General features: G+C 36.7%; 7 protein-coding genes across 10 annotated transcripts in view; 6 read left to right on the top strand and 1 right to left on the bottom strand.

The window, feature by feature from the left end:
- xxylt1 (xyloside xylosyltransferase 1) overlaps positions 1–3,772 on the top strand; it is a 106,043-nt gene extending 102,271 nt beyond the window's left edge. Inside the window, exon 5 of the mRNA XM_079856845.1 lies at positions 3,197–3,772. Within this exon, the coding sequence (XP_079712971.1) occupies positions 3,197–3,239 (43 nt within the window). The 3' untranslated portion in view covers positions 3,240–3,772. The remainder of the gene's footprint in view (positions 1–3,196) is intronic.
- fam43a (family with sequence similarity 43 member A) lies at positions 3,431–5,687 on the bottom strand. The gene has a single exon (XM_079856847.1). The coding sequence runs from the start codon at positions 5,485–5,487 to the stop codon at positions 4,444–4,446; it is 1,044 nt and encodes a 347-aa protein (XP_079712973.1). The 5' UTR covers positions 5,488–5,687; the 3' UTR covers positions 3,431–4,443.
- A 1,225-nt stretch (positions 5,688–6,912) lies between these two features.
- lsg1 (large 60S subunit nuclear export GTPase 1) lies at positions 6,913–13,185 on the top strand. The gene is made up of 14 exons (XM_079856822.1): positions 6,913–7,139; positions 7,480–7,606; positions 7,785–7,905; positions 8,031–8,117; positions 8,207–8,293; positions 8,412–8,472; positions 8,556–8,732; positions 9,788–10,138; positions 10,233–10,334; positions 10,567–10,710; positions 11,208–11,331; positions 11,429–11,508; positions 11,601–11,774; positions 11,896–13,185. Exons 1-14 carry the CDS (start codon positions 7,038–7,040, stop codon positions 12,073–12,075), a joined length of 1,917 nt encoding a protein of 638 aa, XP_079712948.1. The 5' UTR covers positions 6,913–7,037; the 3' UTR covers positions 12,076–13,185.
- On the top strand, positions 13,040–22,709 carry tmem44 (transmembrane protein 44; the record flags this gene model as incomplete). Of its 2 annotated transcripts, none has more annotated exons than XM_079856824.1 (9): positions 13,040–13,185; positions 13,258–13,387; positions 15,350–15,440; positions 15,538–15,698; positions 16,319–16,405; positions 16,624–16,794; positions 18,221–18,454; positions 18,560–18,703; positions 22,426–22,709. In XM_079856824.1, the coding sequence occupies 9 exons, from the start codon at positions 13,040–13,042 to the stop codon at positions 22,612–22,614; spliced, it is 1,353 nt and encodes a 450-aa protein (XP_079712950.1). In that variant the 3' UTR covers positions 22,615–22,709. The 2 variants fall into 2 exon arrangements, with proteins under 2 accessions (XP_079712950.1, XP_079712949.1); XM_079856823.1 differs by lacking the exon at positions 22,426–22,709 and adding an exon at positions 19,146–19,242.
- Positions 22,710–26,846: 4,137 nt separating this feature from the next.
- Positions 26,847–74,258, top strand: atp13a3 (ATPase 13A3). Of its 3 annotated transcripts, none has more exons than XM_079856482.1 (34): positions 26,847–27,004; positions 35,682–35,767; positions 44,913–45,000; positions 45,087–45,260; positions 47,373–47,549; positions 47,673–47,743; positions 48,705–48,788; positions 49,971–50,040; positions 50,166–50,300; positions 51,726–51,798; positions 52,038–52,169; positions 53,104–53,286; positions 53,417–53,574; positions 53,746–53,934; positions 54,895–54,956; positions 55,070–55,220; positions 55,332–55,448; positions 56,246–56,272; positions 56,363–56,516; positions 56,610–56,730; positions 56,863–56,987; positions 58,077–58,249; positions 58,817–58,939; positions 59,034–59,113; positions 60,160–60,202; positions 60,318–60,427; positions 62,171–62,267; positions 62,796–62,868; positions 64,236–64,401; positions 64,546–64,718; positions 64,985–65,073; positions 65,526–65,606; positions 67,880–67,972; positions 72,401–74,258. In XM_079856482.1, the coding sequence occupies exons 3-34, from the start codon at positions 44,950–44,952 to the stop codon at positions 72,599–72,601; spliced, it is 3,756 nt and encodes a 1,251-aa protein (XP_079712608.1). In that variant the 5' UTR covers positions 26,847–27,004; positions 35,682–35,767; positions 44,913–44,949; the 3' UTR covers positions 72,602–74,258. The 3 variants fall into 3 exon arrangements, with proteins under 3 accessions (XP_079712608.1, XP_079712610.1, XP_079712609.1); XM_079856483.1 differs by having other exon boundaries at positions 26,854–27,004; positions 44,802–45,000; XM_079856484.1 differs by lacking the exon at positions 67,880–67,972 and having other exon boundaries at positions 72,401–72,717.
- Positions 74,259–77,879: 3,621 nt separating this feature from the next.
- On the top strand, positions 77,880–83,502 carry tdo2b (tryptophan 2,3-dioxygenase b). Its single transcript, XM_079856480.1, has 12 exons — positions 77,880–77,983; positions 78,111–78,204; positions 78,357–78,447; positions 78,566–78,636; positions 78,783–78,910; positions 79,157–79,343; positions 79,451–79,558; positions 79,644–79,755; positions 80,789–80,846; positions 80,940–81,019; positions 81,096–81,186; positions 81,997–83,502. The coding sequence occupies exons 1-12, from the start codon at positions 77,949–77,951 to the stop codon at positions 82,154–82,156; spliced, it is 1,215 nt and encodes a 404-aa protein (XP_079712606.1). The 5' UTR covers positions 77,880–77,948; the 3' UTR covers positions 82,157–83,502.
- Positions 83,503–97,699: 14,197 nt separating this feature from the next.
- col6a1 (collagen, type VI, alpha 1) lies at positions 97,700–133,393 on the top strand. The gene is made up of 35 exons (XM_079856852.1): positions 97,700–97,976; positions 99,252–99,381; positions 100,252–100,452; positions 100,545–100,704; positions 101,608–101,721; positions 102,327–102,347; positions 102,443–102,463; positions 102,550–102,594; positions 102,721–102,774; positions 104,285–104,329; positions 104,437–104,463; positions 104,607–104,633; positions 104,724–104,768; positions 106,716–106,769; positions 108,036–108,098; positions 108,722–108,784; positions 108,970–109,023; positions 109,152–109,187; positions 109,338–109,400; positions 111,925–111,987; positions 115,113–115,175; positions 115,273–115,335; positions 115,428–115,478; positions 115,574–115,609; positions 116,860–116,922; positions 126,295–126,360; positions 127,261–127,296; positions 128,556–128,592; positions 129,909–129,917; positions 130,015–130,139; positions 130,428–130,537; positions 130,726–130,912; positions 131,540–131,711; positions 131,812–131,841; positions 131,931–133,393. The coding sequence occupies exons 1-35, from the start codon at positions 97,889–97,891 to the stop codon at positions 132,539–132,541; spliced, it is 3,033 nt and encodes a 1,010-aa protein (XP_079712978.1). The 5' UTR covers positions 97,700–97,888; the 3' UTR covers positions 132,542–133,393.
- Positions 133,394–144,179: the final 10,786 nt, after the last annotated feature.

Below are 144,179 nucleotides of genomic sequence, written 5' to 3'. Positions count from 1 at the left end.
TATTTATGAAGACAGCATGATATCCTGTTTGAAACCATTTTATTTTATTTTTATGATACCCTGTTGAGATATTTTACATTTTATTTTCATGAGACCCGGTTGAGACTTTTTTTTATTGAATTAATTAATTTATTAATTAATTTATTTATTTATTTGTTTGTTTGTTTGTTTGTTTGTTTGTTTGTTTGTTTGGTTGGTTGGTTGGTTGGTTGTGGTTGTTGTTGTTGTTGTTGTTGTTGTTGTTTTATATTGTATCTTCATGATTCCCTGTTTGGATTTTCTTTTATTTTCATGATACTTTGTTGATTAAATCAAGTAGGCAATTGAGAGAGACAATTCTATTAGAGACAAAGTTGACTTCAAGATTTTCCATGGGTGACAATTAACTTTTGACTCTTCCAAAGACTGATTCAACTTTTTATGTTTCATTTTTGTTTACGTCTCTGCCGAATAAAAAGGGTAAATTTTGCGCACACAAAAAACGTGTGACATTTATTTCAAACAGCTATTAGATTTACTCTTCATAATTGGAGACAGAAATGATCCTATCCCAATAATTTTGTAAATGTATCTGTGACCTACATCAATTGTGAAGCTGGCCTATATCTGTTAATGCATCTGCTATTAACCGTACATTTAATAAGCTCCATAAAGGAAGCACCAACACAGAAGCTGAAACACAGTTTAATAGTTACTATTATTTTATTTTATTTCAGTTGCTAAGTGTTCTTGATGTTGGATAGAGAAGCTATGTCTCATAATATGTTGTACTAGATATCATGCAAAACATCTCAAATGGCAAAGTGAACTTTGACATTTATTCTTTAAAGTAAGAGAGCTGCACTGCCGTGGGATAATTGTCATCCTGTTTTTGTCATGTTCTTTCATTTCATAAGACTTAACACGCTTTATATCATAATTTCTTTAACTATCTAAAACAGCAGTTGCTTCTTGTCTTTTGGGCTGCACACGACTGAGCAGGTGCCATGTGTCCTACCGAGTAAAAACACACTCTGGCCGAGTGGAAATCAAATATGAGCCCTTGGAGAGGCACATTTCCATGAAATCTCCCAATCTAAGTGTGCAGATTGGAGCGTGTCTTGTGATTCTTCCTGTTTTCCTGTTATTATTCCATTTCCTGTCTGTAAGCAGAAGGATTAAAATAACCGTACTGAAATGTATTGCTCTCTGGGGGAACCGTTTGTGTAGAAAACATTAAGGAGAGGTGCACGCCCCTATAGCGTTAACATTTCACGAGCTCTCTGAGACTGACTCTTGGAAATGTGGGCATGTCAGGAACAAGATGTGAAAGATAAACTTTGTGACTGCATGTAATGATGACATTGACACTCGCACTAAGAGCACCACGGTAACAATTATTTGCACTCTTGCCTACTTTCAAAATGACAGTATTGTTTGGAGCCCTCATGGTGAACGTTCTGTCAAGATTGTGGGTGTAATATCTGTTATTTCTCATCAAATGTCAAAAGTTATGCTAAGTGTTGTCTTCAGGTAAAAACAACCTATTACTTTTCCTCCCATTTCACATTTCTCTTAAAAATATGCAGATTTTTATGTAATATGATTTTATTTATTTTATATTTATTGACACTGAAATATAAAAGGATGTGTTGTCACAATAAGGTAATTTGATTATTAGGCAATTACGCTAAATATAAACATGTAAATCTAAATGTCTAAATTTAGATAACCAAACAAACACCAATGTTTTGCTTTGTTTTGTTTTGCTTTGCTTTGTTTTGCTTTGCTTTGCTTTGCTTTGCTTTGTTTTGCTTTGCTTTGGATTTTGTTGTTGTTGTTGTTGTTGTTTGTTTTTCTTTTCTTTTGTTTGCAAGATTAATAGCAACTATTTTGTTTTACCAAACAAGTTGGACCTTTTGATGTATTTGACTTTGATTTGGACTAATCTATGACAGATTGTCTGCTTTCAAAACCCAATAAAGAAATGGGATCAAAATAAAACAATGTGAGTCTATAATCTAAACAATCTCCATGGTTGCTACGATGACATTGCATATTTAGGGCTTGTGCATATGCACCAACGCAAAATGTGTTGCAAGACATAAGGGAACCCTGGGGGTTTGTGTGTGTGAGAGAGAGACTGTGGGTGAGTTGTTCTTTTTTTAGACGGGTGTAACAGGAGACTAACCTGTGAGGCCGCATTGGCTTTGAACAACAGCATGCATTATTTAAGTTCATATTGCTTTCCTTTGCCATGTCAAATCCCGTCTCAATAGAAAAACTACAGTTATGCAACACTAATAATGAAGTCGAGCACTTATTAAAAAGCACCTTTCTGCAGAAATCCCTTGCGGAGACAGATATCAAGATTTTAACATTTGCCTCTCGCTATTTATTTAGTTAATCAACACTGTGATGCACTGCAATAATGCGCTTTCTTTAATTCAATTTCACGCATGAGCCATTAAATCAATTAGGCGATTTTCTATTAGAGACAAAGTTGACTTCAAGATGGATTTTCCATGGGTGAGAATTAACTTTTGACTCTTCCAAAGACTGATGTTTACATCTCTGCTGAATCGAAGGGTATTTTAAAAGTTAATTTTGTACACACACAACTTGCTACATGTATTTCAAACAGCTATTAGATTACCTCTTCATAACTGGAGACAGAAATTATCCTTATCTTTCAATAATTTTGTAAATGTATCTGTGACCTACATCATTTGTGAAGCTGGCCTATTTCTGTTAATGCATCTGCTATTAACCGTACATTTAATAAGCTCTGTAAAGGAAGCACCAACACAGAAGCTGAAACACATTTTAACAGTTAGGTAATAAGTTGTTCCCTTATAGGCTAATTACATGCAGGCTCATTTTAGCATATCCGTTTATTGTTCTGCGCTGTGCAGTGTTATATGCTATATGCATGGAAGCTTTTGATGGTGAATCCCATGGAGGTGGGAAACTGAGAGCAGAGGAACATGGGAACTTGTTTGATGCTTAGACTGCTGGAAAAGTCTTCAGATCTGAAATATGACTGCCCCATTTTTAGCGTAGCTTATATTATCATGTCTAATAAGGTAGCAGGTTTATTACTTTACGTTACTTTACCCCTGATTAAATTCAGTGGCAGGTCTAATAACTGCATTTTAAGATTCTATTGATTCTGCCTCTCAATTGTTTCATAATTTTAACTTGTTTTCATTTGCAGATCTGAATGGAGGAACATGTACAGCGATGAAGAGCCGCTATAGTGGCACTGCTGTAGGAAGTGACCTCTCTGCCAGCATTATTAACACTCTCACCACAGGGAACATGCGGCTCCCCCTCAAGTGCAAACGTGCCAGCTATTGTGAGACTCCGAAGGGAACGGAATATGGTGCCTGTATGCTTCTGAAAGCATAAATCTGACATATGATGTTGCAGAAAACATTCAACATCGACGTTCAATTGACTTTTTTTATTGGTGTTCACAGAAACAAACCACATTGTTTAAAAAATAATGGATTTTGTTTACACATTATGCATTTCATATATACATCTCTGTACATCAGGAACATTGGCTCTTTTGCACAGCAAAGATAAAACATGTTTGTAAGAACATTTGAGAACAATATTATGCACATAAATAACATAATACTTGTCTGAAATCCACCACAGTGCAAAACAAACAAACAAAGGAACATCCTGAAAGGAAAGTAGTTTTGTAACTCGTTGTTCAGCTAGTTTAGACACTTCTTTCGAAAGAAAGAAACAAATATAGAACGAAATAAAGATTGAGTTACATATTTCAGGACTGGTGTTTTCATTTCAAACAAGAAAACATTTCCTTGAGGGAAACATGTTAGGTAAACAGATCTTTCCTAAAACCTCTTTCCCCATAGAGAGGTTAACAGAGACTTTAAGCGTCTTATTGCGCAGAGCAACTTCCATCCAGACCCCTAATGAGGGATTATTGTGCGAGTGTCTGTAAGTCCACAAACATATCCATGGCTTGTCTCAAAACCTAGTGAGCTGCCTACCTAGACAGCATTTTAGTGCACTTTGAGTTAGCTGATCTCAAAACCTCCACTGTAATAAAAGAAAGTGCATTACATTTGTCTTGGTTTCCATCTTGTCACAATAATTCTGCTATTTAAACTCAATTCTCTTAAATCAGTAAAACCATGTAAAATGTTTTTTGTTTTTTTTTTAAAGTGCAGGTTGTAACTTTGGCACCACTTTGATTTTACTTAAGGCGGCAGTTAAGTGAACTTTTTTACACTTTTGGCCCAAACATGTCTAGGTAGGCAGCTCACTAGGTTCTCACACACATCCCGTGAATAACAGCGCGCTTTCAAGTCAAATGGATGAAGTGGCACAGTCATGCACTCAAACGCTCTTCTTCATCATCATCACTATTACCATGTAACATCGCATGTCATTGCTGGGTACAATATTGTCTTTATTCAAGAACGGTCAGCCGACTTCTTGCATTTTCCTATCCACAAAGCCATTAGACAGAGAAACAGTCTCTTGGTTGCTCTCTATGGAGGACTCGCTGCTCGTGCTCTCCCCGGACAGCAGGCGAGTCACTCTCAGATCGGCTTTTAGCGTCTGCACGTCGTTCCCTATACTCATGGAGCCCAAGTCATTGATGATCTGACACAGTTCTTGCTTGCCGTTAGACACACAGTCGCTGTCGTTGTCCAGAATATCCTCGCACTCAAAGTGCATGGCTTTCTCCTCTTCCTCTTCCCCGACCAGGTCCTCCGTGATGGAGCCCAGCTTCGGTGCGCTCCTGCTGCGCTCCACCGGGGGTTTATAGTAACACTGTCCGTTTAGCAGCTTCCTCAAGGGCACCAAGGGAATCGTTTGCTCCCCGATCAACTGCTGCTGCTGGTGCCTGGCATCGTCCCTTCTTTTGAGTCTTTTAAACTCGGCCAGGGCTGTCGCTGAGGTCTGGTAGAGGAGCAGCGCCATGGCCTTCGCCTTCTCCGGCTTGGACACCAGCACGGCGTGGCAGCGCAGCATCACCGCCTTGTGCTTCATCTCGTGCCGGTAGATCCAGGCGAATATCTTGGGGAGCCGCGGGTCTGCGACGCAGTAGGTGATCCTGTGCAATAAGTAGAGATGTCCGGGTCTCTTCGCCTTTTCGTCGACGTGGACCATGCGGATGCCCTGCGAGCTGATGGTCAACTTCATCTTGGTGCCGTTCTTCCCCATCTCGCTCTTGCCCCATATCTTACTGACGGCCACATCCGTGCATCCGTCCCCCTTGGACTGAATGGTGGTGGCATTCCCCAGATACAAGACCGTATACGTAGGGTCCTCGCTGGTGATCTTCGCCTTTTTCCTCTTGGATTTGAACATGCTCCCGACTCTGTTGAGTGCGCTTTCTGGGCAGGATTTGGCGAATGAGGTGAGCGCGGAGTAGTTGAGGCTCACGGCATAGCCCTTCTGCTTGGACTGCTGCTTGTCTTCCTCGATCAGCTCGAACTTGTTCTTCTTCCAAGGCAACATACTGGTCGTCTTGAGGACAGTGAAGATACTAAATCTACTGTAGTAATTCTATTACGCCTAAATTCTACTTCGAAACCGGCTTTAGTCATCTATCGACTTGCTTTAAGACATTTTCAAAGTTGCAGAGCACTTCATTGACCGGTTGGCGGTGGAGTATCGCGTCGGACGCTATAATCGCCGCATCACTAAATAACACACTACACAGTACAAGCGTGAATCAGTGACTTATATACCGGAATGAACCAATTCAGATTCACAGAGGGGAGCGAGGACGATACCAAGACGGGGATTAAAGGGACAGTTCACCCAAAAATGAAAAGGTGGTCATCATTTACTCACCCCCATGTTGTTCCAAACCTGTATGAGTTTCTTTCTTCTAGTGAACACAAAATTATATATTTTAAAGAATTGACAGGTGACGGCACCCCTTGACTTGTCTATCGAAGTCAATGGAGCCCAATCAACACATCAACTGTCTGGTTACCAACATTCTTCAAAATATTTTCTTTTGTGTTCAACAGAAGAAAGAAACTCATACAGGTTTGGAACAACAAGAGATAAGTTTATGATGACAACGGGGTTTTTTTTTCCCCGGCATCTCTTTATAAGTGCCTGGAATTAATATATTTATTAATTAGTTATTTATTTATGTAAAGTGTTTCATATCGGCTCATCTATTCTCATTTATATACTTATGCGTATGTAAGACAGTAGGCTAAAGACTGGTTAGTTTGGTGACAATAAAATGTTTGTCTTTGCTAATATAATCTTTTTTACTGATATTGATACCTACGTAAAACAAAACACAAACCCTTATTTGAATTTCTATAAGGTTAAAAATGGCAAAAAATTAAGAATACAACCTGATATTATAAGTAACAACAACAACTATAATAATAATAATTATTATTATTATTATTACGACATATTCTGCAATAATGAAAGTAATAAAGTTTAAGCATTCGTCCTGTTATTATAGATTTATATCAACAAAATGTAATTGTTAATTAAATATTACAATGATTAAATACACACAAGTATTATTATTAATTAATAATAATAATAATAATAATAATTATTATTATTATTATTATTGCCCCTCTTTTATCTTACAGAGGCATAGAGCAGGAAGAATGGTTTGGGCGAATCTGAAACTTGTTCTTTGATTCCCTCTGCTGGTGACATGCTAACAATGCAGTTTGCAAACATCCGGAACTATTCAAAGCAATGCCTTTGGATTTCCTAGGGACATATTTTAGTGAGACACCCTAGCCCTAGAACAACCCAAAATATGTATATTTTCGCTGTAATCTCAGTCAACCTTTAAAAAGTAAACATATGCACTCGACTAAGCTGAACAAACCTAAAAAGGGGATCTATTCTTGACGCCTTATTCCTCTAAAGAGGAGGTTCCTCTCATACACCAGTCCGTGTGACTTCCTTCCTTTGCCATAACAAACATACCACATGGGCGTTCTGTCTATTCGTATATCCACGAACAGCTCGCTGACACATTTATATCGCTGTTTAACCGTGTAAAAGTATCTAATATGGGAAAGAAGAAGACTCACGGAGAAGGCTCGGGGTTAGGGAGAGCTTTAATAAAGGAGAGACTGAACGCAGGCCGTGGATACAGGAGAAATGACACATGGGTAACGTTAAGAAAAAGTCACTGTCTGATCATAAAATTGCTCTTTCACCTATAGCATTAGTCTAGATTATTGTAAAGCTCTTAATATAGAACATTTATAAAATAATTGGAGAAACCATGACTTATTATTTTGTCATTTTTTATAAGGGGTCGACAAACGTATGATATGAGTAACATAAGTGCAGAAACAAATATTTATAGATTTAAAAGGTTTTTCATCATAAACCAAAACACATGGACTACAAAATAGATTATTTTTCTTTAGACAAGAGGTAAACAGATAAAATAAGCTAGTGTTGTTCAATAAATCTGATGTATTTTCATTGTTTTGTGTCTTTTAGCTCCACACCAGCGAGCTGAATGATGGATATGATTGGGGTCGACTAAACCTACAGTCTGTCACAGAGCAGAGCTCTCTGGATGACTTTCTTGCCACAGCTGAACTCGCTGGAACTGAATTTGTTGCAGGTTGGTGGTTATGATATCTCTGGATTATTTAATAGTGATTATTTAAATAGTGGCTAATGAATAAGAAGTCTCGCACATTAAAATAATTTCTTCTGCTTTTCAAGTGTTTAATAGTATATAAATAATACTAAAATAACCCTACTAGTAACAAATAAAAATATGTGTTATTGTTTTGCAGAGAAAATGAACATAAAATTTGTCCCAGCTGAAGCGAGGGCTGGCTTGCTTTCCGCTGAGGAGTCCAGACGACTGAAGAAACTCCATGAGGACAACAAAGAGCTCTTGCGAATCCCCCGAAGGTATGTTGTTGTGGAATTAAATGTGATTTTTTTTTTTTTAACCTGTTGTAAAGTTCCACTGATCTGCCATAGAAACACAATTATGCAAAAGCAAACGTATTCAGGATTGTGTTCTGTCACCGCAGGCCTCCTTGGGACGAGAGCACAAGCTCTGAGGTTCTACAGCAAACCGAGAGGGACAGTTTCCTTAAATGGAGAAGAGAACTGGCTGGGTGAATGTTTGATCAATTTAGTCAAAAGACTAGCAAATCAGATTCTCCAACAGGATAGTGTTTGTGAGCAAATGCACTCTCTGTTATAGGTTGGAAGAGGAACAGAAGTTGATTCTTACCCCTTTTGAGAGGAATCTCGATTTCTGGAGGCAACTCTGGAGAGTTATTGAGAGGAGGTGAGCTTCTGATTGCCTTTTTTCTAAAATGGATATTTTATTTGTACGTTTCTGTTTTTAGTACATCGTTGTCGTGTAAACGTACTTTAGAATACTCATTTTTTTGTTTAATCCTTAGTGATGTTGTGGTTCAAATCGTTGATGCCAGAAACCCGCTGCTTTTCCGGTGTCCAGATCTGGTAAGTAACAATTAGACATTGGCTCAAAACAAATACACTTGCTCTTCCTATTTTAATTATACTTCATTTTCTGTGTCCATCAGGAAAAATATGTAAAAGAGGTCTCTATTCACAAAGTAAACATGCTTCTGCTGAACAAAGCTGACCTGCTCACTAGAGAACAGCGGCGAGCTTGGGCCAGATACTTCCAGAAACAGGGGATCAGAGCGGTGTTCTGGTCTGCTTTAGCTGAGGCTCAACGACTCGAGGCAGAGGAGAAGGTAAGATATTAAATATATATATATATATATATATATAAAAAAAAAAATATATATATATATATAAAATATGTATAAGAATGTATATGTATGTATGTATGTATATACACTTTTATTTAGCAAGGATGCATTAACTGATTACAAATTACATATGTTACAAAGAATAATATCTCAAATAAATGTTATTCTTTTGACTTTTTTAGAGATTAATCGATTGTATTCCTTATAAGTCGCTTTGGATAAAAGCATCTGATAAATGTAAAAGTTCTATTCATAAAAAAATATATTCTGGAAAAAAAGTACTGAGAAATGTTTCTTGAGGAGCAAATCAGCATATTAGAATGATTTCTGAAGGATCATGTGACACTGAAGACTGGAGGAATAAATTACAGTTTAAATTGTATTAAAATAGAAAACAGTTGTTTTAAATTGTAATAATATTTAACAGTTTTACTGTTTATACTAGGGCTGTCAAAAGATTAATCGCATCCAAAATAAAAGTTTGTGTTTACATAATATGTGTGTGTACTGTGTATAATTATTTTGTATATATAAATACACACACATGCATGTATATATTTAAGAAATATTTGCATACATATACTGTATATATATTTATATAGTTTATATTATATATAAATATAATTTTTATATATATATAAATAACACATTTTTCTTAAATATATACATGCATGTGTGTGTATTTATATATACAAATTTAATTATACACAGTACACACATATTTTATTAAAAACAAACTTTTATTTTGGATGCGATTAATCACGATTAATCTTTTGACAGCCCTAGTTTATACTTATATTTGATAAATGCAGCCTTGTCAAGCTTGGTGACTCCTTTCAGAAACATGAAAAAAATCTTAACGACCCCAAACTTTTGCACGGTATTGTATATAATTTTAGAACTAGGCTAACCTGAATATTTGTGTTATGATGCACATGAATTGGTAAGTTTTGAAGCGACTCATTCTTGTCAGCAGCATTATTCTTTGAGAACTGAGTGTTTATTCTTCTGTTTCTCCTCAATGCCTGGTGTTTAAGGGAGAAGAGCTGATGGACCAAGAGGATCCGAGTGATACAGAACAGGAAGCAGCCTCCAAAAATGCCACAGATCATCATGAGGAAAATAGCACTTCTTCAAATGAAGAGAAAGATGAGAGTGAGCAGGATGAAGAAGAGGAAGGTGAAGCAGGGAAAGTCTGTGTTGATGAGAAAGAATGGCAGACATGCTCTGAGGAATCAGGAGACGAAGACCACGCTGAGGAGAACCCAGAATCCACAGCGGCTTTTTACAACTCAAGCCGTTTGTTACGTAAAAATGAGCTGCTGGAAATTTTTAAGTCTGTGCATTCTGGGCTGACATGCAAAGATGGACAAATCACAGTTGGATTGGTGAGTTTAAACAACAGTTCTATAATGTATCAAACATTTATGACACTGTCCATCAGAACTCATATTCATATTTTCACTCTAAATTCTCATTAAGGTGGGATATCCTAATGTTGGAAAAAGCTCCACCATCAACACCATCATGAGGAATAAGAAAGTCTCAGTTTCAGCAACACCTGGACACACAAAGCATTTTCAGGTGACTATTTCTAATCAAGGAACAATTCACAATGGAGTTACTGATATAAATTTCACACTTTCCATTACTCTTAGGAAACTCTTAACTACTTCCTTACACCACCAATTTTCAAGCTGTATACCAATAGCAGTCAACCAATCTGAATCAAGAATTTAGCAACTATGTTTACATGCTATAACAAGCTCACTTTGTTCTTGGGGTTTGATTGACTGTTGGTGTGTCTATGTTTCAGACTCTGTTTGTTGATCCTGGTCTCTGCCTGTGTGATTGTCCTGGACTGGTCATGCCATCTTTTGTGTCCACCAAAGCCGAGATGATTTGCTGTGGGATCCTACCTATCGATCAGATAAGAGATCATGTTCCAGCCATCTCTTTGATATCCTTTTTAAACAGCAATGACCATAACAATTGCATTTTTGCTTGATCTTTTAAGTTGCATGAAACACATAAAAATGTTAAATGCATTACAAATTTATGATTTCTGGGTTAGTAAGTGTCTTATGCTCACTAAGGCTGCATTTATTTGATGAAAAGTTCAGTAATATTGTGAAATATTATTACAATTTCAAATATTTATTTTAGTATATTTAATGAAATATAGCCATTACTCCAGTCTTAAGTGTCACATGATCCTTCAGAAATCATTATAATATGCTGATTTGCTGCTCAAGAATTTTTTTTATTATTATTATCAATGTTTAAAACAGTGGTGCTGTTTCATATTTTTGTGTAAACTGTGATACATTTCTTTTCAGGATTCTTTCATGAATCGAAAGATCAAAAGTACTGCATTTATTTGTAATAGAAATCTTTTGAAGCATCATAACATCTGACAAAGTTTGAACAGCAGGATGTTGCCCTTAACCTAAATACGTATGTCAGACTATCCCTCGAACTGTGCTGGAAGGGACCTACGGTATCAACATCATCAGACCGAGGGAAGACGAGGACCCTGATCGACTGCCAACCTATGAGGAGCTGCTAATGGCATATGGATGTCCGTTAACTTTGCATTAAGGCATTTTACACCAAAAGATTAACCTTTTTTAAAAACTGCTACTACTGACCAATCATAATTTATTTTCTTCATGCAGATATGAGAGGCTTCATGACAGCACACGGCCAGCCAGACCAGTCAAGATCAGCCCGTTATATTTTGAAAGACTATGTCAGTGTAAGTGCCTCTACATTTGCCATTACCAGCTCTGAATTTTATAGTTGAACATAATGGGAGATGCTAATCTGATGTTTTCTGAATCTCTGCAGGGAAAACTCCTTTACTGCCACCCTCCACCCCACATTGACCCTAAAGACTTCCAGCCTCAGCACGCCAGGTTTGCCATGCAGACAGCAGATGCCGAACAGATCTCTAGCAATGCCAACAAACCATCAAAAGTCAAACGCATAGAGAACACAGTGGATAAAAGTTTCTTTCATCAAGTGAGATTCATCCCATGAATGGATTTGTTTTGTAATAATGTTCAGCTGGCAGTACAGTACACAGCTACAAATTTTGAGGTCTAAATCACTCCCTGTGCTCAAAATCTGTCATTTTTCATAGGAAAATGTGCAAGCGCTGACCAAGGGTGTGCAGATGGTGATGGGTTATAAGCCTGGAAGTGGTCCTGTTGGGCCTGCAAATGCAAACGCAGAACAACAGACTGGGAAGCCCTGGAAAAAACATGGTAACCGGAACAAGAAGGAGAAAGTGAGAAGACTCACCAAACATCTGGATGCGTGATCCCTGCTCTAATCAGTTTGCAAGCTCAACCTCAAAGATGTCAGGATTTCATACACTCTTTAATGCAAAGACTCTTTAATGAATTTTCAAATTTCACCCTACATTGAAGTGATTGATGAGTGCTGCTGGACATTTGGACATTCCTCTTTGTTTGAAATATCATCACTTATAATAATAAAGAAATTGTCACTATTTTATCAGTGTATGGGATGACAAGATTAATGGTCTCACAGACAAACGCTAATAAATGAAGATCCTTGATAATGTAGTTAAAGTAGTTTTATTCTTACAAAAAATGCTGATTTAATTTCAGTAGAATATATGGATGTTTAGCAAAGCTGACAATTATCATCTAAGTATAGTGACGGTTTCTCATTGTAATTTCTCTCAAATTCATCATTGGGACTGCGGCTTCTCCGAAGCTATTTAAATATGAGGTATAAAATGTATCTTAATATATAAGTGAATGTGTATTTTTTTTTGTTATATTTTGTTGTGTACATGTTTTTCCATTCCTTCTAATCACACTTAGAATTATTTCCTGCAGTATCTCAATGACAGGAGGTCATAAACTTGCATTACATTAACTTACAAACAGTCTTTTAGGGAATGTTTTTTGAGTCCTTATACTTACACTTAAAAATTACAAATTGTGGGAGGTAAATATAATCTTAACTTTGAACTATTTTAATGTAATAATAGGGATGTTCATGTACGAGCCACTTCACAGGATAGGCTAGCATTCACTTTCCAACCGCAGCCAATCAGCTGGGTGAACGTTACGGTACGTAATTAATATGTATGAGCCACGAATGTGGGCGTTACCAAAAAGATACAGGTGAATGACGGGCGATCGGTACCATCCATACAGCTGGCAGCTAATGATAGAAGTTAGAAACACAAACATTTCGATTTTCTCGGAGTTTCTTCTCTCTTTCAATGGTTGACAGTATAAGTGAAACATATGGATAAAATCACATTCTTAGACATTGCCCACCGATGGAGCCCAGAGTTTGTTAAAGGTTGTCTTTCGACATATGAAGGACATATTTGCATCTCAGCTGCTCTTTACGTCTTGTCTGCTTTTATATTACTGGTTTCATGTTCACTGTGAGTATTATGTGATTAAAATTACCCGAAGTTTGTAAATGGATAAACTATTAATTTGTTGTTCCCTGTCAGTCTTCTTTATCACAGATGTAAAACGCGAAGCAGGAGTATGGGCGATGAAGCAGTCTTCGCCTTGTATTGTTTCGTGGGCAACTTATGCAGCGCAGTGGGCGCTTTCCTTTCCAAACAGTTTGATTTTCAGGTGAGAAATTAGACGCAAGTTTGCTGAACTGTTTTATCATTACCTTAGTATTGTAATTAAAGGGATAGTTCACCCAAAAATTAAAATTCTATCTTTAATTACTCACCCTCATGTCGTTTTCTAAACCTGTAAAACTTTCGTTCATCTTCTTTGCACAAATTAAGATCTTTTTTTATTAAATCTGAGAGCTTTCTGTCCCTCCGTTGACAGCTACGCAACTACTTTGACCTTCAAAAAGTTCATAAAGAGATTGTAAAACTAACCCATATGAATTGACTGGTTTAATCCAAAATTTTCTGAAGAGATTCGATCGCTTTATAAGATGAACAGATTAAATTTAGGCTTTTATTCACATATAAACATTCATCAGTTCGCACTTTAGTTGTGGTAAATGGAAGCTCAAGCATGCTTGGTTGACGTGCGAGAACCAATAAGGATCATTCTCTGCTGCTTCCCAATTCGCCTACTTATACTATGCCCTAAAAAAGTATGTACTGTTTTTATGAAGAAAAAATACATACTTTTGAGTGTGTAGCAGAAGAGCTTTGGGACATACTACTTCGTCATAATTGCATCTTTAACTGGCGCTCTGTCGCTTAGTTCTGTGCATCCTGTCACTTTTTCTGAACCGTCAATAATTTTGTCACAGTTAAAATCCAACATATTCAATTTAATGTAATTTACTATCGTTTCAGAGAGAAATATAAGAGCACGTTGATCTGCCAGTCGTGGGTCTTTCATGCGGAGAACTCCTCATATGTTTGCAATTTGCATAATAATGCATTTAAAGGTTAATGACCAAACTTAACTTTACAAAAGTTCACATTGCTGTTGCAGATGAAACATAATGTGGATAACATTGAATAAATATCTCTTTGTCAGGTTAGATACTGATAAGTAATCAGTCAAACCTGAGTCCTCGTCCAACACACAATGAGTTTTGGGCAATATTAGCTGTGTTGACCAGGTATCTTTGGAATACTCATTTCAACATACTACTATTTGGGACACACTAATTCTAATTTTGAATACTATTTAGGGCAGATGCTATCCGAATTGGGACGCAGCACTCGTGTCTTACGCAGCATATTTGAGCTTCTGCAAGAGGTTTGTTCTCGCACATCAAGCAGTTTCGGTTGAGCTTCTCTTTATGTTCTCTGATCAAGGTTTATGTTAATAAATTAAATCTGTTATCATATAAATCTTAAGTATCTTCATAATAAGTCTCTTCAGAAAATCTCAATTCGCTCAATTCATATGGATTAGTTTTATGATCTCTGTATGAACTTCTTGAAGCGTCAAAGTAGGGGTTGTGCAGACTGTCAATGGAGGGACAGAAAGCTCTCAGATTTCATCAAAAAAGCTCTTCATTTGTGTTCTGAAGATGAATGAAAGTCTTACAGGTTTGGAACGACATTAGGGTGTTTAACTAATAACAGGTTTTTCATTTTTGGGTGAATTATCCCTGCAAGAGCTTTGAATTAATGACGGTTGAAACGTGCCAACTGATGGTACCACCTACCGGCCGGAACAGGGGCTGTTCAACCGCATATTCGTATTTGATGACACTGCTGTATGCGTGCAACTTGTCACGTCAGACCACGATGCTTTTTGGGGTATGAAACAGAGGAGTGTAGACATCATCAGAGTGAATTTGGATGACATTAAAGCAATTGTGTGTGAAATAGAGGGAGGTAACAGCTTTTGGGAACCTGTAATGCTGCCTTGTCAGACCCTGCTGTCACGTGATTCACAAGTGGTACAGAAGAGAGAAGTTTGAACATCACCAGAGTGAATTTGAGCATTACAGACAGTTTGTCAGTAAGAAGAATGATTAAACTATAAATGATTTGCCACAAAATTGACTATACTACAAATACTACAAGAAAGCTATGCTAACATTCTACTTTTTCTTATAAACGGCCCTTTGAAGAAGTCACATGTTCTGTGCATCTGTTGCAGATTTCTATGGCTTCATTTATGGCAATTTTGGATGTCGTTCATTTCCTGTCAATATCTTTCTCCATTTATTTATGGTATAAGTCAAAAATAGGTAAGGGTTAGATACCACACACACACACACACGTACACATCACTCATTGGTGTAATTGTGCTGTCACAATAAATGGTGTATCATTTGTGCTCTCAAGGAAAGAAAATGAGAATGATTTCCAGGAGGCGGCGGCAGAATTTTCTAGCTGTGTGTCTGCTGTTTGTAATGGGCGGAAGTGTTTACCTGGGTTTACCAGTCCATTCGAGTGCAAAATCTCCAACTCCATCCATGAGGAGACTACTTGGCTTCTTCCTCAATGTAAGTAAAGTCATTCTCAAAAGAGAGGAGTATATGGAGCCATACCATATGGTTAGCAGCCATATCACCCAGTAGCCCAAGACTGGTTGCCCACTGAAGCTAAGCAGGGTTGAGCCTGGTCAGTACCTGGATGGGAGACCTCCTGGGAAAACTAGGTTACTGCTGGAAGAGGTGTTAGTGAGGCCAGCAGGGGGCGCTCACCCTGTGGTCTGTGTGGGTCCTAACGCCCCAGTATAGTGACGGGGACAGGAGCATCGTCCTTTGGATGAGACGTTAAACCGAGGCCCTGACTCTCTATGGTCATTAAAAATCCCAAATTTGCCCATTGGCCTCCTAATCATCTCCATATATACTCATTGGCTTCATAAATCTGTCTCCTCTCCACCAATAAGCTGGTGTGTGGTGGGAGTTCTGGTGCAATATGGCTGCCGTCGCATCATCCAGGTGGATGCTGCACATTGGTGGTGGTTGAGGAGATTACCCTTCTATGTAAAGTGATTTGAGTGCCGAGAAAAGTGCTGTATAAATGTAATGAATTATTATTATTATATGCAAAATACTGATAAGTCTGTTTTAAGCAAGAGTACCACCTGGACTTTACATGTGTCTTTTGGGAACAGGACCATACTGAGAACCTTGGTTACGTGCTGGGTCTTCTGTCCTTCGCAATTAACTGGACCGCCAAGTTTCCCATTGTCCTGAAAGCTGTGAGTGGCATTTTTTTTGTTCTAAGTAATGATTTTAGCACATTATCATGCCTCTTGCTTGGCTTAATAAAATAGTTGTGCACTAATTTCATAATGTCAACAGAACATCAAATGAAAGAATACAGTCGCAAACCACTGTTGCACGCAATGCATGTGAGCATCATACCCAAGTCCTCATGCACTTTGTGCACTAAACTGTGCCATTATGTCTTTTTCAGAATAGAGGAGAGCAGAGTTCTGCTGTGCAAGTGTCCTCTAGAGTTCTGTCTTCTGTTGCTGGAGCTCTGTACGGCTCTGCCATTCTTCTCTATGACACAGAGCTAAGATCAGTTATCAGAGCAATGCCATGGATACTCTCTGCTATTAGCTGTGCGGTTCTGGATCTTTCTGTATCCTTTGACACATACTGTGAGTGAATGTAGGTCTGCATTATCGGAAAGTCTGCATTTAAATGTTTTGCTTTGGTGCTTTTTTATGCTTTAAAGGACAAGTTCGGTATTTTACACTTAAAGCCCTGTTTACAGATCGTTTCTGATGAAATAGAACGGTTAAGATTAAAATTTGGACAAATGCTGCTGTCCCGAGAATTTTAGGTTTCTTTCGGATTCGGCGGATCACAAACAATGAAATGCCAGTGGTTTGCTTGCAAAGGTGCATTATCGCCACCAACTGGGCTGGAGTGTCTATTATTCAAGCTGTCAACGGAAGAAGTTCGGGTGTGAGGCGTTTGGAAAAATAGCTCCACAGTTTTACAACGAATGGTAAAACACCTGTTGGAAAGCATCTTTTGCAGCGATTTTTGTGTGAGCATATCAATGAACACCCCTGACCACTCGGTGAGTTTCACGTCTTTGTAAACGAAAGTTTAATGTGTTTCAGGAAGGACTGTTTCAGTGCACCTATACAACCAGTCTACTGGTGGGGGGGAAAGCGAAAGAAACCTAAAATTCTCGGGACAGCAGCATTTGTCCAAAATTTAATCTTAACCGTTCTATTTCATCAGAAACGATCTGTAAACAGGACTTTAAGTGTAAAATACCGAACTTGGCCTTTAAGTATTGCTGCCTGCAAAGGCAAGCATTAAAGTGCCCCCATTATGCTTTTTCAGATATTACCTTTCATGTAGTGTGTAATATAGCTGTTTGTGAATGTAAAAGGTCTGAAAAGGTTAAAAAAGATCAAAATGCACAACAAATGGACTTACTGTCTCCTAAAAGAAAGAACTGATTCTGAACTGCCTGAAACGAGTCGCCAGTAATTCCAGTCTTTCTTCCTGCTCGAACAACGTCTGTTTGACCCACCCTCAAGCACTGTAGTTGTAGTTGAGGCCTGGAAGACCTGGAAGTTTGGTTCAGGTTGTTGACATGTCGAGAAGACGCTGTTTTCAGCTCTGCAAAAACAAATCCACTTTGCATGCACTTCCACACTTGAATTGATACAGTAAAACCGACGCCATCGTTACTGTTTGTATCACTGTGTATACAAGTGCTGAGGAAGCCTCTGGAGATGAAATTCAGATATGGAAATGGCCATTTCATTTTCCAACTTGTGCTTTGTTAGACCAATCAGAGCAGAGTTGGCTCTTGGAAAGGATAGGTTTAGAGAAATCGGATCCTGAATTGAACTGTTTCAGACACTGTGAGAGTGAAAAGAGGTGATGTTGCAAAGTATATTGAGAAAATTTGTGTTTTTTGACCTTGGATGGATGTAAACCTGTTGTAGGAGACAAACTAGGAATATTTAAAGTAGCATAATAGTATTTGTGGAAATTCTATGTACCTGTTCTCTATCCTCTCTTTAACTTTGATCTTTCAGATCGTGGTCACCATCTGTTTCAGATCCTGCCATAAACGCCGTTCTGTCCGGTCTTTAGACTCAGATACTGAGTCTTTGCTAGGTGACTCTTCTGCCAAGGGTCAGCTGTGCAACAACAATGTTGAATGCTGCAGGAAGAAGCCTCTCAGCAAGAGGCTTTCAGCAAGAGGCATCTCTCCTAAAGGGACCGACATGGGACTCTACATGGATGTCAACATACAGCCAATGAGGAAGGTTTGCACTAGTTTTTTCATTTTGGTAAAGTCGTTATATGGTGTTTTGAATAGTCTATAAGGTATGTTAATGATTAACTACAAGTCATGACTGGTGCCTCGCCAGGTTTGTTTAAAGGAGGTGACCATCTCACGGGACGGCTCATCAGAGAGTCTTCCCCTGAAGAGGACTGTCAGGGTGGTGCGGGTTGATGAACCGTGTTCATATGGCACCTCGACTGATTCATCCTCTCTCGGCTCTGAACTAGAGGTTAGAACCTCATTCTTTTTTCTATTCAGAGGGATCCATACCTCTATTGAACAGTGTGTTGTAGTTGAAGGCTGCAGTACTGCTCTCTGAGGGTAGATGGTAGCAGAGTTTTGCTGAAGGAAGGTGACTTGAAACATGGAAAATATGAAAAGTAAAAAAACTGTTTATTGAGTGTCTTGATAGACTTTCAAAAGGATTTATCTACAGTCTTTATTGAACATAACGCTTGCACACTTTACAATCTAATCACTCAATATAACATCTCAATTTAAATTGTACCTGCAACCATATTGCTGAAAATGTTGTTGTTGCATTCTAGTACTTTCTTGCCTCTCTAAGTCGCTTTTGAGAATGCCAAGTGATTGAGGATGTCATTTAATCTAAAACAAAGGCAAATCGCCCTGGGCGAAAACAATTGAACTTTGTTTTATTCACTAAACAGGAAAAAGCTAAGCATGTGAACCTCCTCAGACACAGTGTGCGATAAAGGACAACCCAGAGTTCAGACCATGACATCTTTCTTGATGTCAAACGCTGTATTCCAGTGATAAATGTAAGATTTCCGACAGCTCTTACTGTAGGTTAAGCCTTTAATTTCTGAGCCAACAGCATCAGTCACCATCAGGCGAAATTGTAATAACAGGTTATATAAAGACTTATAACTAGCTGTGAGAGTTGAATAAATAATTAAATGGATCTAAAAAGTGTCTGAATGAGAAATGATTGTGGGCATATGTGGGCACATTTCTGACAAATCAAAATGTGACATTCTTGCAATTCCATTCCATTGAGTCACTTACTGTAAGCAGCTGTGAAAGAGAAAGCTGGGCTTGGTGTTCCAGAAGTTCATGTTGTTGCTTGATTGTTCTGCTGTTAAAGATCTATAATAAAGGAACAGGGCAGGACCTCTCTGCATCGGAAGTGGTACAAAATGCTTGTTCAGTCTACTGGAGATATGGCCCGCGACTGCTATTTTAAGAGCGGGTCTGTCGCCCGCCCCATGCATGGAGAACAGTGGACCTGCTGAGGGGTTTTCTGAACCCTGTTCTCTGAGGAGGGGCTGTTTGTTTCTGTGTGTATGAGTAACTAAACACTCACGTCAGCTTTTCATGCCTTAAAGGAGAACTCCATTTTTTTGTACATTTGGAGTGCTGTCAATACAGAGAACAACGACAAAAATCGGTGTTGCCTACACCGTGTTATCCTCTTTTTAAAATTTGCACCCTGTTGACTTCAATGGGGCAAGTTTTAAACCTGCTTTTAGCCTCTTAACATCCTTGATGTGTCATTACAAGTGCCCAGCCATGTTAGATGATTCCTTCAGAGTGAACACGAGTGAATCTGACTGCAGTAGATGTGAAAGATATTAATAAAAATGATGTTATTTCAGCCAGCGCACATACCTGTATTTTCTATAGTAATCGATTGTCGAGTTCACATGCATAGGTTTCGTTACCTATGATCACGCGCGTGAACTCGACAATCGATTACTGTGGACTTAGACCGAAAACAGGAAGAAAATACAGGTATGTGCGCTGGCTGAAATAACATAATTTTTATTAATATCTTTCACATCTACTGCAGTCAGATTCACCGTGATCACTCTGAAGGAATCATCTAACATGGCTGGGCACTTGTAATGACACATCAAGGATGTTAAGAGGCTAAAAGCAGGTTTAAAACTTGCCCCATTGAAGTCAACAGGGTGCAAATTTTAAAAAGAGGATAACACGGTGTAGGCAATAGAACCCTGCACGGGCCTCAAATTTAGGCCCGAGCCCGGCCCTGGCCCGAGACGCTCAGGCCCTAGCCCGACCCGTGTCCGACAGCTCATCAGAATTATCAGCCCGAGTCCGACCCGAGCCCTTTTTTTTTTTTTTTTTTTTTTTCATTACACAGCGGCAGCCTGCCCTATTTGCAGCCATTAAAATAGCTCAGTTTTGTTAGTTATGTTTCTTTGTTAGTTATGTAAATTAATGTTTCTTTTCATTTCTTTATTAGGTTAATTTAGACAAATGTTTGGAGCATTTTTTTTTTAAATGACGACCAAGCAAACCGATCGAGCCGACAGCAAGTAAAACATGTTTGATCAATTGAGCCTCTCAAATCAATGCTATAATACTTTACTTGTCTACAATAAAATCAATAGATATAAAAAACTTCAAGCATATCACACAGACAGTTAGTTTAATAAATGTTTATTTATTAAACCACAGTGAGTCAAAAAATTTTTTTTGAAATACTGAGGCAGGCTCAGGCTGCTCGCAACAGCGCTTGCAAACGAAATGAGCAATAGCCTATAAACAAATTAAATTAAATAAATTAAAGACAAACTTGCAGATTATCTTACCTCAAAAATGCACCACAGAACATGGCCATTCTTTTTTTCCAGTGGTTTCCAACAGTTAAACGAAAACAAAGTCCAATCAAACGAAAAACATCAGAGGTTTCCAACAGTTAAACGAAAATAAAGTCCAATCAAACGAAAAGTTAGAACAGTCTCTAACAGAGCATAGTGGAGAAAAAGAATAGCTAAGCATCCACAGTGGAAGGTTTTAACCCAGTCCTCCTTTCTTCTATCACGAATTCTTCTCACGCATGCGATTTTTCTCTTAATATTCTCCATTATTTGCACATGAGGTGAATCGTGGGTCGCGCTGACGGGAAAGCTTCTGTGTGCGTGCGTGAGACAGACTGTCATGTCAGTCATATGTCAGTGTAATTTTAAGATTAGCTGATGGCTATAATGGCCAGTATTTAAAACACGTTTTAAGTGCAGGGCATGTCCAGTTCCCGCGCGCGAGCAGAGAGATTCGCGCTCGGCACATTATATTCCGTGTGCGAGCAGAGAGATTCGCGCTCGCGCATTATATTAATGTAGCCTACTTTCACGCTACAATAATGCGCTCTCGACATTTGACAGGAAAAAAACGCCATAAGTTATGAGGTTATGAAATGTCTTTCTATGTTTGTTTTTCTATCGTCAACGTCAACTTCTCATATTTTTTTTTTAATTAATGTCTAAAAATATAAAAAGCAGGATAACCCAAAAAAGGCCCGAGGCCCGGCCCGCATTTTAACTATGACGTGAAAATTGGCCCGAAGCCCGGCCCTAGGGGCGTAAAAAAGTCGGGGCCCGTCGGGCTCGGGCTGAAATGCAGGGCTCTAGTAGGCAACACCGATTTTTGTCGCTGTTCTCTGTATTGACAGCACTCCAAATGTACAAAAAAATGAGCTCAATGTTAAAATTGACCGGAGTTCTCCTTTAAAGGAATAGTTTAGCCCAAAATAAAAATGGTTATCATTTACTCACCCATATCTCGTTCCACACCCAAATGAGTTTGTTGGTTCTGCAGAACACAAAAGTAGATTTATTTATTTTATATATGTTTTTAATTTTTAATGCATTTATTTTAATTAATTATTCATTAAATGTATTTATTTATTTAAATTATTTATTAAACTAATTATTTATTAAATGCATTTAATGAATTTATTTATTAAATGTATTCATTAAATGCATTTATTTAATGAATTTATTACATTTATTCATTAAATGTATTTATTTATTAATTTTTTTTTTTTTTTTTTTTTTTTGCTTGAAAGTTTGTATCATTGTTAATTGGCTCTTAATGTGCCATTACTCTAATATTTAATAATTCTTATCATTCTTATTCTAATTCTTTTATAAACCATTTTTGTGTTTTCTTTGATTTATGCAGTGGGACTTTGAAGAAACAAAAACGCAGTGGAACCAGGTAGAGGAAGCTCCTGAAGATCTTCAGAAATCAGAGGCGTTCCCTCTCCAGGAGTGGCCAGTGGGTTCGATTTCGGAGTCTTCCGGCAGACCTGGCACTCGTATTTGCATCTGCAACCGCGCACCGCTAGTGGAGAAGTTGGCATCCAAATAATTTTAAAACTGAACCCTGTGCCACTAAGTTGAATGATCATGCATTAATTATATAACGTGATTTGAGTGTAAGTTTAATAAAGCAGTGTAAAACTGGATGTCATGTTCATTTACAGTGCTAAGCCATCATTTACATCAGGTTTTATATGTAACTCGTGTGATCAGGCACATTTTTGAGAAGACTGACGGTGTCTCAAACCTCAGAGCTGGTCTGACCAGTTGCAGTACCAGCTTTAGAAGGCTGATCTACCCTTGTATCCTTTCCTCGTGGCAAACTAAGGCTCTCGGCACTTCCCTGTCATTCAAGCTGATGGCTTTTTCCATTGTCGTCCCCTTTCCTCTCCAGAGCCACGTCGCTGATTAATGGGATGGCTCTGAAAGCCTTATCGGACCTGTCGTTTGCATAGACGATACAGAACACTGACAAATGAAGGGAGGTGTCACATTGACTGCCCTAATAAAAACAATATCACCGTTTTGCAGGCTTGCCAGGTTGAGAGGTCACTTCCTTTATTTTGATAGTTTCTGTTGGTTTATTTGAGCTGGACTGGACATGACCCAACAGCCCGAGATAAGGCGTAGACGAGACCATGAGTGTATTCAGCGTCCCCGCTGGTACCAGACTCGGCCTGCCTTGGCTTGCGTCTTTGCCTCCCATGCTCTTTGTATCTCAGTCAGTCGGGTTTAACAGATTGGCATTCAGGAGACTTCCTCAAAGCATGATAGCAAGACAATGTGTTGATTAGAGTATGTCAAGCTCATGAGGACGGTTCTTGTCCTGGTGGCTTTGCGTTGGGGATGTGAATAATGCGTAGGCTCACACAGAATCTGTGGAACTCTGCAGAAATTTCCAACAAACTGAAATGCCTGTCATTCACTAAGTTCAATTAATTCTGTGTCTTTTGCATATTTGTTCACTAAATAACTTGTTGTTCATTGAATAAAAATAGGGGTCCAATGTTATTATACAGTGGGGCTGCAGTTTTCTAGTATAATAGTTTTATTCAGATTTTGAATTTGTTATTTTAATTTTAGTTCAATATATAGTAATTTTTTGTCTATTTTAATATTACTATTTAGGTTTTATTTATTTTTATTTTATAGTTTTTATTTATTTCCAGTTAGTAATTTATTCAACTTAAACTTATTTCAGTTATTTGCAAAGGTAACATTTCCAATTTGAATTGAAGTTTTTCACATATATTTTATGTTATTTCAGCTTTAGAATTAACATGTACATGGTTCTGTGCATGACAATCCTCAGACTGGTTGCAATGTGCTCTTTGACACAGATGTTGACATTGCTGAGCCATCATTTCACAGAGCGTCTGACGCAACATGCCGTGGATGATGCGCCTCTGATGTCACTGAGCTCTGGCTGGGCGTCCGCGAGCGGCCTGCCTGAGGCGCTTGAGTTTGTACTTAATCCTCTACCCCCCTTGAACTTGGAGAAATAAAAGCAAACTGGCCGCTTTGTTTAAATAGGTGGAATTCTGTTTGCACATCTGACTCGAAGCACGGATTAGAACATCTGAAGCTGCAGGATTGGCATGTACGTCATCTTGAACTCAGTACACTCTTAAAAATAAAGGTTCCGAAAGGGATAGAAGAACCATTTTAGCATCCCTTAACTAACATTAATGATAAAGATATAGTTTTGTTCTAAGAATGGCAGTCCACACCACAACTATAGCGATAATGGCACAGAAAACTATATCATTGGAATCAATGATTTTTTTCCAGCTGATGAATGATTAAAAACATTGCCAGCCAATCAGAATCCATCCTGCTTTAAAGAGCTCAAAACTGCTGCCGTGCGTGCTTACAATAAACAGAACTTGCCAATATTGTCCGCTGGTGTGGGCGCTAATATAGCCGACGTTCTTGGTGTGAATGACGATGGTCTCAAGAGGGCAGAATGTGGTGACGAGTTTATTTTAAAGGGGTGGTATAATGCCCTTTTCACAAGATGTAAAATAAGTCTTTGATGTCCCCAGACAATGTATGTGAAGTTTTAGCTCAAAATACCCTACAGATATTTTTATATAGCATGTTAAAATTGTCACTTTTTGAGGGTGAGCAAAAACGCAGTTTTTGTCTGTTTCTTTAAATGCAAATTAGCTACTGCTCCCAGCACAGAGGGCGGAGCTTCAACAGCTTGCACTCACACAGACATGGACTGAAAATTTCAAAAAACTTTTAGCCTTTTATGTTCAAACCAGAGTCAGACAATGATGGAGAGACTCAAGAAGAAGTGAAAACATGTAGAAGCAACAGCACATTTCTGAATGGTTAGTTGATGAATTAATATAGATTATGTGTAGTTATTTTCTAGTCATTGATTAGCATGTTCTGTCATGATAATCTATAAATCGCGTTCCCGGGGGCGGGGTTTATGTAAATTCTAGGGTTTGTGATGTCACTAACCCGGGAGGACGCTTGTGTAGTCCCTACCAGCCGTTTGTTGTAGTCCTTAAAAAGCAAATATCTCCCTTTGCTCTGAACTTTGAGCGTTGTAACTGCAGATGTTGTTTATGCTCAAACAGCAACATTACACACTAGCTAAAGTTAGAAAAGTGAAATAATAATCAACCACCCCTTTAATTCAGGCATTTCTGATACTTTTTACTGGAGAAGACTGAATGTGTTATTAGGCCTATGCTGTAGGCTGTTCATCCATTTCCTGTGTGCTTTTGAATGGATAGTGTCTTTTTTTAAGGCTTGTGGTTTTAACACAACCCACAAACCCCCAAGATCTCCAACAACATCATGTCAGAAACATATTGAACATGGGGCTATATCAGATGCTTGGTGTGCTTCATTTATTCAGTCACTTATAACAAGTGGCTGTCACATAACTTCCTCTTAATGTAATTCATATAAGAGCAGTTAGTGGTTTCGACTTCGACTTTTAAAACAGCAGGTCTGAAAGGTTAGTGACCTTTGAACGGATAGCAACTCATTGTGTTATGTAATACAACCCCTGAGTAAAACAATACAGCATATTATATCATTACATGATTTCAGTTTTTCTCTGCTCACCACGTGCACTTTTCACATGTTACACATTATATTGATTTTAAAGCAGATAATGTAACTATTGTGGATGATCATGCTAGGGAGTACAAGAGGAAAGGCCATCCATCTAATGTTGCTATCTGAAAATAGTAAAGATCTCACTGTTTATCAGTACATATGGGGTGTTAATGCAGTATAGCATGTATGATAAGATAAATCTCCCTCTCTCACTTTCTCTCTCTCTCTCACTTTCTCTCTCTCTCTCTCCCAGCACCAATAAGGACAGGCTCAGGGCAGTCACATAGCTCTGTGGTGATGTCATATCCTGAATGTCACCGCGAACCCACTAGAGATTCTTGAAACATTCGCTTTGCTTTCAAATCAACTCTCAAATGAACAGTTCATTATATTGAGAAAGAAAAAAATTCACAATGCATCTCCTTCTCTCTCATCATCCCACAACATTCTGAAGATAATCTTTATAATCATAATATAATAGAAGAGACTGGGGCAAGTTGTCACATGATTAATATTTTAACAGTAAACTTCTATTTGAAATTAAATTTCTGCATTGTGAAATACCTCTAAGTATTAAAACATTAAAGTACATGTACCTCCAATACCCCTAAATTTAAAACAATTATACAAAATATGTAAAAGATTATATAAAACCATTGTTTAGTCCAATAATATTGTGATTAATACATTGTATAAGTTTATAACATTTAAAAAGTGTAATTTAAGCTATTTAACAACATAATAGAGACTTTTTAGTAACTTGTCTGTGAATTTGTGATTTTACTAAAATAATTATGATATGTATTAATATTAAAACACTTTTACTTTGTGTTTGAATAAGATACTATTTCCTACAATTATAATTACATATTAATAATGTTTTTCTCACAATATTTTTAGGATAATTCAGCTGCAGCAAACCAAGTGGCACATGTCCACAAAGCAAAATCCCTACATATCTTCCATCTAATAAAAGTCTCACAACAGCATCTCAGTGCATACTATTTAGTGCATACCAAGGCATTTTTTTTATTAATATATGCGTATCCTAAATGAAATGTTCCTTCATACACATATATGCCACTTCACCTATCCAACATGTTGAATAATATAAGATTCTTTACCATTTCATGGGGTCTCTGGCCCACCTGACGCAGTTCCACACGGTGACCTCATATCCTTCACATCACTTCCTGTACATGCTGAGAGGCTGATCTGTGGATTCTGGCACATTTACACACACTCATCTGCTCTGCTGACAGTAGTACATTCGAGCCGAGCCCCGCGTCTCTTTGTCCGCGATCATAGCGCTCTCATGATGACCCAAAGGTGATCCTCAGTCCCGGTGGTTCTGGGTGAGTGCGATTTAAAACACACACTCATACATACGACCGCGCGCGCGCGCGCTCACTCGCACACAAACACATGCACCGTTCATTGATGTGTCAGTATGAAGTCATGGCTGCCTGTATTCTTTCTTCCTCGTGTTACTTCGATCACTTTATGGGTTATATTTTATTATTAAATGATTGGAAATCAACTAGGTCGTGTTTTACAACGATGTAGTGATGAATATACTGTTTTATATGGATCCTATTAGTCCGTAAGTAACACTGTTGTGATCTGTAGTAACGTTATATGTGTGCTTTGAATTTGACTACGTTTCAGGGGATTCATCTAGCGGCGTGATTTAAAGGGATAGTTCACCGAAAAATGAATCACCAATTATTTACTCAGTCACGTTCTACTATAACTGTATGCCATTGTTTCTTTAAATGATAAACTAAGATGGTAGGCAGAATGTGAGGTACTGGCAGCCTCAGTCACCATTCACTTTAATTGCATCGTTTTGCCGAACAGTACAATGAAAGTGAATGGGGACTAAAATGGCATTCTGACATCCTCTTTCATCATAAATGTCATTTAAATTAAATAATTTTCTTGTTTTTCTTTATTTTTTGGTGTAAATTATTTAAGTAATACAATTCATGATCCATTTGAGGTTCATGAAACCGAGTAGTAGAAATTTTGTGCTGGCTAAGCTGTATGGGTTGGTTTGTCTCTCTCTTATGGTGAGCTATTTGGAAATGTGTCTTGAGCACCAAATCAGCTTGTTTTCTGAAGGATCATGTGACATTGAATACTGGAGTAATGACTGGTGAAAATTAAGCTTTGACATCACGTTTAAACGTCATTTAAAAATACATTAAAATATAAAAGTGATTTTAAATTGTAATAATATTTAACAATTACTGTTTTTACTCTATTTTATTAATGAAATAAATGATGCATTGATGAGTATAAGAGACTTATTTTTAAAAAACATAGTCATATCGACCCCAAACCTTTGAACGGTAGTGTTTGTATATAATTTAACCTAAGCTAATGTTCAGGCCCTTTGTTTTCTTGAGCTGCGCTGTTGATGTTTCTGCCTAGTTGATGTTTGGCATCTTCATTTTAATCTTTTTAATTTTTAACTTTTGTTAAACCTACAGGATTTGTAGGTTTTGTACCTTGACTCAAAGGGCAGTTGTCATCACTTCCCTTGTTTTACGTAATTTTCCGAAGGCTTCTTAGGATTTCTTGATTGGCTAACTTCATTTTTGGCCCTCTCTGTATCTTCAGCTATTAAGCTTCGGGTGATCTGATCACAAGTGTTCAGCTTAGACACATTGCAATGTACACCTGTTATTAACATACTTTTCAACACAAAGGTTTTTCCTGCATTGGAAATATTTTAGCGGCCACCAAAAAAGAATCTGTGTCCCAAGATTTATTTGATCATTTAATGTGACGTTCTGCAGTACCGGTACCTGCTAATAGTTGGCTGCTTTAAAACGCTCCATGTTTTCAATGGCATCTGTAAAAAGCTGCATAAATCTCCTAAATCTCTTATGATTTTCCACAGCTCATGTTTTGTGGTGTTTTGTCTATTGACATTTTCTTAGAAAGATGCTTTTGCAGTGTTTCGTCAGCAGAACAATCCAAAAGCACATTGGATAACAGTACAACCCACTGAAGAGATGCATGTCTATTCCTCACAGCCTCGGTTTCATTCCCGTTAAAAATCAAACACGATACTGCTGTGAATAAGGTCTGTAGATGGAAAAATAATAATCTGGTACTTTATGGCAAATTATCTGTGCATCAAGATAATGCAAAATAATAGACCTGCCACTTTTTCTATTTAATGAGTAAAGTAACTTTGTTGTTCACTTTTCAAATCAGTCACTCAGTGACTTTTACATTTAAGTTGACCGATTTAAAAAAAAAAAAAAAATAGTTCTAAGCAAGTTGTTTTGTGATCTGTCCTCCTGACAGTGGTTGTTTTTTATTTCACAAATAAATAGGATGTGATTAGTTTATATTACAAACTGTTTCTTTGCATTCTCCGCCATCACCGAAGACCATTTTTGACCCAGGAAAAACCGTGTATACGTCTATGTCAGTCATTTTCTGTGTCTTGATCTAAGCATGAGCATGTTTCAAGCTATAAGTTGTTGTAGTTGAGTTGCTGTATTAGTTGAACTTTGGATTTGCTTCAAATAACCAGTCTCTGCATGTTGTTATCATACTGAAGAAGTTCTGTTAAGTCTTGTTCATGTGCTTGCAATGGCATTTCCCAATTTTTATGATCAGATAATGCAGTTCTTAACCCTTGTTTAAGCACGGTGGAGGACTGACAGGTCAGAAGGCGAATCTCAAAATGTTTGCTTAGTGAAAAAATATCTGCTTAGTCTGGTGGATTGAAGGTATCAGTGTTTTGGGTACAAAATGAGTCTGTTCTGTTTAAAGTTTGTTTTTGTTTTTTGATGATATTAATACTTGTATTCAGCAAGCATGCATTAAATTAATTAAATGTAAAAGTAAAGACCTTGTCACAAAATATTTCTATTTCAAATAAATGCTGTTCTTTTGAACTTTCTATTCATCAAAGAATCCTGGGAAAAAATCACTGTTTCCACAAAAAAAAATTAAGCAGCACAAACTGTTTTCAACATTGATTATAATAATAGGAAATGTTTCTTGAGCAGCAAATCAGCATATTAGATTGATAATGTCTTTATAAGGTCCCATTAGTTAGTTAACATTAGTTAATGTGTTAACTAACAATGAACAATACATTTGTTACTGTACACTGTAAAAAATAAATATGATCAATAAGTTATGACAACATTTGTTTTTACATTGCTTTAACTCATCAAAATAAGTTAAGCAATTTTCAACGTTTAAGTTGTTCAAGATTCAACCTTTTTAAGTCAGTTTAATGTAATTTAAGTTGGAATGACTTAAACATTAAGTTGATTGTACTTAAATTGACGGCAGCAACTTTTTTATTAATTAATCCTTGTTAATGTTAGTTCAGGTCCATTAAATTAACAGGTACAAGTTCTTATATTAATAATATATTAGTACAGTTTGAAATTAACATTGACTAGGATTAATAACTGCTTTAGAAGTAGTGTTAACAAATGAAACCTTATCGTAAAGCGTTACCAAAAATTCTTACAGACCATAAACTTTTGAATAGTAGTGTTGGAGATAAAAATGTGATTTAGCTGGTGTTACTTAAAATTAGTTTGATAAATATCAAAAGAGAGAAATCATCTCCATTTACTTTGCCAGAGAATTTGTCAAACAGGATAAAAAGTTGTTTTTGCAGAGGTCAAGTGTTGGGTCTCGCTGGTCAGACATTGATGTATGTAGTTAAGATGAGGTTTATAAGAGGCAGGAGGGTTCACAACAGCTCTTAAACATTGCAACACTTTTATGGAGTGTAAATATTATGATTTTCATGGCTCAAAAAAGCATTTTACTTTGGTGAATCAAAGAGATAAATTTAGCGTATGACTAAAAATGGATCACTGATATATCTTTGACCTGGACTAACTGGAATTTACAAATTTTTCTGTGCGGTTTCGCTCTCATGTACCGAAGCGCTTTGAGGTGATGCCGAGATTACTCACAGAATACTTTTAGCAGACGCGCTCTAAGACAACAGCGTATGACAGAAAGTCTGCCAGTGTTGAATCAGAGCCGACGTGTGACATATCGTGACATGGTGCAAGTCTCTTGTGCAGCTTTCCGAGTGTTTGCTTTCAGAATCCTCGACGGCGGTGGAATGGACAAGATCTTTCCAGCCGTCCGTACGCGGTTTACCTACGGCAAGTCCCAGAAAACCCACTCTGTTCATGGGAGGTGCGATAAAAGACACCGGATTAAAATAGTAACTAATGTAGAATTTGGGACCAAAGTGTGAATCAAAAACCACAGATTACACCAAAAGAGTCTTCAAGAGAAACTAGAAGTTTTCAGCCAGTAAGCATTTTGGCTGTTTGTTATATATATGTATATATTTTTTTTGGACAAAATTAAAACTTGTATTCAGCAAGCGTGCACTGCATTCAATTAATCAAACGTAAAAGTAAAGACATTGTTTCCACACAAAAATTAAGCAGCACGAACTGTTTTCAACATTGATTATAATAATAGGAAATGTTTCTTGAGCAGCAAATCAGCATATTAGATTGATAATGTCTTTATAAGTCCCCATTAGTTAGTTAACATTAGTTAATGTGTTAACTAACAATAAACAATACATTTGTTATTGTACACTAAACAAAAAAAAGATCAATAAGTTATTTATTAATATTATTTTATTAGAAAAGATATTTTGAATTGTGCTAATATTTCAAATAAAATCAAATAAATGCAACTCAGATGGGTACTGTTGCTTAAGGTTTGATTAATAATAATATTATTAATAGTTATATAATAGTTGGATTAATACTACTACTAATAATAATAATTTGAATGCGATTAAAAGGAACTGGATTAAAACAGTAACTAATGTAGAATTTGGGACCAAAGTGTGAACAAAATTATAATTATTATTATTATTATGAATCAAACTTTTATTTAATTTTTTTATAATTTCTTTTATTTTTAAATTCATAATGAATCAATTAGCAAACAGGTGTGCGTGGGAAAAAAAGACCAAATAAGTAGGTCATATCTACAAAAAACAAGGAACGTTATCATGACCTTCATCAGGCATACAAAAAAAAATTTGATAGTCATTTGCAAGTACTGATATTAGTGTGTGCGGGAGTTCCTTGTTTCTTGTAAATTCATAATGAATAAAATTTCATTCAAAGACCTTGTTTAACCTCATTATGCTTACGTATTGATAAAGGTCGTTTACCGCACCTAAAACCTGAAGGAACAAACTTTTATGAAGGGTAATTTACTCTAGGCTGCAGTACTTTGAAACTGGCAGCATTATATATCATATCATAATGTAATCTCTCGACGGTCTACAGGTTTTTCTTTCCCAAGAGGCATCGACTATGGGAGTTGCTAATCCAAGACCATGTGGTCCCCTTTTCCGTTTGATCTTTTGGCTTTATTTCTGCCCACCACCTTTTTTTTGTCACGACCGCTTCTTTCTCAATTGACACCTCCTCCATACTCAAGTCTCTTTTTCCCTCCCGTCTTGCCATCATCTTCAGCTATAAGTCAACCATAGTACGATAAAGACCGATATCTTGCATGAAAGGTTCTCGGAATGAGTTTTGATTACAACGTTTGAATGGATTTATCAACTATAGGCTCTTAACTGGATAATTGCTAAAGGAGAAGATAAGAACCTTTCTGGTAGGCTATGCTCGGGTTTATCTTGCAGTGATATTGGCTGTAAACTGTAAATATCATAACGTGATAAAGTTTTTCTTGGTTAGACACTAAAGTGTATCAAAATCAGATGCGTTTGTTGAACTGCTCATTTGCACCTTGTTAAACAGGATCACAGCAGTTGGATAACGATCTGTGAGAATTTCTCATGGGCAAGAGCTTTAAAATGTAAGGAGGTTGTCCTTTTTTTCTTTCTTTCTTTCTTTCTTTCTTTCACTACTTTGATCATACTTTCTTGACCCGAGTTATTGACCGCAATCGGATTAGAGGATTTTTCTGCGCTGTCCTTGACTACAGAAGAATCGCTTCAAAAATGCATGAGAAAAGCACACATTTGTTTTTCTCTGAATCCCGAATGATGGCAAGAAATGTGCCCATGAATTAGTGAAGCGCTCGTCCAGCTAAGAGTCAAGCAGCTTTGCCCTGTTGGTGTTTGAGATTCAGATGTTTTTAGAGTTGGCTGAGCTTTTTCAGTAAGCTTCTTAGAGGACTTTGAAGCATATTTCCTATTAATTATGTTGAATATTAAAGCTAACATTTAATGTACAAGTTGAATAACAAATAAGTAAATTGAGGACCTGAAAGAAACATTTGAGGAACAAGATTATTCTGTAAAAGCCAGATCCCCCTTTTCCTGTGTTTTCTGCCCAAATACCATAGTAACTACTGTTGAGTAATTTTTTAAAATATTTTTTTATACAGGTTCTGTAAATTCATAATGAGAATGGGTTCTCCATCAAACTTTCAGAATTGTTTTTCCCAAAACATTTTAGGACTTTGACAGCTACTGTAAGTTACCACACTATTTTAAAAATGAGAAAGTTATTATTATTTCTTTTTTTTTTTTGGTGGAAACTTAAACCTCTCGAAAAATGTACTATGGGAAAATCAAGTTTATTGGCCTTGGTAAAATTGTGATATTCTTTTAAGTACTTTGCAAAACCAAGGAAATGACATTTTATTATGACTATTGCTGTAATCAATTATTCAGTACCATGATATATACTGTATATAGGCCTATACGTAGTGTCATCGCTTTACTATGGTACTACCACAGTATCTCAGGGTTTTTAAATCCAATTTTTAAGGGTTTTATTGGTTGTTTTGGTTCAAAGTCCATCCACAAAACAACCTCAATATTCTTACATTTAAAATTATGTCCGTTATTGACCTTGGTTAAATTGTTATATTCTTTTATATTATGTTATCTGAAATACTTTGGAGTACTAGATGATATTTTTATCATTCAGTACCACAATATGTATTTGGTGTCATCGCTTTACTATGGTACAGCCACAATATCTGTGGGTTTTTAAATCATATTTTTAAGGGTTTTATAGGTTGTTTTGGTTCAAGGTCCAAAATTGACATCCGTCATCCACAAAGCTCAATCTCAATAATCTTATTATAAAATGTCCATAATGGTGTGGTTTTATATATGATGTTGAAGACAGTCTGATGAGAAAAGTGAGGGATTATGTTTCTTTTTTTATTCAGCTTGTGTGTTTTGTTGGACTTTGTGAGAAACTTGTGAAATCAATACTGTCCTCGTGGATCAAATCAACTTACCAGCTCGTTTTATAAAGTCTGATTTGAATTTGTGTTCATGTAACTTTTATTTTTTTCCTCACCGTTATCTAATTTTCTCCTGCTCTTTTATCTTTATGACTTTAGAATAAATCATGCAACAAAACACGCCTTTATTGTGACACATTAACCCAACGGTTAACTCCATTGTTGAAGGCCATCTAATTATTAAACCCTTACTGTCTATCTTACTTCTTATCAGCGAATATACCATGAGACTTTTCCGTCATTGTTCGAAAGGATTTTCCTCCTTAACTTTTGAACACTGTGATACTGGAGTCATGCTGTCCTAAAGAGGAGTAGAGTTAAGGTCAAAGCGATGGTGACCCAATGCAGCGGGAAACAAAACAGGCTGTGATTAAGAAAGAATGAAGAAAGCGCATTAAACCCAAAACTTGACAGCAACTCAATACTTTGTCCTCCGAAGGCTTCCATGAATTATCGTGAGGGCCGTCAGTAGGTCATTCCATATTGTTAGCTGTTATCTTCGACTGGGATTTCACTTCTGGAAAGCGTTTGACTGCTGAAACGGCTTGTTTTGATGTACGCCCCAGAGAGCGTTCTTGTGAAACTGGCTGTAAATGGAGCTACCTGCACAATACTGACTCAGCGGATGCAGCTCTCTCCGAAAACTTTGAAAAACAATCAGTAAGGATATCAGACAGCTGAAGACATCCATGCATGCAAGATGAGCTTGTCAGACAGGCTTTGTGAAATCTAGCTGTCAGACTTTCTTAACTGAGCCATTCTGTATGATTTGCTGTTTGGTTTCCAATCACTTTCACTGTTGAGGCAAAGACAACAATGTTTTTTTGGTAGCGCATTGAGGGATTTATTCGGTAAATGTGTTTCCATTGTAGTTTGTGCGTGTCTTCTTATTGGATAAAAAATGTGTCCCTCTCAATTGAGCGCATTTTTTGAATGATTGGCATTTCCATCCATTTTTTTTTTAATGCAATATCCCAAAATGCACATAAAAATAGGTGGATGGAAACATAGCTATTGACGCAATTTTGATTTAATTGAGTAATTTCCCCCTCCTTAATTTGTGTCCAGGCTAAATAAATGAATATATATAATAACATTTGTGCTCAGAATCAATAAATGACTAAATATTTATTTATTTGCATCCAAAATTAATAAATATTTATTTGTGCTTTTAATTTTTTTTTTTACACTTTATTAATAAGTGTACTGTAAGTCACTTTGCATAAAAGCATCAGCTAAATGATAAATTAGTAAGTTATGCAAAAGGCTATCCAACCAATCAGGTGAAGTGTAGCAGTGGAGCTCCAACTCCCTCAGCACAGGATGGCATGGTAACCTCTCTGAGCTTTATTTTATTCGGTCTTTGTGCAAATATAGATTCAGATGTTTTGAATAACACACTTTTGGAATATAAATTTCCAATGGGCTTTATGCTGCGCTGTGTGTTGTGAGTTGTGGCTTATTTATATTTAAGTTCTCAGTTTACCAGCCAGACACCGTTTGTTTTATTAATGTACAGAGCTCTTTTTTTATGTAATTTCTTCAGTGTCTGTGTTTCCACGTTTAAATCCAAGAAACCGCTTTGAAACGCTGTTCACTTTAATGTTTTCTCTCACTGCGAGCTGCTTATAAAGACTCTGTAAATCTTTGAAAATGTTCTTCACATGTCTGATTTGAGAGAGCTGCAGAACGCTTCCATTAAAAGACTGAAGGCTGTGTGATTCATGGACTTTAATTAAGATTTCCTCTTTTGTTTCCTCTCAGGAGTCCACGTCTGCGAGAGCGTACAAAAGAGAGGCCTCTTTATAGGTGAAAGGATTGCCCAGGGCCACAGCGCTCAGAATCTGAAGGTAAGGGAATGTGGATGTGCACAAAATCATTTAGCTTTATTCCTGCAGTTCCCTTACACCTTGTCCTAATCAGATGCGATAAGATTCCTGCGATAAGCAAGGAACAAGCAATTTGCGACTACAAGACATTACACAATCAATCAAAAATCACAGCCAATCAGAAGAGTGTGTGGGCGGAGCCTCTCTGCAAGCGCGCTGCACTCGTAACAAAATGGATTAGTACATATTCAAAATCATAAATATTACACAATTTTAATATTATTAAAGGGGGGGTGAAATGCTCATTTTCATTCAATCTCCTGTTAATCTTGAGTACCTATAGAGTAATATTGCATCCTTCATATCTCCAAAAAGTCTTTTGTTTTATTAAATTTGTAACAGAAAGATAGGCTGTACCGAGTCTTTCCGGAAAAAACCGAGCGGCTGGGGGCGGGCCGTGTGGGCGAAGCTTAGCTGTGCTAATGCGCCAAGCTAGTGACAACACACAGAGACATTTGTTCAACAAACAGTTTTACTCACCGTCCGGTTCCAACGCACGACCGTGAACCTTTATCATTGTGACTGCTCGATCCTTAAGCATTAGACGATCTGCAAATCCATGGATCTGGGCTTTGTTTATAAAACAATCATCGTCGAAATGCAGGGAACAACAGTCTTACACAACTCCGTTTATGCTCAGGAAAACAAACTCCATCCACGGGTTCCTTAACGCTGGGTTCTTTGGGAATCTGTGCAGGGTTGTCTTGCCCTGGCAATCAAAAACACACTTCTTTGGTGACATTGACTTCCCAAAAGCCGGGCAGGGCGCTTTGATGGCGAACTGCTTTCACTCTCTTGCTCTGGTCTACGAGTGCGCGCGCGGCCGCGATCTTACCGGAGAAATGCCCTTAGGACCCATATAAGGAAATTCCGTTACATCTGACGTCACACATACCCATACTCGAAAAAAACTTTCCGAAACTTGTGACAAACCGGAAGGAGTATTTTTGGAACAAAAATACTCCTTCAAACGTACAACTTAGTTTTTGAAACTTTGTCCATGTTTAGCATGGGAATCCAACTCTTTACCAGTGTAAAAAACTCAGTATGCATGAAATAGCATTTCACCCCCCCTTTAAAACTTCATACTGAGTGACTGAAACAATCTTTGTTTCTTTCCTAATTTATTTTCAAGATCCGAGGTGAGTTATTCATTGTCGCTTTCAGTATGGCCACACAAACTCACATTAGATGCTTTTAACATTAAATAAAGCACATAAATAGTACCTGAGCTTATTATTGTCATATGTTGTTGTTCCAACCATGACGTTGCAGAAATGGAAACCATTTCTAAAATAGAATCGTTGGATATCGCCAGCGCAGCTTCATCAATCTGGTGCACTTTGAGAGTTCAAAATTAAAAGCTCCAACCCATATTCAGTGTGCAAACTCTGATTATCATTGGAAAGATGTATTTTATTGCGTGTTGCAATGTCATGTTGCGTCTGGTTAGGACATGGTGTTAGAAAGAATTCACCTTCCTTTGATTACATTTCTGCTACTCTTTTCCTATAGGCTACAACAAAAGCATATGATAGTAACCAGGAGCTGTCATGGTCCAAAAAAGACAAAAGCGGCCCTTAGAAGTATTCAGAATGACTAGTGTATTATATTTAAGTCTTCTGATGGCCTTAAGGTCAAGATAACAGCTGTCAACAGTCTTAAAGGAATAGTTCACTTCAAAATGAAAATTCTGTCATTAAGTCACCGTCAAGTTGTTCCTAACCTGTTTGGATTTCTTACTTCTGAGATATTTTGAAGAATGTCGGTAACCAGACAGTTGATGGACCCCATTTATGACATTGAAGTGAACTATTTCTGCACTGAGTTGTAGAACTTTTTGGAGTAAACTTAGAAATGGGAGTTCACACCTAGAATGATAAATTTAAAGGTAACTTTAATGATGGCTATATTATTGTCCACACCAGCGCACAATAACAATCTGTTTATTGTAACCACGCGCTGCACATTTGTTGTCTGCCACTTTAAATGCTCAAGGTCTTTAAAGCAGGATGGATTCTGTGTTTATTGTTCATCAGCTTGAAAAAAAGTGATTCCAATGATATCGTTCATCTGAGCTGTTGTGGTTTTGACTATGTGGTGTGCTATTGGTTTTGATTTATAATAATTTCTAAGACTCTTTGTCTTTATCATCCTTGGTGTGATCGGACCTAAATGTTCAGTGAGTGACAATTTTGAGGTGTAATGGAAACAAAATTACACAATTCAGTGATGTTGGATAATGTCTGAAGACTAAGTCTTTATCAAAGCTACTGAAAGGTACATTGTGTTTTGACTAACAAGTTGCTACATACTGTTGCATGGTGAGGCTTGTGTGGTTATGAAATCGTTACTGATTTGTATACATTGTGAAAAAATTGTTCCTTCATTTTGTCAAGCAAACAAAAAATTGTTGAACCACAAGAACTTACAATGCCAAGTTTGGTGATGAGGATCCAACTAACAGGCTGTAGAAACTCTAACCTTTTCACTTAGACAAACTAAGAAAGTACTACATTACTATTTTTTTTATAATGCTCAGCATAGCTTAAAAACAAAGATCACTGAACTTGGACCCACAGGTTAAAACATTATTTTTGAGTTTGTAGAACTTATTATATTATGTTTGATAAAAGCACAGGCCAATTTTAAGTGATGTTTCAACAATTTTTTGATAAGTTGAGTTTACTCAAAAAAGTTTTTTGGGGTTTCTCAACCTCAGATTTTTTTATAGTGTATGTAGTGAATAGAGATGTTATATATTGTAATCTGCTGAGAGTAGAGATTTGTTTGAGTATTGCTCAATATTGACGTTTTTTGAGCCATGTATCGGATCAGCAAAAAAAAAAAAAAAAAAAAAAAAAAAAAAAAAATATATATATATATATATATATATATATATATATATATATATGGGAGGGGGGTGTAACTTTGCTTTTCATTTCATTTATTACTTAAAGCTCACATTAAGTTCTTCGATACTACATCAAAAACTACTAGCCTATCTGATAAAGTTCAAACATTATTAAAAACAAGTGAGCAGTCATTAATAAAATAAGAACAAATACACAAATTACAAGCAGAGATGAATACTAAATAACAGTTACAAAGTCTAACAGTAGTAGCCTATTCAGGTACAGAAATGAATAATTAAGCCTAAATGTAAAACAACATTTTTTAACACTATTTGTTCACTGTAGAAATTAAATATAGTCTCATCTTTGTTAAAGCTGCATTTTGTTGTTTTATTTTTAACATTAATGACACTGAATTTTAGGAGTGTGCTGTCACTTTAAGACAGACTGCATGGTCCAAAAAAACAGACACACATCAGGTTTCTCAACTGTTCACTTATGACATAATCGAGAAAACTTGCGGAGACGGGTATTTAGATATCATTTTGTTTGTCTGTTCAAGGGCAAGTGCATGCGAAAGAGAAATCAATTCGGTGTCCGAGCGCTGTCTGAAACGCGCCCCCCCCCCTCTCTCGCTCTCGCTCTCTCTCTCTGCGCGCGCCCCAATTTTTGCCTCTTCTTCCTCGTTTAAAATTGTTTGTGTAAATTGGCAAGACAAAGCAAGTCCAAATTATAAACTTTCACTCTATGATGGTTAAATTTAGCAGTTAATCCGAGAATCACATGCGTGCTGAACCGTGGGGCCTGGTCCATACGGATCAACTGCGATCTGTTCCAGCCCTAGTTTTAAGCCAGTTATGTATATCTTTTGCTGTAGTGTTTCAGTTGGAAATATCAGTTTACATTTTCAAACATTCATTCTGCCATTAATTGTAATAATCCAGTGAAATTTTTGTACTGTCTGACAACAGCCAGTGCTCCACACAGAGATCTGATCTCACCATCATCGAGTCCGTCTTTGATTACATGAAGAAACAGAAAAAACTGAGACACTAAATCCAGAAGAACTGTGGCAACGTCTCCAAGACACCTTACTCACTTACTCCAGCTCTGGCTCTTGCTGATATTAATTGGTTTTAAGATAGTCTTTTTGTGACTGAAAGATTGTCTGGAAAAAGTGTCTGCTAAATAACTGCTTGTGTACTTTTCAAGACACATTGACGTGGGTTGAGTAAATAGGCCTGTCAGGTTTATGATTGCGGTGTTTCCTTGTATTCATCGTACAGTCTGCTCGAGAGGAAGGAAGAAAAAAAGTGCAGCATGTTGGATTCACGATTTGCGTCTAAATTGTAGCTGAGAGCAGAATGTGACCACATAGCAGCTGCTCTAGAATGGTAGGAAGGGCTCGGTCCTGAGTTGGGTTTCCCCTTTCCGTGGTGTGTTGTACGGGTGCGGGGGACTGATAAGATCAGGGAGCAGTGACACCCGTCTGTCTAACACACACTCACACACTTTCCCTGTTTTCTGCCATGCTGCCTCCCTGCTGCCCTATTGTTGAGGTGACCACACCAGCATGGCACTGGTTTCCTCCCTGGTGTCCCTTCTAAGCAGGTTTCAAAACCTAGTGAGCTGCCTTCTAAAGGCCCCCATACACTCACAGCAAAGTTTTTTTTCAAGATACACTAACTGACTATTGCTCATATTTTTGCCCTTATTTGCAGCCTAGGCCCTGTTTACACCTAGCCTGGTCCCTTGTACATTTCATTTGTACAGAGAGTCTGGCCACTCTCCATTGACAAGCGTTAACTTCCTTGAAGGCGGGTACTCTGTTGAAGTTTAAAACTATTGGATCTGCCCAGAGCCACTCTGGATCTGCCATAACCAATCGCTAACGTTTGGTCGTGACGTATGTCTACAACTCAAACTAGCGCACCTCAACGTCATCGTTCTCAGCCACTCCCTCTGTTCTCTGATTGGAACGCCAAAAAATTGTCCGGAGAAAACCCAAGAATATACCACAAACCCAGACGAAGTACTGAAGGAAAATTAAAATTAAGCGAAAGTACGTAGGAGGGCGGAGCCAGGCTAGTTTACACCTGGTATTAAGATGCGTTTCGGGTTGATCGGATCACAAGTAGATGAGGGAGACATACCTGTTTACACCAGGTGTTTTAACCTGTCTCTTTTGTCCACTTTTCAACCCCTTCTGTCCTGATTTCTTTGAGGGGAGGGTCTATTGGCGGGTCTATATAATCCAATGGACAAAATCAGCTTGTGCAATTTACATATGAACCTGCTTAAAGACAACAGAAAAACAAATGGAGAGCAGTAGCTTTCGTTTCTGCTCTGACAGCCGTAAGACCACTCCGAACTATGTGAGTGCGTGTTAGAAATGAGGAAAGGTTAGAGTGATTTTTGTCTTCAAACCAAACTTAAGTTTTAACCAATTGGGTCTTCAGCCAACAAAGTTTATATCCTGTCTGGTTAGCGCAGAGAAGGTGGTCTTTTGTGGCTGTTCGAACACATTCGACCACATGAGCGTTTACACTACTAAAGCAATCCGGTCGAATGTGTTTGACTACCTCTGGAAGTGGTAAAAAGTGGACAAGCACAAAACATCTACCCTCACTGCGTCTACCCACCCAAGACCGCATCCAAATGCGCTTTCTGTTGTGACTCAGCACAAGAAGTCGTTACAACAACTACTGCGGTCATCTCCTGCACATCCATGCTTTTCATCTGTCATGCATCTTCTAGCAATGAGGTGCGTTTTTTCTTTGTGAGTTTGTTGTGTTCGAAACGATTTAAAAGTCTTGGAGTGTATTATGCTCAGTGTATGATGCCCAGTTTTTCTCGAACCATTTTCAAAGTCATCAAGTGTACGATGCCTAGCGTTTTAAAATCTGTTCAGATTCCAGCCTTTAGGGGTAAAAAGAACTTTGAAATACCTTGTCCGCGGAATAGTGTTAGCGAACATCCCGACACTGCTGAGATGGTCCTCACTGCAGAACACGAAATCCAGGATGTAATCACCTTACATATACCTAAACCTACCCATCTCCACCCCCTGATCCCTAAACCCACCCCTAAACCTACCAATCCCCACCCCTTAGATCTGGATCCAACTCCGCCCCCACCACTTCCGGGTCCTAATGCTCTTATCAGATGCCAAAAGCAAACAACAAACGGTACTACTATACACACACATTGTGATGTAATACTAACAAAAAATCCTAACCTTTATCTCCATACTGAAATCCCTAATGGCCAGTCAGTTTTTTAAAGCTTAGCTTAAATGTGTGAAACAAGTAGAAGCTTGGACACGGAAACAGTATTCCATATGTCATGACAAACAGATAGCATTGTGCAAGTCATAATTATTTATATACCATTTTATACGATATATTCTCAGTGTCGCTTTCAATTAGAATTACTACTTCAGTTTCTACTATAAAGCGGCTCTCCAGTGTGTTCATGTTTTTTCTGACTTCGACTGACACATGGAGGATTTGGAGGATACATGTTCTTAATTCAAAATAATTCCACAATGCATGTTTAATTTATTTTTTTATTTTAATTTTAGGGTGAAATACTTGGACATGTTCTTGACAAGCTTTATGGGATTCACCCATACAAAAGATAATGGTGAATAAATATATAGTGTAAATGGTAGGACTAGGTTATAATACTTTTATAACATTGCCAACTTTAATTGCCAAGACTTTGTTTGGCTGGTGGTTTGTAATGAGAATGTGGATTGGCCAGTTTTTCTAATGATTGTGAGAGCTGGAAAGAGCCACTTGAATGATTGACACCAGTGTTTTTCGCCGATCCCCAACTCCTTCCTCAGCAAACAGCTTCGGTTACACACACATGCACAAGGACGCTGTACATTCCTGTCACTCTTCAAGACAACTGCAATCGCACAGTCATGAAATTCAACCATTAATCTCTTTCATCCTCAATGTTTTTTTTGTTTGAGCACTGAACTTAATCTGTTCCACAGCTTCACTCCACGTATAGAAAGTGTTGCATCTAAGGTCCAAAATGGACGCCCAGTAAGAACCAGTTTCAGTTGGGTGGTTACTTTGTGGTTTGATTTTGATTTGTAAGAATAATAGTTTGACCTTCGCTGATGTAAATAACCCAGGGATTAAAGTTCTCCATCGCTACAACGGATTTCTGTTAATTGCAGCAAGTATACGACGGATTTCCGTCAATTGCAGTGTTCTCGCATGTCCTTATGTCTTAAATTCACTTTTCATCATTTTAAGGCTGTTAAAATGCGTACATTTCTTAAATAGTGTAATAAATGTCTTAATTTCAGTTTGAATTGGTCTTAAATTAAGGAAAGATGAGGTGTATTCACTCTGCTGAGGGGGATGTGATCAAGTATTCTACATGTTTAATAAATATAATTACACAAAAATGTCCAAATGTAGTGAACAAGCCGATAGAGAGAAATTCACATTTTACATTTACATTACAGATTACATAGGAGAGTAGTCAGTTTCTATTAGTTGAGCTTTTTATATCCGCCTCCATTTCCTGAATATATTGTGTGCTATATTTCTCATTTATTAAATCTAGGCAATTGGTTGATGAAACATCGATTAAAATGAACAAAACGAAATTTATTTTAAAGAAAGGCTTTATACAAAACAAAACTTAATGAAGTGTTCAAAATCATGTCTGACCCACTCCATATGTCTCCCGAATCCCGATATATTGTGCATCTAATGATCCTATCTTGCTCGTGCCCAGGGCCGTACCCACCATTGAGGTCCCCGAGGTCAGGACCTCGGTAATTTTTCGAAGTGCATACAATGAAGGTTGTGAAATAATTGCCTAATGTTAACTCAACTTTGCTTTGGTGCTGCAATGATATTGCATATCGCCACGATAACCGACTTCATCTGAGCTGCTTTAGTGGCCGTTCACATATTTGCGCTCTCACGTTCGATATTTTAAAGTAGATGCGTGAAAAGTGCGCCCAAATAGAGAGCGACGCCGTCGCAACGCTCGCTTGTTTTCCCAGGCAAGGTGAAAAAAATCAAATCAAAGTAGGCTCTAGGGCTTTATGTCCCACAAACCCCCATAGCAGGATCACTAAGGACCTCGGTATTTATAAAATCCTGCGTACGGCCCTGCTCATGCTGTTCACTTTTCATATAATCAACATAGACAAAATTTTAAAATAACATTTATATTATTTATTTATAATGGCTAGGTTAAAAACTGATTTTATATTATGTATAGTGTGATATTAGCTCACTTTTTAGCAAAAGCTCTGTTGGCTTTTATTATTTGAGAAATAAAAACTTGTGTTAAAGTTATGCAAATGGTTAATTATTTGTATGACTACATAACAAAGAGTCAAGTCTTGTAAAAGCATTAGATTGAAAACATTGAAATTTCATAAAGTGTGTAAATAATAGAAACGCAGTTCAAAATGACCTTTCTTTAAATGCAGATGTTCTTTGAGTATTTCATTTGTGAAGGTAAAGCATGTACTCACTACACTCCTAATTACAAGAAGAAACTGTTCTTAAACTGGGTGTGTGACAGGCTGTGGAATGGGGTTTGGCCGAGGAAATATTTTCAGTCAAAATACTTTTTTTTTTTTTTTTGCTTTAACCCTTGAACAGTAAACACTTTGAAAAGTCAAAATGTAAAAAGTCTGCAGAAAACATCACAACTTGGATGTCTTTGAAAAAAAAAAGTCCTCTGTGGAGAATATTCACAGGATGTCTGAATCATGTTTATTACTATTTGCTTTAAATCTATAATTGTGTGACATAATTCTCAAAATAAGGCGCAAACATAAAAATATGAGCAGGGTTGGTTCTAATGTGAAACTAAGGTGAAAGAAAATACTTAAAAATATCTAAATAGCAAATTCATCTACCATTTGTAGGTAAAATTACATTTTGGACCCTGTGCCTATAAATCTCATTCTGTTTAGAGGGAAATTTTTAATTTGTGTTTGATTGTCAAATTGCCGACTGGTTTGACAGCTGTTGTCTTGCTCTCAGACTCTCAGCATGGTTCTCAGCTGTAGTGCTCAGGATCGTGACTCACAGGAAGTTCTTCTCCGAGTGTTTGTGTTTACGTGTGCGCATGATTGTGTGTCATCTCAGGTCAGCTGGTTGTCAATACAAACCAATGGTATAACAGCTGTTGTTGGGCCTCACACAATCCTTACTGCACTACGCACACACTTAGCGTGTGATCTCTGCGTGTGTGTGCAGGAGCGCAGCAGTCATCCAGCCAGGACTGAAGATCAGGATGGAGAAGGAAGACCTGAAGATTGTCAACAGGGGTTTGGAGGATGAGATGGTATGTATTATTTTTGTTTCTCCTTCCTTTTTATGCTTTTTTTCCCCTCTTATATACAGTAGCTCATTGATTGTCTTTCTGTGCAGGAGTTGAGCGGGTATCGGCTGTGCCGATGGAAGCTGGTTCTGGTGGGTTTAGGTGGTCTCTGTACAGGCGGTTTTCTTTTCCTGCTGCTCTATTGGATGCCTGAATGGTGTGTGAAGGCCACCTGCACACGGACTGCTGTCAGAGACGCAGAAGTCGCCCTCTTACGAAGCACTGTATGTCTTAAACCTCTACAAAACTTTACAAAACCTTACATATTATTATCGTTTTGAATCTGGATTGTATCTGGAAATTCTTAGAGATTCTAGATTGCATTTATCTAAAATATTTATTGTAATACATACTATAAATGTTATTAAATATTACAATATTATTTTATTAATAAGACAGGAATGCCCTTAAAGAAATAAACAATAAATAATTATGAATATTAAACCTAGAGACATTTATTGACTTATTAATCCAGGGCTTGAATTTCGGCGCGGGATTGCGGGTATTGCGCATAATTTTAATCATTCCCGCAGGTCTCCCACTTATAATGCGGGAAATTCCCGCAAACATTGATTCACTTTAGCATGTAGGTTGTATTGGTAAATTAATCCACACAGATTATAAAATCAAATCAGTCATTTTAAAACTGTCTGCGAGACGCAATTTCACAAACAGTGTGAGTGATTCAGCGGTGCTGCGTCTTCTATCTCTCGTCTCTCAAAATGGGTTGCACAAGGCAATTGTTAAGCGCGCTGCAGGCGGCGATAATACACACTCGCGTTTCGAGAGTCGGGATAGACGGAATTGTCACTTGCATAATCGGGCCAGCATTGCATCATGTGTAACTACAGTCTGCCATTTGCACGTCTTTTTAAGTCTTACCAGTTTAAACATTCACGTGATTTTAAACTATTCGGTAGCCTACTTGCGCGCTGTCTGAGAGATTTTTTTTTATTTCTCTGCACACATACATAGAGTAAAGCCGCCTCACAAACAGCTCGCGGGTAACATTAACAAAAGTTGTTTTTCGTCGATTATATCGCTTTAACAGTCAAAAAAATGTGAAAATTCTGTAAATTTTCGGTCTTGGTGAGTATCCTCTAAACACAGTCGGTTATGTCTTAAATAAGCATAAATCGCACGTGACCGTATAATGAAAACCGGATCCGTGCACTAGCTCTTAAAGGGACAGCAGCCATATGTGTCTGTCATTAATTTGGTTGTCAAAACAACAAAACATAGCTTTCATTTTAAGGAATCAGGATTAATAGCCTATGTATTTAATATAGTCAGGACTAAAATACTACCCAGTGTTATTTTACATTTGATTACTTTATTCAGTCTCTGTAGTATTTCTGAATACTAGTGTTAGACCTAAGCAAAAACTTTTCTCTTTATTGGTATCTTTATTCTATTGTATTTATTTGTGCTACTTTTTTCAATTTAATTCAAAGATTGAAATCAAGCTTCCTTGTGTTGTGTAAATTCTTAAGAACAAAATTACCCCATTGTAAAAATGCAATGAGTGAACATACATTTCAAGGCGAGATGTAATTAAAAAAAAAAAAAATTCTAAACTTCCCCCCTCAAATTAAAACACCCCCCCCCCCCCCCCATAAGATTCACATAAGGGGGGATTTCCCTCCCATTTTCCTAAATGAAATTCAGGCCCTGTAATCTTAGTTGTTGTTTCAACATTTACTAATACATTATTAAAATCAAAAGTTGTATTGTTTAACATTAACATACCTTAAACTAACATGAACAAACAATTAACAGTTTTATTTTTATTTAGCTAATGCTAACAAAGATGAATAAATACTGTAACAAATGTATTGCTCATTGTTAGTTTGTTAGTTAATGCATTAATGTTAACAGATAAGACCTTTTTGTAAAGTGTTACCGCTTTATCTGTGCACGTGCCTTTAGGCAGAGGAGTTTATGAACACTAAATATTTCAAATACTTCAACTTGATAGTCTTTAACATAATTCTGAATTACAGAATGCTTCAGACGTCATGTTCTTCAGTGGTAGATAATACTTAACTCTGAGTCAGCTAAATATTCATAATTCTAGTTCGTCAGTGTGCTGTATGTCTGTGTTGTAAAATGAACTTGGCAATCAAGTACATCACTTGTTAAAGTGAAACATCATTCACACATTTTTTACTAAAATGACTTTGGATTTCTTTAATGTAATGCCACATTCCTTTTTTTATTCTTAGGCTTTGAGAAGTTGCCTGTAAATGTTTTTTTTTTTTTATGTTCATTAAGATTACAGTTTGTTTTAGTTGTTGCCATGTGTGTTTGGGTATAATCTGTTTGTTTGTCCATAGGATGAGTTTAAGCGCTGGTTTCGAGCGAGGGTTCGGATCATTTTGGCCCCTGGGAAGAACCCTTACGACAACCTGGCCTCTCAGACCGCCTCCCCTCAGGCCAATGACCACGCCCACAACCCCTCTGACTCCGCCCCTGAGAAAATCACCAGGAATCAAGGGGACCAGCATGTGCAGGTATTATATGCACAAACAAAATCTGTCTTATCCTTCCTACACAAATTCTAGTTTTTACAAACTAAACGATATAGTTAAGCTTCATTGGTGACTGAATAAGTGTCTTTTCTTTTTGTATTACAGATACGTTATTTTACCCTCCACAGCACTAAGTACTTTTGGAGCGACACCATACACAACTTTGAAGTATTGAAGTAAGGAAGCATGTCTGATTATAGCTCCTGAATCTTTAATGGGTAGCTCAGCCAAAAATGAAAATCCTGTCATCATTTACTCACCCAAATTGTTCCAAACCCATAAGACTTTCATTCATCATCTGAAACACAAATTGATATTTTTAATTAAATCTGGGAGATTTCTCTCCTTCTATTGAAAGTCTATTCAGATGCCAGGGTGGGGGGGGGGGGTATCTTACATTCTGATTAATATCTGTATAGCACAGCCAGTCATATGTTTGTATACATTTGGTCCAACATGTGCTGTAGAAAATGCTACATGGTTTAATAGAAATTCAATAAAAATTGTTAAATGAAAGTCTATTCAGATGCTTCAATACGTTTATAAAGAGATCGTAATAGAAATCCATAAGGATCGAGTGTTAAGGATCGCTTTTCCAACATCGATCAGCAAACAATGTTTACAGGATTCAAATTTGGTCACAGAAGCTCAAGCAAATTCGCTTGACTTGCGAGAACCAATGAGGTTCATTCTCGTGTTACGCAGCATGTTTAAGCTTCCGCAAGAACCAATGAGGTTTGTTCCTGCAAGCAAGTACGGTTGAGCTTCTGTTTATTTCCGCTGGCGCTGATCAATTCATATGTGAATAAAAGCCTAAATTAAATCTGTTCATCATATAAAATGAAGTCTCTTCATAAGACTTGTACTAAACTGCTCAATTCATATGGATTACTTTTACAATCTCTTTATGAGCTTTTTGGTGAATAGACTTTCAATGGAGGGAGAGAAATCTCTTAGATTTAATTAAAAAATATCTTTATTTGTGTTCCGAGGATGAACGAAAGACGGAATGACATGAGGCTGAGTACTTGACAGAATTCTCAATATTGTGTGAACTATCCCTTTAAGATTAGTGAAAATGTTACTCTGTGAATCCTTGATACTGTTGTTAAAACTATTGTCTCCTCTGCTCTGCAGAGGCCTGGAGGATCTGAGCATGACCTGCTCATCCGTTCACTCAAAGCACAGTGTCGGACTCAACAAAAACCAGCAGGAGTACAGGTGAAACCTTTGGCTGAATTTGACATTTTTGGAGGTAAAGGCTCAGCAAAAAGGTTGTCCTGTCAAGGTCACCAATGTTGGCCAACATAGATGAGGTTTTGTCGAAATTACCAAAGTAATTGGGATGGACTTGGAAGCATCATTTTAGATGGATGGAAACATTATAAACAAATCACAAAACGCCATTATTTTCTAGCAACAGTGTTTAAAAATCCACTGTTTTGTATACTATTTTGGTAAAACTTCACAATAAGGTCTCATTTGTTAACATTGGTTAATGCAACTAATGATACATGAACTAATAATGATCAAAATATTGATTAAACTTTATTTTAAGGTGTCCTTGTTACATTTTAATAATGCAATTAAGTACTGAGTAATATTAATTTAAAATATGTACTTTAGGGTAGTTTGGTTTCAGGTTAGTTGCTTGTAATTATGCATATTGTACTGTTATTACTATAGTAAGTACATGTAACATTTAACATGGACACTGTAAAATAAAGTGTTAACATATTTTATTACAGCATTTATTAACCCTTGTTAATGTTTGTTAATAAAAATGTTTCAATTCGTGTTAGTTCGCAGTGCATTAACTAATGTTAATAGGTACTTTTGATCTGAAAAAGTATTAGTAAATTCTGAGATTATTGTAAAGTGTTACCAATATTTCTAAAATATTTTCAAATATATTTCCACACATAAAAAGTAGGGCTGTCAAACGATTAATCGCGATTAATCGCATCCAAAATAAAAGTTTGTGTTTACATAATATATATGTATGTATGGAGTATAATTATTTTCTATATATAAATACACACACATGCATATATATTTAAGAAAAATGTGTTATTTATATATAAAATATTTATATATAATATAAATTATATATAATATAAATATATATACACTGTATATACATGCAAATATTTCTTAAATATATACGTGCATGTGTGTGTATTTATATATAGAAAATAATTATACACCGTACACACATATATTATGTAAAAACAAACTTTTATTTTGGATGCAATTAATCGCGATTAATCGTTTGACAGCCCTAATAAAAAGATGTCACTAATAATGAAATGTTTTGTGGTGAGGCCATCCTAATTATTGAGCCCTGAACTGGATTGCACTGACTGTACAAATCTCACTTAGTCCTTTTCTTCTCTATTTTAGGAGATTTTTTTTCGGACTAAATGAAATAGACGTGAAAGTGCCTTCTCTTTTCAAGCTGCTAATTAAGGAGGTACGAGTGACATATGAAACTGACCCAAGCCGGAGAACGGCATGACACAGCACTGCTGACTCTGCTGTTGAGAATATGTCTTCTCGGGAAATAAGTGAAATGAAACTTCTCCATCTCTTTTTCAGGTCCTCAATCCTTTCTACATCTTCCAGCTCTTCAGTGTTATCCTGTGGTGTACCGACGAATATTATTACTACGCAATGGCCATAGTCCTCATGTCTGTCATATCAATAGCTACCTCTCTCTACACTATTAAAAAGGTAAGCAGGCTTGTTAAACTGTTTGCAACAGCATTTAAATATAAATATTTTATTTCCGTAATGATGTATTTTGAGTGGAACGGAATAGGGAGTGAGTGACATAGGGCAGAACTTGATTTAAAATTTTGTAATAATACAAAATTCACCAATAATAAGTCAGTAATTATTTTCACGTTTTGGCCATTAACTAAAAAAATCTAATGGATCATTAGAAATCTATGCTATACAAAATAATTATTTTGTATATATTTATAAATAAATAAAATATTTATATAATATTTTTATATAAAATCTTTACATGCTGTTTTGTATCATTTATTTATATATATATATATATATATATGTATATATATATATATATATATATATATATATATATATATATATATATATATATATATATATATATATATATATATATATATATATATATAACTTAACTTAACATATATATATATGTTAAGTTATATTTATATATATATATATAAACTTAACTTAACATATATATATATATATATATATGTATGTGTGTGTGTGTGTATATGTATATATAAAATTGTATTATAATGTCATTTTATTAAAGACAAAAATGCCTGAATAAAAAAGAAATGATGTTTTGGCCTGTATTAGTCTAGAATTTTAATATTGACCATTATAGGTTATTTTATTTTTTTCAAGTTTATTTATATAGCGCTTTTCACAATACAGATTGTATCAAAGCAGCTTCACATTATTAAATTAAAATAATACATCAATGTTTGTTTCTAGTGGAAAACGTCCACGTTTGGTAATGCTGATCAATAGTATTGTTGATTGATTAATTAAATTAAATATCCAAAATATTAAAATATAATATTTTGTATAATGTGCAACATAATTATTGTACTCTATACATACAATAAATGTTGTACTCTATACTATTTTAAATTTAATTTTATTAAATATTTAAATACTATTAAAAAACAAACAAACACTGATATGCCCCTAAAAATAAGTAAATAAACTAATACTAATTTAAATATTTCATTTTTCATTTTCATTAAAGACAAAAATTCCCCAATAAACAAACAAACAAACAAAAATTTGTCATTTTATTTTACAAAGCTTTTACATTTTTAAGATCTGTTTTATGTAGAATATCAAGCACTGACGAATCATGCATATTAAAACTATAGACATTTATTGTAATGTAACATTAATGTAACAATTTGATTACTCTAATATACGAGTATGAAGTTGGATTTTAGAGATATCAAGCTTAGCTGTTAGTCATAGGGCGTATCCAAGGTTAGAGTTGATGCTAATTTTCTGATTGCGTAACTGAGATATGCTAACAGTTAATGTGTGCCTATTAGATTTACTGTGCTGCCTGCACACGCAAATGTTTATTTGTTCTTCACAGGAACATTTTCTTTTGTTTTACAGCAATATGTAATGCTACACGACATGGTGGCAACACACAGTACTGTTCGAGTTACGGTCTACAGGGGCGAAAACGGTACGGCTCAGAGTGAAGAAAATGCTTTTTCAGTATATTTGTAATGATGTACACTGCTGCAGGCCTGGGTTACCTGCTTCAGGGAGTCTGATGTAGTGGCCAAAGTCACGATGACTCAGCACTGTGCAAGGAAGCATGGGTAATAAGTGATCTGCTGAGACAGACTGGTTTTATTTCACTGCTCGCTCTTCCCCACCCTCCCTCCCTCCCTCTCTTTGGCTTCTGTTTTTGCTGTACAGAAACGGAGGAAGCCCTGTCCACAGACTTGGTCCCTGGTGATGTCATCGTCATCCCCAGCAACGGGATCATCATGCCCTGTGACGCCGTGCTCATCTGTGGAACCTGCATTGTTAATGAGAGCATGCTCACAGGTGATTGGCTGCATCCAACTGTGATGTCATAACAACCGAGCCCACTAGAGAGGGGCAATATAGCTTAAATTTGATGTATATAAACTAACTATAAACCAAATTTGCTACTGAAGTTTACATTGGAGACGCTATTAAACATCTGTATATAAATGATATGGTAACACTTTACAATAAGTTTCCATTAGATAACTTTAGTTAATGCATTAATTAACAATGAGCAATACATTAATTGTATTTATTATTCTGTTATTGTAAGTTAATACATTTACAACTGTCCATTGTTAGTTCATGATGGCTAAGATCCATTAAATAATATTAACAGATTTATCTTTTGATTTTAAAATGTGTTCGTAATTGTTGAAATGACATTAACATTAGCATAAATGAATTAATGCTCTAGAAGTATTTTTAATTGTTAGTTCATGTTAACTAAAATGGGTATCTAATGTTAACAAATCTAACCTTATTGAAGTTTTATTAAAATTGTAATAAATGTTTGAATTAAAATAATAATAATGTTGTTGTGATTAGGATTAAGTTAATAAATGTTAAGAATTTCCAGTAAAAGTTTGATGATAATATGAGCATCATCCTAATCAACTTTAAATAGTGTTACAGATTTCATTTTATCTTCTGTTTATTATTAATCGCTAATATTATCATTTGTAACAGTTATTTCTTAATTGATCATACCGTTTATTATGTGAGTAAAATAAAGTATGGGTAAAACTATTTTACAGTGTCATTGTTACATGTACTTACCATAGTAATAACAGTAAATTATGCATAATTACATGCAACTAACCCTAAACCAAACCTAATCCTAACCCTATAGTAAGTACATGTTAATTAATATCAGTGCTTAAATATATAATAACACTGGAACAATGACGCCTTAAAATAAAGTATGTTTATTTCCATGTTCTCCTCTCAGGTGAGAGTGTTCCGGTCACCAAGACGGATCTTCCGAACCCTCAGCAGAACAAGAAGGGTGGGGATGGTGACATGATCTACGGCACGGAGGAGCACAAGAGACATACGCTCTTCTGCGGCACGAACGTCATACAGACCCGCTACTACACGGGAGAAATGGTTAAAGCTGTGGTAGTGCGGACAGGTTAGAAGCCAGAATTACTGCAATGTATCGTGGGATATATCTGATGCTGCCTTGCATTTGGTACCTTAGTAGACAGCATAATTGTGCTGCCTATCTGATGCTTAAAATGCAGTTTCTTTTTCTCTTCTAGGTTTCAGCACTGCTAAAGGGCAGCTCATCCGGTCTATCCTGTACCCCAAACCCACAGACTTTAAGCTGTACCGGGACGCCTACCTGTTCCTGCTGTGCCTGGTGGCTGTTGCCAGCATCGTCTTTGTCTATTCTTTAGTCATGAAAATCATAAATCAGGTTTGTATCCATCTTTACTGTCTTAAAAAGAGCAGCGTCACGTTGTTGTGATGTCAGTCCCTCTTAGTTGTAGGATATATAACAGAATTTGTGTAAATAGGATGCAGCTTTGAGCATAATTTTAAATGATGTAAATGCTAGAAAAATTTGATTATGATGTGTACTCTGCAGGAACCAGTAAAGGAAATCATAGTCAAGTCTCTGGACATTATTACCATCACGGTGCCGCCTGCGCTGCCGGCAGCCATGACAGCGGGCATCGTCTATGCTCAGCGGCGTCTCAAGAAAGTGGGGATATTCTCCATCAGCCCTCAAAGAATTAACATCTGTGGGCAGCTGAACCTGGTGTGCTTTGACAAGGTAAATGTGGGAAACTGAAGTCCTTTTTGGGTTTGGTGAAACCTGAAATAGTGGAAAATTAAATAAAAGTCAGATATTCTGGATGATTTTTAAAAACAACTCTTCTTTAACACACTCATTACCATTTAATCGGGTTATTTTTTATAAAACTAGGGTTAATTCAAGTAAATTAGGGTGACATTTTGGCACCTCAGTGCCTAATAATAAACTGTGTTCCTTAATTCACAGTATGTTTTTTACAATACACACCGTGCAGCGTTACAGAAACTGCATGTTTCTATATTACAGAGTGATCTGTTATCAGAGGTGACTGTCAAAGTAATGTCCATATTTCAAAAAATGTACAGTTCTAAGATAATACAAATCCTGCAGTTAGCTAATATCATGTATTCATTTAAGGAAGAAACAGTGAGCTCATTAAGTAATTATTACAAGCTGTGGACATAATGAGTAAAAATACCCAGTTTAATTATTAATTTTATAAATTATTATTCTTATACTTAATAGTTATCTAATAATTTAATATTTATTTAATAATTTCATTCAAGTTTACTATTAATAACAAAAAAATTGTTTAATAAACTCTTACTCTTTATATTATTATTACTACTACTACTGGTAATTTCAATTTGCAATAAGGTCTCATTTGTTAACATTATTTAATAAATTACTAACTAACAATGAGCAATGCATTTGTTACAGTATTTATTAATCTTTTTTAACGTTAGTTTATAAAAACAGCTGTTCATTGTTCATGTTTGTTCGCTGTGCAGATTAACTAATGTTATAAATGGTAAAGTATTACCATTTAAACTATTATTTATGTATTAGTGCTATTGATATCAATAATATCAACATTAATAATATCAATACAATAATGATAATAATAATAATAAGAAGAAGAAATCAAGGCTTGCTTTTTAGACATTTAAAATATTGTATTATTCTGTATAATTTCAGACAGGCACCCTCACAGAAGATGGTCTGGACATGTGGGGAATTCAACGAACAGAAGATGGCAGGTAAGATAAACTAGATAAACCAGAACATTCTCAGTTGTTTTTTAAATGAACATGGAGGAACCTTTAATTGTCTTTTTTTGACCAAAGAATCTCTCTTCCCTAAACTTCCCTAGATTCCACCATTCAGAAGAAAAAGCTGATGATAAGAGTTTAGTAACAACCAAGTTTGTCTCCTGCATGGCCACCTGTCACTCCCTCACTAAGATTGAGGGCCAGCTCTCTGGAGATCCACTCGACCTCAAGATGTTCGAGGCCACAGGCTGGGTCAGTGTCTGCTGTGACAGGAGAACAGATTGTTTTGTCCTCATTCAAGTTTTGAAACAAGTTGTACTTGTTTTTAATTTGGGTGTCACTCTGTCTATCTATGGTCTTCAGATCTTGGTGGAAGCCACAGAGGAGGAGACGGCTCAACACGACCGCATTGAACTCACTTATGTAAAACCGCCAAATCAGCTTCTGCCGCCACCAGTTATATCACCTGAACAGGACATGGTGAGCATTTAAAAATCTCATTTATTCCTGTGATGGCAAAGCTGAATTTTTGGCTGTCATTACTCAAGTCTTCAGTGTCACAAGAAACTCAAAGGTTTTCACGGCAACCCGTCAAAATAAAAGTTTGGTTTAATGTCAAGAAATTGTGACAGAAATATATATATTACTGTTGTTTAGCTACGTCTCAAAAAAATATAGTTAATATTCATTTATTATTATTAGTGTTTGTATTATTACAATTAATATTGTTGAATAGAACCCATCACAATTGTTCTTTCATGTTTTAAATTTAACAGAAAAGCTCTTCATTTGATTGCCAGAAAAATGTAAAGAATTTTAACCCAGAATATTTTTGGAGAAAAAAAAAAAAATTAACAGAAATGAACAAAAAAAAGTTTAATAAATTGTTGTTTTTAAGAATTAAATTAATTAGACATTCTTTTTGATTATTTACGTTGAATTAAACCATTAAAATGGAATCCAGAAAAATGAAAACGGTAAAAACGGAATTTAAAAAAAAAATTAAACTGATTTCATAGGGCCCTAGCTCTGACACGTTTGATCAATTTATTGCGTCCTTGCTGATTTTATATATATATATATATATATATATATATATATATATATATATATATATAAAATCTTTCTGACCCCAAGTTTTGCCCATGAAGCTAGATATAATTAATGTTTTACACATGTTTGGTGAGCATTTCTCTGCTTATTATAATCTAAAGAATTTGTTTAAAAATATCAGTGTATTTAAAACATTGTTCTGATCTCTTGTGGTTTCCTTTCAGGAACTGTCAGAACTCTATGAGCTCTCGGTATGTACAAAGGCCATTATTTTATGAATTTATGAATTTCATTATGAACGAATATGGTTGTGTACATGCTTTCTGTCGTTTCTCGTGCAGGCGTCCTATATGATCGGTATTGTGCGGCAGTTCTCCTTCTCCTCCGCCCTGCAAAGAATGAGCGTGGTCGTTCGTCAGATTGGAGAGAGACGCATGGATGCGTATCTGAAAGGAGCACCGGAGGTTGTGGCAAGCCTGTGTAAGAAAGAATCAGGTGAGTGGAAGTTCCGCCCATTATTATCATCTTTTTCTGAATTTAAAATCAACATTGGAATTTTTTTTTTTTTTTTTCCACAACGCACCACAGTACCAGAGGATTTTGCAGAGGTTCTGGAGGACTACACCAAACAGGGTTTTCGGGTCATCGCGCTGGCACACAGACGACTAGAATCCAAACTTACATTTCACAAAGTGCAGAACATTAACAGGTAAAGTTTAAACTTCATTAATCTCTTTACTAAGGTCTTTTATAAAATTATTTGCATTGTTATGCTGTGACTTTTATCATGTTGTGCCACTATGTGTTTAATGCCAAGTTGTGTTTGGTTTCTCTTTTACAGGGATCAAATTGAGAAAAATATGGATTTTCTGGGTTTGATTATCATGCAGAACAAGCTGAAAACAGAAACTCCAGGGGTTCTGGAAGATCTACGACGTGCCAACATACGCACCGTTATGGTCACAGGTAAACAAGACTTTTTCCTGGCTTGCAACTGTGTAATTTCAGGAAAAACTGGGAGTTTAATACAGTTCCTGAATATTATTTTCAAAAGGTCATTTTAAAAATGCTTATTCACATACATTTTATAGAATACCGTTCAAAAGTTCGGACTCTTGAAAAGTCTTTAATGCTCGCCAAGGCTGAACTTATTTGATCAAAAACACAGTGAAAGCAGTGATATTGTAAAATATTATTACATTTTAAAATAATTGTTTCCATTTTAAAATGTATTTTTTTTCCTGTGATGGCAAAGCTGAATTTTCAGGACCATTACTCCAGTATTCAGTAACACACGTTTCTTGATTTGATGCTCGAGAAACATTTCTTATAATTATCAATGTTGAAAACAGTTAATATTGATAATATTTTTTTGGAAACGGTCATACATTTTTTTTTTCAGGATTCTTTAAAGAATTCAAAAGAACAGCATTTATCTGAAATAGAAATCTTTTATAACATTATAAATGTCTTTATTGTCATTTTTTGCTGAATAAAAGTATTTCTGACGCCAAACTTTTGAACGGTAATGTACATGTGCTACCCATGAAGCTAGATATAATAAATGTTTTGTCGCAGTTCTGCTTGGGGCCTTTCTGACAGGATATTCTGGTTCAGTTACTTTCTGTTTACCTTATTTGTGTTAGTTTGAAGTGTTTGAAGATGGCAGGGCGTTTAGAATGATCGGCCGTGGTCAGACAGACAGGAGTCTGGGAGCTTTGAAGCTTAATTCATTAGGTATTCCTGGAATCTGGTCTAATAAGGTTCTCAGCTCTCCAGATTACCAGCCAAGCGGTCCAAAGTTCAGACGAGGCTGAATGCAGCATTGTGAGCGTAAGCAGATTGAGTTTGTACATGACCCACGCTTACAATCATGAGGAACACTGGGTCATTGCCAGATATCAGCCATCATCACTGTTCACTTACAAAAAAGTACCATTATAATGGATGTGTACCAAGGTCCAAGAGAATGGGGTTTAAAAATGACACCTTTAGTGTATTGCTTTTAGTAAGGGTCTCTTTCTTATTTTCTTCATCTTTTCCTCTCTTGCGCAGGTGACAACATGCTGACGGCCATCTCTGTGGCACGAGACTGCGGCATGATTCAGCCGCAAGACCGAGTCATTATTGCCGACGCTCTGCCCCCTAAAGACGGCCAGGCTGCCAAGATCAACTGGCACTACGCCGACAAACCCGGCAAATCCTCGAACAAGCCCACCAAACTAGAGGTCAGTGTGCCGTCTACTGGCCAGAACCTGTCACTGCTGTCACAACAATGTTACATGTGAAGCTCTATCATCAGCTTTTTTTTTTCAGCTTGTCCTTTAGTAAAATCACTTTTACAGTAGGCCACTTACAATGAAAGTACTCAAGGCCATACAATATACATACCAAAAACCTTTGGTAAATGAAGTCTGCATGAAACAGAAGTCTTTTCTTCAGTATGGTTATATATATGTGAGAATTGATTTTGTCCATTGGTAATTGATTGGATGGTTGTGGTTTGCTATTGCTGTGATGTCATGTGAGTGACAGGTGGCCCCGCCTTTGTGCCAGTAAACGTGTCATCAGAGAAGAGAAGAGATGCTACAAGAGGGAGGGGGAGTTATTTTGATGAAAGATTTTGAGGGCACACGAGTTTAAATATAATTATTGCGCACAGATTAATTATTTGTGGAAAATGCTGCAGTACAAGAATTGTCCATTCTGATTTAATGGTGACTTTAAAAACCAAAAATGTTATCAATAAAGCTTTAGCTTCAGCATCTCTCTGTACTTGTGTTCTCTGATGGCAGGAGATGGAAATTATTATGGAAGATGGGAATTCTGAGACGAGACCACAGGAACATTATCACTTTGCCATGAGCGGAAAATCTTTTGCTGTTATTATTGAGCATTTCCAGGACCTGCTACAGAAGGTTGGCTGAAAGCATATTTGCTTTTTATACCATATTTACATGTGTGTCGTAATATTATATATGATATCTATGAATTTTATTGTTGTTGTTGTAGCTTGTGCTTCATGGAACAGTATTTGCAAGGATGGCTCCTGACCAGAAGACTCAGCTTGTTGAAACACTGGAAAGTGTAGAGTGAGTATTAAAAAAACACACACACACACACACACACACACACACACACAGGCTATGTGATGATGTGGGGCTATTTTAATTCCAAAGGCCAAGGGAACTTTATCAGGATGCATAGTATCCTAAAAAAAAAAAAAAAAAAAAAATTAAAAATAAAAATCTGCCTGCCTCTATGGGAATTTAACATAGGGGTGTACTCACTTATGCACCATGTATTTTAAGGAAGAACATTTATTTATTTACGATACATTATTCATTCACAAAGAAAATTGGTGTCCTTAAAGGTTGGATTTTTCCTAATTTTTTAAATTAAGGCATTAAGTTCAATTTCCAAAATATGATTTTTTTATTCCTCTTTTTAGTCAACTTTAGCATGGGTGTATTCACTTATGCATAGCACTGTGTATATATATATATATATATGAAGCATTGATAATAAGAAATCAGAATATTAGAATGATTTCTGAAGGATTATGTGACACTGAAGACTGGAGTAATGATTCTGAAAATTCAGCTTTGCTGTCACAGGAATAAATTACATTTTAAAATATATATTTAAATAGAAAAACATTTTTAAATTGTATTAATATTTCACATTATAACTATTTTACTGTATTTTTGAAATAAACTTTGGTGAGCATAAGAAGCATAACTTCTTTTAAAAACATTTTAAAACACTTGCGGTAACACTTTAGTTTAGTGTCCAATTATCACTATCAACTAGTTGCTTATTAGCATGCATATTACTAGGATATTTATCAGTACTTATAAAGCACATATTAATGCCTTATTCTGCATGACCATATTCTACATCCCTTAAAGGTATAGTGGAGGATCTTTCCAAATTTTAGATAAGACCCACCCTCTCCACTTTTTGAGTAAGTTTGATTGATTCACCAGAATGATTGACAATTAGGAGGACCAATAGTATAGGTGATCCACCCAGAAGTAAAAAAATCCTCCACTATACCTTTAATCCTACCCAATACCTAAACTTAACTACCTAAAAATCTTGCTAAACTTTTTCTTTTTTCTGCTCTCTGCTGCAGTTATTTTGTAGGAATGTGTGGAGATGGAGCGAACGACTGTGGGGTGAGAGACTTTAAAAATCTGTTGTAAAACCTTTTCAATGGTGTGTCTTTTACACCTGTCATATGTTCTGAAAGTGTGATGTGTAGCTGCTGACGTCTGTCTGTTTGTTGCTCAGGCACTGAAGAGAGCTCATGCTGGGATCTCCCTGTCAGAGCTGGAGGCTTCAGTGGCGTCTCCCTTCACCTCCACAACTCCCAGCATCACCTGCGTGCCCAATCTGATCAGGTCTCCTTACTGCACCACAGCACGGCTCTGTTTTAATGCAGCCCTATAATGAGAAATCAAAACTTTCAGTATCTTTTGAAACAGTTCATTGTTCTACAACACGCTGTAAGTTTCAGAACTCAAAACATCTTCAGTCCAAAAACTGCATATATTTTAACTGCAAAAATTTGGCTTCTGACCTCAGAAACCCAAAAATGCATGACGTTTTGCATTATACATCAACGGTACCTTTGATTATGGTAGCACAATGAATAAAAATGAATTTAATAAATGCTGCTCCACACAAACGTATCTCTGCATGTGCTTTGAGTTTGGGTCTGGAATGAGAACTTGAAGCGCTTATAAAGCAGCTGTTGTTAACAAAAGGGCAATTAAAGGGCTTCCTGGAATTAAAATAGCCATACATATTTGTATTGTAATTTTACAGTTGTGTTGTAAAATGAAATGATTATAATTAAAATTTTCCTGGATTATTTATTATTACAATGGTAATATTACTTATAATTTATCATTATTAATATTGTATGACACATTTTTGGCTAAATTGTGCTGACCTACAAACAAGCACAGCAAACCTAGAGCTTTTTTAGTCATTTTTAGTCAATTTTGAATTAATTAATTTATTTATTTTCACTAAATTCATAAGGAGGATGGAGAACAGGCATAGGAAAACACAGAAGAGCCAAAAAAAGAGTAGAAATAAAATAACTCTTTTGGGTTTGATTTAACTTTTTAATAATTTTGTATTACAGTTTTTTGTCTTGAAGGTGCAGCAAGTGATTTCTGAGAAACACTGTTGATATTTGAAATCGACATCCAAACAAACACACCCCTATCCGAATGAAACACCCTCTCCCTTCATTGCTCCGCCCCCAAAATAATAAACACGCTGTGTGACACAGGCAACGGCTAGCTGGCGCATCAGACAGCTCGTGCAAATATACAGCGATACAGATACAGCATATCTTGGTTCAGTGAAACAGCAAAAAAAAACAATGCTACTCGCATATCGAGCAGAAGCAAAGCAACCTGAGAGGCTCTCTGATGTCTCTCCAACGCTGGAAAGCTTTTCTAATACTGTACTGTACTGTATTTTATTTTATTTTTCTAAACTGTTTTAATTATTCTTATTTCTTTTTATTATTTTAATTTCTTCTATGTAAAGCACTTTGAATTGCCATTGTGTATGAAATGTGCTATATAAATAAACTTGCCTTGCCTTGCCTTGCCTTGCCTTGCCTAATATTAACGCGGGTCCTAGCTCTTGCCTGATCATAACCCTTCTTTTTCCATTAATATTTCCTCTTTGGTAATATCCCAGCCATCTCTCTTTCTACAGTCTTTCTGCAAATGCCCCTCTTGCTCACTCTCTCTCCTCCCCATCATGAGCGGATACGCCCCCTACTTCTGATTGGCTTAACGAGTGTTTTGTGGTCAGTGCATTGGTCCAATCCACTTTGTTTTTTCTCCTATTTACACAACCAGTACTATGAACAAACACTTATTTTTCAGCACACACAAAACAGAAATCTATCAAATATTCACAAAACTGTTTGTTTGGTTGTTGATTTCAATTTCCAACATCGTTTCTCAGAAATCACTTACTGAACCTTAAATGAACCACAATGAGTTGATGAGGGTGCCTGTTTTGGCCTTCAACATTGTAGACCGTTTTACCCAATGATAAATGTTCTTTGTACAAAATGTCTTGTTTGCTGAGTCTCACTTGTTGTTTCTCCACAGGGAGGGACGGGCGGCTCTCATCACCTCCTTCTGTGTGTTTAAGTTCATGGCTCTGTACAGTATTATTCAGTGCCTCAGTGTCGCCCTTCTCTACTCCGTAAGTTCCCCTGTCATGATTTCAACCACAACAATTGACTGAACTGATCTTTGACTGCATCCGAAATCGCATACCTCCTCACTAATAGTAGGCTGAAAACAGTATGTGACAAAAGAAGTATGTCCGAATTCAGAGTAATCATAAAAGAGTTGGCAAATTTACCCGGATGACCTACAACTTCTAGCGAGATTCTGAAGTGTGCATATGATGGGCTCTTTACTATCCCATGAGGCCACGGGAGAGGATTTATGAATGGTTGCTGGTAGGTCGCATAACAGTGACAACATAGCGAATGTAGTACGTCCAGATTACATTCATACTACACACAGTCATACTATATAGAACATCATTTTTTAGAGGTTGTGAAGTACTTGTTCAAAATAAGTACCTACTCAAGAGAGTATGCTATTTCGGACGCAGCCTTTAACTTGGTTTTCTGTGCTTGAAGACAGATTGTGAGTAACCAAAGATCATTAGTTCTCGCTGAGATTGCTTATACAACCCTGATCCATTAATAATGCATTTCAGATTCGCAGTAACCTGGGCGACTTCCAGTTTCTCTTCATCGACATAGCCATCATTCTTCTTATTGTCTTCACCAGTGAGTGTCATCTGTAATGTCTTTCTTGTTCAGCTCAAATTTATCTTAGCATTGCCTGTTGTTTTAGCCTGTTCTATCTTTTTAGTTTTTATGAATTATGCAGTAACGCAAACTAGTCTTTGTAATACGGATTAGTGGATTCTGATCATCTGGTTTGAAACTTTTTAACCTCCACAATGCATTTCTCACTGCATTTAACTCACCAAATGTGAAATAATAGAGGTACACAGAAAATGAAATTAGGAAATAATATAGGACTGTTCTGTATAGTATCCATTATGATTACATTGCATAAGATCAGGGAAATAAATAGAGTAATTAGCCAATTTGGATTTTATGTGGTCAGTAAGCATTTAGATTTAACTTTAAGAGTTTGAGCTTATGGAAATCGAGGTGCATTATTAATTCATTGTAAGCAGCGAAGTACACAAATCAAGTACTTGAATAAAAGTACAGATACCCTAAAATAGTACTGTAGTAAAAGTAGTTGAGTAAAACTACAAAAGTAGATTTTTAATGTACTCCAGTATTAAAAGTATACAGCTCTGATTGATGAACCATGTTTATTATTTATTCTAGTCATTATCAGCAATAATAAGAAAGGGTTACACTTTATTTTAAGGTGTCTGTGTTACACTGTAATTTACATTTTAAGTACTGAGTAATAATAATTAACTACATGTCATGTACTCACTATAGGGTTAGTTCCATGTAATTAAGTACAATTTGTAGTAATTACTATAGTAGCTACTTGTAACGTGTAACAAAGACACTGTAAAATAAAGTGTTACCTAAGAAAGTTTAGTGCAGACATTTGATTTATTGTTCTGCAAATAAACCAGCATTTTATTAAAATGTTTTGTAATACTACTTATATTTACAGCTGACAGTCATGACGTAAATATGATTTTCATCTACAATAATAAATATAAAAATCTAGCATTAAGTAACTTTCTTTTCATGGAATTCAAGCTATTACATTATCCCAGTTCCCAATTCGTTTTGTCCCGATTATTGAATCAGTGAGCTGTTTGACTCAAGAATCGAATCAGTCCGATTCGTGAATGAATCTTTCAGTTAAATTTGTGAACGGGTTCATTGGAAAAAATCGCCATGTTCACTTTGAAATAAATGAGAAACGATATGTTTTTATGAAATGTAGTGGAGTAAAAAGTATGATATTATGCTTTGGAATCAAGTAGTAGAAGTTTCCTAACAAAAAATAAAAAAATACTCTGATAAAGTACAGATTCTTGAAAAATGTACTAGTAAAACTACTTAATTACTGTCCACCACTGATTGTAAGTACATTATTGATTCTTTTTGCTGTAATTTCTTTCTTTTTCGCTTTCCCCACCCACTCCTAGTGAGTTTGAACTCCGCATGGAAGGAGCTCGTCGCCCGAAGACCTCCCTCCGGTCTCGTCTCAGTTCCTCTCCTCTGCTCAGTTCTGACCCAGATTCTCATTTGCCTGGGTTTCCAGATCATGAGCTTTCTCTTGATCCAAAAATTCGACTGGTACTCCAAGCCAGAGTGAGTATGCTGCGCTGCCTCCAATGCAGAACAACTGATGTTTTTTGCCCTAACCTTATAGTTGCATTAAAAACAATCTTATGATCTGACTGCAGCTCGAGGTCATTGTTTTTTTGTTTTTTTTGCTTGTTCTGTAATTTACAGTATCTACAACTGCTCTGCTCCTCATCACATGGCTAACTCCTCCGAGCCCAAAGAAGAAAATATCATGAACGATGTGAATACCACACTCTTCTTCGTCTCCTCGTTTCAGTACCTCATTGTTGCCGTTGTTTTCTCCAAAGGAAAACCTTTTCGCCAGCCCAGCTACAAGAACTGTAAGGATGAACCTTTTTCGACTTAATGCATTCACAGTGCAGTGTAACTATTTTGAAATCATTGTTTTGATATTTATAATTGCATGTTTTTATATTCTTTTTCTCCCAATTGTATGCATATATTATTTTAAAGAAGTTTGAGTACATTTTGAAATTTTTTAATTTAATAGTATTGAATTTGAGTTGATTTGCAGAGGAAAGGTAAATCTAGTTCTCAGTTACTGTTCATTGACTGTGTTTCTGGTTATCTGTTTTGTTTCTTTTAGGGCCCTTTGTTCTTTCTGCTTTAATTCTCACCATTTTCCTGTTTTTCGTCATGTTTGTCCCAATCTCTGGAATCTATCAATTTTTGGAGGTATGGTTGTTGCTTAATTAATTCCTTTAGATAATATATGTCCTATTGTTTGAATAATTATTCAATTATTTCAATACCTTTCACACTTTAATTATTTATTAATAACTTTAATATATTTTAAAATGTGATTTATAAAAGCGTCATTCATTACTCCAGTCTTCAGTGTCACATGATACTTCAGAAATAATTCTAATATGCTGATTTGCTGCTCAGGAAACATTTCTTATTATTATCAATGTTGAAGACAGTTGTGCTGCTTCATATTTTTGTGAAAACCATGCATTTATTTGAAATAGAAATATTTTGTAACATTATAAATGCCTTTAATGTTACATTGGATCAATTGAATGCACCTTTCCTGAATAAAAGTACTGTATTCATTTCTTTCAAAATAAATGTTTACTGATCTTCATGTTTTAAGATGTTCTCTACATTGTCTCCATTCTCCTCAGCTTGTGTGTGTTCCTTTGAGCTGGCGTGTGGCTATGGTGTTAATCGTGCTGGGCAACACCTTAGTGAGTGTGTTCATCGAGGTAAGTGGGAACATCAGACTCTTACATCTCCCACATTATTTGTTGTGGATATTTACATATGAAAAGAAATTGCATTTCAATGTAATTCTATTGCTAATTCTTATACAGTATTTAGGGAAGATGGAGTTGACCCTTAAGCCAAGGTCAATAACACACTGCTCTTGCTGTAACCTAATTAAAACCCTCAATTGTACTTGATGGCATATACACTGCTACAGAAAAATACAAAAATAGGGTTGGGAATCAAGAGCTGGTTCTTATTCAGAACTGGTTCCATTTTTATATTAACATGAAAAAAATAATTTAGTTAAAGTACTAAATATACATGTAAACACAAGTTCTTATATATAAATATACACTGCCCGGCCAAAAGAAAAAAAGTCGCTGTTTGGATTTAAATGGGCAAATGCTTAAGAGTCTATGATTGGGTTATTATTGCAGTGATTATTATGTTTCTAGCATGTTATATGTTTGGAGTGTGTAGCTTTTCATTTCTTGAACAACCATGTAGGAAGACACATCATAGCCATATTCCTGGATTACAATGTCAAGATTCATCAGTCTCACTTTACTTTAAATAACATCACAACATATATTTCCATCAAGAGTTGCATCAATTTGTGTTCAAGATCTTGTATTGACAATGCAAGAGTCCAGCACTCTGTAAAGACTTTCAGTTAATTTAAGGTCTGGACTCAGAGGTGCCAATTCATGTGTAAAAATGATTCTTCATACTCCCTTCCCTCCCAACCATTCTTTCACAATTTGAGCCTGATGAATCTTGACATTGTCATCCTGGAGTATGGCTATGATGTGTCTTCCTACATGATTGTTTAAGAAATGAAAAGCTACACACTCCATCAATAAGAACTGTTTCCAAACATATTACATGCTAGAAACATAATAATCACGGCAATGGTGATCCAATCATGGACTCTTAAGCATTTTCCTATTTAAATCCAAACTGACTTTTTTTGGGGGCAGGGCAGTATTTTATTTTTTTCTATAGTCAGAACAAATTACTCTTTAAAAACATCAGTTCTTTTCAGTGAATATTGAGCCAAAAGAGCTTCTAACTCATTCATCTAAAATAACTTGATCATGGAAGTATTTGGGACAATTTGCAATTCATTTGATTAATAAGAATTTCAAGTAATTAAATAAATAAATAAATACAAAATATATATATTAAGTAGGGCTGTCAAAAGATTAATCGCGATTAATCACATTCAAAATAAAATTTTGTTTTTAATAATATATGTGTGTGTACTGTGTATAATTAAATTTGTATATATAAATACACACACATGCATGTATATATTTAAGAAAAATGTGTTATTTATATATATAAAAAAATATATTTATATATAATATAAACTATATAAATATATATACAGTATATGTATGCAAATATTTCTTAAATATATACATGCATGTGTGTGTATTTATATATAGAAAATAATTATACACAGTACACACACATATATTATGTAAACACAAACTTTTATTTTGGATGCGATTAATCGCGATTAATCTTTTGACAGCCCTAATATTAAGGCAATTATAATAGTATTAGGATCAGTAATTTGGTGCTTCCTGAAAAGCACTAAAAGAATCATTAATGAATTGGAGCGATTCCCATCCCTATACAAAAGTAAATTTCATCTGCTCTGCTGAGGCTGATTCACAGGATAAGGAAACAGAAGTTATATTTTGAGCTATACAGCCAGCCAGGCCATGAATTGTACAGCGTGTCTGATTCCATCAGCAGCTCCTGCCTCTGAATGAAAGAAAAGGTCAAATTACTATTGTCAAACTTTGAGCAAACTCCTCACGCTTATTAAGAAATGCCAGCAATCATCGTAGTGGCATATAGCGGCTGTTTGCTTCGCCTCTAGATCCCGCCGTCTTCCTGGTGCGGACTACAGGTCACGCTCCTTCTCAGACATTCTCCCTTACCTGTCAATCATAGAGTACTAGACTCCAGCAGCCAATCACTGGGACCCGATCCTGTGATCTCGCTTGATGTTCATTGCCAATAAACTGATTATTTTTAGGGCAGAATAAAATAATTCTCTTGCATCCCTTTATTTCTCTTTTAACTAACACACAATCCAAAAAAAACAAAAAAACACTGCCCTTTCAAAAAGAAATGTATTTAGTTTTGCTCTTGACAAGGAAACAGCAGAAACAATTGATGACCATAAATCTTTTGCTAGCCATGTGATCCGTAGCTCTCTTCATTCTTTCCGCCCTACTGCGATATTCTTTAGACCGTCGTGCTTGACGTCATCTTATGGAAGCATGTGTTCAGCAGAGACAAGCAGGGAAGCTATGGCGTCTCCCCTGCAGGCCCGACACCACAGGTTGGGAAAAATCTGACACTTCTGTTCACCGTTGCCTTTTCACTTCCTGGTGTCCACTCTGCCCTATTTCCCACTCTCACTCTTTTCCCACTCTCACTCTTTTCCCTCTCTCTCTCTTTCCCTCTCACTCAACACCCTCTCTTTCCCTCTCACTCAACACCCTGTTTTAACGTTTGGCCTTGCATGCGGCAACATGATTTTTTCTGAACGCTCTCTAGTGCCCCCTGTGGGGACTCTTGTTTTGTCATGCTCCGGGGCTTACGATTACCCCTCCTCCCCCTCCCCCCATTTTCCTCTAGTGCTCCTTCTGTAGTGGCAATTACTGCATACGTGTGTAAGCTATGCGTCTTTTTAAACCGTGTTTGGAATGACGGTGCAGGTATGTGCCAAACAGAGCAATGTTTAACGTCTAACATAATGAATTGCAAAACTTGCACTAAAGTTCTGATACAGTGAGGAAAATAAGTATTTGAACACCCTGCTATTTTGTAAGTTCTCCCACTTGGAAATCATGGAGGGGTCTGAAATTGTCATCGTAGGTGCATGTCCACTGTGAGAGACATAATCTAAAAAAAAAATCCAGAAATCACAATATATGATTTTTTTAACTATTTATTTGTATGATACAGCTGCAAATAAGTATTTGAACACCTGTCTATCAGCTAGAATTCTGACCCTCAAAGACCTGTTAGTCTGCCTTTAAAATGTCCACCTCCACTCCATTTATTATCCTAAATTAGATGCACCTGTTTGAGGTCGTTAGCTGCATAAAGACACCTGTCCACCCCATACAATCAGTAAGAATCCAACTACTAACATGGCCAAGACCAAAGAGCTGTCCAAAGACACTAGAGACAAAATTGTACACCTCCACAAGGCTGGAAAGGGCTACGGGGAAATTGCCAAGCAGCTTGGTGAAAAAAAGGTCCACTGTTGGAGCAATCATTAGAAAATGGAAGAAGCTAAACATGACTGTCAATCTCCCTCGGACTGGGGCTCCATGCAAGATCTCACCTCGTGGGGTCTCAATGATCCTAAGAAAGGTGAGAAATCAGCCCAGAACTACACAGGAGGAGCTGGTCAATGACCTGAAAAGAGCTGGGACCACCGTTTCCAAGGTTACTGTTGGTAATACACTAAGACGTCATGGTTTGAAATCATGCATGGCACGGAAGGTTCCCCTGCTTAAACCAGCACATGTCAAGGCCCGTCTTAAGTTTGCCAATGACCATTTGGATGATCCAGAGGAGTCATGGGAGAAAGTCATGTGGTCAGATGAGACCAAAATAGAACTTTTTGGTCATAATTCCACTAAACGGAGAAGAATGATGAGTACCATCCCAAGAACACCATCCCTACTGTGAAGCATGGGGGTGGTAGCATCATGCTTTGGGGGTGTTTTTCTGCACATGGGACAGGGCGACTGCACTGTATTAAGGAGAGGATGACCGGGGCCATGTATTGTGAGATTTTGGGGAACAACCTCCTTCCCTCAGTTAGAGCATTGAAGATGGGTCGAGGCTGGGTCTTCCAACATGACAATGACCCGAAGCACACAGCCAGGATAACCAAGGAGTGGCTCTGTAAGAAGCATATCAAGGTTCTGGCGTGGCCTAGCCAGTCTCCAGACCTAAACCCAATAGAGAATCTTTGGAGGGAGCTCAAACTCCGTGTTTCTCAGCGACAGCCCAGAAACCTGACTGATCTAGAGAAGATCTGTGTGGAGGAGTGGGCCAAAATCCCTCCTGCAGTGTGTGCAAACCTGGGGAAAAACTACAGGAAACGTTTGACCTCTGTAATTGCAAACAAAGGCTACTGTACCAAATAGATTTTCTCAGGTGTTCAAATACTTATTTGCAGCTGTATCATACAAATAAATAGTTAAAAAATCATACATTGTGATTTCTGGATTTTTTTTTTTTTTTTTAGATTATGTCTCTCACAGTGGACATGCACCTACGATGACAATTTCAGACCCCTCCATGATTTCTAAGTGGGAGAACTTGCAAAATAGCAGGGTGTTCAAATACTTATTTTCCTCACTGTATATTGTGTTTTGTGTGTTTATAAAGCATCTGGTTTGGTTAAAGGAATATTCTGGGTTGTTTGCAACTTAATGTCTGTGGAAAGCAGTTTTTCTACTTCTGGTTTTGCTTAAGTAATTTATAGTTTGCAGTGCCATGTTAACTAGTCCTTGATGAAAAAAAAACTACCAGGTTAACTTTTTTAGACTACACTACTGTTCAAAAGTTTGGGGTGAGTAAGATGTTTTTTGTTTTTTAGTTATTAAAGAAATTAATACTGTTCAGTAAGGATGCTTTAAATAGCTTTAAAATATATAATAAAAAATATATATATATAAAAAAATACTGTTCTTTTGAACATTCTATTCATCAAAGAATCCTGAAAAAAAAAATTACCATCGTTTCCACTAAAATATTAAGCAGGACAGCTGTTTTCAACATTGGTAATAATAATAAGAAATGTTTATTGAGTAGCAAATCAGCATATTAGAATGAAGGATCAGGTGACAATGACAATATTGCTGTTTTTACTGTATTTTTTCTTTTAAATGCAGTCTTGGTGAGCATAAGAGACTTGTTGTAAAAACATTTTTAAAATCGTACAATCCCAAACTTTAGAACGGTAGTGTAGTTAAGTTGTCGTAGTATTCAAGGCATGAGCTGGTGGAGAGTAACAGCTCAATTGCACTCAAAGATACATGCATGAAAACAGCATGTTTTTGCTTCCACTCAAAAATTGGTATTTACAACATGTTATAATAAATGATCTGTGAGGTATTTTGAGCTGAAACTTCAGACTCATTCTGGGGACACCTGAGACTTACATTACATCTTGTAAAAAGGGGCATAATAGGTCCTGTTTAAAGTGTAAATAACTCTGAATATTCCTTTAAATGAATGCTCTGGGTTCAGAACGAGTCTGTGGCCTGCTGTCGATGATCACAGACAAATAATTTATACGTGCATCATCCTTTTAAATTGGGACTATTTTTGTTGGTGGATGAACTTCAAGTTACCAATTTGTTTGATGTACTCATGCAGACATGGAGTAGTGTTATTTTAGTATTATATTTAGTATTTTAGTATTACATACTTTTTACTCATAATTATTTCTGTTTAAGTCATTTTAGTTTTTTTGAACATTTCTCTAGATCAAAGGGTTCAAAAGTTATAACCATTTCAGTGTTGAATTTTTGAACTGGTGGTGGCGCTATGGAGTTGGTCCTAGAGACAAAAAAATTGCTACATTTACTATTCATGGCCATCACTACAAGTGTGCCAAATTTCATCATTTTCCTATGTACGGTTCATAGGGCTGCCATAGACTTCCACTGGGAATAATAATAATAATTATTATTTTAAGCTTGTCTAAACTTAAAAATTTTCAGCTTAATTTCAGTTACTGAAAACAGTTTTAGTTAAGAATAATAACACTGATACTGAGAAATGAACCAGGTTGACTTTTTTTTTTTTTTTTTTTTTAGCTTGTCAATAAGTTATAGTAATATATAATAATAGATTGCAAATAACCTGGAATATTCTTTTAAAGGAATGTCCCGGGTTTAAAAGGAGCTCTATTGACAGTATCTGTGGCTTGCCTTCGATTTAAAAAAATAATCATAATTTTGAGCCCTTAGATTGTTAAAACAAGCAAATATTGTCGACAGTAAGTCAATGAAGCAACTCTTCAGAAGGGGTTTGAAGATGAAATGATTTTGTTAAAGCACTTATTTTAATGCTTCTTCACCAAAATATGTCAACAGATGGATGAACTGCAGTTTATGCTTTACTAATATGATTCCTGTGGATTTTTCTCTGTGCGCATATTGTATAAAATGAGTGGGCTCAGAAATGTTATATATCTTTACACGCATTAGGTTAGTGAGTGGTTTTGTCTTACTACTTCCATTTTAACTCTATAATGAGTAAGTCTTTTAAAACTGATCCTTTATCACAATGCATTGTCCTTCCCCATATACTTACTATTTGTATTTTGCATTGAAAGCACATTACATTGATGACAAGTCAAAGTTATTTTCTGTGGTAACTGACAGCATGCCATGGATTTGAACCCGGAACATTCTTTTTAATACCATTTGAGCTTAGCTAAAGCAAAAATGTATATTTCATTGGAATTTTGGTATTAATTTGGATGAGAATAACAATTCATTACCCTTGCATGTGCTCAGAGGCATGACATACTCTACAGACAGACCAAAGGCTCTGACATTGTTTCTGCAGATGAATATGAATATCTCATTTCATTTTGTTGTAGTTTACAGCGATTCCAATACAGGTTTGAATTCTGTATTTTGAAGAAAAGGATAAAAACCGACTTCTTATCTTCACCTTCCCCTGTGTTCCTCTCTGGCCGATGTGTGTGTGTGTGTGTGTGTGTCTATAGGAAGGAATAGACCTGTATGGAACTAAATGCCTCTCCTGGCTTTGCTGCCGACGGAGAAAAGTGCCCAAGGCTCGGTACATGCACCTGGCCCAAGAGCTGAGCGTGGATCCCGACTGGCCTCCCAAACCTAAGAGCACTACTGAAGCCAAACCCGGCCCTCATCCGGACGACTGCTCCTACCAGATCGAGGCTGTTTCCTAGCATTTCCACCCGCTCACACTCCATATTGCACATCCAAACCACCAGGGAGTTCCCTAAACACTGTCAAATTTAACGATTTTGTTCGAACCGATACGAAAAAAGACACCAAAAACAAAACCCTGCAACGGAGAGTTTTTAATAACACTTCGAAGATATTTCGAGGTTCTGTTCTCCCATTTGATTTTTTGTTTGTTTGTTTGTTTCTGCTGCACAATATGTTTTTTTAAAATGGGCGGGGTTCACAGGCTGGGAACTGTGTAAGCCCCGCCCACTCAGGCGTGCGGTTTGTCAGCACGTCACCGATATCCCCTTAAGGCATCATGTAGACCGCAAAGTCATTGAACTCATTACCAAATGTGGCTCTTTAGATCACCGTCAGACACCATGGTCCTGGTGGCTCTCCTACAGATATCAAGGAGGCTCTTCACTGGATTTCAAGCATCGTCCTGTTACTGTAGTCTGTAGTGCATCATCTCTACAGGCTCTGCGGCAGGGGCTGCATGCTAACGCTTTGGAAACCGTCGCTGCATGCGGAACAAACCAAACTCTAGTGGCTCACAGAATCCAAGATCCAGCTTCGTTTTCAGCCAGCTCGTTTTAAAAAAAAATATATCGACGTAGATATATAATTATACTTGATCTTTACTTTTCATATCTCTTCCCATGGAAGAATCGAGGTGGGATTCACTTGTGGAAGGCCAAATTTGTAAAAGTTTGCGTTTTGTTCACTTTTCCTGGCGCAGCATTTGCGATTGGTTTTGATTTGATCCATCCTGAAACTGAAGTCAAGTCCTGATTTAACTAAAAAGCCGGCATCACAGTTTTTGCAACGAAACGTTACTGGGAATTGCATTGGGGATCAACAGGAAAGAGGCAAGGGGTGTACATCGAGAAATATAGGGCACATGATAGTACAAATGATAGTTTTAAACTGGATTCCTTTAAGTTGTGTATCTGACAATTGTATGTTCAAATTTTGCGATCCAAATCAAAAGCAGGTTGCTGATAAAATCATTCTCAATTGGCCAGTTAACAGTATTACTTGTGCATGACTTATTAACGGTTTTGCTGCTAATCTAGGAAACAAAACAACATTTTTCATCCTTAACGATCATTAGAAGGTTCGAAATCTGTTGCAGATGATCCCTCCCCCTCTTCCAGATGTGATGTATTTGCATAATTTATACAATGCAGTTGAACTATTCTCAAATTGCAGATTTGCATCTTTTGGTATTATTTGTTTTTTGAAGAAAAAACAAAACAAAAACCGCTTTTTCGTATAATAATTTTACATGTGGCGTTCCATGAAAAGAACCACTAAGCAATATCAGGTGATCACCGTTGTTTTTTCATTACACTGACAGTTTGTATTGTTGCTCATCTGAAAATCCAAACCATTTATAGTGTATTTTGAAGAGTTTTGGTCAGTCATTTCACTGAGTTAAGTTTCATGCCTTTTTAGTTTTTTTGTTTTTTTTTGGCAACTTTTCATGTTATCAAAAAAGTCTCAAATGGGAAATGATTAATAGTATTATTATGTACTATTAAAAATGGAAAATATCATTTGCTTGTCTTTTGGACAGCACTTAATTTAATAATGAATTACTATGTGACGTAACAGAATTTGTAAACATATTAAAGATACATGTTCTACATGAACCTTGGAATGAAATGTTGTTTGAATACGAAGGAACAAGATGTGCAAACATTGAAGTTCGAACAGTAATCCAACAATCTAATCACGGATTTTCCTACGTTTGCGTTTATTTATTGTTTGGTTTTCAAGTACATGTTGATTTGTTTTGCTGTATATGGGGCATTTTTAATTCAGTTTAATCTGAAAAAGGGCTGAATCTGTCTGTCTTGTTATTGCTCCATTTCTGCTATACTTTGGTACTGTTTGATGTTTGAAATGGTATTGATCATCTGCCATATTTGCAATGTGTTCTTTTCAACCGTATGTCCAATGTCGTATCTGTATGTTTGTTAATATCATAAACGCGTGTTTGCTGGGCATTCCTTGAGCGAGGCAACAACAAATCACCTTGCTGTTATTGACCTGGGTGACACGATCAATTATATGATGTATAAGTTTTAAAAACATCTCAAAGCATCTACTCGCACCATCTACTGAGCCCGGATAGTTAAACAGACATGCCTATTTTTTTTTATTTTTTTTTTTTTTTTTTTAAACATGTATGTCCTTAACAAATGTGAATGCAATGCTTTTGGGATTGGGGAATGTTAAATTATTTTCTTTTTTTAATTATTGGTATTGTTAATTCTGAAGTTTTTTTTTATTTTTTATTTAAATTGTTTAGTTTGTCTTGATCTGAACTGTGTGGTGTGGCAATCATTTTCTCTTCCTCTAGGAGGCAGTAGGTTGCTGCTAGGACTTGGAGAACATCATCACAATAACAAACCTGCACCTTATGCACATTTTGTCGGTTTTGTTCACTTTTATACATGCAGATGAAAACTGAAAGGGATAGTTCATCCAAAAATGAAAATTCCGTCATACACTATTTTATCTTATATGTTTCTATGTTCTGTTGAACTCAAAAGAGGATGTTTTGAAGAATTTGGGTAACCAAACAGTTGCTGGTCTCCATAGTATGGGCGGGAAAAATTCAATGGAAGTTTATGGGGACCAGCAACTTGGTTGAGCAAATTATGACAGAAATTTTATTTTAGGATGAACTATCCCTTTAAGTTCCATAGCAATCATATATGTGCTGAAAAAAATGTGTTTTTCAAAACTGGTTCACGTCATCTTTGTCATATCTGCAGTTCTCTAGCATACAAACGCACAGGAAAAAAAGAGTGTTTGATTACTGGAGGTCATTAAATACAGTTACTCTTTGCTTTTGCATAATTAATTTTGTACCGTATGTCGTATTCATTTTTGTGTGAGAACGAAGGTGTTATCAAACATGAGCAAAAGTTCAGCCACTGGTTCTGTTAAGGCTGGAGTGGTTAATTTCCTCAGGGAAATGTGTGTATTTGTAATGATTAATGCTGAATAAATACATATGGGAAAAGTCACGTGGGTCAGTGTTCTTGGTGACGGTCAGTATATATTCTCCCGCCACGTTTTATATTTTAATATGTATTTTTTATTTTATTTGCTTTAATAAATAGTGTGAGTTTGTCTTTGCTATTTTCCTCCACCACTTGCTGCTCTGTAAAAAATGGCACAAAGAGAAAATTCATATCGTTCATTGCTATCAGCATGTTGGCTGTAAAATGGGGTGTGGGAATCTTTCAGATGTTTAGCTGCCTTATTTTCTATTTGAATATAATAAAATGTAATTTATTCCAGTGATACAAAGTTGAATCATTACTCTAGTCTTAGGTGTCACGTGATCCTTCATAAATAATTTTAATATGCTAATTCGATTCATGCGATTTCTTGTTGACAATAGTTTTGCTGCTTAATGTTTTTTCAGGATTCTTTGATGAATGGTAAGTTCAAAAGAAGATTTTTTTTTTTTTTGTAAATCTTTGATCAATTGAATGTGTCCTTGCTAAATAAAAGTATCAATCTCCGAAAATCATACACCAAACTTTTGAAACGATAGTGCAAGTAAAAAGTAACAAAATATTCAAGTTACGAATTAGCGAAATCTAATATGGAAAGTGACAGTATGAGGTTCTATGTCTGCGATTTCACTTCATTTGTTCACTTTTTTTGCCTTTTAGCTGTTGAAAATACCTGTAGACCGAATAGAACAGGGAGCTGCTTGGGACACAATTTTCAATTAGCGTGATCAAACCTTTAATAATGTCACCCACACCAGGGTTTTCCTCTGTTTTCAACCAAACTTCCATAATTCCATCATTTTTGACACATAACTGCTTGTGTTTCTTGGATCATGTGGTGGTTTACTTGTGTTTGCACAGAATGTTGTAGGCTTAACCGAACTTCAGCCCCATTAAAATTACAACACCCTTTGACCTGAAGCTCTGTCTCTGAGATATCGATGTGTTTATTTTTTAAGGTCAGGCCTGGTCAGGCCTGGTCGGGCTCTAAGTGATGTTATATGACTGTTTGGGGGTTCCACACGAACATATGCGAAAGCAAAAATCAGCTCTTATATAAAGTTGTTACAATCCCTGAAGCATTCTCTCGATGAAATTGATTGATTGGATTATAAATAAACGCCAAAAAGGACACCCGAACACAAAAGCTAAATGCGCTTAATTAATTTGGTGTCATTACATTTGACCATTTAATACAGTTTTGAAAATGAGGGTTGCATTTAAATGTTCTTCATTTTGATATTGTGCTTGTGACGTGTTGGCTTGTCTGGTTTTCAAACTGTATTTGCTGTTTGCGTTTAGATCATTTTTCTCTATAGTTTCTACACAGTTAAACCCATGACCTTGTCGTGACATGCCCCCTTACCATCAGATGCCATTGGCTGTTACTGTTAAATTTTAAGAGAGTAGGGACACACGGACTTTTAAATATTTACCTGTCATACACGTAGGCTATATTAATATTCCAAATGCAAGGACACTTTGACCATGAGACAAACAAGCACATAATCAAATTGCAGAACATTTAAATAATCCTCATTTTGACTCTGGACAACAAATTAAATGGTCAACAAGCACGGCTTATTCCTTTTTTCTTTTATTTTTTTATCCATAATCAAACCCTCTAAGTCTAATCTTACATGGGAGGTTTTTGGGGATCATAACAAGATTGGCAGATCATAATCAAGGACCGGGACAATCCATTTCTTTTAAATAGAATAAAATATATAAACGTATTTATTTAAGTAAAAAAGCATTGTCACATGATTCAATTAGTAATTATAGAAGTCTAAATTTTAGTATCATTGAGATACTGTTATAGTTTTTATTCATATTTTGAATTAGTTTTTATAATTTTATAACTTTTTATAATTTATCATGTTAAAGATTTAGTAATTTTAGTTTTTTAGCTTTGTAATTTTTTTATGTCTATATAGTAAAATTTTATTTCATTTAGTTTAACGATGTTAAAACAATAACATCGTTAACACTTAAAACAATACAAAGTTAAAGTTTTTTATATTTTGTTTTATTTTATTTCAGTTTACGTTTATTTTTAATTAACTAGTAACCCTGGTCTAAAAAAAAAAAAAATCCAAAACAATCGCATTGTAAACTGTAGACACAAACACACACTCACATGCCTTGCATCCTGCTTGGATAGGCAGGGTTTGACAATCCAGCATTTGATTGGACACTTCAAACCTTTAAATGCTTCACTTTGCAATGAAACACCCAGAACCTTGTGATAACCTTGTGATAACGCTGATAAGATCAATTCCTGTTGGACATTTTGAGGAAAAACATGAGTGGATGTCCGTTTTTTGAAAGAAAGCATCAGTGGGTTTTATATTGTTTTAGAATTTGTTTTTTAACTAAATGTTTTTTTTATTTTATATCAAAATCAAATGAAATGCAATGTTATCAACATAAAATGCAATCTCAAAATTTTTCATCTCAAAATTAGATTGTTTACCAGTAAAGCAGAGGAAGAGGATGAATCCCAAAAGGGCACCAACAAAGCCACTAAAGGAGGAATCATCTATGGAGAATACCTACAGGTAATTAACTTAAAGTCATCAACCTTTATCGACATCTGATCCAAATATGAATTATTCATATCTAACATTTCAGTCTATTTTGCAGTAAATGATTGCAGCAAGAAAAGCTGATGTGCATTAAGGTGTAATAATGTCAGTCTGTTTGCTGTTAGCTTGACAAGGTGCTGGACGCTCAAGTCTTGCAGAGTGAACTGAAAGGCAACAAAATCCATGATGAGCATCTCTTCATCATTACCCACCAGGGTAATCTATTTATATGTATTCATAACCTATGAAAACCATATGAGCATTAAAAAATATTTCGTATTCTAAGGTTCCATTTTCACAGATCCTGACTGCATTATCCTGCTTTCTCCTTTAGCTTACGAGTTGTGGTTTAAGCAGATATTGTGGGAGCTCGATTCAGTCCGGGACCTATTCATAAAAAACCATGTGAGTTAAACTAAGTGAATATTGAGTAAAATAAGTGTAACTTTTAAAGAGAAGAGTTGACTTTACCTCAAGCATTTTGACTTTATTTAGATGCATTTTTTGTGATAAAATGAAAAATTATGAAATGTGGATGTCGCCCACTGCAGGTTCGGGATGAGAGAAACATGCTGAAGGTGGTGAGCAGGATCCACAGGGTCACCATGATCTTCAAACTGCTGGTGGAACAGTTTGCTGTCCTGGAGACCATGACTGCCCTGGACTTCTTTGACTTTAGGTAACAGCCTCAGTCAATCTCATAACTCATAAAAGCTCAGGTTCTCTCAGCTCAAACAACCATAAACAACTGGCCTCAATTGTTCAAAGAATTTGTGTAATAAGTTGTGAAATTTCTATCGACCCTAGAACATTGTGTTCTATCCACCCTAGAACATTGTGTTCTATCCACCCTAGAACATATACTTCCACGAGTGAGCTTGCTGCAGGTAATTTGTGAATGAATCAGACTATGTTGTGTACGTAGGGAGTATCTGTCCCCAGCCTCGGGGTTCCAGAGTCTTCAGTTCCGTCTTCTGGAGGGTAAGATTGGTGTGGCGGATCATTTAAGAGTCCCCTACAACCGTCGACACTACAGAGATAACTTCCACGAACATGAGAGTGAGACACTGCTGAGTTCAGAGCAGGAACCCTCTCTCCTTCAGCTGGTGGAGGTAAAATCTCTCATCTTCAGGTTTAGAAGAAATAGAAATTTTGCCACTATTGTTTTTCCGTAATTAGAATGCTATGTCAAAGTTATATGTTATTATGTGTTTTGTAGCAATGGCTGGAGAGGACTCCTGGACTTGAAAGTGATGGGTTTAATTTCTGGGGGAAACTCCAAGCCAACATCGAAGAGGGTCTCAAGATGGAGAAGCAGAAACTGGAAGTTCGTTCTGCTCTCATTTCTAATCACAATGATTTTTTTCCAGTCATGTTACTGAGCTTAAGGTTGACATTGCTTTCACTGATAGAAACTGGAAGATTCTGAGGTAAAGCAGGAGCTTCTAGAGGATCGAAACAAACAGTCTGAGGTCTTCACTGCCCTATTTGACCCTAAACGCCATGAGCATCTTTTAAGCAAAGGTGAGGACCGGCCCACAATGCTTTGCCACTAACCGCTAAGGTAGACTAATAAGTAGGGTTGCGAGTAACTAAAACTATGGACTCTTTTTACAGACTGTGAACACACAGTTATCAACATCGCAAGTCTAGTAAAGTTTTTCATAGTTTTTAAAAAACAAAACGTGAGGTAGCAAATTAGCTCAATATTAATAATAAACTTGTTATAATTAATTATAAATATTTGGATCAGTTAATTAAATTAACTTGATGTAGCTGAATTCATTTTACAATCCAATTAATCTGTTCGTCCAGCGAGCACTCAGTATTGATCGTCTATCATTATTTTTGTGGACAATCAAAACCCACATGAATTTGCACGGTTTTATTTGACTAAATCACGAACACATAACTAATCTAAACAAACACATACACGCAATCACGCAAATATGGGTAAAAAGTTAAAGGAACACGCCGACTTTTTGGGACTTTAGCTTATTCACCGTATCCCACAGAGTTAGATAAGTCCATACATACCCTTTTCATCTCCGTGCGTGCCGTAACTCCGCTAGCCTAGCTTAGCACAAAGACTGGAGGTAAAAAGCACCAGCTAGCATACTGCTCCCAATAAGTGACCAAATAACGCCAACATTTTCCTATTTACATGGTGTGATTTGTAGAGTCACAGCGTGTACAAATAACAAGGTCACGGTTAGACCTGGTTATCTCGCTGGCACCTTAGCTTGTTTTATGGTTGGCTGAGGGTGTTTGCTGGATTATTCAGTAAATATAATGAATAATTGTGTGTCTGTTTGGTCATTTCGGGCGGAAAATAGCACTTGTGCTACAACCTGGCACAATGCATCTCTCCTTGTTTTGATACAAGGTAAATGTTAATTTGTGCATTGTCCCTGTTTAAATAAAATGAAACAAAAAAAAGAAAAAAGAATCCACTACAGTGATAGGCCTACACTATACTTTGTTATATTACCTTGGCAGTTAATGAAAAAAAAAAAAAAAAATGAACACTGCTGCGATTTTAATCTTTTTCCAAAAGGTGAACGTCGACTTTCTTACAAGGCCCTTCAAGGAGCTCTAATGATCAATTTCTATAGGTAAGCATTTCATGTAATATCCGCTAAATTCATGTAAATATTATTTTTATTCATTATACAATGGAGACAGACCGTAATTTTTTCCCCTTCCAGGGAAGAGCCTCGCTTCCAGGTTCCCTTCCAGCTCCTGACTGCGCTGATGGAGATCGATATGCTTATGACCAAGTGGAGATGTAAGCCTTTGATTCTGAGCTCTCAATCAGAAATCCACAGCCATGTCCCACATTTAACACAAAACTTTTTCTCTAGATAACCATGTCTGTATGGTGCACAGAATGATTGGTAGTAAGGCAGGTACAGGTGGATCTTCAGGATACCATTACCTGCGCTCGACTGTCAGGTGTGTGTCTCATTTTTATTTTTCTGTGCCAGTCTGAAACACTAAACTTCCTGTGGTGTTTTGGTCATCATCTTACTCATGGTGGCATGATTACAGCTCATTTACACAGTGGTTCTTAAGGGGTGCATCTCAATCAAATGTCTAAACAGCATACTAAAATAATGTTGTTATTTAATACCAGCGGTAACATACTACGTTGATGTTACTGATTATGTAGATAAAGTGATTTGGTGACCAAAAATGTTTGAGAACCGCTCCATGGAAGCTTGTTTCCGCCACAGAATAAAAAATAAAAAAGGTGAAAAAATCTCACAATTCTGATTTTTTTTCTCTCGCGCAAATGCGTTTATATCACGCAATACTGTGAATAAAAAGTCAGAATTGTGCAATGTAAAGTCGCAATTGCATGTTGTAAACTCGTAATTCTGAGAAAAAAGTCAGTCTTTTTTTCCCCTCAGAACTGTAATTTATAACTCGTAATTGTGAGTTTATATCGCAAAATTCTGAGAAAAGATGTCAATTGCGAGAAAAAAGGTCAAAAAGAGATTACATCTCACAATTGTGAGAAAAAAAGTTGGAATTGTGAGATAAAAAGTCTCAATCATCTTTTAAATTGTTTTATTCTGTGGCAGAAACAAGCTTCCATATTTTTACACGTGTTTGAAGATGATAAAAGGATTTTATTGGCATTTTAATGCATTTATGGGAGTTTCACACAGGGATAAACAGTAACACTTTAACCTCAGAAAAGTGCTTAAAAATATAAATGTTTGCCATAAATCAATGATGCCTCGTTCTCTCATCTTTCAGTGACCGTTACAAAGTGTTTGTGGATTTGTTCAACCTGGCATCATTCCTGGTACCTCGTGCCTGGGTGCCCAAACTGAACCCAAACATCCATAAGTTCCCCTACATGGCCGAGTGTTACGACAGCTCCTACAATTCATGCAGCGGTGAGGATTCAGATTAGAAAGATCAGACTTGTTTGTCCAGGCTGATGAAATGAAATAATGTCCAAGAACTCGGGAATAATGCCAAGTACTCTGTATTGATCAGCTAAAGTCTGTACTTTTTGCTCCATTTACGTAATTGACTAGATATCGAAAAACTTGAAACTTCTCTCCATATGTTATAGGCTAGATAAAGGAAGTTTAATGATGAAGTAATTGTGTATATACAAACAAATCAAGAAATCTTGTACATACTATTTATATTTAAAACATTTATGTAAAAAATGTCTTTTGTACCTATAAAAGGATATTTTTGAATGCGGCTCATTGATTTCACACACACACACACACACACACACACACACACACACACACACACACACACACACACACACACACACACACACACACACACACACACCCTCACACACACACACTCACACACACACAAAAAAAATGTCTGGTTTACTATCTTTGTGGGGACTCTCCATAGACTTAATGGTTTTTATACTGTACAAACTTTATCTGCTATCTCCTTACACTAACCCAACCCCTAAACCTACCCATCACAGAGAACTTTCTGCATTTTTACATTTCTAAAAAAAACTTGTTTAACAACAATTTAGGTCCCCACTGTGACACGAGTCCCCATGAGTGTGCATTCAGGTTGAAGTCCCCACCGGGATAGAAAAACATGAACACACACTCACACTCTCACTCTCACACACTCTCTCTCACACTCACACACTCACTCTCACACACTCTCACATACTCTCTCTCACACACTCTCTCACACACTCTCTCTCTCACTCTCACACACTCTCTCACACTCACTCTCTCACACTTTCTCACACACTCACACACATTCTCACACTCTCTCACACTCTTTCACACACTCACTCTCTCTCACACACACTCTCTCTCACACACTGTCACACACTCGCTCACACTCTCACACACTCTCTCTCATAATCTCTTTCACACTCACTCTCACACACTCTCTTTCACACTCACTCACTCTCTTTCACACTCACTCTCACACACTCTTTCACACTCACTCTCACACACACTCTCACATAGGTAGTGGTGGGCAGATCGAGGCTTCGTGAAGCAATGAAACAGTTGAACCAAATGTGCCATGTTGTTTCGAGGCTTCGAATCAATCCGACACCCGTCTCAACGGTGACACCTAGTGGTCACTTGCAGGTGTTGATCTGAAACAACCTTGATGAGCCATTAAAAAATGTGTTGTTTTTTTATTATTGTATTTTTCTAATATGTGAAGCTTGTAACCTATAGGCTCCTCACTGTGCATAATGCTAGTTTGGTTCTGCAAAATGAATATTAATAAAAGAAATCAAGCCACAATTTTTAGAGATTTTTATTCAAAAATATTAATTTCTCTGCTGTGGAAGGACTTAGCCTACTTCTTTTTTTTTACAGATAATTTCTCCAGCCTTTGAAAAAATCCTCTCACAAGGGACACTTGTTGCAGGCATGCAAAGATATTTTTTAGCTAGGACATACAAATGAGGAAAGATTGCTGCTCTCTCGTTCCAGTAAGTTAGGGGATCATGAGTTCTGGGCAAATACGCATCGTTGATGTATTTTTTCACTTCCACTGTGGCATCAGCTGTAGCATTGTGTGTCTCATATGTAGACCTATAAAATGTATATTCACACAATATTATATTATATTATATTATATTCACATTGAAGCTATTTTTAACATGATTGGCAGTTGTGATTGGACATTAGGTTGTAGGGCAAAGGGCTATGGACTTTCTAAACAGTGTCCCAAAAGTTTGTAATTATATTTCAATTATAATTATATTTCAAACAATGCATAACTTGCTGAGATGTCAGTAGCAGACGTATACAGGGGGAATGCCATCCTCTGCACCTGCAAAATGGCAGGATGAGTGCTCCTCAAATGGCGCATCATGGATGATGTATTGTTGCAGTAGGCTAGCTGACGATCACAATACACACATCTCACTTTATTTGGGGTTTCTAAACGGAAATACTCCCACACCACAGATGTACGGCATCTCTTCTGGGGAGCCTCCATTTTATCTATCTATCCAAATCTATCTATCTATGTATCTATATGAATCTATCTATGTAGGCCTATCTAGATATGTATCTATAATCTATCTATGTATCTAGATAGGCTATGTATCTAGATATGTACCTAGTATCTAGATATAATATATATGTATGTATCTATATATATTTCTATAATCTAGCTGTCTATATATATTTATATCTATGTATCTATTAATGTGTCACTATGTATGTATACTCTGTCTGTCTCTAGACTATCAGTCAATGTGTTGTGTAAATTTAAATGTAAGCCTAAATAGCCTGTAACTAATCAAATCGCACTGTCACTATATCATCAAAAATCTGCTATCTCAAAATCAAACTCCTCTCACAAGAACCCACGAGGTCAATATGCGTTGATTTCACTTTTATACAGATTCTGTTCCCGACCCTGTCAATCAAACGCTGATTCGGCGGACCACACCTGATTAAACACTTAGTGAAACACTTCGAGGCTTCGTTTGGCCTTAGTCACGTGATATGGGTGTTTTGAATCACGCTTCGGATCAGTGTTTCGAAACATCTGCGCTTCGGGATCTCGCAAAGCTTCGGAAGACTGTTTCGCGTCAGCCATCCCTACACATAGGGAGTGCATTAGATAGGGTGCACACTAGATATGGAGTACACTAGATAAGGAGTACACTAGATAGGGAGTGCACTAGATAGGGTGCACACTAGATAGAAGGTGCACACTCTATAGGGAGTGCACTAGGTTCTGGAACAGAGCCGCTGTTAAACTGATTTACTACACACTCAATTCTCTGTGTGTCGACTAATAAATTAAGTGACTGTCTTCATCAAGCGCTGCTAATCAGGTTCGGTCGTTTACCTAGAACACACACACAGAACAGAAGATGTGAACTAACACACACACACACACACACACACACACACACACACACACACACAGTAATTTCCCCAGTGCTGTCTGTGGACTGTCTTTGTTATCTGGAAGACAGACAGACGATTATGAGCTGCAGACAGGATCATCTGTCTCACACACACACACACACACACACACACACACACACACAACGCACACGCACACGCAGGCACGCACACTCTCTCACACTCACTCACACACACACACACACACACACACACACACACACACACACACACACACACACACACACACACACACTCACTCACTCTCAGTCTGACTCTCACACACACTCTCACTCTCACACATACTCTCACACACACTCTCACAAACACTCTCACTTTCACACTCTCTCTCTCACACACTCTCACACAACTCTTTCTCACACTCTCTCACACACTCACACACTCTCTCACACAATCTCTCACACACTCTCTCTCACATCATTCACACACTCTCTCTCACACACTCTTTCACTCTCTCTCTCTCACACTCTCTCTCTCACACACTTTCACACACTCTCACACTCACACACTCTATCACACACTCTCTCTCACACTCTTTCACACACTCCCTCTCACACTCCCTCACACTCTCACACACTCTCTCACACACTCTCACACACTCTCTCACACTCTCTTTCACACTCTTTCACACACTCCCTCACACACTCTCACACTCTCACACACTCTCTCACACACTCACACTCTCACACACTATCACACACTATAGTGTGCACACTAGATAGGGAGTGCACTAGATAGTGTGCACACTAGATAGGGAGTGCACTAGATAGGGAGTGCACTAGATATTAAGTGCACTAGATAGTGTGCACACTAGATATTAAGTACACTAGATAGTGTGCACACTAGATAGGGAGTGCACTAGATAGGGAGTGCACTAGATAGTGTGCACACTAGATAGGGAGTGTAATATATATATAGTGTGCACACTAGATAGGGAGTGCACTAGGTTCTGGAACAGAGCCGCTGTTAAACTGATTTACTACACACTCAATTCTCTGTGTGTCGACTAATAAATTAAGTGACTGCCTTCATCAAGCGCTGCTAATCAGGTTTCGGTCATTTACCCAGAACACACACACTCTCTCTCACACACACGCAGGCACGCACACTCTCTCACACTCACTCACACACACTCACACACTCTCTCACACACACGTACACGCAGGCACGCACACTCTCTCACACTCACTCACACACACTCTCTCTCACACTCTCTCACACACTCTCTCTCACACTATCACACACTCTCACACTCACTCACACACACTCACTCACACACACTCACACACACACACACACTCACTCTGACTCTCACACACACTCTCACCCACACTCTCTCATCCACACTCTCTCACACACACTCTCTCACACATTCTATCACACACTCTCTCTCACACTCTCTCTCACACACTCTCACACACTCTCTCTCACACTCTCTCTCTCTCTCTCACACACACTCTCAAACACTCTCTTTCACACACACTCTCACACACTCTCTCACACACTCTCACATAGGGAGTGCACTAGATAAAAAATTTGTCCTACCCCTAAACCTAACCCCACCTATAACTTACCCCTAAAATCAGAGGGAAATGATAGGTGAATTACACCGATGTCGAAGCACCTTGCTGTGAATCTAAACTTGACATAAACTCTAAACTTGTCCCTAAAATTTGATTGGTTGATTGGAATGTTGTTCAAGGATCAACAACGATGTTCCAGGAACATGATGATGTACTTGGTGAAATCACATTCCCCAAATCGGTCCTAAAATTTATTCAGAACTCTTCAAATATGACCAAATTGATATTTCTACTGAACTGTCTTAAAACGAACGAGGCACAATCAATTAGTTGACTATTTGTTTTTGTACATCACATGTCGCCTTTAGTAGCCTAGGCTATTCATTCACAAACTCTTTCAAGATCATTCAGTTACCCTGTAGTACACTTTGTCTCTACACATACAGCTTGTGTGAGTTGTGTGGCCATACAATATGTAGGAGGGAAACAACGTGAGTTCTGTTAAAAAATTAACTGCACTGTCCACAATCAGATGTACAGAGGGCATGAACCTGCTGCTGATGGAGTGTTTTCATAGAAAATATCAGAAGTGCACAGTCACTGGGTCTGATGGAAAGAGCGAAGGTTAAGAACTCAAGTTTGCAGTATAGGTGACAATAAATTCCCACTATAAATGTAGCATACTATATACTATCTTTTATAGAATGCTATACATTTGTAGTGCACATAATTATCTTATTGTAGGCCTATATATTTTACTTATTTAGAAAGGGCTTTTCCTGCGACATAATTACCAGTTTCAATTCATAGATAGATAGATAGATAGATAGATAGATAGATAGATAGATAGATAGATAGATAGATAGATAGATAGATAGATAGATAGATAGATAGATAGATAGATAGATAGTTGTCCACTAGAGGGCAGAATGCATCCAACAACAGTAAATGGAGAGTTATAAACTTTGTTATAAACTTTGGTAAAAGAAAAAAGAAAACTCATTTATAAATGACGCAGGGAAAAACGCATTTAAAATAGGTTTATAATATTTAACCAAAAAAAGATACATTTTAGTATTATCATATGACATCCCCTTCAACCAATAAAATTAAAATGTATGTGCCATGTGCTTGACATTTTTGGCAACAACGAAGTGAAGGAGACATTGGAACATATTAAGTCACATGCTGTCAATGCTGTCAAGGCAATGTATATAATTGTACATCCAAATGTTTTTAATAATTTTAATGCACTTTTTGTAAAACTGAATAACTCAAAGATCTGTGTGTTGTTTCAAAAATGTCAATGTCCCTTTTTATTGGATACATATTTTCTGTTTAGCTGGCACTATTGTTCATTACTGGCAGGCAGTATAATACCTGTTAGGTTGACGTTAGTAAGTTTTATAGAAGACAGAGAGGGAAAGCTGTACCTTTTCCAGAAAGTATTGATGATAGTGACAGCAGTGCATCAGAAAATAAGGTCCAGTCCAGAAAATAAGAGATGAAGAAGTTGAAGATCAAGGAGGATAGAAGCAGTGAGGGTGATGAAGAATATAGCCTAAGTCATAGATTGTTGTTGAAGTCAGGCATTTTGGTACATTATCCTATGCCAGTTTGGAAGGTTTCCACAGGCCTACTTAGCCTACTGGGCGGAGGCATGCTTTCACTGGGTTGGACTTCAGCTCAGGAAATCGGTCTCATTTTAGAGATCCAATTAGTCCTCCATTGTCCCCCTCCTCCAAGTATTTCCTGCAGTTATCTCCAATCAGAAGCTGTCGACATCAGAGCTTGACCACTGAGGGAAAGAGAAACATACACACAGAACCCAGAGGGGAGCGATAGTGTTAAGAAAACTTGCTATTTGCCAATATAATTCTTCATAAATGTTGCTTTTCCTGTCAAAATGTTTCTGAGGGAGCTGGTCTCGGGATGTTAACATTAATCTGGCATCATGTGTTGTATTCATTGTAAATATTGGCAGTCCAGTGTCTTCTCTTGATACGCTGAAGTGATTGCACAACATTTCTGTGTCTCATTTGAAGTCTCAATACATGCTGCTTTATTAATGCAGCCCCTCTTTGACCAAATATTTTTTTGGTCAACATTGTGCTCTTATATCCCAGCATTTTGGAAGCAAAGTTTGGCTTCTCCATCTGGTTGGCAGACTGCACTTTAAGATTATGATCACTGCGTTCGCGGCTTTTTCAGGTCTATGTTTAATCAGCTGCGCGAGACCTTGATGACTGCTCCAAATTGATCCTCAGAGATGTATTTGTAGAGTGATAGGCTCTTGATAGATAGATAGATAGATAGATAGATAGATAAGAGATGAAGAAGTTGAAGATCAAGGAGGATAGAAGCAGTGAGGGTGATGAAGAATATAGCCTAAGTCATAGATTGTTGTTGAAGTCAGGCATTTTGGTACATTATATGCCAATTTGGAAGGTGCGATCCACAGGCCTACTTAGCCTATTGGGCGGAGGCTGAGAGTGAGACATACTTTCACTGGGTTGGACTCATTTTAGAGATCCAATTAGTCCTCCATTGTCCCCCTCCTCCAAGTATTTCCTGCAGTTATCTCCAATCAGAAGCTGTCGACATCAGAGCTTGACCACTGAGGGAAAGAGAAACATACACACAGAACCCAGAGGGGAGCGATAGTGTTAAGAAAACTTGCTATTTGCCAACATAATTCTTCATAAATGTTGCTTTTCCTGTCAAAATGTTTCTGAGGGAGCTGGTTTCAGGATGTTATCATTAATCTGGCATCATGTGTTGTATTCATTGTAAATATTGGCCGTCCAGTGTCTTCTCTGGAGACGCTGAAGTGATTGCACTTCAATGCATGCTGCTTTTTTAATGCAGCCCCTCTTTGATCAAATATTTTTTTCAGTCAACATTGTGCTCTTATATCCCAGCGTTTTGGAAGCAAAGTTTGGCCACTGCATTAAATTTCTCCATCTGGTTGGCAGACTGCACTTTAAGATTATGATCACTGCGTTCGCGGCTTTTTCAGGTCAATGTTTAATTAGCTGCGCGAGACCTTGATGACTGCTCCAAATTGATCCTCAGAGATGTATTTGTAGAGTGATAGGCTCTTGATAGATAGATAGATAGATAGATAGATAGATAGATAGATAGATAGATAGATAGATAGACAGACGATGCTTCAGTTGTCCACTAGAGGGCAGAATGCATCCAACAACAGTAAATGGAGAGGTTGTTCTAGCCAGGGCAGCGTCATGTGACAATGTAGAAACATTTTAATCTCAGTGTCATCTTCTGTTATAAACTTTGGTAAAAGAAAAAAGAAAACTAATTTATAAACTGCTTTTTTTATTGGATACATATTTTCTGTTTATCTGGCGCTATTGTTCATTACTGGCAAGCAGTATTATAACCTTTTTACCTGTTAGGTTGACGTTAGTAAGTTTTATAGAAGACAGAGAGGGAAAGCTGTACCTTTTCCAGAAAGTATTGATGATAGTGACAGCAGTGCATCAGAAAATAAGGTCCAGTCCAGAAAATAAGAGATGAAGAAGTTGAAGATCAAGGAGGATAGAAGCAGTGAGGGTGATGAAGAATATAGCCTATAAGTCATAGATTGTTGTTGAAGTCAGGCATTTTGGTACATTATCCTATGCCAGTTTGGAAGGTGCGATCCACAGGCCTACTTAGCCTACTGGGCGGAGGCTGAGAGTGAGACATACTTTCACTGGGTTGGACTCATTTTAGAGATCCAATTAGTCCTCCATTGTCCCCCTCCTCCAAGTATTTCCTGCAGTTATCTCCAATCAGAAGCTGTCGACACCAGAGCTTGACCACTGAGGGAAAGAGAAACATACACACAGAACCCAGAGGGGAGCGATAGTGTTAAGAAAACTTGCTATTTGCCAACATAATTCTTCATAAATGTTGCTTTTCCTGTCAAAATGTTTCTGAGGGAGCTGGTTTCAGGATGTTATCATTAATCTGGCATCATGTGTTGTATTCATTGTAAATATTGGCCGTCCAGTGTCTTCTCTGGAGACGCTGAAGTGATTGCACTTCAATGCATGCTGCTTTTTTAATGCAGCCCCTCTTTGATCAAATATTTTTTCAGTCAACATTGTGCTCTTATATCCCAGCGTTTTGGAAGCAAAGTTTGGCCACTGCATTAAATTTCTCCATCTGGTTGGCAGACTGCACTTTAAGATTATGATCACTGCGTTCGCGGCTTTTTCAGGTCAATGTTTAATTAGCTGCGCGAGACCTTGATGACTGCTCCAAATTGATCCTCAGAGATGTATTAGTAGAGTGATAGGCTCTTGTGGTGAGAATGTTTCCTCAGTGTTTTACTATCTCTCTCTCTCTTTCAGTCCCATTACACCCTCAGGAGGTGATTTAATTAAGTGCTGCTTCATCTAAGCACTGTTCATTTTTCCATGACACACTTGTGAAGGCATTATACCTTACCGTGTTGGATGATCACTCACAGATTGGGCACGGGAAAACAGCTGCTTTCTAAGATCCCATTCACAATGTTACCATATTTTACTTTCTCTTTTAATAAGACAGGCCTGGTGGATTCACAGACAGGGCATAGATTAAGCCAGGATTAGGCCTTGTTCAATTAGGGCATTTAAGTAGCTTTCATAAACGTGCCTTAGATATGTCAGTGCAAGTTACTTTAAGTTAAAACAGCTCAAACATGCATTTTAGTCTGTGAAACCGGGTGATAAAATACCAAAATGACAATGCTCACAATCTATTCTCCTCCAACCCACTAATATTAATGCGGGGACACAAACGAAATAATAGGCTGACTAATAGCATTCAATGTGCACATTCCTCTGTTTTGTTGTGTTGCATCACACTTTGGCATATTTTGCACTGATCATTATTATCAATTCACTTACGATGGGATAATATATATGCTTTACAAATATATGTTTTATTTTTTGAATGCAGATCATGCAAATCTTTATATAGGCTACTGTAGGTAAGTCAAATTTATTTATATAGCACTTTTCACAACTGACATGGTTTCAGAGCAGTTTCCGCATTGGTGTTTTTGTACTGATGTGTTTTTCAGACTTTACAGCGCTGTAATTGGGTGACTGCCTCGTTCTGTCTCATGATCACATGATTTGGAAAAACTGAGAATGGTTTCGTAATGTTTTTTGCTGAAGGATAAAACAGGGGAAAGACACTAGTGTGCATCTGTGCAGTCTGAGAACAGTTTGTTTTCTCATTAACATGGCCACATATCACCTGAGTTAACCTATCGTTACCCCAAGAACATGATAAACGTCTGCAAAACCACGTGACAACATCTGTTCACCATCACAAAGTCTTGAATCGCTAGAGGAAATGGGGGAGAATTATTCTTGTGCAATATAAATAATGATCTTATCCACATAGATTACTTTGGATTATTGCATAACGAGACTCCTTCATCATTCTGTTTCATGCACATGCTGTAAAAGTTTCCATAATTCTAATGAAATTAACATCTGTATTCAAATGTGCTTGCAGCAGTTCTCATGATCTTATGATATCATCCCATGGAAATCTCGCAGGCTTTCCTATTTGGACACAGATCTGGTCAGGAAGGCCAGGGTATTCATTTGGTGAAAAGTTGGGATTTTTCCCAAAGCCCAGACAAAATCCTTCACTGATGAATTATTCAAACGGAAGGTCAAAACACATGGATTATTGTCTTTTGCAGATCAATGCCTTCGTCTGTCTCTCCCTTACTATAGACAAAAACCTCCCAGAATTCCAGTCCATCTCACCATAGCTGGAAAAATGATGTCATATGCATAGATAACATAAAGTGCGATAAAAAAAGTATGTCCCTAAAGGCACATTAACCCAAATATTGGAATGCTGTGAAAATATCATAATTCACAAAAATCGAACCTTTCATTGGAGTAAAAGAATTGAAAGTGGGGGAAATCACATTATAAAATTAATGCTTTTCTCCAAAAGACGCTGGCCATAATTATTGGCTCCCTGTTATTAAATACTTTTTCCAACCTCCTTTTGCCAAGAAAACAGATCTGAGTCTTCTCTTATAATGCCTGATGAGTTTGGAGAACAACTGACAAGAGATCCGAGACCATTCCTCCATACAGAATCTCTCCAGATCCTTCAGATTCAAAAGTTAATGTTGGTGCTTCTTCTGTTCAGTTCAGCCCACTCATTTTCTATAGGGTTCAGTTTAGGGGACTGGGACGGTTATGGCAGAAGCTTCATTTTGTGCTCAGTTGCCCATTTTTGTGTTGATTTTGATGTTTGTTTTGGACTTGGAAGGATTTTTTTTATCTGTTGGTATTTGCTAGAATCCATAATACCATGTATCTGAACAAGATGTCCAGGACCTCCAGCAAAAAAATATGCCCACAACATATATAAGATCCAGCAGTATATTTAACCGTAGACATGGGGTACTTTTTATCCCTGTTTGCACCAAACACATCTGGTGGGTTTGCAGCCAAAAATCCCTTTTTTTGTTTCATCTGACCATAGAATCCGGTCCCTTTTGAAGTCATGTCTGACAACTGAATATGCTGGAGTTTATTTTTGGAGGAGCGAGAAGTATTTTTCTTGAAACCCTCCCAAACAACATGTGGTTGTGTAGGAGTTGTTTGATCATTTTTTTTTTAGGCTTTCTGACCCCCCAAGACTCAAGTAATCTCTGCAATTCTCCATTTGTGATCCTTGGAGAGTCTTTGGCCGCTCAAACTTTCATCCTCACCGTCCATTAAGACAATATAGACACATGTCCTCTTCCTGGCAGATTCGTAACATCTTTAGTTGATTGGAACTTCTTAATTATTGCCCTGATGGTCAAAATGGGAATGTTCAATTCTTTAGCTATACAGCCACTTTCTATTTTGTGATGCTCAACAATCTTTTGCTGCACATCAGAACTATATTCTTTGGTTTTACTCATCGTGATGGATGATTAAGGGAATTTGGCCTTTGTGTTTCCTCATATTTAAACTCCCGTGAAACAAGAAGTCATAGCTAAACAATGTTCCTAGTCACCCTGGTGTGCTAAATAAAGGTAAATATTAATGGGAATATACTTCAGAGATATTTTACTCGTAAAAAATTGTAGGGGTGCCAATAATTGTGGCCAACGTGTTTTTGAGAAAAACATTTATTTCATAATGTGATTTCCTCCCACTTTCAATTTTTACTTCAATGAAAGGTTCGACTTTTGCAAATTTTTTGAATGAAAGATCAACAGGATAAACAATGCAGATTTATTTTAGCCATTTTTGATCATATTTACCAGGGGTGCCATTAATTCTGACCACCACTGTATATATATATATATATATGTATTTTTTTACTTTCCATATAAGAATCCTTTAATTAAAAAAATTATATAATGAATGAATGTTTTTTGAGCAGCAAATCAGAATATTAAAATAATTTCTGAAGGATCATGTGACACTGAAGACTGGAGTAATGATGCTGAAAATTCAGCTTTGAATCGCAGGAATAAATTACATTTTAAATGACATTAACAGATTGAAGTTATTTTAAAAATATGTTTAAATTATAGTTATTGAAAATTCCTTGAATATTTGAAGAATATAACTGGTTTTACTGCATTTTGTATAAAATAAATGCCGTTTTTGTGATGGTATATTGGTGATGGTATATATATAGGCTATATATACCATCACCAAGACGGCATATTCTTCATGTGTGTGTGTGTGTGATTTATTTTCAGATAGTGTTTGGAGTTGGGGCGTTTATGTTACCTGCTGTTTTGTGATAATCTAAACCTTTGAGGCTCCCTAGGCAACCACAGGTCAAATTTAACCCCTGCCTCTTTTTTAAACATATCAGCATAGCATTTACTTTAGGGGTCATGAACTTTGACCTGTCAGTCTGCCTCTTACTTTGAACTTTGACCTGTCTGTTCTGCTTCAGCAAACGCTCTTAAATCTCCCATATATTTTTAGTGCTGATTTTTTCTCAGTATTTTCACAGTATCCTTCTCTCTCGCACATAATGGAGAAGATTCCTGATGTCATTCACCTCGATGAAGTCCCCATCCTGCTGGCCAGGCCGAACGAACCAGCGCAGCTGTCAGATTCTTCGTAGATTTACAGTAAGCCTCCACTATTAAATCCTGATTATTACCAGATGCTTTCCCCCCTTTTCCCTCTCAGTCTTAGGGTGCAAAATGATTTTTTTTTTCTTTCTTTCATGGAAGAAAAAAAGAAAAGCGAATGAGATCAGTGGAAAAAGCTTGCTGAGCTCTGGCCAAACATTGGTCTCTTGTAATAGAATTTTCAAGCAGAAATGAATCCTTTCTTCAGGGGGAAAAACACACCCATTTCCCTTCAGTTGCCACCAGGCAACTATTCTGATCCAAAGCATAAACATCCCAATTCACATCTCTCTGAAGCATCATGTATCATGATATTACCACATAGTACCTTAGAGTACCATGTAAACATCATTTATTACCATGGTACCACCACAGTATTACAGTATTTCGTTTTTTTTTCTAAAGAACCATTATCCAGGGACCACCCTGATCTCCCCCTCTGTGATGTTCCAGGTCATGCCGTGTTCATTACAGACCGAAAGAGGAAAAAATATTCCTCTAATGAACCATACTGCTTTCCCCCCTCCTCTAATTTACGCAACACAGTACAATGAACGTAGTGTCTTCACTCTGCTGACTTTACCGTCACTCTTTCCCATTCAAAACGTTCTCTGCTCTCGCTTGGACTTTCTCAAAAGCAATTCGATGTTTTCTCATCCTCTCACATGCTCATGGATGTATGCGAGTCTGTTGTTGTGTACGCGAATGAATAATGATGTCGTTCTTCACTCAAGATGTTTGAGTGTCATGTTGAATTTACTGTTGAGCTAATGAGAGACATTAACCCAGACTCAAAGCATTGTTCATTAACTCCATATTCACAGTCCCGAGTGAAATACTGTTCCACTGTGATCCTGTCATTGTTTCAGGAATATGCATGACCATAAGGGTATATATGTCATAATTTATCTCTATTAATGGCATCATTTATTGTGCTGATTTACAGCAGCTTCATGTTATGGGTCAGAGTCTGTTTGACTGCATTATACCTGTAACCACTATAGACTACACTATATCTCGTCCCACGCATAATTCAGATTAGTGGTCAACCAATATGTTTTTTTTAACGGCTAATTGTTTAAGTAACACATGTGTAACCAGCCTTGCTTGTTAAATTTTAGCCCTCAAATGCCAGAAGACTTTATAGGAGAGTCATTCAATCCACTTATCAATGTTTACTGTACAAAAGTTTCCTAAAATATCATTCAAAATTTGGAGTCTGTAAGATTTGATCTTTTGGAAAAAAGTCTCTTATCGTCATCAAGGCAGCATTTATTATTATTTTTTTTTTTTTTTAAATACAGGAAAAACTAATATTGTGAAATATTATTGCAATTAAAAATGTAGTTTATTCCTGTGATGGCAAAGCTGAATTTTCAGCATCATTACTCCAGTCTTCAGTGTCACATGATCCTTCAGAAATCATTCTAATATGATGATGTGCTGCTCAAGAAACATTTATTATTATTACCAATGTTGAAAACAGTTGCTGCTTAACATTTTGTGGATACAGTGAGGAAAGTTCAAAAGGAAAGCATTTATTTGAAATAGAAATCTTTTATAACATTATAAAAGTCTTTCCTGCCCTTTGATTAATTTAATGTCTTTAAAAAAATTTGTTTTTACTGACCTCAAACTTTTGAACAGTAGTAGGCCTATTTATGTGAGGCACACAATTGGCCCATATTTTGTAGAAGGAATGAATTGCGCTGAATTATTCAGTCATACAGAAGTATGAAAACTCAGATTGGTTCTGGGATAAGTTGATGACTGTCCTAATTAAGATCTAAGTGAGCCAATAGTGAGCAACACCTGGTCTCATGTTACACAGAAATCCGCACATGGGTGGCGCTGTTTCTCTTTCTAAGACAGAGAGATGCATGAGGGAGTGGCATTCTTTTTCGCTTTTCATATGTTCCTCTTCATTGAGTTCATTCTTTCTTTCTCTCTCTCGCCTCTCAATTGGTAGACGAGATGCAGATGTGAAAAGACATTACCCTCCCCCTCATAGAAAAGACAATGTCAGATGTCTTGTTTATTCTCTCTCTCTCTCTCTCTCTCTCTCTCTCTCTCTCTCTCTCTCTCTCTCTCTCTCTCTCTCTCTCTCTCTCTCACACACACACACACGGATCACATCACACCCCTCCTGACAACACGACTCTTTGCTGCATAACCTCATCAGAGTGTCTCATTCTCTCCCTGCTGCATGTTGTTCCCTCAGTTCAACTCAACACAGAGCATCTTTCTGCTTCTGCCCAACCAAACCGCAGTGCTCCATCATGTCACATGCACATTTACTCACAAAAATGTTTCCAAGGTAACTAAACTTTGTGCAAAAATGTCTACAATTATTAATGCTGGAATAAACCTGGGGATTTGGTATTAGCACCCTATCACTGATTAAATAATATGACAAAGATTCTGAAGCATTCTTTCACTAAGTAAAGAAGGTTACAATTCAATGTATTATGTTTTTGCAATATAACAATAGTTTTTTTTAAAGTACACTAAGAAAAAAGTGATACTTTGGTAGTTTTTATTAAGATTTTATGTTATTATTTATCTAATTATTAATATCAATATTTTATTATATACTTTAAAACATTAAGACATAAATTTGTTTCATGATATTTTTGACTATTGGACTGTATTACAGTGGGCCTATCAAGTAATAATGCGTAGATAACCAAGAAGCGCACGTGTTAAAATGCCATGCATTTAGTCATTATGCAGCAAAGCATCTTTAAAAGTCATAAAGTTTATTGGGCGCATTAAACAAGCATGTTAAGGTAAATGTTGATTATCAATATACTTATGTTAAAGTGTTTCAGGGCCTAACATCGCTGTGTAGCAGCATAGATGAAGCACTGATGTAGACATAAGTGGACCGAACTCCTCCTCCTCCACTCTCCTGTTGTAAAGGCGTGCCATTCTGCTGTGCGCTCTGAGCGGACGCGCCACCGTGCCACTGTCCGCTACTTCATCTCACCCGAACCTGTTTTCATATTTCATCTGAAATCATATCACTCCTTCTGTTCTGTGTGTTCCTCAACGTCAGTTTGCACGGTTAACGTGCAGTTAAATCAGGATCTATGGCGCTTAACGGATATATATTGACCGCTCTGTGCGCACTTTGGGCAGGGATCTTCGCTCAGGATGCCACAATATCCTCTTCCAAAGGTAATTATAAATATTTTTTTCCGTCCTAGTTATATTGAACATTTCTTATTTGCAATGGATAAATATGTTTAGCATGTTCGACATTACTATCCCGTGTGCGTAAAAGTCGGTTATTAAATACAGCTGCAAATAAACGCTGGACATACAACATACTACCTATATTGATTCTTAACTTATGTAACGTTTGCTCTTTTGTTATAATAAACATAGAAAAGTTATAATAGTTTGTGTAGAGGTATTAGGCTAAATAGTATTGTGTAGCATATAGGCAATAGTATTGACTGGGATGGTAGTATATTGAGTTGTAGTATAATAAGGTAGTGAGTTATTGAGTTACAATATACAATAGTAGCAACTTACAGAATAAATGACATTATTTGATCCCTTGCAAAATTACGTATCCATCTATCCAGAGATGCATGAGGATGTTTGAGTTGGGATGCTGCTGGTTTTACAGTATATGCAGCAGATAATTATGCTTTAATGCATAAAAAAATATGCTTCAATATGACTGAAATCTGGATAGTGAGTTATGATTCAGCAGATGCTCTGGAATTGATGATTTGTTGAGATGCAACTTGTTTTTGAAGAAACCATGCGCTTCTATGCATGAAAGGCCTTGGTTTAGGCCACATTTGTGGATTCTTCATATTAACTGTGCTTAATTTGGTAAATATAAGATGAAATAGTTATTTTAAAGTTTATCTGAAGAAAGTTAATCTGATTGGACTGTCCCAAGGAGATTGATTTTTAATTTTGAAGATTTGATTAGGTATTGTTGCAGTTACACACACCATACATCTGGATAGATATGTACATACCTGTATACTGTAATCTCAGATACTATCATATTCCAATCACCTGTAATGTCACATGACTGCATGGTTTAGGTCAGGTGATGCAAATGTCTCACAATTTGAGCGTCAAGTTTATCATCCACCAATAGGGGGAGCTCATCATTTAACCATACATGTAATTATCACGATTAGGAAGTGGAGATAAAAGTGAGTAAACATTGAATGTTACACCCATTCACGCCCTATAACAAAATATTTTCTGTACTTTATTTTACCTCACAATTCAGCATAGTGAACACGAGAATGCATTGCTACTGTTAACATCAACATTTACATGCAAACTCACATTTAAGCATTTGATACTTTTCCTGAAGTCATGACTATAAATTTGATAGACTAGACCTGTAAAGCACATAAGTAAGAGCATTGATTTTTGAACCACAAATGATTTTGTGATTCTACTTCTGTCTTCCTGCAGAGTGTCCTGTGGATTTGTTCTTTGTGTTGGACACATCTGAAAGTGTGGCCCTCAGAGCCAAGCCTCCAGAGTTCTACATCAACCAGATCAAGACCTTCACTAAGCTCTTCATCGATGAGCTGAAAACCCTGTATGCTATGATATTTTATAAATTTGTATTATATCTATATTTTATCATATATTTATCATATATTATCACATATTTTATCGTATGATATCTTTGTCATATCTATATTCGTTTAAAGTGGTCCTATTATGCTTTTTAAAAATTTTTTTTTTTAATTTTTACGTTTTATTTAGTGTGTTATGTTGCTGTTTGAGCATGAAAAAGGTCTGCAAAGTTACAAAGCACAAATTCCATTTCAAAGGGAGTTATTCTCTATATCAGTGCACATTGTTTCTGAACTCCTCTGGCTTCATAGAGACATTAGATGTGTTCGACTTGAAGCAGTGCTGCGCAGACTAATCGGTGTGTGACATCAAAGTACCACGAGAGCGATTGGAGAGCAGACGGCTCCGTATGTTTTCGAATTGCTCTCATTATACTTTGATGTCATACACCGATCGGTCTGTGCAGCGCCGCTTCAAGTCGAACACACCTAGGAACTAAACAGTGCATTACTGACAGACTAGGAAGAGAGGTGCTGCAAATGTGTGAAAATTTTGTTTTTTAAGCATTCAAGCATTAAAACCTATTCTAGTAGACCACAAAAACAAAATCAAGTCTCTGAAAAAGGGCATAATAGGTCTCCTTTAAAGGCGCACAGAGTAAACATGCCCTAGAAAAATCTGATTTATTTTATACATGAGTGGAGCCCCCTATGGCGACTGTCATATTGAGATCACATGACCAGGCCAAATCATATCATGTACTTTTTTGTAAGTGCATTTACACCGATAACTGAATTTCTTTAAATTGTGTGCACCTTTAACCATAAGTTTATATATATTTTTACTTTAATGCTTTGCTACAAATGTAATTTGATTATGTTGTTGACAGGCGGCAGCCTTGTGATCGTTATGTGACGTGGAACTCAGGAGCGCTGCACTACAGTGACGACACCGAGCTGGTGATGGAATTAGTTGACCTGAACACAAAACGCGCTGACCTGAAAGCTGCCATAGACAAAATCAAATACATAGGCAAAGGAACGTACACCGACTGTGCCATCAAGGATGGTATCGCTGAGCTGCTTCGAGCGTATGTTCATTTTGGCATTATTTGAAACTACAATACTAAAATTCTAAAATACATACATACATACATACATACATACATACATCTGCTTGCAGGGGCTCCCACTATCATGAGAATAAGTACATTGTGGTGGTCACGGATGGTCACCCTGTGACCGGCTACAAGGAGCCATGTGGTGGGATCCAGGATGCTGCCAATGAAGCACGACAACACGCCATCAAAGTGTTCGCTGTGGCCATCTCACCTGACCAGGAGGTACTGTACATAAAATAAATGCTACTTCAATCCGAAGTGCATTGCATTATGTTTTCTGACATATATAATTGATGCAAACAAATACTTTTTAAGTAGATACTGTATGACTTTACTTGAAAACCATTGTGCATGAAAAGTATCCTCCAAACTGCCTGATTTATATTATACTCAAATCAGGCAAGTGCTCTTTCAAAATGGCAAGCTTCAATCTGATTGGCTGGATTTAAAATTTCAGGGAATGAATGTGCACTTCACTTAAACACAATTCTTTTTTATTACATATAAAAAAAGGTTGCATTTAGTTTATAGTTCCTACAATAAGTGCTTAGACTACCATTTTTGCCACAGTTTACAAGGTGCATGCCATTTAATGTTGGTTATACTTTATTTTGATAGTCCAGTTTAGACATTCTACTAACTTTGCAACTACAGTACATGTCAACTAACTCTTATTAAAGAATTAGTAGCCTAGACTGTTAAGTTAGGGTTAGTAGACATAACAATGTCAGTAGAATGTCTGTTTGGGGACCAAAAGAAAAAGTTAGCAGATATTATACAGACAAACTATTCTACTGATTGGTTGTTGACATGTACTGTAGTTGCAATGCTACTTATAGTTAGTAGAATGTCTAAAGTGGACTAAGTGTTACCAAGATTTTTATTTGAAACAATTAATAGCAAGTAAACAATATAAAACCCACCACTTAGCAGTAAATCATATGTCTTTTTCCAGTATAAGTGGACACCAGTAATAAGCAGCAATGTGGAGTAGTTTATGCCGATGGCCAAAAGTCTGACCACATAAAGTGATGCTGTTTGTGAGAAAGAGAAATTTTTTTCTCATGCAGATATATTTGGACAAGCCATAATGTTTCTCTTTTCTTTCAACTCTATTCTTCCCAGGACACCAGACTGTCTGTCATTGCCACAGATTCGAACTACAGACAGAACTTCACCGCTGCAGACAACTCTCGCTCCACACAACTGAGCTCTATACACTCCATCATTCACATGATTGTGAGTGTCGTAACACAAACGCACCACAACAAGGATGTTTATGTGGTTTTCCTGTGGATTTATAAATCAGACAGGCCAAAACACATATAGAATTGGTTCTGCATGAAGAAAAATAATGAAGAATCTGCTTGAAATTGCATGATCAAATATTTCTTTGAGAAAAAATGCATTGGCATAGACCTGTGTGTACATTGTGTGCCTTGAGCTATATACACTATACCATTCAAAGTTTGAGGTCAGTCATTTAAACATTTTTTTTTTTTTTTAGAAAACAGTTATTTTAAATTGTAATCATGTTTCACAATATTACATTTTTTTCTGCATTTTTGGTCAAATAAATGCAGCCTTGATGAGCATTAGATACTTTTTTTTCCACCCACAGCCTTTCAACTCTAGTGTATATTACTAAAATCAATTCTACTTTATAGGCTTAATGCATTTATTTGTTTATTAATATAGAGCTCAGCAGAGGGAATTCCAACCCATTGAACTTCCTTTATGTGCGCCATCAATAATGGCAGCCATAAGTAACATTTGAGCTTTGAGCCAATTGTGTGTAGATTTTTCTAATGTTGTCCTCTTTCCTTTTTTTCTTTTCATTCTAGACAAATGAAACAAAGGATGTGGTATGTTGCTTTCCCACTGCTTTTGCACATTTGTATAAAATACCTTTATTTTGTACATTACTAAATTAATTTTGTTTTATAAATCTTTCCTTCAGTGCTGCTCCTTTGACTGCAACGTAAGTGATATTACTTGTCTAACCCATTTAAACAAGTCGTTATGATTTTTTTCTGTTTCTAACTGTTTCATGCAATATTTTCACAGGCCCCTGGAGGCCCTGAGGGACCCCCTGGAGACCCCGGACAAAGAGTGAGTATTAATAAAAATTGATTTTTATGTCTTTATGTTGCCTCTCCATCCATCTACATATATTCATGTTTAATTCACTCTCAGCATGCACAGGGGTCTGTGGCCTAACCTTTCCTTTTCCTGCAGGGAGAGAATGGAAGACCAGGCATGCCGGGAGAGAAAGGAGATTTTGGCTCTCCGGTAAGCATTTGCTATCTGCTTTTGCATAAGTCAAAAAACTCATGTTTGTAGGCATAAGTCAAGTCGAGTCAAGTGAGCTTTATTGTCATTCTGCTATATGTAGAGACATACTAAAGAACTAAATGTCATGCTTTACAAGACCATGTTACATATAACATAAATAACACATAGCCTATAAAAAAAGGTGAATCTGTGTGACCAACTTGAATCCTTTGTGAAATCTTCATGGGGGAAATCTTTCGCCCCTCACACGAAATTCGTGTGGATTCAGATATATATATATATATATATATTTAATTGCAGAATGTACATAACAAGACAGGGAACAGTCAACAATGTAAGACACTTCCATTGAGAGTAACACAGAGTTCGAGTTTAAGAAAGAAAAAGGAGCAAGGATGAAGACAAACAGGTAGCCGATATAGACATCAAAGAAAAAATACTAAAATAGTACATCATTTTGACAGAGATAAACATAGAGTTTCAGACTTTCTATTATGTTTTTTGAAACAAACTCACATAGAAATATATTAAAGGAGGGCTTACTTTTTTTCCAAGTATGGATATGATATTTACCTGTCAATAAAACAAAATGTACAACATCAAAGAAGGGTGAATTTAAATCACACTTAAAAAAGATCACATCTTGTTGGGATATAGGAGGAATTGTCTCCATTTTTCCTGACAACCAACTATGTATATCAAACCAAAATTTAGAAGTAACCTCACAGTAAAAGAATAGGTGATCAATTGTTTCAGGAAAAGTGGATTCAGATTCATTAACACTATTGAAATGACTAGATTCCCCCCACATAAATTCCTGAAGAACAGTAAATGTGAAGTCAAAATATACAGCTGTCATTTAAAAAATCCATTGTATGTGCCAATTAACGTGCTGATTAATACTTTTCACATGGCTATGAAATGATTGTGTCTAATAAATTTTCCATGTGTCCCCGGATCTCTTTGTTGAGAATCCAAACAAAGCAATTCCCTCGACTGACCCCGAGGTCCAGCATCTTTCATCTTCTGCAGCTGTTACAATTTCAATGACCTATACAATTATTTTTTTTCTCTGAATTTGCTGTTGGACTTCCTGTCTGCCACATGATCACAACTTTTCTATGTTTGTAAGGATGTTTTTAGATATTTGGCTATCATAAAACAACCACACACATTGGAAAACATCCAGCTGAGCTATTAAACAGCATATGGTGACTGAGCCAGCTATTCTGTTATTTTACAGTGAATGCTGATTTTGTAGACAAAACAATAATTATTACAGCATACAGTTGATTCTAAAAGGCCCTGTAGGAATTGTTTCTTTAAGATACGATCTTGATTTCTTTTCCCCACCGTTTTCCTTGTTTATTCTCACGTCAGGTCTGTTAATATGGTCACTTAATATTATGGTTGAGGGGGCGTCCAAATGTCTCTCTATTAGTTATTTATACCACAACCAAACTCTTTTTGGCATTCTCTCTGATCTTTGCTCTACTTCTCCTATTAGGGAAATCCTGGTGATCCCGGGCCAGTCGGTTACCAAGGAATGAAGGTCTGTCTTCCCCTCTCTCTCACAAATATTTACATTCTGTTTATATTACAGTTGATGTGTGCACTCTTGCTGAAGTGATAATCTATACTATTTTCCTTTCCTTCCAGGGAGACCAAGGAATAAGAGGTGATAAGGTAAAAGAGACAGAGCTTCCTTGCTGATTCAATGGACATTTTTATTAAAAGCACATTCCAACAGTCTTCAGTTGATTATTTTTATCTCATAATTCGTTCTAGAACTGCAAAGCGTCTCTAATACACTCTTGTTTTATCTGCAGGGTGATAGAGGTCATAAAGGCTTCAAGGTGAGCTTATTTATTATTCTCTTTAATTATGTAGTTTTGCCAATCAGAAGTTGTATATCATGCTGAATTGAATCCCAATCCTACTTTTAGGGAGACAAAGGTTACAGTGGTCTTGATGGCGTCGACGGACGTAAGGTAAGTGCGCATGTCGTGACACAAATCATTATTTTAAAGGGGAAATTCTGTATCCTTTACCAATGGAACACAAATGGAGAAATTTTGTACAATGTTCTGTTGAGTTTAGAACTGTCAAGCTCTAAAAATGACTAATAAACACCATAAAGGTGTGATTAAAATGGTCTATACACTCTTAAAAATAAAGGTTCCAAAAGTTTCATTATGATGCCAAAGAACCCCAAATAACCTTTCTTGTAACAGTTCCTAAAATAACCATTTTTTTCTAAGTTTAGTTTTTCTAAAGAAACTTTTCCACTATGAGGAACCTTTTGGAAAGGTTTGGAAAGGTTCTTCATGGAACCATCAATGGCAATAAGGAAACTTTCATTTTTTAGAGTGTATGACTACATTTAAAAAAAAAAAGACAAAACTGAAAATTAGGTCATTTAAATCTAAAATTCCTATCCACCATAGTTTTCACATCTTTTTTGTACTTTTTGTACTATTGCTCACAAGACATGCATTTTTCATGTCACTAGCCACATTTACATGGACACCTTTTGTTTCAATCGGAATTAAATCATTCCAATTGATGAATCCGAACATACTGTTTACATGAACGCTAAATAAAGTGATAGCATGTAAACGTTCATATGTCACAAGCTTCAAATCTGAATTTATCTTATGAAATGCGCACACTACATGAAACTGAAAATTAGGTTATTTAAATCTGAAAATTCCCATCCACCATAGTTTTCATGTAAATTCACTGCACAACGTTCCGGTTTTGGTTTTCAATTCGATCAATTGTTTACATGCCCTATTGAACAGATTATAAAAGGTTTAAACCACTCCTTACAATCCGAATTAAATTTCGGTTGCACTTTATTTTACGCTAAGTGCAAGGTAACAACATGGGTTAGATTTAGGGGTAGGTTCAGGGTTAGTACCTAGTTATTACCCAGTTATTGTAATTATTATAAGTACATAGTATGTACATGGGGAATAGGACTGTAAAATAAAGCTACCAAAATTTTAATCGGATTTGACCAAATCATTTTTGATTTTTATTCCGGCTGCTACTAGTCTGATTTCTATCGGATTATTAGGGTCCATGTAATCGCAGCTACTGATGTCAGAGATTTTTAGGGATTTTTTGAAAAATAAAGCTTTACATTTTGTTCTGTCCTTCATACAAATGTATCATATGACTGTTAGAAGACTTAGAAGACACAGTGCACAAACTGAATGGTACATCTTTTATTTCCTGTATTATCAGCACCACGTCTACTGTGCATTCACTGTCATTGTGCAGAAAAGAGCAGGGTGAATGTTCTGTTCCACAAAAGTGTAAAAGTTAAACGTGAAATATTCCTATGGTAACTGCCTATAAAATGAGTTTTTAATGCACTTCAGATTTGACATTATTTTTCTTTCATTACTGTGCTGCTTTCTCTGGCATCCTGTGTCAGATATCAGGTTAACAGTATGTGAACAAAAGATACAGAGAACTTTGCATGACTGTCTGTGTTGTCTGTCTGACACTTTATTCTATTTCTGCTTTGTCTCTTTTTAAGTGTGTCTGCCATTTGGGGAAAAAGCCTAGTCTTGTGTCTCTTCCCTTGACTTTACTTCGTCTTCATCCTTTAGTTGTTTTGCTCCTCTCAACATGTACTGTAACTCTTTTCAGGGCATTTTCCACTGTGCCTTGTCTTTATTCCCCCATCTCAACTCACAATAAAACTTTCTCATGTGATGTGATTTACGACACGTATTTCTTTCTGTTGTTATTTTCCGTCTCTAGATTGCATGCAGTCTTGTTTTGAAAGATCTTTATCCTCTGTATGACTTCACTGTTTCTTAGTGTGATGTCACCCTCGACATAATTAAATGCAGTTCAAGGTGTTTGACACCCACCATGAAGAAGAGTGTTTATGTTTTGTGTGTTTGTATTATATTTCATAGGGTGAGCTGGGATTTGCTGGCCTTCCAGGCTGCAAAGGGTCACCAGGGCCAGATGTAAGTATAACTGTTGCCTCTCAAAAGGATGTCAAATAATGAACAGAACTGAATGACTGGTTAATACACCACAATTACTTATGGCTATATTATCATATTAATATTCTGGTTACTAATTTAAATGCATTGTGATATAATATGTGTAAAGGAAAGATTGGTAAAGGATGTTCTGCTTTTGTAAATCTCATTTCAAATAATTTGTGATCCTCTTGGAATTGCCGAAAAATCACATTCTGAGTTGAAGGAAATTTGTTTTATTTACAGTAAAAAATATCTAAATATCTTTTAAATGATTTCAAGAAAACAAACCAGAGAAACAAACACCCTATTGTATAGGTTGCATTAGGTTTATAATTTAAACAATAAAAAAAAAAAATGTTAATGCCAATTTTCCAATGGTGTGAGAATAATACTCTTGTTATTCTAATCCTAGATTTGACATACTCATGTTCTAAGATACATTAAAATATAACAAGTCTTAATGTCTTAAAACGATCTTGTTTGGTAATAGTAATTAAGAAAAGGATTTTTATCAAAGCGATATGTACAGTCTGTATTATCTCCAATTGCTTTTAGTTTCTTGTACCGTTAGTGTCACATTTGTTGATGGTAATATGCATATGGAGATTATATGTAGATGAGGTCATGCATAATGAAAACATGTTGTAAGCTCCTTATATGGTTATTTTGGCAGAGTCATAGGGTGGGGATTTACACTTGCATGTGTATGTTAATAAATCTGCTAACTGGAAATCAACTACACCAGTTTTTTTTTTCATGTTTATGGACTCTCATGACTGTATCAGCTGAGGGCAAGAATTGTTTGCATGTTCACATGATATTACTTTGATCCAGATACATTGGAGCTTCTATTGATCCAGATGCATTTGAAATTATCCCAAGTTATAGATCCACATGTTTAGATATCAGAATCTAATTGGATGAGAAATGGACATCACTCTACTATAAAACATCACCTTTATAGGACTGCAGATGCTCCCGCCCCTTTGAGCAATGTTCATTGGCTGCGTGATGTGTCAGTCTGTTTCCACTCCAGCCTGCATCTGGAGACCAGGACAGGGGATGTTTGCCTCTTGAACAGCCAAACACTTACCAAATTTGACATCCAAACTGCTCTCAGAGCTCTCAGAGTGTTTGTACTTCGTTTAGATTCTGTAGGATAGAATATACTAAACGAAAAGTAGGATATATGGTTGTATGTTCTTCTTCTTTATTTATAAATAAACCTTTTATTTCATATTGTAGGGCTTGCAAGGAGAACCAGGTCCTAAAGGAGACCCCGGCCAATATGGACCCAAAGGAGGAAGAGTAAGGCTTGAAAATTTGTCTGCATTTCATAAAATGATGATTCAAAATTTAGAGCATGCTAGACCCTATGATCAGACAGCAATAAGAGTTCTCAGTATATTAATATATAATTAATGACAGATATTTTAAATATCTTTTTAATATCTGTCCAACCAATATCAATATCCATCTCTGAGGTTTCTCTTTTTAGAGCTCATCAGAGTTTAATGAGTTCTTAGATATGTTTCATTTAAGTGTTTTTTTTTTTCTGAATACTTGGATGAATAGAAAGTCTTTACTTGTCACTTTTGATCAATTAAATGCATTCTTGCTGAATAAAAGTTCTTGCCTTAGGAGCATTTGATGGGAAATATGAGTTCATACTGAGATCTCTGACTTTTGATCGCAGACTTCATTTTGACAAATCTGCGCAAAATCTGAGACATTTTCACTGGAGACACATGAAATTATTGGATCTTTTTCTCAGAAGAAACATCTGAGAAGATCAAGACTTGAGCAAAAGTCACCATTTGCTCTACATTTATTTACCAATTCTGTCTTAGAGAGATATAATTTGTAATATTTGCTTCTTTTGAGTAATTTCCTGCAGTAAAACATAATTAAACTTTGTTTCTTGCTTTCAGGGAGATCCTGGTAAAAGTGGTGAACCAGGAAGACCTGGAAACTACGGACCTTCTGGTGCCAAGGTACAGAGGAACTTGATATATTGATGTCTTTTACATCATGATTTTATTTGGCTGGTTAAGGTTAGAATATAGACTAGTTCTGTTTCAGTACTGGTGGTGTTTGACTTTATACAGAATGGGTCTTTACAGTATACAGTTTTCAAAGGACATTGGCCTATCAGCAATCGCTCTGCTTGTTGTTTTAGGGAGACAGGGGTCCTCGTGGTGGCAATGGTGATAAAGGCGAGAGAGGAGATGATGTAAGTGTTTTCATGCTTTTTTTTAACCTTTTCAAAGGCTGGATTCTACACATGCAATGTACTTACGTCTGATAGATGTGAATTTAGTGTTATCTAATGGTTTCTATCATGTCTTGTACTGTTTTCAGGGACCAACAGGACCAAACGGCCCAACTGGAGACAGAGTAATCAAACATTAATATTTACTCTGTTCTTGTAGCTTGTAATGTGAATGGTTGGGTTTTATGCTGTTTCCAAATGGGGGTCCTTTTGCATTTTTACATTTGAGGGTAAAGATATGCAGACGGTCTGAACAGATGTTTTTTCTGTTGTAGGGCATACCTGGTGAAAAAGGTGAACAAGGTTCCCGTGGTAACAGAGGGCCCAGAGGCGAGCCTGTAAGTATCCACCTTATTTTTAATGTATGAACAGGCGCGGCCACTTCTAGTTATTTTAGTTGTAAAAAAAAAAAAAACAGTCTGTTATGCTGCTTGATATTGTAAACTGGTATTTCTTATCATATTATTTTAAATTATTGTCATATTCATAAAAATGCTGGCTTGTAGTCCACGTAGTTTTACCATTTAGTACTGGACTTTGTTATTCTTCTAGTTATTTACTTATAACAACTAATGAATCGAAAACCTCACACATTCACAGAAAATAGCTTACTTCCACGTTGTGAAATAAGGTGGATATGAGAAAATATCCCACAATGCATCTTTTCCAAACACAAAGTTAAAAGCCCTCCTAATAATTTAAATGCAACTTAAAATGACATTTGAAAGCCATTTCATTTAAAGGTGCAGTAAGTGATTTCTGAGAATCATTGTTAAACACTGCTAAATTTTAAATCAACCCAAACAAACACACCCCTCCAATTCATTAATTCGCCCACAAAATGCATGGACAAACAATGCAAGGGTGGATGTCTCTTTATCATAGCTGAAGGAAAGCAAAATAAAGCTTCATGAAAAATAAAGCGAAGATGACGGAGGAATGACAAGGAAGAACAAAAAATTCACATATAGTACATGAGTATGAGCAAGAGTTCGTTGTAAGTCGCCAGCAACACACACTCAAAACCAATGTTACTCATGTATGGAGCTGAAACAACACAAACTCAGTGTCTGTTTTCAGGCCTTTCCACTTCGGTCTCTCCAGTGCTGGAAAGCTTTTCTGATATTAACGCGGGTCCTTAAAGGAGAACTCCGGTCAATTTTAACATTGAGCTCATTTTTTTGTACATTTGGAGTGCTGTCAATACAGAGAACAACGACAAAAATCGGTGTTGCCTACACCGTGTTATCCTCTTTTTAAAATTTGCACCCTGTTGACTTCAATGGGGCAAGTTTTAAACCTGCTTTTAGCCTCTTAACATCCTTGATGTGTCATTACAAGTGCACAGGTCATGTGAGTGATTCCTTCAGAGTGAACGCGGGTGAATCTGACTGCAGTAGATGTGAAAGATATGAATAAAAATGATGTTTATTCAGCCAGTGCTCATACCTGTATTTACATCCTGTTTTCGGTCAAAGTCCATAGTAATCGATTGTCGAGTTCACGCGCATTGGTTTAGTACCTATGATCATGCGCGTGAACTCGACAATCGATTACTATGGACTTTGGACTCTGTATTGACAGCACTCCAAATGTATAAAAAAATTAGCTCAATGTTAAAATTGACCGGAGTTCTCCTTTAAAGCAACACTAAGGAACATTTTTTACCTTAAAATAATGTTTCCAAAATCGTATCAGTGGTTCATCAAGTCGTAACAGGTTGAAAGGCACTTCTGGATTCGCTTTGCAGCCCTATATCAGCTATAACCACACTATGCAAGTTTGCCAAACCGGGTCGCGTTTCTGTAGTTCGAATGAGACATAAGAAAACTACAAATTTGACTTGCTTTACGTCAAGTTATAATAGTCATTATTTAGTTTTTCTTCGTTTCTGATGTTGCAATACATCATACTTTCATGAAATCATGCAACATACTCTACCTTGTCTGTGGACATTGTTCATTCCAAAGCCAGTGCTAGATAAACAGCGAGCGTGCGTGCGATGGTAGGCTGCGGGCAGCGAAATTATTTACGGCAGCGGTAATGGACAATTACGCTTCCAACCTGTAGGGCGACCAAAGAGGAAAAGTTCCTTAGTGTTGCTTTAAGCTCTTTAACCTTTCTTTTTCCAGTGATAATCCTCTGACCTTTTCTCTTTTGTAATGTCTCTCAGCCACCTCTCTTTCAACAGTATTTCTTCAAATCTCCCTCTTTCTCACTCTCTCTCCTCCCTCATCATGAGTGGACACGCCCCCTGCTGCTGATTGGCTACAAGTGTGTTGTGGTGCTCAGTCCGATCCTCGATTTTCTTTTTTTAAATCGCTTACTGCCCCTTTAACACTTTCCCCGCCATTGACAAGATCTTTTCACAGTTTATATTTTATTGAAACAACGTGCACATTAATCACACACAAGAAAGTAAATCGGTTTCATTTTGATTTCATGTTGACTTAAAGGATACTGTATTCTCACTGATGAGTGAAATGGTTCTGGTGACTCTCTTGTTAATCAAATACACATTTTTATAAGTTAAACATATCTGACATACAATATATTATCCACAGATGTACATAATTTCTGTTTCAAACAAACTCATTTGATATTAAGTGTGCATGTTCTGTTCTGTAAATTACTTTGACAACTTAAGCCTTAAGTTTTATGTATAATATATAATAAAATATTTTGAAGTCAAGTCACCATTTATATAGCGCTTTATACAATACAGATTGTTTCAAACCAGCTTCACAGTAATAATAAACAGTGATAATGTTGCAAAGTTTCTCAATTATGAAACAAACTCATTTCAACTATTAAAAAAAGATTGATAGAATTGAAGTTAATGTGGGCTTTTAACTCTGACAGGGTGAACCTGGGCCCCGGGGTGAGCAAGGACGTGAGGGATCATCTGGGCCAAACGGAGACCCGGTGAGTGACGAAAACCATCATGACTTCTTAGATTTTGAGTATGTCAGATTGTGTAAAGTCCTTTAGCATTACCCTGCCTGAACTGAGACATTGCAGGAGTTCAAATCACAAACCTCAATCATTTTATCATATTTATACATTTATCCGCTTCCTTAAATGTTAGTCCAGAACTATACATTGCAGAATTGTGTAGTATGTAAGACATAAGACCTTTCACTAGAGCTTGAACATGGATGAAAGCTTATGACCTCAGGACACAGGCATTCTGAGAGGCCCTCTGAAATCTCTGAGATCATTGGTCCTTTGGCCTGTGTTAGAAAGTAACTTGAGGAACAAAGACATATGTCTAGTGGCTCCGCCATTTGTGATGGTTTGGGCAGTGGGAGGAGAAAGAACAAAAGATATATACGTTCCCAAGGTCAGATGGACTCCAGATGGATGTTGTTAGACCAACCGGGCGAGTTCAAACATGAGCAGCAGATACAGTTCAACAGATGTATTTCAATACCTAAAAGTATACAAATGTTCTTCCCTGACAGAAATATCTTACACTTTGTGTAGTAAAAGATGGCGTCATTTTAGGGTGTAGGGTCGACTGAGTGTCTGAAACATATTAAGTTCCTCCATCCAGGCCATAATCACATAAAACAACGTAGATTATTTTAAATTAAACCACACTAGTGATAGTTTTATGTGTCCTCTCGTAAATAATAAAGAAAAGAGTTTAGAAAAGCAATGGAATATATTTAAGTGTTCATAGTATGCATAACCAAAAATAGAAGACCTTTTGGAAGCCCATTACATAAATAAAAACTATGCAAATAAGAAATTATGTGAAAAAGTCATAATTATGGCCACAACACAAAGCAGAGGGGTCTTATATGGTCTTCTTAAATAAATACATACATAAATGGATATGATACTAAATTAATATGATATTTTATTTTTATTACATTATTTTATTTAGTGAGAAAAAAAGTGTCAGCTATTCCACTAATATCAGAAGTACTTCTCAAAAAACTCCTTTGGTGCTCTTAGCCAGCCCAGCCAGACATTTGGCTTGTTTTAGAGGGTTTTTAAGCACTTTTCTTCTGTGAAATAAGCTAGTCATACTAGCTTGGCCAGTCAGTGATTCCAGTTGAAGTGACCACATGTGTATTTGTGTTTAACTCAAGATATTTTTTAACCAATCAGAATAAGGAGTTTACAATGGTGGTATAAAGTTTTATATTTTATTTAATGATAAAATAGTCAGATAAGTTAAGAATAAACCGCATAATTTTTGTCTCAAACAAACCGGCTTGGATGGTTTTTAGGCGTTGAGTAACATTCATTAGAATGCTTCAGGTTTAGGAAGGACATTGTGAGTGATTACACATGCCAGACCTGACTCAAGATTTCCCAGCTGAAACAAGCTAATCTGCTGAGATTTTGACTTTGGATTCTTGAGGCTTACAACATCACCAGCTGCACCACAGAACTCCATACATGCTAGTTCTGTCAGCACTTGACTTCTCTCTAAAGCACTTATAAACTAGCAGGCCAACTGCGAGCAGAAGAACAAATTTGCGATGCCTCTCAGGGCTCTAAATTTCCTGTGCAGCTTTACGTGAGAGTGTTTGGAGCATGTGCGTGCAGAACGGTTCCTCAGCTTCATGGTTTTCTCAAAATCATCTGTTGTTTCTCAAAAACAGCCGTTTGTACAAGCCCTTTACGCTCTCGCATAATCTTCATTAGCGAATGGCGAGAACCGCCGCTATCCCAGATGCGCAGCTTTTGTGCTTACCAGCGAATCACGAGTTTTAGTTTTTCCTTTTTTTAATTTTTTTGTCCTGCCAGAGGTATTTTCCAGTAGAGTTGAGTGGGTGGGATGGGAAAGAACAGAAGTGTTCAAATAGGTGGAAATCTGGATGGGTTTCTGAAGTCATGAGCCACTGCTCTCTCAAATCCTGCTTTTTTACTGATTTAATTCACCCATGCGTCAGATTCTGCCCTCGGAAATGTAATGCTGCATTTAAATAAATAAATAAATAAATAACCAAATAAAAAGTTACATTTTTTACTGAGTCATTTACCAAAAGTATATTTTTAGTCGATGACTCAGGTCTCCAAGGCCAACAAAAAGCTAAACATTAGATAACTGTATGATTCCAATATGTGGTCATGTTGTCATGAATGGCTCTCTGTCTTCAGTGTCTACACCCTTGACTCTTAGTGAGACAATTCCTGGAGTTTATGTTATTACATTCAGGAATATTTAATTCTAATGGCCCTCTACTCTGAAATGTATTTTTAATATATTAAATTAATAAAATAAATAATAAAAAATTTAAATAAAAAAATACATTGAAAATAAATAAATCAAATCAAATATATTGTTTTCATAAATTTTATGTATATATATATATATATATATATATATATATATATATATATATATATATATATATATATATATATATATGTATATATATATACAGTATATATAATATATATTTGATTGATTTATTTTCAATGTATTTTTTATTTAAATTTTTTATTATTTATTTATTATTGGACCCTAAACTATATATATATATATATAGTTTAGGGTCCAATTCTTACTATTAACTACGACTTTTTACTCATTAAACTCATAATAGTTAATAGTCAGTAAGGTAGTTGTTAAATTTAGATATTGGGTGAATATCTAAATTTATTTATGTTTATTAAGGGATGTAGAATATGGTCATGCAGAATAAGGCATTAATATGTGCTTTATAAGTACTAATAAACAGCCAATATCCTAGTAATATGCATGCTAATAAGCAACAAGTTCATATATATACTCATATATCTGAGAATTGGTACTAATGTCATGTCTCTTCTGTGGTCTCGTTCTTCATACATTTCGTACAAATTTTACAATAATTTCACATTCAATTTTAAAATTGGTTTTGGTCAGTTTTGTTGGCTGCTTTTCAGCTGGTAAGACTGGGAGACTTGACCAAGTTTGACCAAGCTGGGAGACCATGTTGCTAAAACCAGAAAACTAGTTTAGGCTGGTTTAAGTATGTTGTTCCCCTAACAGAAGGATGCTAATATATTCATATGTCTTCAGGAATATAATTTCTCATTTCCAACAGGGCGCGCCAGGCAGGGGAGGGGCTCCAGGTTACCGTGGCGATGAAGGTCCTACTGGGCCAGAGGTGGGTAATGTTAACTAGTCTTGATTACCTGTCACCCTGACCTATTGTTGCATCTATGACTGATGTACTTTTCCTATGTTGAATGTCTGTTTTTTAGGGAAATAAAGGGGCCAGAGGAATCAAAGGGGCCCCAGGAGACAGAGGCCTGATAGGAGAGAGGGTGAGTTAGTCCTGTTGGTCTTCAGAGCTAGTTTTAACTAACCAAAGGCAGTTGTACTTCGCTGTAACAACGTTTTTTTTTTACCTGCTCAGGGCGACGATGGACCGGAAGGAAATGGAACTGAAGGGTGCCATGGTTTCCAGGTAGAGTACCTCTCAATTGATTAAATATCTTGCCCTCAAAAATCATATTTAATGTAGTATGTTTATTGTTTATGTGCGTGTTTGTACCCTTTTAGGGTTATCCTGGCCCCAGGGGAGATTCAGGAGTACCTGTAAGTATCCTAACCTCTCTATATCAATAGAACTCAACATTAGTTTTCCAGAAGTAAAAATCCCAATTAATTTCTTTCACTGAGAAACTGATATTGAATGATAATGAATAACACTTTTGATTTGTTAAATTATGATATAAATGATTCCTAGTAAAGAACCGTAATCCTGAAGAGTGATACATTAATCAGATTTGCTGGTACAGCAAAATAGTAGGAATCTCCCACTCTTATAGACCTTATGCGCCAGAGAAACGAGGGAGCCGCCATCTTTAGAATATTGTCTTTGAACTTCTGTTTTTGCGGTCGCTATGTATATTTCTATGGCATTGCTGTCCAGGAGTAATTAGCTCTTGAAGTGGATTTACTTAATGTAAAGTTAATGAAAGTTATCATGAGGATTGTAATGTTTAAGCAGATGTCTTAACAAATGTCAGTAGATTTTAAAACGAGCCGTTCATTCATAAATACACAAGATCGCTGTGAAAATACAGGCCGGAAGTCAAAAGACAACAAGCGCAGTGCTGAAAAGGGGCGGGGCTACATAAGGTCTATAAATCATTGTGAATGATGTAATCAGATCTCCCTGCACTCTCAAACTATTATATTTGCATGTTTGAATATTTTTCATGAAACATGCTCATGCACATCAGTGACTTAAAAATGTTACTATTTTATAATTAATAATATTGTTAGTTATTTAAAAATATATATATATTACCATTGTTATGGGATGTGTAGTTTATTCCTTCATCAAAGACATCAAGACCATCTAATGTTTTGTTTGTTTTAATTAATTAAGTCACATATCTTGGAACTGTTGTAAAAATCCCTATTGAGAAAATGATTTGGAAAAATCCTTTACCCTGCACTCCACAATTGAGCATATAATTCAAGTCTGCGGTTATCATGAAATTCAAAATGCGATTAAAATATAGCCTCCATATGGAAGATGATGTTAATACTGAGAATGATTCATATGATTTATTAGTGGTTTTATCAGCATGCCTATGTGTTGATTCACAAACGTCTTGATTCATTAGGGATTAGTGCATATGTGTGTCCCAGCAGGGATTGCGTATCGCAATAGACACACAGCAGCTGAATTTGCTCATCCCCAGCAGATGTAAATCGTCTAGTCTGAGGCCAGACGTTACGAGGAGACGGTGGATGAGCTGACGCAGCAAAGATAATTCATCTGACCTAATATCCCTCCTTCTCACTCTCACTTTCTTTAACTTCTCACTTTCAAGGGTGGAAAAGGAACCCCTGGACCCAAGGGAGATGATGGAGAGCCAGGTGACCCTGGATTAGATGTGAGTCATTTTAAATGCACTTGTGCTCATCACACTGTATCACCCTATTTCATTTTTTCCCCCTTGTTTAGCTTCTTGTCCAAATTTTCCATAGCGCGCATATCACTTTTCTCTTGTTTTCCTTCTTCTGTTTTTCATGAAATTGGAATGTTCTGGGTTCAATACAAGGTTAAGCACTGTCGAAAGCACTATCACCAAAGGTTTCAAATCTGAGCGTGTGTTTACACCTGTAGTTCGGTCTGCTTTGTTCGTTTGGTCCGGACCAAAGAAAAATGTATATTTAGTCCTGGTCCACTTAGCATTCACATTGGCATTTTTAACACCAAACCTAAACCGAACCTTAAGGCATAGGGATATGTTCACAACCTGATTGGTCATCTTTTATGACGTATATTTACATATATACGTATATGACGTGTATACACAAACAAAGATCTGTTGCAAGGAGACGCGGATGTACTGATAGGCAACATCGCGACTATGATGAGAAAAAACAGGTTTGCTTGAGCATTCTGTCCTTTTTAGCGTCGTATCTTGTGACATCATGTACCATTTTTGGTTCGTTTACATATCTTTGGTCCGTGTTGTGTTAATATTTCATTCGAACCGCACCAGAGTTTATTTGGAAGTGGGCCGAGATCAATTTTTTCAGCAGTCTCGTTCCGCTTGTTTGGTGCGCACCAGGTTTCGGATGGCAGTGTTCACACTTATTCAAACAAACCGCATTAACAGAGCAATCGCACCAGGGTTCGTTTTAATCGAACCAAACAGGGTTAAATGTGCAACATTTGTCTTGGTTAAAATACTGAGCAAAATAATTTCAGGTTCACGCAAATGCAAAAAATCTTTCGTCACCGATAACATTGCTGAAAAGTGCCGTTCTCAGTCAGCAATAGTTCTGCAAATTTATTCTGCAAAAGAAAGTGTCCAATAATAGGAGGGTTTCTGAAATAAAGCAAGCAGTTTTGATTGGTCATGGGATTTTAACATGGCCGCCCCATGACTCCATACAAAAAACTAAAACATAATTTCACAAAATGAACTATTAATTTCTGCAATTTAAAGAAGTTTTTGTGTCGGTCACACATACATCATAGAGAATCCGGGAGCCTCACAGCGTTTCAGGCGTTGTCGCTAGCGTTGCGTTTAGGCAGCAGTGCACTGTATATGTCTTGTTGTCATGGATTCAAGGAAGCAAAGTTCAAGAGGCTGTATCTTTATGTAACTTAGTTTCAAAACGCTAGAAAGGAAGTCTTGAGATGATTTGATTTCGTCTGGGTTTTCCCAGCCAAGTTTTCTTTTTTTGGTTCACTACAACAGGGTAACCAATTTTGTCACATTTGAATGCATGCATTAATAAACAAAACGTTTTTAGAGATGCCTAATAATTAAAATATCAGTTTGGATAAACAAGAATGCTTGAGAGCAGAAATCTGTTGAAAAGTTCATGTTTTACACTTTTCTAAAGCCAGACTCTTCAGCTGGATTACATTATTTTACAGCCCCCACACACTTTCAGTCCAACAGATGGGTCTCCAGCGCTCTCACAAAACAACATGTGCTGTAGAAGAGTCACAGGTTTCGACACAGTGCTGTTTTCTCAGTCTGATGATTGATTTAAATGGTGGAAATTGTTTTGAAGAGGTTGGGATTTGGCCAATTAATTGAGGACTCCTGCTGTCCGGTTCAGTTTTGAAATGTTGTTTTAGAACAGGTAAAACAACTAAAACTAAAACAGCTAAAACGGGGCAGTTTTTGCAGTAGAGGTGTTATTGGTGCATATTTTTTGGAAAGTTAAAATGTTCAAGATGTTTAATTTGGCCACTGCAATAACATCTCTTATTTTTGGGTGGATGCAACATCCATGTAGTACATTTTTAAGTTTATTAGTGGAGATTGCTACTGTTGCTCATAAATAGAAACTCCTAACCTTTGTTTTAAATGTTAGCGCTTTGTACAGTATGTGTACATGAATAATGTATGAATAATGTCTCAAATCATCGGTTTGGGCAACTACCTGGCAACCTCTCTCCTAGCAACTTCGTAGCAGCACACTAAAACAGCAAAACAACACTTAATTTGAGCTAATCACAAACTAACATGCATATTTTGAGTATGGACATCTTTAAAGGAGATTTCCTCACGTTCCAATTTTGGGCTGTGTTTTTGTTTTTGTTTTTGTTGGTCCCACACATGTACAAACCTCTTAAAGATGCAATCATTCTCTTCCCTGTCTGTGTTTACAAGTGGAAATATTCTGATTTCATCCCAAAATAAACAGCTCTGTCTGTCTGGTCACTGTGATTTTGCCAAGTAAGCCATGTTCCTGGATCAACATCTTTGTTTGTTTCTTGATCAACAGTCCTGTCCAAAAACATAATTCTAACCCTATTCCTACCCCTAAACCTAACTCTAAACTCACCCCTAAAATCTGAGGGAAATGATAGGTGAATAAGAAGAAGCACCAAACCCTTGTTGTAAGCCTAAACTTGACATTTACTGTAAACCTATCCCTCAAATCTGATTGGTTGATTGGAATGTTATTCACATTCACCCTGTTGGTCTGGGGTGGTCAAAAAACCACTAGTAGCTTGACTAGTAACTTTGATCCTGTGCATTCATCAATCAGACGTATTCCCATCCAGTCTTGGAAGTCTGCAGGGACTTGACTGCAGATATCATGGCTAATATTTACATTTACAAGATGACGCTTTTATCCAGAGACTTACAAATGAGGAATACAGAGGCAAATAAACACAAGATGTGCTCGTATAGTAACACAAAGGGCCTAGTGTAATCTATATAGTATAGTAATCTAGTGTATATATCTATGCACCAGTCTGCGTACACGTCACACACCAGGATGCGCGCGCGCCCTCAGATCACTTGGACGTGGCTGTGTATAAGAGGTAAAAACGATTTAAATACTGTTAGTTTTCTCACACAAACCGCTCTTTTCGTGTCTAAGGCCATCAATGTGTACTTACAATGGGGAATTGTTTAATTTGGACGATGGGGAATTGTTTTAATTTGGACTCTGTGCATGTTCTTTGAGACAGTGACCATAGACCTGCATGATATGACTGTCAGACAAGAACGGTTTGACCTAAAAATATCAAAATTGAAACTACTGCGGAAAAAAAGACACCTACATCTTGGATGCCCTTGAGGTAAGCTAAAACATACCAAAATTTAATTTCAAAGTGAACTATCCCTTTAAGTTAAAGCATAGATTTTTTTTTTTTCAGTAGGATGCAGTTAAGTGTTCATGGAAGAGATGTGTTTTCAGATGTCTCTTGAATGTTGTCAGGGATTTGGTGTTTAGGGTGGGGTTGGGAAGGTCATTCCAGCAGCAAGGAACAGTGTATGAGAACGTTCTGGAAAGTGATTTTGTACCTCTCTGTGATGAGGCGCCGCTCATTTATCGATCAGGATTCTGGAGGGGATGTAGACTCTTTACAGAGAGTGGAGGTAAGAGGGAGCGGAGTCCGTGGCTGTATTATTAATATTATGTAATATTATTGATGGTGAAATTATGCTGTATAGTCGAAGTGGCAGGGAAGATGAGAAGCTCTGTCTTTGCCAAGTTGAGCTGCAGGTGATGTTCTTTCATTCATGCAAAGATATCCGCCAGGCAGTCTACGATCCGTGCAGCCATTGGATCATCTGGTTGAAATGTAGAGTTGTGTGTCATCAGCATAGCAATGGTAGGAGAAACCATGTGCCTGTACGATGGGTCCCAGTGATATATGGAGAAGAGGAGGGGTCCAAGAACTGATCCCTGAGGAACCCCCATGACCAGTTGATGTGCTTTGGATACCTCCTCCATCCAGCAATACAAATAATGAACACCTTCTTGTTAGCCGACAACTATTATTCTAATAAAAAATAAGTGCACTCAAAATGCAAATTATAATGAAAGTAGAAAATAGAAATACGTAATAAACAAGTTAATCAATCCTGGCAGCAAATATTAATCAGAACAACAGAAACAAACAAGGTGTAAAGCAAACACTTGCGCTCTACCGCCGTCTCCACTGACTAATTGCTTCTCCTATTGTTGTTTATGTTGTCTAGCTGTGCACTTCCTCAGCAAAAATGTTTGAGGAAATGTCCCGCACATTTGGGTCTTTGATCGTTCTGGCCATTTTGTACATCTGAAGGATTTAGATTGCAGCGTTTTCCTTTAGCACTCAGTTCTCAGCAGGTATATTTCAAACAGTTTGTTTTGTAATCCAAGAATCCAAACTTCCAAATGTGCTGGACAAAAGCATGGACTGCAGACTTTGTAATATCACACCATAGATTCCATTTCATCATGTCACTTCCTTACATCTGGAACATATTTGTGGTCGGTCGGGGCCGTAGGATGCTATATATTGTGTGATGGTAGGAATATTTCAATATAGTTAGTTTAAATTGAGTTTAAGTTTACATTGTTTTTAATACTTGGTACATGAATACAGACTTGCAAATATGACTAATCAAGTCAGTTTTTAAAGTTAGAACTATCCATTTTATAATATTTATTTTATTGTTTTGAGTCTGTTTATTGTTTGTATGTTTTTTTTATTATATGAGACAATATGAGATTGTTCAATTGATCTTTTATTACACCCGCAAAGTTCAAAATGAAGGAGAAACTTTCAATTAATCAATTAAAGTCAATTAATCATCCAAAATAGCCATTATCACATGGTTATTTTTATTAAATATATATTTATACCATGGTCTGTCAGAATACTATATTCTGATTGGAAGATGTGCATTAAAAATGGTTTAATGCATAGGTATTAAACTTCCAGTCAGTTTAATAACCATTCTATATTAACGCACTGCATTCATTAAAGCACACACACACCTCACTCATACACAGAGATCGGAGATCACGCTGCGCACACACAGAAGCATTGAGGAGCACAGAAACTTGTCAAAGTCTGCCCTGTAACTTTTATTAATAAAGTAGTTTTGCCACTGAATCTCTACGTTATACTTCTCAGAAATAACGCTGTTTTTGAAGTAATTTAACTCGCAGCTTCATTGTTAGAAGGACATCGATAATTCACAAGCACATCTAATGTATCTCTCTCTCAATCTCTCAGTAATTAATTAAAATAAATGTAATCTTACCACACTTTATCTCTGTGTGATTTAAAGCGGGCAGAATGCTTGATCTAACTAGCCGTAGCTGGCGGAAATAACTGCCATGTTAACCCTTCCAGACAAATTTTGCACTGTAAACATCAATAACTGCTTCATGTTGTCAGTGTTTGCAAGTGATCATGATATAAGCAGGATAATCTGCGTCTAGGTGTGCAGTTCACGATTTGGATGCACTTCGACTCCGCTTCGAGTTGGGTGGTTCTTTGCCTTCACGTTGTACTTTAAACTCATGTAATGGACACCCAGCTGTGGATTATCCCATATATAATAAAATAATGAGGTTTTGTTCATAGCACCCACCCTTGTGTGGGATGTTAGTCGAGTGACGAGGTGAATGCCGGCTGTAAACATATCACACATGCTTATATCAAAGTGCTGAGCTCATGTTTAATTTTTACATCAAAACAATTTTTAGTCTCTTCATTGTGGTTGTACATGCCAATGCAAAATAGCAACAAATACATATGCTCACAAGCTTTCATCTTCAGTCATCTGGAGTCGATTTTTGGTGATCTAACGCCCAGACAGCTTCACTATTCATCATTGTGTTTGTCTTTGTCCATGCAAAACCAAAACCTTCAAGGAAGTGGTGGAGACGAGCATATGTGGAAGAATTGTTTTTCATCTGTTGGCTGTTCATGGTTCTTTCTTTAAAAATGTTCTAATTTTAAAATGGTTGGTCTCTCTCACACATTAGGAGGATAGAGTGCCAGGTTTTTGTTTGTTTGTTTGTTGAGCAGTGATTGAATGCACCCTTGAATGTTTGGGCTTCAGAAATACCACATAAATCATACAGGATGTTTACAAGCCACACACATTTTGCAGCATATGTGTGTAAACTGTTTACACTTAGTGATCTTTTTATTGAAGACATATACCCTTTCTGCAAGACTTCTGATATTGGTGGTGTTTGCTAAGACAAGCAACACTAAACTGTTAAAAAAAAAACAACTAAAGACCATACATCAGTTTGAGGATCCAGTGGAGTCACAAGCATTTTAAATATTTGCAAAACCCATAGACAGAGTTAAAGGGTGACCAATAGTAATGATTTCTGAAAAAAAAAAAGAAATATGGAAATAAAAGGTTTCCATACAGTATATAGTACCCAGTATTTTCTTATTAGACTATGACGTTAATGTCCTCTATACTGCCTCTTGTGACAAGGATGAAAATGCACTTTGCATGTTGTTCTGAATTGTGTTCAGACACATTTCAGAAGACAACAAACTTGTTTAGCTAGAAGAGTTCACTTAGAGCATGTTTTGAGCCTAAAACATGAAAATGCAATGGCTATTTAGACAGATGCAATCAAAGTTCAGCAATTTACGATAATTAGAAACCTAGCCTTGTGTTTATCACCTCTCTGTAACTCTCTTCAACTACTCACAAAAACCTAAAGACCCCCTGTAAAAAGTTTTGAGTAGTTTACCATACTAGCATTCATCTAGAATGCATTTAGAATCCAAAAGTAATCATTAGCAGAATTGCAGTGCCCATAAATTAAAATGTTTACCACGTGTTTTACAACTGAATCTTAAAGAATGGCCAGAGGTTCTTTATTATAACCATCAGGTCTGGAGGGAATAATACAGAAAGAAGAACTCTTTAACAAGCTGAAACAAACACTGATTTAAAGTAAAGTTAAACTGCTGTGATTGAAAACACACTTGAATGTTTGGGCTACAGAAAGGCCTTTATTAATCAAACACTATGTTTGCATGATATATGAACATTTTGCATAGTGATCATTCTGGTTAAGACATTTCTGAAGACTTCTGTTAATATTGGTGTTTGCTAAGTCAGCCAAGATTACTTTTTCTTAGGGTTTTAACAAAAATAGCAACCAGCTTGAAGCCTGATCTACTTTTTGTGGGAAAGGACATTTTATTTACTTTGCTTCTCCTAGTAAAGCTGTCAGGTGATGTGTTGGCTTTAGCTGCATTTGTTTGGAGCATTAGCATTCTGTTGATTATACATGTTAGCAGTGAAATGCGTTTACTTTTCTAGATGAACATGTTCTTACTTAGCCAAATTAATGTATTTATTATGTTGAAGTTTACAGTATATATGGTGTGTATATGTTATTTTGTATACATTTTTATTCAGGGCCTCACATCTGCTCCATATGAGCCATGAAGGTGTTTTTCCTTGTGTTTGGCTCTATCTTCCTGCTGGCCAAGACTGTTTGGAAATGTTTTTCTGTGCTTGTAAACAATTGATTGGGCTCCTCCGGCCTCTCCCAAACCCGAGGGGCCCACATTTGGTCCGGTATCTGTCAAGGTAATCACAATGAGCCATAACAGTATTGGCATGACGCCATCATTTAACCTCGTCCTGTGAGCTAGGAGAACATCTGTGACTGTGACAGTTGTGGACTTTGAAGTGAGGAATTTAAAGGTAATTGAAGCAGCATGGGAGAGATGGCTTGTAGTGGGGACAGGTGGTTAGTATTATCTCACCGTCTGACCGTGATCTGGCACGAGACAGAAATTAACATATCTGCTGGGCTGATGGCAAAACTGTGCAGAGACAGCTGAATTAATGGAGATAGTTGTCTCGGTGGGTTTTAAGCTGATTGCAATGTTCATAGTATTGATAATACAGTGAGGTCCAAAAGACTGAGGCTGGGATTAAGAGGCATATGAATACATTTTGAAGATTGATTATGTGAATAGATTGAGTAGATCAAGTCCATCAACACCCCCTAAGGACATTTCATTCGATAACGTTAGGCAATTTTGATTTACATGCTGTTGAATATTTGATGATTGCATTAGCGTGCTCTATCACTTGTTTCGGTTTCTTGTTTGCTTGTTTTTGGATCCAGAGATTCTGCACTCTTTCAGAAGATGCATAATAGTACCCCTTGCCTAAAACAGTGAAAACATGGATTGCCGGAAAATTCCATTAATGGTGGGCAAGCGTTGTCATAAATGACAGAAAATTCCACCACAGGGCTCCAGACTAACTTTTGTATACTAGGAGCTCTGTAGCCCCTTACTGAAAATTTTTAGGAGCACAAGCAGAAAATTTAGTGGCACAGCTTAAACAGTATTTTTGTGGTTTACAGACACTATTGCATATCATGATTAGAACAAAGCACTTAAGAATAAAGAACTTACTACAATCCTCAGCTGGATCCGTTGCTCCTCGAAATGAAACTAAACCGCAGGTATATTTCCCAGGATTATTATTACGATTGTATTATTCCTCACAGCGAAGCAAGACGACGTAAAGTGCACAAGTCTGATTAAACTTGATGTGTTTTATCCAGCTGATGTGGGCGTTGACACGTTTGCATGGATCGCCTCAGATCATTTGTGTTCGAATAGTGCGCGCTCTCCGTGGGCATGGTCACATTAACACTTAATGAGATGAAATGAGAAGACTGACATCTCTCTCTTTTCATACAGATTATATAAACTGAGAATATTTGTTTTTTATATAAATTGTTTCATTTAAAGAAGAGAATTCAAGCTATATGCCAGTGTGTCTATATGCCTGTGGGACTGAGTATTCGCTGAGTTATAGTTCATTTTCGGACGCGTTTCAGAATGGACTTCACTGACAGAGAGAAGGCAGATCTCTCATCATGTTTAGTTTCTTTATTTGGCAAAAAGCACAACACTTTTTATTTATTGTGAGTATACACAAAAAAAAAATAGACACTTAACAGGATCGAATGATAACACTTATATGTAAGATCAAAATCGAGTATTTTGAGTCTCTTTTGCACTGATAAGAAAAAAAGCGAGCAGATCACGCCGGCGTGATTGCCGACCCCAGGGGGTTAAATCAACCTGCAATACAGTAATTAACATTATTGTTCTAAAGTTCTACAGAAAGTATTTGGTAACACTGATTTCTTCACTGGATCTTCCAGCACTGTGTAGTAACCGTGTCGTGTGATCTTGCAATTAGCTCGGACGCTGAGCTGTCTATTATTGATCCAAACTAATAAACGGTCCGTGAAGCACAAATGAGTAGTGCAGTTTCGTTCCGCTTTCATTTCGTTTGCCATTTGATGTTGGGCAATCTTGTGGTCGCGCCAGTGCAACCTCTAAAAAATTTCTGGTCGCGCCGGCATTGGGCAAGCATTGTCATAATTACAGAAATGGTGGGGAAAGAATTAAAATGGTACAGCTACTTATAACACTGTATACACTGTATTTTCCAGGCTAAATGTTCATATCTTGTTTTCCACAGAACAACAGCCCAGGACCACTTGGGCCTAAAGGAGCCAAAGGTCACCGAGGACCTGAAGGAAATCCTGTAAGTGTGAATGCACCATTTCAATGTTTTCAGTGTTTACTGTATTTTTCCCTATTTTTGTAAGGGTTTAATGATAAAAATGGTTATAGTTGTTCATATTGTGATTCATGTTCTCCAGTGAGGATTCATATGAGCACGATTTTCTGTACCATGTGCTTATGTCAGCATCCTGACACACTATGTATCTGTATTCTGAATCAGTGAAACATAGACATGCCGATCTGCTGTTGGATTGAATGCCTGAGATCCAAAGGTGCAAGAAAGTTCAGTTTCAACCTTTTGTTGAGAAATACAATGGAATGTAATCAACAAATCTATCCCCAGAATTTTGGCTAGATAAGAGTTAGAAAAACAAATTTTACTGTTGGCTTGATATAGAATAAAAATTAAAAACAATTAACATGCTCACTTAAGCATAAAGCATGAAAACCTGGACCTGAACTTGATTAAACATCTTTAATAAATTACATACAATCTCATTAGATACATTTAGAAGGTGATTGGCATTACTATATTTTCAGAAGTAAACAAGGCTCTTACACTGTCCAGAGGAGCCAAGAGAGGTTTTTAAGTGTAGAAATCTTCAGTTATGTAGAACGACATTAAACAGCCATGAATTATGGGTGTGTGGGAAGGGAAATTTCTCTCAGCCTGCAATTTCGTGATGTTCCTCTTTGCCACTGGATGACATCCAGAGAGGAGGAGACTTGACTGTCTCAAAAATGCTCTTATTTGGGAAGAGATTCAGAGCTTCTTTGCTCTGGCAGAATTACATCTGTGTAGCATGTAACAAAACAGACATTGACCCTTTCAAAGACCTGTTTATGTTGTTCGATACTTGTACAGAATGTGTCTTCATGTCCACATTGTATATTTCATCTGTCTTGTATTCATGCACAGGGACCACCAGGACCACCTGGGCCTCAAGGAGCAGATGTGAGTGAGTTTGATTTGAATAAGCTGGGTTTTGCCGAATGCACAAATCAAAGAAAGGACACATTATTGGATATAATCTAATGCAAATTTTCCAGCACAGTTTCCTGTATGAAGAGACAAACAGGGTGACAGTGCTCTTGATAATAAATGATCCTGGACATTCCACAATTCACTTTCCACTATTTTTGTGAATTCCACATCGCTGATAGCCAGTAGCTATGGTAATCTCTAGCCAAGGCCCAAGCGCATACCAGACTAGTCTTTTTGTGGAATAAAAGCATCCTTTAATAGCACACGACAGCTGGCTTGTTCCAATTGTATCTGCAAAGAAATGATTGCACGACTCTATAGATTTGAAGTCTTTAAGATTGACATTTGAAAGGTTTATTTTGTAAAAAAAAAAAAAAAAATCCCTGAAGGCTACTTGTAATGTGTAATGTCACCCCCTAAAAAAAACATTCATTACTTAACCATTTTCTCCATTACAAAATTAAACAGGCTAATATTTTGCTGCCGTGCCTTTAAGACATCAGACTTTTGCATATGAAATTAGATAGTCCAGTCTCATTTGTCATCAATCTGTGCTGAAATGTAGCGTATAAACTGTTACGATCAGACTGATGAGGGACCTTAAACTTCAGCTGTTTGTTCCTGCTGCTTTTCCTTCAGAAGGATCTGCAGAGCTGTAGGTGCTACACAGCCAGGACACAACCGGACACATTTTACTCATAATATTAGTTATTCTGGTGTTTAGGAATATTATAATATCTCTTTATTACTGTGATATTAAAGTTTCTGAATACCAAATAGGCAATGTAAAAGTGACCGTCATGTGTACATGTATCCAAAGTATATATCTGATGATGAGTCAGCTTTTTTTTCCAGTTTAGTTTAAAATAAAATGGTCTCTTTTTTACTGTAGAGAAAGATTTGCATATTATTTGAATAGTACAATGATCTTTTTTTATCAAAAGTTTGGGGGAAATTGTATTCCTTGTGACCCCTTTATCGGCAATGTGTATATTGACATAGTGTGTGTTTTCATCCCTCAGCACAAGAGGAAATACACTTTTAAAAAGTTTATTTGTAGCAATTGCGAGTCTCTGGGGAGCGTTGTGCAGAAAGTGCAGAATTTCCTGTAATTAAAAAAACATGGACTTGTGGCTCCATTTTGTGATACAAAATGGCGACAGAGAAAATCAGTTGCAGAGGCAGCAGTCTCTCTCCATTAATGTCTCTCTCTCTCCCTCTCTTTGTAGGAATGTGAGATTCTGGATATCATCATGAAGATGTGCTGTGAGTAGACCTGTTTTTGTATTTACTCATGACTCACTACTCCGTTTCACTGCCTCCATAAAAGGTGACCTGCCTGTCGCCCACATTGATTTAACAACCGTAATGTCGACTCGTGCCATGAAGTGATGATACAGCAATCCACCTAGCCAGCTTTCAGTGTTCACAAAACTTTGCAGGCCAGTAGAGAACATGCAAAAAAACACTGAGATACTTTGCCTCTTAGTAATAACCGCTATTCATTTGCAACTCAAGGAATATTTTAGGCCCTCTACAAAATCTTGATTTTCTTGAGCAAAGCAGATTTCAGTATACAATACTGTGTGTGTGTGTGTGTGTAAATGTGCTTTTTTCCCCAAAACTCATACATTCATATGTATAATATGCATGTGTAGATCCACTTCAGTTGCACAAAGTATTATGCCAGTTTTTAATTAATCAGTTTATGCCCAAGAAGCAAGTTTATTGTTTTTAGATATTCATTATTTTGTTTTATAACTCTTGCTGGAGCCATAGCCTTTAACCCAGAATGGATTCATTTAAATGCTCATAATGTGCACGTTTATCATAAATATTAGTTTTGGAAGCTTAACTTAGATATTTAATATCACCATCTGGGCATGTGAAAACAGGACATAATCCAATTGGAGAGAAAACACTGATTCTTTGAACAGAAGTATGTAAAAGTTCAGTGTGAAAGTACACATCAGTTTGAAGGAATAGGATTTGACAGTATCAGCCAATCAGATGCAAGGGCAAGAGAAAAAGCAGACGAAAAAATCTGTTTCAGCCAACAAGACAAACATCCAACCATTCACTTTAGATTAGGCTGCTTTGTGTATATTGGAGTTTTACCATTTATTTTTCCTCCCAAGTATAACATTATTATTACTTATAAAATTACTTGCCTAGTTCTGTCTAGACCTTTACCGTTCGAGTCGGTTTTATTTTATATAACAGAGGATTTAAATAGGCCATTGTTCTATTCATTGCCACCACAGATTAAATATGATATGCTCTTCTAAATATCCTCCTTTTGGGTTACAAATTCAAAAATAAGAGAAAAAAAGGTATTTAGGTCAGAGCATTAACTGCTTTTTTAAAATAAATGATACATAAATAAAATTCATAAAAAATTCATAAATGAACAAACTTTTATGAACTCATATTATTTCCAGACCAGATTCTTCTATTTGTAAAATAGCAAAATTATTGTGGATCCCTTACTTTGAATGTTTTGATAGACCATACGTTTCTGATCTGCCTAATATTGGCAGATTTGATGCAAATGTAATGTGTTTTCACTTTCTTTCTTACAGCTTGCTGTGGTAAGTCCCATGACTTTGAAGTATATGAGAAGTATTTCAAACTGTTTTATTTAGTGTTCTGCAATGCCATCTTCCTTTTATACATGTGTTGTTTAAGAATGCAAATGCGGACCCCTGGACATTGCTTTCATTGTGGACAGCTCTGAGAGTATTGGCGCTTCTAACTTTGCCATTGCTAAAGACTTCATTGTGACGGTCATGGACAGACTCAAGTTAAGACAGGTATTTATTTTTATTTTTACTATGAGACTCATTAACACTTCAGTTAACTGGTATTCATTGGGGCTGTAATCATGATAGACACTGAGAAAGACTCAATCCCCGTCATATTCAGATTAGTGGTAAACCGAAATGAGTTTCAATGGTTGATTCTTAAAATATTACATTTGGTCCCCTTTAATCTTGAAGATGTGGTGGTTACATACTAGATGCATGGGCTCTTCTAAATGAATTCCACATTCTAATGATAATAGATGCATTTAAGTTGAGTTTCCTATTTCTTTTTTGCAGTTTGGTGCCAATGAGTCTCGTATTGGCGTGGTGCAGTACAGCGGTGCTAGTGCTCAGGAGGTCGTACAGCTTGGTGACCCCAACATTAAGACCCTGACAGACCTAAAACAGTATGAAATATCAATGTTCTTTTGTTTTAAAAGCCATAATCTGCACACATATGGCAATAACAACTTCACGTTACTCTTCTGTGGCTTGAAGGAATTTGTTTCCTCATCAGATGAGCTTGCATTTTGTGTGCATGTCTGGCATTGTGTCTGAAGAAATAAAGAAAAATGATCTCTGTCCTTCACTTTAGAGCTGTGAAAGAGTTGCGCTGGCTAGCTGAAGCCACGTACACTGGAGAAGCTCTGGACTACTCGCTAAGAAACATGATTAACAAGCTAGTGACGGAGAAGAGTGTGATCCTTGTCCTAACTGATGGACGCTCTGACACCAAGAGGGACAGAATGCCCCTAAACGTGCTGTGTGGCAAGGGACTGAAGGTAAACCTAATAAAATTGGACAACCAAGGCTCATAGGAAAAACGTGCCTCTACTCCAAAACGTACCTAGCATACAGTACAATTCACTGCAGTTTCCAGCTGAAATAAACACTAGTGGGAGTAAAACACCAACAACTTTTATTCCTGTTCACACACATTCTGTTTACCAGCCAGATTATTGATTAATAAACAACTACCATTTCCAGATTCACGTTCATCTGTTTCAGATAAAGCTGAACAATACCACTCATTGAATATTTAACTTTGAAAGCGCCGCGAAACAAGAAGCGACGAAATATATATTTGCAGAAATGTTGCAACAGGCACTTTTTTCCAATTAGCCCGAGTGGAACTTGGAGCTAATGGGCTAACGTTGTTGTGTGGATCTTTGAGGATGAAATGTACAGAAATGGTTTCCACAGAAATATAATTCATTATTCAATTATATGAATCTAATATGCCGCAGACGTAATGCCATGATGTTTAGTTAGGGAGAACTTGTGATCCAATGACATTTCATGTTATTGGGATCCAAGTATGGTCCCATGAAATGAGGTTAAATGAAATTCACAACCAGAAATGATTTACTGGTAGATGGGAACCTTGACTCACTTCTGGTTTCTGGCAGGTTGGTGGCGTTGGAGTCGCGGATTATGTCGAAAGGAATCCCAATCGAGAACAGCTTGATGAGGTTGTGTGTAAAGATGATCCCAGAAAAGGTTTCTCCTTTGTCCTGAACAACTTTGGTCTTCTTCTGGATGACAGTTTCCTGCAAAACCTGACTGACAAAATCTGTGAAGGTAGGTCAAATACAGTCTCTGCTGCAAAATTAGGGTGCTTTATGAGTTCTAGATCTGATTTGGAGAAAGCCTTATTTATTACACTGTGCTTTTTTCACAGACAAGAAGTGCCCAACTTACACTTGTCCAAGTAAGTATTTATTTGAGAACACAAAAAACAGATTTGTTAGCTTTTAGAATATTAGATAATAATGGTAACACCCTTTTCCTCTTCTCCAGTTTCATTTGTTGACAACACCGATGTCCTCATCATGATGGACAGCTCGGCCAGCGTGGGCTCCAAGAACTTCGAGATGACCAAGGATTTCTCACAGATGCTGGCTAAGCGTTTTCTGTCAGCAGAAAGAGGAGCCTTCCAGGTCCGGGTTGGCGTTGGCCAGTACAGCAACAATGGCAACTTGGAGGCTGAATTTTCCTCAAACGCCACCCAGGTGGTGGCTAAAATCGCAGGAGCCAAGTTCCAGAGTCAAGGCACGCAGGTAACAAACGCTCTCAGCTTCGCCATCGATCGCTTCAGGGCTGGCAGGCCAAGGAAGAAGAAGTTGCTGGTGTTTTCGGATGGTCGTTCCCAAGGTGTCAACGCCGTCCAGATTGAGAAAGCCGTGGACCTGGTGAGCAAAGCGGGCATTGAGCTGTACGTACTGGCCGTGGGAAATCAGGTGAACGAGGCACATCTGCGCACCCTGGTGAGCCGTGGCCGGGAGTATGACAACACGTACGCCTACCGCCACCTTTTCAAAGTACCCGACTACCGCTCATTGGTCACTGGGGTCTTTTACCAAACTGTCTCCCGCAAGATTTCCCTGGAGTCGAGAGGGTTGATTGGGTAGTGGGAGGGGTCCAGGAATGAAGGGGGTCTGCGGCAGTATACCACAAGCTTTGATTGTTTTAGTTTTTTGTCTATTTTTCATGTGAATGATATATCTGAACTTAAAAGCTTTTTTTATAGTCTCAGTTTCATTTCGTAAAAGACAGTAAATAATTAGCCTATGTCAGAATTCTTAAAAAAAATGCCTCTTTTTTTATGTCACTAAGTCACTGAAGTATAGGGATTAATCAAGTCATTTCACAGTTACATCAATTCTTTGAGTGAGTTCTAGGGCTTTGACTGTATGACTGTATTAAAGTTTGCTGTCCATAACTGCCTTTTAATGATATTGAGGGCCAGAAAAAATCATTCTTTCAGTGGTCAGGAGCTGAAATCTCTATGATGATGCAGACTTAGACTCGTTATAAATATAAGGAATTTATCATTAAAATGCAGTGAGACATTTATGTCTAGCAACCAGGGTCCAAAATAAACACATGCCCTATCTATCTATCTATCTATCTATCTATCTATCTATCTATCTATCTATCTATCTATCTATCTATCTAAAAAAATCAAAAGGAATAGTGTTTATTTTGGACCCTGCTTGCAACAAGTCAATTCTTTATTTTCATTTGTCTGTGGTACACTTAATTGTTAGCGTTAAAATCAAAACTTGAATATCAATTTGGTGCTACTAATGGAAACACTACACTTGCTCCTTTAGTTATTCAAATGCAGGTTTCTTCAAAATAGGTCTTTGTGCCTTTAGACAAAGAGTTCACCAATAGGTTTCTCATGTCAGAAGTGTATTTGAGTCCAGTTTTGGGGCTATTGTAAAGGGATTTGAAATAAAGGATGCTACACCCCACCACTAACGCCTCTGTCATTGGTCCATCTTGAAAATAAAATGCATGCACAAATTCCACAAACAATCCTGGAATGCTGTGATGCTGGATGCAGGATGCTGTGGACGATCAGTGTCAATTTACTTGTTATAGGAGAATGTCTTGAATTGCTTTTCTTAGTAATTTATCTAATTTATCTCCTTGCATATGCCACAAAAATCTTCAGCAATTTATGGCTACTGTACATTTGAAAATCTGACTTAGTGCAATAATAAATCATTTTTGCACTCTAATTTGTGTCCCTTAGAATATTAGTGTTGAAAAACGATTTGAGATATTCTGTTTATCCAATAATAAATAAATCCTGGAGAGGATGAGCACTTGCTGCTTGTTCACAGTGAATGGGATTGCCTATAAATTTGTACAACGGCAACATGACAATGTATAACGCCAAGTCTCCACATGGAAAACATCCAGTTAACAACCACAACCCCCTGACAACATGTAATATGTCATTAGAGATCTGGCTGTGGTTTTTCTATGTGACATAATGCTTTCCTCACCCAAAAGCAGCTAAGAACTGATATCATCTGACAAGGCCATTTAAACCTGCCCATAAAATTCTTGGTTAGAAAATAGACATGAAACAGGGCAAAAAATGCACTTACCAGCCTAATGATTCAGGATACACATTTCTGTTGACCAAGGCTGAATTTATTTGATCAAAATACAGTAAAAACAGTAATATTTTGATATATTATTATGGTTACACTTTATTTTACAGTATGTGCACTTACAGTGTACAGTATTTACCCAAGAAAGTACTGGTAACATAAGGTAATTACATGGTTTAAGATCAGTTCAGGGTTAGTACCTAGTTATACGCCATTACTCCAGTCTTTAGTCTTTAGCCAGGTGAATCAAATCGGTGAATGTCATGAATGACAACTCCTGGATCAGTTTATTTAGTATCCCGAGGTGACAAAGCATGAAGTGTGATTCGCATTGCTGTAAACAGATCACATGTGGATTCGTTTTAGCCATTGTACAGTTTCTCATTAATCCTCATTTCCCCTAGAAAAGACATTGAAGAACAACTGTGATACATTAAAATAATAGTTTCACTAGATTCCTTTCAGGTAAACAAAACACTTAACATTTGCATGTGCAAGAGTTGTATAAAGACTGGCACCCTGTCCATTCATCTATCCATCTTACCTTTAGTACATCATTAGCATCTGTTAGTCAGTGATCTCAAACTCAATTCCTGGAGGGCCACAACTCTGCACAGTTTAGCTCCAACCAGCTCCAACTCACACCTGCAAGGAAGTTTCTAATAATCCTGAAGTCCTTGATTAGCTGGATCAGGTGTGTTTGATTAGGGTTGGAGCAAAACTGTGCAGAGCTGTGGCCCTCCAGGAATTGAGTTTGAGATCACTGTGTTAGATGGTAATGAACCAATGCTTTAAGATAACAAACATTTCATGCACGTGTATGAGAGGGTCTGATTTTACCCTCCCCCCTCCAGAATATATTACGGATTTGGATTGTATCTTTCTACGACCTTAAAGTTTACCCATTACTAATTACCATATTTCAAAACTTTACCTCTCCGCTTCTCATAAGCACCATGTGAAGCCATCTGTGCTCTACATTAGTGTCGCCACCTTCACAGCAAGTGTGTTAAACCTACGAGGTCAGTAGCAGCGGTGTAATCTCACCTTCATCTGTTGAGGTTTTGCCATGGTGTCCATTTCCTTTCCCAACTCTAGGGAGCATGAAATAACAGCAGTCATTAAACTTTTATAGATTTTTTTTGTTTGTTTTTTTGCAAACATGTTAGTATGTCTCTTAGTGAGAAATGACCACAACTTTGAATTTACAAGAAGGAATCTGTTTCCGTTTTCTGTTTTCCTGGAAGATAAAGATTTTAAATGAATACTTTTATTTAGCAACAATGCATTAAATTGATCAAAAGTGACAGTAAAGATATTTATCTTGTTTCAATAGTTTTCTCTTTCAAATAAATGCTGTTCTTTTGAACTTACTATTGATCAATGAATCCTGACAAAAAAAGGCACAACTAATTTCAACATTGATGTTAATAATAAATGTTTCTTGAGCATTACATTTTAAAAATATAGTAAAATAGCAAACAGTTATTTAAAAGGTATAGGGTAGGTAATTTTGGAGCGTCTAGCAATAGCAAGCTTTAAAGGATTAGATCCATCCACCCTCCCTTCAGAGCATCTCCACTACAAAACACATTTTCAGATTCAGCAAAGCGTCATAGACGGCGTTAAATTACCTCATGTCTCAAAGCACATAACATTAGAATAATAATAAACGTAAACAACTTACAGAGGTACAACTTGCAGATTCATTTCGGTGTTGATAGTGTTGACATAGAAACGCATAACAGCTCAGGGTAGAACTCACGGATTGCCGTCTCTAAATTACGGTATGGCGTGAACGCAGCATAAGCTCGTTGTTTTGGTTCAGGAGGAACTGTAAAAGGCGGCTGCTGTTTGTGGTGCATTCCCTCTTGGTACTTATTTTGAATAATTAATTACTTCACGAACGCTAAAAAAGTATGTTCTATATGTGATTAACATTTTTTGGTCCTGAGACTTCCACAGAAGATATATGTAGGCCTACATGGTTTAATGTTTAGATCACTTCTATTATTGATTGCTATCAGGATGTGAAGAGAGCCTCAACCAGAAAAACTAACCTACCCTAGACCTGTCCTACCTTTAAATTGTAATAATATTTCTTAATGTTACTGCTTTTACTATATTTTTGATCAAATAAATGCAGACTTTTAAAAAACATTTTAAAAAGTCATATCGACCTCTAATATTTGAACAGTGATGTTTGGTTTCATTCTTTTTTTTCCTTTCTTTTTTATTTAATTTTTTAATCCAGTTTTTGATTATTATTTTTTTAACAGTGACTGCTTAGAACAGGGGTGTCAAACTCAGTTCCTGGAGGGCCACTGTCCTGCAGAGTTTAGCTCCAACCAGCTCCAAAAACACCTGCCAGGAAGTTTCTAGTAATCCTGAAGACCTTGATTAGCTGGATCAGGTGTGTTTAATTAGGGTTGAAGCTAAACTCTGCAGGGCTGTGGCCCTCCAGGAACTGAGTTTGACACCCCTGGCTTAGAACAAGCCTTCCCAATTGGAGTCTTACTCAGAAAAACTCTGCAGCTGCTAAAACATCCAAACCCTATTCAAATCCCCCCCAACCCCATCAGGCAAATTCAATCTCCTTTTACAATTCTTTCTGAATATTTGAACCCGATCTGCTTTTTATTGTTAGCAAACCTTCAGTTTCATAACACAGAGACATTCAGCCTTGAAATGTTGGACTGATTTCAACATGTTTCATTCTTCATGTTGCCAGATTTGGTGTTACAGTCCACTTCATATTATAATTGGTGCAACATGGGTGGCTTTGGGAGCTTAGAGTTTAATACTGTAATGTTACTAGTACAATATTCTGCCAAATCATGCCTGAAGCACCACATACATGCCAAACCCATTCGGCATTCACCAGATCCGACTTGTTTGAAATCCCACAGACGAGCACTGTGGCCATGGGAACTGAGTGTGTGGAGGTGTGGGAGGGGTTTAAAGAGAGAAGGCGAAGAGGTTTGGTACAATGTGCCCAGCTAATGACTCGCAGCTGGCTTTGAACAACCGAAGGCCAACATCTGGAGGCATGTGGTCACAGAAATATCTCAGTTAGGATGCAAGTCGCCTGCAGAAAAAAAAGCTATGAGGTGAGGTAAAGATGACAGAATGAAAACAAAAGAGGAAATATGTGTAAAAAGACTGGATTAAGGAAATATATAAGAGGAAATGGAAACTTATGTTTTGTTTATGTTTGGTTCAAATAAATGGGAATGAATAGAGAAAAGGGAGGATAAGAGAAAAATGGTGGGAGAGGGGAAGGAAAGAATTGGCTTGAATGGAGTAGCAGGGTAATCCCACAATGCACTGTAATTTGCTTGAGCAATGAGAGCTGTGAGAGCTCCATAGTGGGAGTTTAGTTTAGTTTAAACAAACTCCGGCCAATAGTTGTGAACCGCAGAACCGGGATACCAAAACCACTGTTAAACACTTAGTCAAATGACACACGCAATCTTGTTGCTTGTAGGAGAAGCTGAATCACAGGCTTAAATGAGGGGGAGGGGGAGGGGGGAACCCACTTTATTCAAAAAACTTCATATTATTATAGGCATGGATCATCACTAACATAATGGAGTCTTTACATTGTGATCTATTCTGAATAATGAATCATTTAGCAAACTTTAGCAACTTTTCACTGGAAAATCAGCCTGCCTTAATGATTGAATTAAGCTCAAAAGCTGAATTGAAAGTATACTTTAATTGTTGGATTGAATTAAAATGCTAATCATGGAGTAACTTGGGCGGGCACTAATGTACTCTATTGCTTTTCAGTAAATTCTACTTCCTGTAGGCTGTAGCCAATTCAATTAAAATTCACACTTGTAAACTGAACCAAGTCTTAACTTCTGAATTTTCCACCACCCTATTGGTGAACAATAACCATAGATACAGTCAGCAGCTTTTATATATGAAATATCAGATCTGCACAGGACAATCTTGTTCTATAGTGTGAGAAGAAGTCCATTGGTCAGTGCAAAGGCCAACGACCACCCGCTGAGAAACGTGAGCGTTTGCATCGACTCCCTCTGATTCTCCAGAGACTTCATAATTGGAGGCTGCGACTGACAATCGTTCAGCCTCGGTCAAACATCATAAAATGAGTAATGAATACATCTTCCTAAAAGATTTGCACTTGCATCAGCCAAAATATCAGTTAAAACACCTCATCAAACGACGGTTTACACATTCGACCCGTCTCTGTTTAACCTGGCCTTAATGTGAGCGCAACCCAACCGACTAACAAACCACACTGTGTTTACAATACACAAGTAGATGACTCAGTGGAACCGTCAACACACACTGCCTGCTTAAATAAGGAATATTCTGTGAATATGTTTTACATTATGTTCCCATTGAGGCAATCTTTCCCAATTGAGGGCAAGTCGATGTTCTCAAAGGGATCTACTGTTCTGAAGCTCTATCCAGCATGGGTCATTGGTTAGTGAGAAGGAGAGAGCGTTACGTAACAGTTTATGCTGGCTATAAACTTGGAATTATTGTGAATTGCGCTGTATGCCAATTGCAATATCACATATCTGGTTTTGAACAGCAGACTAAATGTTATCTTAAGCTAAATGTCATAGTAAACTATGAATCGCCTGCTTCGCCTTGCTTTTATTAAAAACAGATCTGCGCAGTTAGTACGGGTGCACAATATTCTTTTTTGTTGTGCTTCTGTTTTTCTAAACCTGTGGTTTCGTTTGAAAAGGGAAATTGGTTCTGCAGCTAATTCCAAGATTTCAGAGGAACTCTGGATTCAAAGGGCTCCATGATTCTGTGATGAGAAGACCGACGACACACACACACACACACACATTCTGAAGGCTCATCATTAATCAGTTGCACGAACATGCCATTTTTCTTATTTATCCTTTTATTTTCAGCAGGAACTTCACATTTCAGAAGAGAGAGTTCTTGTAAGTTCTTCAGAATGACAGATAGGAGGCCAGTTTTCCGTTTAATCACGTACGGAGTTGCATGGACATTGTTTTTATCATAATTTGAATTCAGCATAATTGACGTTTTATGCCATAATTATGATGTTATAATTCTGACTTTTATGTCATTGATTTTCGTCAGTTACTTTTGTCGCAATTATGACTTTTTATCTCATAATTTAGAGTCTTTGTCACAATTATGACTTGTGTAATTTTGACTTTATAAACAATCATTTTAATAATTCATATTGCATTTTTATCTCATAATTATGACTTAGTATTGTCATGATATTGACTTTTTATAATAATATAGGGCCTATATAATAATAATAATATCTATATCTCAGTTTTGAGTTTTATGCCATAATTGACTTTTTGTCAATTATAATAGTCATAATTGACTTTTTATCTCATAATTTCAAACTTTTTGAAAGAATTTCGACTTTTTATGTCATAATTATGACTTAGTATTGTCATGATATTGACTTTTTATAATAAGATAGGGCCTATATAATAATAATAATATCTATATTTCAGTTTTGAGTTTTATGCCATAATTGACTTTTTGTCAATTATAATAGTCATAACTGACTTTTTATCTCATAATTTCAAACTTTTTGAAAGAATTTCGACTTTTTATGTCATAATTATGACTTAGTATTGTCATGATATTGACTTTTTATAATAAGATAGGGCCTATATAATAATAATAATAATATCTATATCTCAGTTTTGAGTTTTATGTCATAATTGACTTTTTATCTCATAATTTCAAACTTTTTGACAGAATTTCGACTTTTTATCTCATAATTATGACTTAGTATGTCATAGTTATTTTTTATATGTATAGTTTTTTACTTTTGTCAATTTTGAGTTGAATTGTTTGATCAGTTTTTTTTTTGTAAAGAATGTGACTTTTTTATCATAATGACAAGTCATATTTTTTCTCATAATTATGACTTAGTATATCAAAATGTTTGACTATCTCATAATTTTTATACTAGTTTTTTTTTACATTTTTTACTTTTTATCTCATAATTATGGCTTAGTATCTCATAATGTTGACTTTTTATGTCATAAGTAGACATTGTCATAAGTAGAAGTTGTCATAATTTACTTTTTATCTCATAATTATGACTTAATATGTTGAAAATGAAAATGTGACTTTCTATCTCATAATGATGACTTGTTTTTTTTCTTATGTGTCAGAAATGGGCTTCTATAAATAGCATGGTTTACAAAACAGTAAATGTGATCATGTATAGGTTATTCTAGCCGAGTTTTTCAGCAGGGTCTTGTAGTTTTTCGTTTGTGAGCTTGTAACTGGAGGGAAGTATGGAATCATTCTTGCAGTGTTAGTCATCCAGTGCCTCTGAGACAAAACAGACTCAGTCCCCCCTCATTTAGACCCCTTCCATCCCTTTTTTTCCCCCTCTGTTCCTTTCTCTCCTTTTTAAGGAAATATGCAAGCGTCGCCAAGAAACATGGAAAAAACACAAAACGTCGCTGTTTCACAAGCACTGGTTTTTCTGCAGAAGTTCAGCTGAAATGATGTTTCCTCTCTGCTAACTCCACAGTGCATGTCACTTCACACAGGTGCTTGACATCAGAAGTTTTCCAGAGAAACATTTCAGCTAATCAGATAATGGTCCAGAGTCCAGGCTGTCTCCCAAAGCTGTGTTCATCAATATTGCTTCATTTCTGCACCTTTGAAATCTCTGGCTAATCTAATGCACATGATTTAAAGTGTCAGATTGAATACCCTGCATGCCAATTTGCATACTAAACAGTAATGCAAGATGAATTAGTGCTTCCTAAATCATATTACATGTAAAACAGGAAGCCCAAAATGATATACTATTTGAGATGGATTTTAGATGTGAAGATTATGCGTGCACGCTAATATTTCCCACTAGGAAAAATATTTTTACATTTTCATTAAGAATTTTTGCCTTGTGATTTTTTCATTTTTATCCACTTTTTTTACTACGATATAGCAATGAAAATATTAATTGACATGATTTTTATAAAGTTAAAATGAACATAAATTCAATACAACAAATCCTAACATCATGTGTACTAAAAACTAAACTATCGTTTACATTAATGAGAATTTTGAAATAAATGTGTCTAACTATCAGGAAGATACGTAACATAAATCCGTTACATAAACGTTATGATAACGTTTTTTTCTGAATGTTCCTTGAAAAGGTTTTTTTTTTTTTTTTGCTTGGTCATACGAACATTGACTTTTATCATTTTGCAAACATTATGAGAACATAACCTTTGAATTTTCCTTAAACATTCTGAAACTAGTAACGTTTAAAAAAAAGTTCATAATCCAGATCCAAAGTCCAGATCATAATCATTGTTTCATAAAAAAACATTTAATAAACAATGTTTAAATAATGTTTTGAGCTAACATTTCAAAAACATTATTAAAGACCAGATAACTTTGAATAAACGTTCTAGTTATACTGACTGTTCATAACTTCGAGAGAACCTTGCCAAAACGTCAGCCAAAATTCTGTGAGCATTTCCTATTAGCTGGGTTACTGAAAGGTACTTTCAGATTATAAGCAAAGTGCATGCTTTTAGAGCATAGTATAAGCATGCAACTGCTAAAATTGTTGCAAGCTGCACAAGCAGAATTGAGAAACATTCACATGTTTGGATACAAGGCAGTTCTGAAAAACAGGGTGATAGAGATTCTAATACCACCCAGACAGACATTAAATTAAGAAAAAAGAGGTAAAGTCCTAATTGCTTTCATCTGCTAGTGGTCTGGACTGAAGTATGTAGAGCTCAAGTTCAGATGTGACTGAAACAGATTTGACTGTGTTTGCACTTGATATACAGTGCATTTAAGCATGCATACAAACATGCCACACACAAAGTGTAAGTGAAAGGGTAGCAAAAAAGGATGAAATCCAGCTGGAAGTTGCTGTTATTCTTTTGTGTGTGTGTGTGTGTGTGTGTGTGTGTGTGTGTGTGTGTGTGTGTGTGTGTGTGTGTGTGTGTGTGTGTGTGTGTGTGTGTGTGTGTGAATTGTAAGTAGGTGGGTGCAAGAGAGAGAGAGTGCATGCACATCTGTGAGTTTATGAGTGTGGCCATGGAAATATATGTGTTTTAAGTGTGTGCGTGTGTGTGTGTAGAACCACACAGTCCAATCCTCCTCGGACTCCTGGCATCAGTTTCATGTTTATTTTGCTTAAATGCCTTATAAAACAGCTCCTTTTGAGTTTTATTCCAAACAAAACAAAAGGAGGCATCTTTGTACATTTGCATTTGACACACAAACAAAATTAGGAAAAATTACACAAATTATGTAAGAAAATGTAATGCTTTTTCCACCATAGCAACAATCATAATAAACACTTTTACATTTGATGAGGTATTTAAAGGGGTAATGCCCTTTTCACAAGATGTGAAATAAGTATTCGATGTCCCCAGAGTGTGTATGTGAATTTTTAGCTTTTATAGAATTTTTATATAGCATGTTAAAATTGTCACTTGTTGAGGGTTAGCAAAAACCACATTCTATATAGATCAGTGGCAAAAACGCACCGTTTTTGTGTGTCCCTTTAAATGCAAATGAGCTGCGAGGGCGGAGCTTCAACAACTTGTGTCATTTTACCTCACACGGACATGCACTGAAAATTTCAAAAACTTTTAGCCTTTTATGTTAAAACTGGAGTCAGACAAAGATGGAGAGACTCAAGAAGAAGTGACAACATGTAGACAACATTTCTGAATGGTTAGTTGGTGAATTTATGTAGCTTGTGTGTAGCTATCTTCTAGGCATTGATTAGCATATTCTGTCTTGATAAATAAATCGCGTTCCTGGGGGTGGGGTTTATGTAAATTTTAGGGTTGGTGATGTCACTAACCCGAAAGGAATGGTGTAGTCCCTACCAGTTGTTTGTTGAGTCCTTAAAAAGCAAATATCTCCCTTTGCTCTGAACTTTGAGCGTTGTAACTTTGCAGATGTTGTTTATGCTCAAACAGCAACATTACACACTAACTAAAGTTAGAAAAGTGAAATCATAATCAACCACCACTTTAACTATTGCACTTTAGTAATATAACCAATTAACTGTGATTTAATTAGTGATGCTTACTACTTAGGATCATACTTTGTGTTACACTCTTAAAAATGATGGTTCCAACTTCCATGAAGAAACTTTAACATTCAGACAATCTTTTCATTTCACTTTGCAGTGAAAAAAGGTTTTTTAGATGATTAAAATGTTCTTCACACTAAGAAAAAAAGGTTCTTTGGGAAATCAAAAATGGTTCTTTTATGGCATTGCTGTGAAAACCGGCTTTTGGAACCTTTATTTTTAAGAGTGTGGCGATTGGAACAAACTTGTGTGTAACTTGTGCTGCATCGAATGATATACCTCAAATCATGCAGCTTCTTGAAAAGAGGTCAAATCATTTTATTTTTTTTTAATCTGACTGATTTACACTGAAGGCAGGGATCAAGCTAAGAACTTCTTTTGACATCAAAGCAACCACGGGCATTATGGTGGTGAGATTGGCATGTGCAAGAACCACTCACAGTTTCTTCAGAAAATAAAAATCAGTTTTTTCAATTAGTTTCCATCTCTCTTCCTCCTGCATAAAGAGTTTTTGTACTGCTCTTTTGCAACCTGGGTCAAAGGGGATATTTGTGCAAGTGATATGAAATTCCGTGGAACTTTGGAAAGGATGTGGAAGATATTCTTTTCTTTCTCTTTTCTCTCTCACTCTCTTGGTCGCTTTTCTCTCTCAGGGGAAATCCCAAATCCAGCCACCCCCTTCTCTCTACCCAGCCGTACAGGACACATGGCAGACGATCAGTAATTTCCTCTTCTCGTGTGGCATCATATGAATGTATGCTTTTGAGGATTATAGTAGTTTTGTGTGCTTATTTTTTGTATTATGAGCAGTTCTGTGTTTACACACATTGAGCAGGAGTGAGTTATTTACTGGGTGTGCACTTACTCCTGTTTATGGGAAAGTTTACTGGAATATGAATGTTTATGTAGATATCTTTTGGTGTATGTGACTCACTGCATGGCACATGCTCTGTCAGATGCCTACAGTTGGAAATACCTTCTTATGCTTGGCTATGTAATTGACTATGGAAATGCCTATGGCTGTAACTATGGTTAAAAAAACAAAACACCAACACC

This window comes from Squalius cephalus (assembly GCF_949319135.1).
Source record: "Squalius cephalus genome assembly, chromosome: 22".
Taxonomy (NCBI): Eukaryota; Metazoa; Chordata; class Actinopteri; order Cypriniformes; family Leuciscidae; genus Squalius; species Squalius cephalus.
This window is presented reverse-complemented; position numbering and strand designations above follow the sequence as displayed.

Coding starts and splice junctions, on each gene's coding strand:
- fam43a (XM_079856847.1), bottom strand. CDS start 5,487: ATGTTGCCTTGGAAGAAGAACAAGTTCGAGCTGATCGAGGAAGACAAG.
- lsg1 (XM_079856822.1), top strand. CDS start 7,038: ATGGGAAAGAAGAAGACTCACGGAGAAGGCTCGGGGTTAGGGAGAGCT. Junction 8,733..9,787: donor GACTCGAGGCAGAGGAGAAG/GTAAGATATTAA, acceptor CTGGTGTTTAAG/GGAGAAGAGCTGATGGACCA. Junction 10,335..10,566: donor GACACACAAAGCATTTTCAG/GTGACTATTTCT, acceptor TCTATGTTTCAG/ACTCTGTTTGTTGATCCTGG.
- atp13a3 (XM_079856482.1), top strand. CDS start 44,950: ATGGAGAAGGAAGACCTGAAGATTGTCAACAGGGGTTTGGAGGATGAG. Junction 54,957..55,069: donor CAACGAACAGAAGATGGCAG/GTAAGATAAACT, acceptor AAACTTCCCTAG/ATTCCACCATTCAGAAGAAA. Junction 64,719..64,984: donor CCAGCCCAGCTACAAGAACT/GTAAGGATGAAC, acceptor TGTTTCTTTTAG/GGCCCTTTGTTCTTTCTGCT.
- tdo2b (XM_079856480.1), top strand. CDS start 77,949: ATGAGTGGATGTCCGTTTTTTGAAAGAAAGCATCA. Junction 78,911..79,156: donor CTGGACTTCTTTGACTTTAG/GTAACAGCCTCA, acceptor TTGTGTACGTAG/GGAGTATCTGTCCCCAGCCT. Junction 79,344..79,450: donor CTCTCCTTCAGCTGGTGGAG/GTAAAATCTCTC, acceptor TGTGTTTTGTAG/CAATGGCTGGAGAGGACTCC.
- col6a1 (XM_079856852.1), top strand. CDS start 97,889: ATGGCGCTTAACGGATATATATTGACCGCTCTGTGCGCACTTTGGGCA. Junction 104,330..104,436: donor TCGGTTACCAAGGAATGAAG/GTCTGTCTTCCC, acceptor CTTTCCTTCCAG/GGAGACCAAGGAATAAGAGG. Junction 127,297..128,555: donor CTGGGCCTCAAGGAGCAGAT/GTGAGTGAGTTT, acceptor CTCTCTTTGTAG/GAATGTGAGATTCTGGATAT.